This window comes from Electrona antarctica (genome assembly GCF_951216825.1).
Source record: "Electrona antarctica genome assembly, chromosome: 22".
Taxonomy (NCBI): Eukaryota; Metazoa; Chordata; class Actinopteri; order Myctophiformes; family Myctophidae; genus Electrona; species Electrona antarctica.
Window position 1 is genome coordinate 1,248,670 of NC_136805.1, and position 137,500 is coordinate 1,386,169.

Genomic DNA, 137,500 nt, shown 5'->3' on the forward strand with positions numbered 1-137,500 from the left:
AATATATGAAACAATAGGTAAAAGCAGAAAAAAAAAAAAAAAGAACATTACATGATTAAAAGCAGGAAACAAAAAAACAACAGTTAACACTTAGACCGCTATCATTTATTGAAAAATTAGGATCTAATTCACGCCAGCATTTTTTTAATTTGAGCTCTTATTTTGAAAATCCGCCATTTCCGGTCCACAACCGGTAGTCCTACGTTAGGAGTTTTCACACAGCTGGATGGGCCTTGTTTACAATTTGAATCCAGGCCGGAGCTCCGGAGAGCTCTAGATTGTCAGCTCTGTGCCGTCAAAGAAACGCTGTTTTGACCAAAAATGCCATCTGGGACAAGGAATAGGAGTTACAGGCGATTGAAAGAAATGGATAGAATGGATGCTTATGGCGACGACGATCTAAGATGGGCGATCCAATGCTGTGCTAACAACACAGATAGCTAACCGGCTAGCATTTTGGCTCGAGCAATCGAACGCGCTATAAAAGCTCAATTGCCGGAGGCCGTCGGCAATGGCGTTAAGCGCCAGTATCAAAATTAAGCTTCAATTGACTTTAATCGTCGGCAATGGCGCGGAAGCTGTTAATGAACACGAGGTCAGGGAATAAAATCAGTGGGTTTGGGGGAAGGCCTTATTAAAAAGGTAGGTCTTTAGTCCTCTCTTGAAGCAGTCGATTGACTGTGGCACTCTCAAGTGTACGGGGAGAGCATTCCACAGTTCAGGGGCAGCTGTGCAGAAGGCCCTGTCACCCATGGTGCGCAGGTTGGCCGTGACGGGGTTGAGGCAGTATGTGTTTGATGAGCGGAGGGTGCGGGTCGAGGGTTTCAGGGAGACTAATTCTTTGAGGTAGAGGGGGGCGTTTCCGTGGACGCATTGGTGGGTGAGCAGGGATATTTTGTATTGTGTTCGGAACGCGACGGGGAGCCAGTGAAGTGAGCGGAGGATGAGTGTGATGTGTTCTCGTTTGCGCACTCTCATCAGGATCCTAGCAGCGCTGTTTTGGATGTATTGGAGCCTTTGAAGGCTCTTGCTAGGGATCCTGATGAGAAGTGCATTACAGTAGTCCAGCCTGGAGGAGACGAAGGCGTGGACGAGTCTCTCTGAGTCAGCTAGCGTGAGTGTTGGTCGGAGTTTTGAGATGTTTCTGAGGTGGAAAAAATAAGTTTTGCAGATATGTCTGATGTGGGGCTCGAAGTTGAGGTGAGGGTCCATTTTTACTCCCAGGTTGGTGACAACCGGTGAGAGGGGGAGGTCCTGTCCAGAGAAGGTGATGGTGGTTATGGGGGAGTTTTGGATCTGGTGTGGTGTGCCTATTTGGATGACTTCAGTTTTGGAGCTGTTTAACTGCAGAAAGTTGCGACTCATCCACGACTTGATCTCCTCCAGGCAGGTGGTGAGGGTGGATAGGGGTGGTGGTGGTGATGGTGAGGATTGTGATGGGGCGGTGGTGTTGGTTTTGAGATATAGTTGTGTGTCATCAGCATAACAGTGGAATGATATTCCATGTCTGTTGATGATATGGCCGAGGGGTAGTAGGTAGAGTGTGAAAAGGGTGGGGCCGAGGACAGAACCCTGGGGGACACCGCAAGTGACGGGCTGGGTGTGGGATTTGGAACCTCCCAGGGAGACGTATTCAGTTCGGTCGGAAAGGTAGGATATGAACCAATTTAGTGCTGTGTTGTTGAGGCCGATGGTGGAGTGGAGGCGGTTGATTAAAATGTTGTGGTCGACGGTGTCAAATGCGGCCGTGAGGTCCAGAAGGATGAGTAGGGAGGGGGAGCCAGCATCAGCCGCCATCAGGAGGTCGTTTGTGACCCTAACCAGGGCGGTTTCCGTGCTGTGGGCGGAACGGAAGCCAAATTGAAATTTTTCGCTGAGGTGGTTGAGGTTGAGATGGTGTTGGAGCTGTGCGGCTACTACTTTCTCCAATATTTTGGACAGGAAAGGGAGGTTGGAGATGGGTCTGTAGTTTGCAAGTATGTCTGGGTCCAGGGAGGGTTTTTTGAGGAGAGGAGTGAGAATGGCAGTCTTTAAAGAGGGAGGAATGTGGCCAGCCTGGAGGGAGTGATTGATGATGCTAGTGATCAGGGGACTTATGGCATGGATGTTGGATTTGAGTAGGGGGGTGGGGAGGGGGTCCAGGGCACAGGAGGAGGGCTTCATCCCTCTAACAATGTCCTCGACCTCCAGCTGTGTGATGCTGGTGAAGCAGGACAGGGGGTGAAGGATCGCAGACTGTGGGGTGGCGTTTGGGACAGCTGGCGTGGTGGGGCTGGAGAGGAGGGAGCGGATGTTGTCTACTTTGGTTTTGAAAAAGTTGAGGTAGGTGTTGCATTGTTCAACTGTGGTGTCGCTGCGTTTGGAGTTTTGTGGTTTCAGAAAATGGTTGATGGTGGAGAATAGTGTTTTGGAATTTCCTGGGTTGTCATTTATGATGTTTGAGTAGAACTGTGATTGTGCTTCCCTGAGGGACCTTGAGTAGGCTTTCTGGTGCTGTCTGTAGGCTAGGCGGTGGACAGTTAGCCCAGTGGCTGTGAGTCGCCGTTCCAGGACGCGGCCGGCTGCCTTCATTTTTCTCAGCTCTCCAGTGAACCAGGGGGCTGAGCGTGAGAAGATGACTGTTCGTGTTTTGACAGGGGCGTGGAGGTCTAGGAGGTTTTGCAGGTTGGTGTTGTAGAAGTCCACTGCTTCTCCAGCAGAGGGGAGGGTTGTGGCAGAGAGGTGTATGAGGTCGGAGGTCATGGTGTCTTGGTTTATGTTATTGAAGTTTCTGAAACTGATTTGGCGTTTGGGCTTGGCGTGGGAGGGGGGGAAGGGCAGTTCCATGGAGACAACCTTATGGTCAGATACACCCAGGGAATAGACAGTGAGGTTATTTATGGGGGCGGAGTCAGTGATGACCAGGTCGAGCGTATGGCCTTTTTTGTGTGTGGAGGTATTGACTACACCAAAGATAGCCGATCTTCAAGCTCACAATGCGTCGCAACACGACACGTTGTGAACTTGTAGATCGACTATTTTTGGCAAACGTTCCATTCAGAATAGGGATGCTGGGGTTCAAGTTGTAAGCTGACATTTAATCACTTCACACATTTGGGGCTCTATCTTGTAGAGCCGACCTTTAAGTAAAGTGTTACCTGGTAGTTATAATGTACAGTTCCACTGAGTTTATAATGCATTATGACCAGCACTTATAAATTATATGATTATACGTTACAATACTTTATAAACCTTGTTAAAAGTTGTTATGCATAATTACAAGTGTTGTAACGCCTTATAAGTGCATTATAATACACTCAACCTTAATATAATATGTATCTCCAAGTACATAATTAATCACTTAAAGTGAAGACGGGTTCCATCTGGACTGTGGTTGATGTGTGTGTTGTGGTGCAGTGGGTTAGGGTTCCATCTGGACTGTGGTTGATGTGTGTGTTGTGTTGCAGTGGGTTAGGGTTCCATCTGGACTGTGGTTGATGTGTGTGTTGTGTTGCAGTGGGTTAGGGTTCCATCTGGACTGTGGTTGATGTGTGTGTTGTGTTGCAGTGGGCGCAGAGACCACAGATGAAGTCGTCTCTCTACCAGTGATGAAGAGGAGAGGCAGTATGTCTCCACCTCCAGATAGTGAGTATTATGAGAGTACAGCAATGCAGTAAAGGTCTGAGTGAGGCCTTAGTAAAACTGACCTGAGTAGCAACTATACTTGGTACGCTCTTTTTTACACTATAATAATAATAATAATAATAATGGATTTTTTTTTTTTTTTTTGTGACCAAGTTTTTATTAAGCATTTTATTTATAATGCACTTTACATTCCTCAGAATCTCAAAGTGCTACAGTAGGCATAATATATGAAACAATAGGTAAAAGCAGAAAAAAAACAAAAACAAAAAAAGAACATTACATGATTAAGAGCAGGAAACAAAAAAACAACAGTTAATGAACACGAGGTCAGGGAATAAAATCAGTGGGTTTGGGGGAAGGCCTTATTAAAAAGGTAGGTCTTTAGTCCTCTCTTGAAGCAGTCGATTGACTGTGGCACTCTCAAGTGTACGGGGAGAGCATTCCACAGTTCAGGGGCAGCTGTGCAGAAGGCCCTGTCACCCATGGTGCGCAGGTTGGCCGTGACGGGGTTGAGGCAGTATGTGTTTGATGAGCGGAGGGTGCGGGTCGAGGGTTTCAGGGAGACTAATTCTTTGAGGTAGAGGGGGGCGTTTCCGTGGACGCATTGGTGGGTGAGCAGGGATATTTTGTATTGTGTTCGGAACGCGACGGGGAGCCAGTGAAGTGAGCGGAGGATGGGTGTGATGTGTTCTCGTTTGCGCACTCTCATCAGGATCCTAGCAGCGCTGTTTTGGATGTATTGGAGCCTTTGAAGGCTCTTGCTAGGGATCCTGATGAGAAGTGCATTACAGTAGTCCAGCCTGGAGGAGACGAAGGCGTGGACGAGTCTCTCTGAGTCAGCTAGCGTGAGTGTTGGTCGGAGTTTTGAGATGTTTCTGAGGTGGAAAAAATAAGTTTTGCAGATATGTCTGATGCGGGGCTCGAAGTTGAGGTGAGGGTCCATTTTTACTCCCAGGTTGGTGACAACCGGTGAGAGGGGGAGGTCCTGTCCAGAGAAGGTGATGGTGGTTATGGGGGAGTTTTGGATCTGGTGTGGTGTGCCTATTTGGATGACTTCAGTTTTGGAGCTGTTTAACTGCAGAAAGTTGCGACTCATCCACGCCTTGATCTCCTCCAGGCAGGTGGTGAGGGTGGATAGGGGTGGTGGTGGTGATGGTGAGGATTGTGATGGGGCGGTGGTGTTGGTTTTGAGATATAGTTGTGTGTCATCAGCATAACAGTGGAATGATATTCCATGTCTGTTGATGATATGGCCGAGGGGTAGTAGGTAGAGTGTGAAAAGGGTGGGGCCGAGGACAAAACCCTGGGGGACACCGCAAGTGACGGGCTGGGTGTGGGATTTGGAACCTCTCAGGGAGACGTATTCAGTTCGGTCGGAAAGGTAGGATATGAACCAATTTAGTGCTGTGTTGTTGAGGCCGATGGTGGAGTGGAGGCGGATGCGGCCGTGAGGTCCAGAAGGATGAGTAGGGAGGGGGAGCCAGCGTCAGCCGCCATCAGGAGGTCGTTTGTGACCCTAACCAGGGCGGTTTCCGTGCTGTGGGCGGAACGGAAGTCAAATTGAAATTTTTCGCTGAGGTGGTTGAGGTTGAGATGGTGTTGGAGCTGTGCGGCTACTACTTTCTCCAATATTTTGGACAGGAAAGGGAGGTTGGAGATGGGTCTGTAGTTTGCAAGTATGTCTGGGTCCAGGGAGGGGTTTTTGAGGAGAGGAGTGAGAATGGCAGCCTTTAAAGAGGGAGGAATGTGGCCAGCCTGGAGGGAGTGATTGATGATGCTAGTGATCAGGGGACTTATGGCATGGATGTTGGATTTGAGTAGGGGGGTGGGGAGGGGGTCCAGGGCACAGGAGGAGGGCTTCATCCCTCTAACAATGTCCTTGACCTCCAGCTGTGTGATGCTGGTGAAGCAGGACAGGGGGTGAAGGATCGCAGACTGTGGGGTGGCGTTTGGGACAGCTGGCGTGGTGGGGCTGGAGAAGAGGGAGCGGATGTTGTCTACTTTGGTTTTGAAAAAGTTGAGGTAGGTGTTGCATTGTTCAACTGTGGTGTCGCTGCGTTTGGAGTTTTGTGGTTTCAGAAAATGGTTGATGGTGGAGAATAGTGTTTTGGAATTTCCTGGGTTGTCATTTATGATGTTTGAGTAGAACTGTGATTGTGCTTCCCTGAGGGACCTTGAGTAGGCTTTCTGGTGCTGTCTGTAGGCTAGGCGGTGGACAGTTAGCCCAGTGGCTGTGAGTCGCCGTTCCAGGACGCGGCCGGCTGCCTTCATTTTTCTCAGCTCTCCAGTGAACCAGGGGGCTGAGCGTGAGAAGATGACTGTTCGTGTTGCGTGGAGGTCTAGGAGGTTTTGCAGGTTGGTGTTGTAGAAGTCCACTGCTTCTCCAGCAGAGGGGAGGGTTGTGGCAGAGAGGTGTATGAGGTCGGAGGTCATGGTGTCTTGGTTTATGTTATTGAAGTTTCTGAAACTGATTTGGCGTTTGGGCTTGGCGTGGGAGGGGGGGAAGGGCAGTTCCATGGAGACAACCTTATGGTCAGATACACCCAGGGAATAGACAGTGAGGTTATTTATGGGGGCGGAGTCAGTGATGACCAGGTCGAGCGTATGGCCTTTTTTGTGTGTGGAGGTATTGACTACACCAAAGATAGCCGATCTTCAAGCTCACAATGCGTCGCAACACGACACGTTGTGAACTTGTAGATCGACTATTTTTGGCAAACGTTCCATTCAGAATAGGGATGCTGGGGTTCAAGTTGTAAGCTGACATTTAATCACTTCACACATTTGGGGCTCTATCTTGTAGAGCCGACCTTTAAGTAAAGTGTTACCTGGTAGTTATAATGTACAGTTCCACTGAGTTTATAATGCATTATGACCAGCACTTATAAATTATATGATTATACGTTACAATACTTTATAAACCTTGTTAAAAGTTGTTATGCATAATTACAAGTGTTGTAACGCCTTATAAGTGCATTATAATACACTCAACCTTAATATAATATAATCTCCAAGTACATAATTAATCACTTAAATTAGAATGTTGAAAACAGAATGCTGAATCATTATGATATATGAAGCAAGGTCTTATTTTGTATAATAAACAAAATATAGTCGATTCATTTAAACCATTCCATTATTGCATTCGATATTTCAGGTTCCTTAACAATTTGCTAATTATTAGTCATCTTTCTGTTTGTGAATGATCAGTTTTCTAACTATTCCAACCATGTGTTTTCTTTCTTCATGAATGATGAATGTGAACGTGAACTAGTCGGGGGTGAGTATCAAATCAATTCTACTTCATGGCCTCCAATGTGTTTTCAGATTTACATCAGGTTTTCTCCATAGCAGAATACAAACTGAAGGAGTCTAAACCAATGAAACCCTCTAGTCTATACTTAGTGAAACAGACCTGAGTTAACTCTGTACTTGGACCACTTTTTCCCTCTACCCCAAATCTCTTCGTTGAAAAATAGCAGGTCTACAAACTCACAGCGCTTTGTGAGCTTGTAGATCTGTCATTTTTGGTAAATGTTCCCACTGAATGTGGATTTCTGCGTTCAAGTGTTAAATCTTATTCTCGCTATTGCTTGAGATTTTAAAGTCTAACGTTTATTTAAATGGATTGTTTGTGTACTTTGCATAGATAACCCCAAATCCCACAGGTAATTCTTAACCCATTCTGGACGGGAACCCCTTTTGGTGTTTTAAGCATTATGTTATACTTTAGCTATTGAAAAATAGCAGATATACAAGCTCATCCCACAATTTATTACGTTCATGAGCTTCCCAAGTATACATTATTTATACATTATGCATTATTATTTATGTAAAATGTAAATGAGGTCAACAACTATTACAGTATTGGACTCATCATAGTGATACTACAGTGGCTGGCAGTCAGTCTCATATCAATGAGCAGCTCCAGTCATCAGTATTGGACTCATCATAGTGATACTACTCTATAACAGTGACTGGCAGTCAGTCTCATATCAATGAGCAGCTCCAGTCATCAGTGGTGGAAAGTAACCAAGTACATTTACTTAAGTACTGTACTTAAGTACAATTTTGAGATATTTGTACTTTACTTGAGTATTTGCAATTTCCAATACCTTTACTTCTACTGCCCTACTGTACATCTCAGAGGCAAATATTGTACTTTTGCTCCACTAGAATTATTTGAAAGCTTTAGTTACTAGTTACTGTGTAGATTTTGATTATTATTACAAATCATACAGTAACCACTTCATATATACATTTCGGCCATTTAAAAATAGCTGATGTGACTCACAATGCATCGCGATGCAATGCATTGTGAGCTTGTATAGATCTGCTATTTTGTAATATATTTTATACATTTGAAAACTAGCACAATGGCCCCAAATTACGGTGGGTTAAGGAAGAAGGGTCATGGGTGCCAGTTTGGCTGACCATTCCAGAGGTTTCCAGAGCTTGCAGAGAGCTGATCAGATGCACCTGTAAAGGTGACTGTAGTGTAGTACCTGAAAATGCAGTAATACAAATTTGGACTGTTCCCCACTTTGCAAATGCAATTGTGACAGCTAGGCAGAAAGCACAGCTCTATAACATGTTTCACACTATGATGCATATCCTTGTACTATAATGGAAAGGGGGAGCAAACCAATATATTTATCCGTCCGGCTTCTCCTACGAAACTTGGCAATTCTGCTCAGCAAGCCATCCTGGGAAGCAGTATAGGGGAAGGCCTCTCGGAGGACATGAACACCCTTTCTTCATACCTGAAGGACTGCCGCCTCAAGCTCAGTGTTGAGAAGACTGTAGCAACAATGTTCCACCTCTACAAAAGGGAAGCAACTCGTGGGGAGTCACCACAAAGACACTGCGCATCTCCACCGAGGCCCTAGTTTTCCCTGCCGCTGAATACTGTGCCTCAGCCTGGAATCGCCCCAGCAGAGGTCAGGCGAGAAGCAGCCACACTGGCCCTCACTCGGAAGGCACAGTTGAGCAAATCTCACCTCCTCCACAAGGTCGTCACGGAGACACCACAGCATACGCATCTCAAGTCCCAGCGGCCCTTTGCCACACAGGCCCAGGAACTGCTCGGCACAACACCAGCCGACACCTCCAAGGCTTCCTGGGTGAAGGCAAGATGGAGGGACCAGTGGAAGGCAGCAGATCCTTCCAGGCTTCACTACTACATCAAGGATCTCACAGATGTTCCTGGCCAGCGCCTCCCCCGCAGGGAGTGGACAACCCTCAACCGCCTGAGGACGGGTGTGGGACGCTTTGGTGCATCCATGCAGAAGTGGGGTCTCACAGACAGTGCCCACTGAGAATGTGGGGATCCATTACAGACTGTGGAACACGTGCTGACCAGCTGCCCCACATACCGGCCACCAAATAGTGATCAAGGCTTAATTGACCTAGACAATGACACACTGGACTGGTTTGCTGCAATGGAGCTGAAGGTCTAAGGACATATACGACAGAAGAAGCACAAACTAATTCTACATGCCACAGGAATCCATCTGCACTACATTGCCTCCGCTCACCTGTCATATGTATTGTACAAATATTGCTTTTGTGTGCCATACTGTTATTGTGCAATATTTTGCTGTGACGCAAATTATATCACAATTTCCACATTCACCGACCCCTCCCCTTTTCACTTCACACACACACACACACACACGCGCACACACAGCAGCACGGTATGGTACAGTACAGTATGGTACGGTACGGTAACGTACAGTCTGGTACAGTACGGTACAGTAACATACAGTATGGTACATTGCAGTACAGTACAGTACAGTACAGTACAGTATGGTACAGTACAGTACAGTACGCTACAGTATGGTTCAGTACCGCACCCAAAATGTACCCGGACAACTGGCCACTTGGATGGTGTGGCGCGAGACCGTCCGATGGCCGGTCGAGTTATAGTTCATTTGTATGTATTCTTCATTGCAATAAAGGTGTTATTGATGATATTTCATGTTCTGTGACTTTAATAATGTCAAAATAAGTCAACTTTATCACATTTGGAAATAATCTGATCATTTTATGATGTATATAGTCTGAAAAATACTAGGCGGATTTTCACATATTTCACATATTGCATTGATAATAATGTCTTGCAATTTGATATTTAAAATAGATATTTGACAAGGGCTCCTAGGCTAAAATTCAATAACTGACCGAAACGAACCGCAACGAACCATCATGCAAAAAATGACGCTTTTATCCGCAATTGCACTATCCTTTCACTAAGCCTCCGGACTAGGATGGCAGTGTGATTAAAGAGTGGTACCGGCAATGATGCATCTCATAATAGGCCTTAATAAGGATGATTTGGAACATGTTTTTTCACCTTGGAGCAATTCACCTTTTGCTCCATCAAGATATAGCAACGCAGCAACATGTCTCTTACCACACGCTGAACGTCAAACTGGGTACAAAGGCACAGCTGCTGCTCACACAACAGCCACAGAGTGTGACAAATAATATAGCCTTTTATTGAATAGTAATGCTATTTCTTGTGCAATGTAGTTAAATAAAAAATGTGAACACCCGTGTTCCCCCTAGAACCAGCCCTGGTGGAGGTGGGGAGACTGGGAGTCCCCTGCTACTGAAATAAACACACCCCTGTCCCCCCTAACCAGCCCTGCTGGTGGAGGTGGGGAGACTGGGAGACCCCTGCTACTGAAATAAACACACCCCTGTCCCCCCTAGAACCAGCCCTGGTGGAGGTGGGGAGACTGGGAGGCCCCTGCTACTGAAATAAACACACCCCTGTCCCCCCTAGAACCAGCCCTGGTGGAGGTGGGGAGACTGGGAGGCCCCTGCTACTGAAATAAACACACCCCTGTACCCCCTAGAACCAGCCCTGGAGGAGGTGGGGAGACTGGGAGACCCCTGCTACTGAAATAAACACACCCCTGTCCCCCCTAGAACCAGCCCTGGTGGAGGTGGGGAGACTGGGAGACCCCTGCTACTGAAATAAACACACCCCTGTCCCCCCTAGAACCAGCCCTGGTGGAGGTGGGGAGACTGGGAGGCCCCTGCTACTGAAATAAACACACCCCTGTCCCCCCTAGAACCAGCCCTGGTGGAGGTGGGGAGACTGGGAGGCCCCTGCTACTGAAATAAACACACCCCTGTCCCCCCTAGAACCAGCCCTGGAGGAGGTGGGGAGACTGGGAGACCCCTGCTACTGAAATAAACACACCCCTGTCCCCCCTAGAACCAGCCCTGGAGGAGGTGGGGAGACTGGGAGGCCCCTGCTACTGAAATAAACACACCCCTGTCCCCCCTAGAACCAGCCCTGGAGGAGGTGGGGAGACTGGGAGACCCCTGCTACTGAAATAAACACACCCCTGTCCCCCCTAGAACCAGCCCTGGAGGAGGTGGGGAGACTGGGAGACCCCTGCTACTGAAATAAACACGCTATAGATAGATTTATCTAGATGTATTATCCCACGGGGGAAAAGCAGTCGCCCAGAGGCAGCACAGCTGTTAAGGTTACAACATACAAGTAAGAATGAGACAGATAAAAAAAGTACTGTAGTATACAGAAGAAACGGGCAGAAGGAAAAGCAAGGTGCATCAAGAAACAATAATAATAATAATAATAATAATAAAAGTAATATACAGGGCAAACGAGGATAAACAAAAACATTTATACATATATGTTATGACGCACGAGTGTTACTACGTCTCATCATAAAATCAAGAAAAAATAGTCAACAGTGCAAAGCCAAACAAAAAAAAGTGTCCATTGGTCAGTGCAAGAAAGCATGGGATGTGAAAAAAACAGCACAAGATACTCTCAGAAATTATTACCGGAATATTGGAATTCAGAGATATTTAGCATTGATTAAAAGTAAGAAATCATAAATGAATGGAGAAAAAAAGAAGAAAAAGTAAAGAAGATACTGTGTATGAATTGTGAGTCTGTCCAGCGCCTCAGTGAGGTGCATAAAGTTCATGCAAGGCCAAAACTAACTTATTATGAAACACTGTAATCATTATTGACTGTCCACGTCAAACGGTGAATATCAGCGGTCAAAGGACTTTTATTGCAGATGATTAAAGTACAGTTTAATTTGTCCTTTTGATAACTATGCTTTTATATCTGTTTATGCAGTATATATTAATCTGTCCAACAGCAACACCGTGCTCTAACAGATGATCGTCCGTGCCAACTTCATTCCTTGACTGCAATAAAAGTCTTGCTTCACTGCTGTCCGTTGACCGCTGATATTCACAGTTTGATGTAGGACACTTAATAAAAAAAAAATAATACGTTTGTTTTGGACGTTACCGGACGCGTTTTCGGATTTTTAGCTGCGTTTTTCCTTCGGCTCTAGCCGAAAAAAACGCGCCCAGTTTGCAACCACCTTTAGACCTTGGAACCGGCCCTGGTTTAGAGTCTTGCTCACTAACTCTGGGGAGCCACGTATTGAACTGGGAACCTTGTGGTTCCCAGTTCAACCGGCCCTGGTTTAGATCTTGCTCACTAACTCTGGGGGAGCCACGTATTGAACTGGGAACCTTGTGGTTCCCATTCTAACTCTGGGGGAGCCACGTATTGAACTGGGAACCTTGTGGTTCCCATTCTAACTCTGGGGGAGCCACGTATTGAACTGGGAACCTTGTGGTTCCCATTCTAACTCTGGGGGAGCCACGTATTGAACTGGGAACCTTGTGGTTCCCATTCTAACTCTGGGGGAGCCACGTATTGAACTGGGAACCTTGTGGTTCCCATTCTAACTCTGGGGGAGCCACGTATTGAACTGGGAACCTTGTGGTTCCCAGTTCAACCGGCCCTGGTTTAGATCTTCCTCACTAACTCTGGGGGAGCCACGTATTGAACTGGGAACCTTGTGGTTCCCAGTTCAACCGGCCCTGGTTTAGAGTCTTGCTCACTAACTCTGGGGGAGCCACGTATTGAACTAGGAACCTTGTGGTTCCCATTCTAACTCTGGGGGAGCCACGTATTGAACTGGGAACCTTGTGGTTCCCAGTTCAACCGGCCCTGGTTTAGAGTCTTGCTCACTAACTCTGGGGAGCCACGTATTGAACTGGGAACCTTGTGGTTCCCAGTTCAACCGGCCCTGGTTTAGAGTCTTGCTCACTAACTCTGGGGAGCCACGTATTGAACTGGGAACCTTGTGGTTCCCAGTTCAACCGGCCCTGGTTTAGATCTTCCTCACTAACTCTGGGGGAGCCACGTATTGAACTGGGAACCTTGTGGTTCCCAGTTCAACCGGCCCTGGTTTAGAGTCTTGCTCACTAACTCTGGGGAGCCACGTATTGAACTGGGAACCTTGTGGTTCCCAGTTCAACCGGCCCTGGTTTAGATCTTCCTCACTAACTCTGGGGGAGCCACGTATTGAACTGGGAACCTTGTGGTTCCCAGTTCAACCGGCCCTGGTTTAGATCTTCCTCACTAACTCTGGGGGAGCCACGTATTGAACTGGGAACCTTGTGGTTCCCAGTTCAACCGGCCCTGGTTTAGATCTTGCTCACTAACTCTGGGGGAGCCACGTATTGAACTGGGAACCTTGTGGTTCCCATTCTAACTCTGGGGGAGCCACGTATTGAACTGGGAACCTTGTGGTTCCCAGTTCAACCGGCCCTGGTTTAGATCTTGCTCACTAACTCTGGGGGAGCCACGTATTGAACTAGGAACCTTGTGGTTCCCATTCTAACTCTGGGGGAGCCACGTATTGAACTGGGAACCTTGTGGTTCCCATTCGGCCGCTCTACCCCTGAGACACTGTCACCCATGTATACCTACAGAATGTGACTGAAATTATTAATCATTAATTAATTAAATCAGGGTTAGGGTTTCTGCTAGGCATTGTTTATGGTGGACTAACGCTATCTTTAGTCTATTCTATTCTATTCTATTGTCATTGTGTCCAAGTTACTATTTATACATTTTCATATTCACACAGGAAGTTTGGTTTTATATTTTCCACATAATCTTCTTTTTCCTATACAACACGTGTGCACAATAATCTGGCCCTCGTCGCGGTTGGTCACATTGTTACTCATTTCCCTATTTGTATTAATTATTTTATGTTTTATGCTGCTAAAACCTAGAACACTAAACACGGGTGATTTTCACCTGGACAATTATATTTTTGTTATTGTCATAATGTTGTTGATGTCGTTGTTGAGGTGGGCGGGTCTTTCAGTACCTTCATGATGCTCAGTGACATCATAATGTTGTTGATGTCGTTGTTGAGGTGGTTGGGTCTTTCAGTGCCTTCATGATGCTCAGTGACATCATAATGTTGTTGATGTCGTTGTTGAGGTGGTTGGGTCTTTCAGTACCTTCATGATGCTCAGTGACATCATAATGTTGTTGATGTCGTTGTTGAGGTGGGCGGGTCTTTCAGTACCTTCATGATGCTCAGTGACATCATAATGTTGTTGATGTCGTTGTTGAGGTGGGCGGGTCTTTCAGTGCCTTCATGATGCTCAGTGACATCATAATGTTGTTGATGTCGTTGTTGAGGTGGGCGGGTCTTTCAGTACCTTCATGATGCTCAGTGACATCATAATGTTGTTGATGTCTGAGGTGGGCGGGTCTTTCAGTACCTTCATGATGCTCAGTGACATCATAATGTTGTTGATGTCTGAGGTGGGCGGGTCTTTCAGTACCTTCATGATGCTCAGTGACATCATAATGTTGTTGATGTCGTTGTTGAGGTGGGCGGGTCTTTCAGTACCTTCATGATGCTCAGTGACATCATAGAACGTAGGTTAGTTTCTCTGCCCACATCCCATATTTTTTCTACAGGCAGGTGTTTGGGTGAATTTCAGTTCATAGTGTGATAGAGAAAAATCCCACAATGGACTTTTTTTTTCTTTCTTGTTTCTTTACTGGACCATTCTCACATGTCCCAGGAATGGGTGAAGCAAAGGAGAAGTTCCCAGCTCCATTTCGTTTATTAGTAATATTTAAAAAATAATATGCATGTTTTGTTTTTCATCGATTTTGCCCACCCCCATGATATCTATTATTCTTTTCTTGTGAAAAGTCATCATTAAATATTAAAGAAGAGTACAGTTGCCATGTATTGCTGTACTTTTCATGTAATATTTTACATTGGGTAAATCTATGGTCCATGTTTAGTGACGGTGTGACAACAATATGTTTAGTGTTCTAGGGTAAAAGGAGTGGAGTGGAGTTTTATTGTTTTATTATACAATGACAATAAACCATCTAATCTAATCCAGAAGATACATGAGGTCAGCCGGCTGTAGAAAGTATAACGGCCCCCGGTCATAATTCACCTGAATTTCACTTGCGTATCAATTTATGAAAACGGGTGAATTCCACCAAAACAGTGGCTTACTGTAGCAGTGGAGGAGCAGCAATAGTTCCCTAATGCTAAAGTTGTGCTCCTTTTTACCATAAAGTATAAAGTGGAACTCTTTGGACGTTCACATCATGAGCACTCTCTGTGGCTGCTCTCATCTAGACTATTCCTGGGACAGCATATTGTTATGCTGTTGTCCTCAAATAAATTATTAACTGAATGCCATGGATTGAACTGTAGTTACACTTACACAAGATGTAGTCACAAGTTTGCAGGGTTATTGACCTGGTTAGATAAAGTGATGATCTGGGCCAGGCTGGGCGGGAAGACAGAGTGGTTGTTTAACCTTTATGTGCCGACCTCTTCCTTCTCTTTTCATGTAGGATAGAGAACAGTGCCACAACAAACAAATAATACATTCTTGAATATTGCATTTCATTTTAATTGATCTTTATCAATAGACTCCTCAGTTACAGTGAGTTGAAGTTTGCTGTGTGGTGTTTTCTGATGGTGTTGTTTTAGATGTAGCCCCTAGTAGAGTATTTAGTCATGAGTGATGCAGGTATAAAAAGCCTTTCTAAGCAGGCAGTCGGGAGGTTGCCAATCATTGGGTCCTCACAGCACCATGCTGAGGTTGGAGTGTTGTGAGAAGGAGATGTTATCATCTACTATGCGCCACGTCTCTGCGTGCGTGTGTACGTGTGTGCGTACGTACGTGTGTGTACGGTTGTAATGCACGTAACTTGAGAACCGTTTCACCCACCGACTTCACATTCGACACACACGTTCCACACCCCCACAGGGAGTGCAGTGCCAGGTATCGAGTCGGTCGGACCCACAGGTCTCCAGAACCACCACAAAAGGCTCTGGTCAGGCTCTGCCAGTGGGCCTAATGAGGCCAACTCCTTTCACCTGGGCCAGGCTCTGCCAGTGTGCAATTTCCAGCCTCTGCCTCAGCCAATTGAGGCTCAACCAATCAGGCTCTGCCAGTGGGCCGAATTGATTGCCATATGTACACTCTTCAGTTTGCAGTCTTCACACACACACTAGGTGCTGCCACACTAACGAAAGAGCCGCGCACGTCTTAAGCTGTGCGCAGCTTATTTTCCGAGTTTTTAGACAGCTGGTGGATGGAAATTAAGCTCCACCTCCGCGGAGGACTTGCGCGGAGGAGAGCGTTTCCGGGAATCTGGCCGTCGACCGTTTTGCGCTTAGGTGTGGAAACAGTGAGGCACATACACAGATCTCCATGTGGGACACTGGCTGACAGTTAAAATGGGTGCTATCTGCTATGACAACGTATATCATTAGGTTCCCAAGTTGCATCGTTCCCAAGTAGGCCGGTGGCCGACTGCGACAGGCACGTACAGGTCTAGTCTCTAGTAGGCCGGTGGCCGACTGTGACAGGCACGTACAGGTCTAGTCTCTAGTAGGCCGGTGGCCGACTGTGACAGGCACGTACAGGTCTAGTCTCTAGTAGGCCGGTGGCCGACTGTGACAGGCACGCACAGGTCTAGTCTCTAGTAGGCCGGTGGCCGACTGCGACAGGCACGTACAGGTCTAGTCTCTAGTAGGCCGGTGGCCGACTGCGACAGGCACGTACAGGTCTAGTCTCTAGTAGGCCGGTGGCCGACTGTGACAGGCACGTACAGGTCTAGTCCTACTATAAATGCACCACGTCTCTGTGTGTGCGTGTGTGTACAGTCGTAATGCACGTAACTCGAGAACCGTTTGACCCACCAACTTCAAATTCGACACACGCGTTCCACACCCCCACAGGGAGTGCAGTGCCCGGTATCGAGTCGGTTGGACCTCCAGAACCACCCTTTTGCGTGTAACTCCCTTTTGCTATATATGGTCACTCAGGTGTGTACTGTTCCTGGTCGTCTCTCCAGTAAAGTGTAGGAATGCAAATTGGAGAATAAATTATAGCCTACGGGCTGCAGTTGACGAGGCCATTGTGAACTGAGTGCATGCAACCTTAGAGAGACACCTGGTTCATGTGGAGCTGAGGTTTAACCGCTGTTAATTTTTCTTTGTAGTTTATTTGTAATCGATGTACAGGTTACAGTTCAGCTACTGTGAGTGAGCAGCACTGCGCAAAAACAAGGATTACGGGCAGATATACTACATGTAGAGGCCATGTAAATCCAGTAAATTTACGGGTGATTACGGTTGTTTACCAGCCTGTAATCAGCAAATCTACCGGTATGTAGAGGTCCGAATTGTACCAACTTAAATATGCAAGGCCCCCTGCTGTGGCTGCTTCCTAGTCACACCTCTTGGGCAAGAATCCCCCCCACCCCCCACAACCCCCTCCCACCCCCCACAAACCCCTCCCAATTCAATGGAGCTTTAGCGTTTTGAAGAAAACGTACATTTACATGCAGGTTTATGTAGTAGAATGCACAGCTGGTCAGCTGGCTTGAACAGTTTCTTTGTGTTTTTCTGTTTGTCAAACCATCTCCCCAGTAGAGTTCAGTCAGGTAACCAGTTGTGCCTGCCCTCCCCTTTGTGTTGGGCTGCCATAGAGGCTCTGGCTCAGGTGAGGGGCTTGGTTGGTTGGCCTTGTTAGTTTGTAGTGGTTACGTTTCTACCTATGTTGAGTTGCAGTGTTGGCTTGGATGCCATTTGTTATGGAGGGTGCTGTGGTAAATTGTTCACCCATCTAATCCCTTCTCTAAGCCAGCAGACCATGGAAGTGGAGCACAAGACAGCTGGTCTGTAGCAACAATCCGGGGATGTTTCTAATGTTGTATGTCATTGCTGCTCATACACAGTATTTAAATGATTTATTTTTAATAGAACAGAGTTTTATGAAAATTCCTTATTTGTACCAAATAATAAAGTGCTGTCCTGGCATTGAGGCCAGATCAAGACATGTATGTGGGCCAGGACATGACTGATGTCATCCTCTAGTACAGGACATGACTGATGTCATCCTCTAGTACAGGACATGACTGATGTCATCCTCTAGTACAGGACATGACTGATGTCATCCTCTAGTACAGGACATGACTGATGTCATCCTCTAGTACAGACATGACTGATGTCATCCTCTAGTACAGGACATGACTGATGTCATCCTCTAGTACAGACATGACTGATGTCATCCTCTAGTACAGGACATGACTGATGTCATCCTCTAGTACAGGACATGCAGAGAGTGTTAGAGAGGCAGCAGCGGGGTCTCGTAAGAGATCACTTTTGGACAAAAATAGCGAAACTAGCTGATCTACAAGCTCACAGAGCTTGTAGATCAGCTATTTTCGGGGCGCAACCCAGCAGTCTTTATACTGGAGATGCCGTGTACGACATGGATTTAGAAACAAATTTGTTCAACACAAAATGCTGTGTTCAAGATCAGGGGATTTTTTGGGGGAAAAAAGCAATTCTCCTGAATGCTGTCCTTCCGGTATATAGCCTATGGCATGTAAAGGAGGGCATTTTCATTTCTTTCACCATGCAGTAAATGCTGCATTCGTGGTCTGGAGAGGGCAGTTGTTTTACAGACGGGTAAAAGGGCAGGGGCTGAAGCCCCCTTTGATGTATGTGTGCACGTCCCTGCTCTAGGATGTGTTCTTATTGTACAGGGATTTGGATGGAGGGATATGTAGAAATGTCCTTGTGCTGTAATCTCTGTCTCTCCCTTCTCTGTCATCATCATCATCATCATCATCATCATCATTTATTTAACTCACGACCATGATCACATGGTTTGGAGCACAGATTCATAAAAGTATACAATCAACAGTATACATTACATTACATGATATACATCGACATATCGAAAGGCTTTCCCTATTTGTACAGTGGAAGAAAAGCACCCAATTTATAGATTACTTTTTGTTTTTCAGATTTTAGTAATGCAATTAATTTAAACATAGAAGGGCGAGTTAAAAAATAAATTGGCAAGTATTTTTGCCTGAAATTCATAATGCTAGCATTCTTACATTCCAACAAAACATGGTACTCATCTCCAATTCTGGCTTCATTACATAGGTTACAAATACTTCTTTCCAGTCCTTTATATCTACCGATGACCTTTGGAATTCTTGTGTTGTTTAGCCTAAAATTGCAAATAGCCTGTCTATACTTACGGTTTTCACATAGAAGGTATTTTTCTAGTTTGAACTCTTGTTTGTATTCAACATAGATGTCACATGATGTCATACTATTGAGGTCACTTTGCCATTTTTGCAAAAACTGGTCTTTCAACCTTTGTTCGACAGTTCGCTTCAACCAGTCAATGTTATTACATTTCTGGGCCAACCAAATGTAAGACATACCACATTCGTCCAGTATTTTCTTCACCTGTGCAACCCAAGGTGACACATGGGCACCTGTGTTGAACAGGTTAAGCAGACAGTCGTACATTATTCGACTCAGTTTACTCTCTTTTCCTTCGATCAACCGAGCCCAGTACCCGGTAAGTCTCTTTTTAACGGCGATACAAATTGGGTACCTCCCCAGCTCACCGTACACCATATTACTACAGGTAGTTGTTTTAACTTTTAGGATATACTTTAAGATTAAGATTAAGAAATTTAAGATGTAATTTTTCTAGTTTTTCAAGTTTTTCGAACCCCCAGATTTCACATGTGTACAGCATGACTGGTGAGACCAATTTGTCGAAAAGATCTAGTGCAACATTTACTGGTAAATCAAATGATCTACATTTACTAAGGAGGGAGTACATGGCACGTGAGATAGTTCACTTTAGATAGTTTATACCAAAGGGCATCCCTCCAGACTGTATCAAATGCCTTACTGTAATCAATAAAGGAACAGAATAATCTCTTCTTTTTGAAGCAAAATAGTTCAACAATGTGCTTCAGGAGAAAAATATGGTCACTGGTGGAGTAATTCTTTCTAAAGCCTGCCTGGGTTTCCCTCAAGATAGAATTGTCTTCGCAGAAGTTTAGCAGCCTTGCATTTAGTACATTTGTGAACAATTTACCCATGCAACTCAGAAGCGTTATCCCTCTATAATTATCACAGTCGGCAGGGCTGGACTGGGACAAAAATTCGGCCCGGTCATTTTCGCGTGAATTTGGCCCAGACCGGCCCACCACAACCAGCGCGCAGATAGCAGAAACTCTACCACCCACTCCGTCGAGGCACACACAAACAAACAAGCCCTAATACCACCACTTTTACAGAACAACATAAACGATACAAACCAACCAGTGCCGGTTCTAGGCGTTTAGTGGCCCTAAGCAACATAATATTATGTGCCCCCCCCCCCTGCACTGCAACGCCGAGGGTGGTCCAGAAAAATCTGTAAATTTGCCATGGAAATGCTTCAATCTGGTGCACTTTGAGATCAAAATTAAGAGGCTAGATCAGGCCGCCAGTTGATATTAACCTGCGGGCCGCATTAGGTGAAGGTGGGGGCCACATGTGGCCCTCAGGCCGCCAGTTGATATTAACCTGCGGGCCGCATTAGGTGAAGGTGGGGGCCACATGTAGCCCTCAGGCCGCCAGTTCGCCAGGCCGCCAGTTCCATTGTTATGCGGATGACACACAATTATACGTCCCCATAAAGCCTGGTCACTCTGACATCACCTGTATCGAGGCCTGCTTAAGTGACCTAAAAAATTGGATGTCCAGAAACTTCCTGCAACTAAATGAGTCCAAATCGGAATTAATTATATTTACCCCTCACTGCCCAAACACACAAATCTCTAATAATCTTACCTCCATTCTTGGTTCCCTCTCCAGTAATCAAAAAACGAAGGTCCGAAACCTAGGTGTAATGTTTGACCCTGAGCTGTCCTTTGATTTCCAGGTGACTAAGGTAGTCCAGTCTTGTTTTGTCCAGTTGAGACAATTAGCTAAGGTCAGGCCATTTCTTATTTTTTCTGACCTAGAAAAAGTCATTCATGCTTTTATCTCTTCCAGATTAGATTACTGCAATGCACTTTATTCAGGTATCAGTAAACAGAACATTTACACAGTCTACAACTGATACAAAATGCAGCTGCTAGACTACTGACGCGCACAAAGATAAGTGAGCACATTACACCTGTCCTTGCGGCACTCCATTGGTTACCTGTAAGTTTTAGAATAGATTTTAAGATTTTATTACTTGTTTTTAAAGCTCTAAATGGTCTGGCACCTGCTTACATTCGTAATCTTTTAACTCCCTACAAACCTGGCCGCTGCCTGAGATCATCCAGTTTAACCCTATTAAAGGTTCCAAAATCTCGCCTTATCACAAAAGGCGACCGGGCCTTTGCTGTACGGGCCCCTCGGCTGTGGAACTCACTGCCTGAGGATCTCAGGCTGGCAAACTCAGTATCCTCTTTTAAATAACGGTTAAAAACTCACCTTTATTGCACATCCTTTTTATGAAATGTTTTAATTGTGTTTATTTTGTTTTATTCTTATTGTATTTTTTACTGCTATTATTATCTGTAAAGCACTTAAACTTGTTTTTGGAAAGGTGCTATATAAATAAAGTTATTATTATTATTATTATTATATTAACCTGCGGGCCGCATTAGGTGAAGGTGGGGGCCACATGTGGCCCTCATGCCGCCAGTTGATATTAACCTGCGGGCCGCATTAGGTGAAGGTGGGAGCTACATGTGGCCCTCAGGCCGCCAGTTGATACTAACCTGAGGGCCGCATTAGGTGAAGGTGTGGGCCACATGTGGCCCCCAGCCTACAGTTGATATTAACCTGCGGGCCTTTTCTTTTTCTAGTTTGAACCTTTTAACCTTTTAACCTTTCCTGGTGGCCTTCCGCCTATTGGCCTGCCTGCCTGTCAAAAAAAAAAATCATGGCGGCCCCCTACGGTCGCGGCCCACCGGGAAAATGCCCGGTATGACCTGTGGCCAGTCCAGCCCTGACAGTCGGCAGTATTGCCTTTCTTGAAAATTGGTATGATCATTCCAAGTGTCCAATCTTCAGGAAAGATACCAGAGTCAAGGATCTTGTTAAACAGGGCTGTATATATAGTGGCATGAAAATGCTTGATGTACATTTGATGTACTCATTTAGGACTTGATCAATACCTGCTGCCTTGCCCGATTTTAATTTTTAATTTTAACCTCGTTAATTTCCTGATCTGTGAATCTAGCATTTAGAGCACTGTCGTCATGGGTGAGTGTTTCAAAATCAACCTCTGGCATCTGACTCATTCAGTCTGTGTGTCCATTCAATTAAAAATGCTTTATTGGCATGTTTTGTGTTGCCAAAGCATACATGCAGTATAAGTTACTGTTAGGCTATATGTTACAGCAGGTCTCTGTGTGGGTACCTAGTTAGCAATTATATGATTACCCTGAAATACAGGACACAATGATTAGACACGGCAAGGTGTAGTGAAAGTCTCTCAGGAAACTACATCAGTATGCTGAGATTCCCCAGAGTGAACAGACCTACACTGCCCCCTACTGACAGTAGTTAGCTGTTGTTTGGGCTCTCTGTCAAACCCTACATGTCTAGTCAAATTCATTATCATCCACATAAATACAAACACATTGCCAAAATACACAATAATGACACGTTTCTGTGGGTTTCAGATATACAGAGACAACAAGTGAATATAAAATACATCAGATATACAGAGACAACAAGTGAATATAAAATACATCAGATATTCAGAGACAACAAGTGAATATAAAATACATCAGATATTCAGAGACAACAAGTGAATATAAAATACATCAGATATACAGAGACAGTTGAACTGTAGTTACTCAAGGCCAGTCACAAGTTGTCACAATAAAATGCTGACAATGACAATAAAAGGGTTTATAATCTTTATTGACCTGGTTAGATAAAGTGCTGAGCTGGTCAGATGGTTGTCTAACAAAGCTTTTTTTTGTAATTTTTTAACCCTCATACAATGACAATAGAACATAAAATGTACATAAAATAATACTAATAATAAATAAAGTGTGTGTGTGTGTGTGTGTGTGTGTGTGTGTGTGTGTGTGTGTGTGTGTGTGTGTGTGTGTGTGTGTGCGTGTGCGTGTAGCACTATAATGCATGTCACTTTTTGGAACTAGAAAAATGCAATGTTCTTTTTCCTTTCATAGAGAGAGCAGCTGGTGTGAGAAATAAAATGACATTGAAACATTTTCAAATAGTTTTAGTTCATGATGTAATTTTTAATAATTGTATTGTATCATATTATTGTTGCAGGAGACCTGCAGGGGAAACGTCTGAAACGCACCGAAAGCAAAGAGTGGCTACCTCCTGACAGTGAGTACAACTGAACTGAATCACAACTTAGGCCTACTGGTGTTTCATCTTTTATAAAGGTTTGATATGTTTGCGATATTCTATATGAATATTTGAAGTTATCACTCAGCACATATAGTTGTAATACTTTAATCTGACACAGATTAACTCACAAGATATAAAGAACCTTGTAAAGCTAGGCTCTGTGGGACATAATGAACATCTTAAACATTTCTGTTTAGCACCCCAGACATGTTTTTGAGTTGCTTGGTTCAGTTGTTATTTGATATTTGATACACATTTGATCAGACATGCTCCCTTCTAACCCCAGTCAATTTCAAACTCCCTGTTAGATCAAACTAATTAAAAGTCCATGATGCAGGTGATATTGTGCTTCTAATGAACGTGGAGACCATAATATTTGATTACCGTATTTATATTATCTATAACATATCAATGTGTCCTGTAAGTGTGGCAGCGGTGTGGCAGCGGTGGCCGAAAGGTTTGCGGAGCGGTCTTGATACCGGAAGGTCGCCAGTTTGAATCCCCGGACCGGCACATTAAAATTACCACCGCTGAAGTGCCCTTGAGCAAGGCATTGAACCCCAACCATGAAATGTTCTATGAGCAGGGCGTGGCTGTAAACAAGTATCTGATGCTTAGTCCACTTACCCTGGGTAAACAAAGAACTTTGCTTTGCTTAAGTCCATGCAGGTCTCCCTGGTTTTCATACAGTAGCCTTTGTGCACATACAGCAACACAAATACCCCAAAGGAGTGGGAACATAATTCACCCTTTGTCAAGTCCTTCACACCCATTGGTTGATGCTTTGTGGTTGGACAAAAATCCTCTCTCTCCATCCACTACCATTGAAATAACGTGTTTTTCAGTTGCTTCATATTGATATTATGTGCGTTCGATTCTTATTTGAAACTTGGTGTCAGTAAAAAGGAACATCACAGGTGCAGCACGGTGACTCTGCATATCATATTTGTTTTTAGTTTTTTCCAAAAATTATGTTTTAGCAAATTCAACATAAACAAGGCAGAAAGAGCCTGCTGGTTAGACAATCAGGGACCAATCAGAAGGCTGACAAAGGGTGAATTATTATTATATCTAAGGCTATTCATGTAATGTCTTCATGTAATGTTTTCATGTGATGTTTTCATTTCAGTGTCTGAGGTGAGGGTTGTTCTGTTAGGAAATAACCAGCCAGAGAGGAACAGAATTGGGAACCTCCTTCTGGGAGAGACTGTGTTCAGTGGTGTTCTCAGAGACTGTATGAGAGTTAGTGGCGTAGGAGAGAACAGTCAGATGGTGGTCATCAACACTCCAGACCTGCTAGATCCCAAAATCATGGGAGCAGAACTGTCAGAGAAGGTCCGAAGCTGTGTGAGTTGTTCTGATCCTGGACCTCACGTGTTTCTACTGGTGCTTCAGCCTGAAGACTTCACTGAAAAACAAAGCAACAGGTTGCAGAACATTCTTAAAGACCTCCGTCTTCGCTCATTTGATCATTCACTTGTATTAGTCTCAACACCCAGGCAGCAAAGTGCAGGTCTCTTGTTAGACTATGTGGAGTATCCTTCACTACAAGACATGATCAGGAAATGTAGGTTCAGGCATGTAGAGCAGAGGAACCTTGACCACCGAGAGCTGTTGACACGATTGGGTCAAGTTGTTAAGGAGAACCATGAACAGCCTGCCAGTGGTCTCACCAGCACTGATGACAGCCAGAGACCAACGGATGCTGTGAGATCGGGTCCAAAAAGAGCTGGTAAGTGATGGACTTCATGGCATTTATTTGTATATTTAAAAAAAAAACTATGTCTGTGTTATAATTTTATAAAAACTGTGGAGCAGTAGCTGTTTGTGCAGACTTCCTTTCCATTTCTCAATTGTTTTGAATATGACCTGTTTTTTTATGCTAAAGTAGAAATCCTACCTAAATTCTAACTAACTAAAAGAGTAACCATCTGTCTCTTCTGATACTATTCAGTCTTATTTTGAAGAGCCACTACAGGATTTGATTGGCATGTTTGACTGTCAAGGGCTACGTTTACATGGACAGTTAAATCCCCTTTTCATTAAGAATAAAAGTCAAATCCTATTAAAACTCGTCATGTAAACACCTACAAAAACTTAAATCGGAATGAAAATGGCCAATCTGATTTAAACTTAAATCTGATGTAACTGACCGGTTTATTCCATTTTTAAATCCTATTGAAACAATTTTGGACTCATGTAAACACTCATTCGGATTTAAGTTCATTCTGGTCTTTCTGTGCATGCTTGTTTCCATGTAATTGGTATGGCTATATTATGCTCTTGTTTTGCGATTAATTATAAGTAATTAGACATGTTTAATTTCACATCTCTGAGATTTTCTTTTTTACCTAAAATGTAGTGGAGTAGAAGTAAAAGTATTGGTAAATACTCAAGTAAACTAGAAATACCTCAAAATTGTACTTTAGTAGAGTACTTAAGTAAATGTACTTATTTACTTTCCACCACTGGACCTAAACATATCCGCCCCGCCCCCTATCCAATCAGAAGCCTTCCCAGCCTCAAACCTGATGTGGAATGAAATAATAGGATTTAAAAGTATCGTCCATGTAAACACTCATTCGGAATGACCATTTCCCATGTAAACACGCAGCAAAAAACATTACTTCTGAATTAATTGTCTCCACCAGGCCGAAGGCATGGGGAGAGAGTATGTTTTGCACTCCGTCCGTGTGTGTGTGTGTCCTTCCTTCCGTCCGTCCGTCCGTCCTTCCGTCCGTCCGTTACCAGCTAATCTCCGGCACCGTTGGCCCGATCAATGCCAAACTTTGCACACACACTCCCTGGATGCCAACGATGAACCTCTGCCCCACATTTTCCAGAACGGCCTGTTATAGCGCCACCATGAGGCAGCTTTTCACATTGTTTACCTAAAACTGCACCGATCTGCGTGAAACGTTGCATGCACACTCCCTAGAGGCCAAGGACAAACCTTTGACCTGCATTTTCCGCATCTGCCTTTTATAGCGCCACCAGGAGGCCGACTTTTGTAAAACAATTTTTTTGATATTACTCCTCCAGATTCTGTCCAAAAATCTCACAAATCGTTACACAGTATCTCTATGGTCATGTGCTCAAGTCGGATCTGTCCGATATTTCATATTCCATCCTAATTGGCTATAATTGGCTTTCACAGTTTGCAAGATTGCCCCGTTTTGAACAAAAGCCTCAAATCATGAACGCAGCATCCAATTTACGTGAAATCTTTCACACATTTTCTTACTAGGCTGAGGAATATATCCCACCCTTTTCACATTGGCCTGTTATAGCGCCACCAACAGGTTGATTTTTGCAAAACACATTTTTGGAACAAAATGCTTCAAAAACATGTTTATATTCAGGGCCGGTTCTAGGGGGGGGCAGGGGTGGGCACAGCCCACCCAAACGTGCGTCCTGCCCACCCAATCAAAAGTTATGGGGATCCTTTATTTTTTTGCCTATAAAAAATATCATGAAATATCTGTACCGTTTCTGATTGGGTGGGCACTGCGCAGCATTTTTAGACCCAACAATGAACGCATACCGCAAAAGTTGTGTCTCGGTAGCGAGGCGGAGGGACCCGACGTCTAGCAAAATTAGCACAACAGAGAAGTGTTCAGAACACAACACAGGGCACACACTGAGGAGAATGAGCTGCGTCGAAAACCCCCTACACATAACCACGAATCAGGAGTTCTACATGCTCAAACACAGACAATGGTAAAATACGTTTCAGTGATTATTTTCTAAATAAACTTTATTTCACACAATCACTCTCTCTGTGTGCTCCCGTCTGCTCACTCTGTTGGTAGCAAGAAAGAGAGCGACATGCATCCTTTCTTTAAGCCTATAAGCAAAAGCAAGCCTAGTGCTGCTTCTGCCTCTGCAGTGAGTGCAGTCCCTAGCACATCTGTTAGCACTGTTGCTAACACAGAGGCTATCGCTGCTGTTGCCTCTGCAGTGAGTGCAGTCCCTAGCCCATCTGTTAGCACTGTTGCTAACACAGAGGCTATTGCCGCAACTTTTAAGAATGCGCTAAAAATATATATAAGCAAAATGGCAACGCAACCAACATTAAGAGTTGAAGAAGATAATGTCATTAAAGACAAAGTTAGAAAAACAACCAAGACCATACAGTTGCATGACAGAGAGTGACAGATGGGGAGGAGGAGGCAGAAGTGGCAGCAGGACCAGCATCAAGCACAGGTAATAATAATAATAATAATATTATGAAATTCCTGATATTATATCAGGAATGTTTGACAACAACACCAGCCTGGTGTTGTTGTTTTGTGCAATGAACAATGATTTCAAATTTCTGAACTGTGAACTGAACTACTTCATAAAATAAATTGGTAACACTTTATATTAAGGTCGCCTTTATAATGCATTATACGCTCATTTGTAATGCATTATAATGTGCTTATAAGGCATTATAACACTTGTTATAAATGTTTGTAATTATGTATAACAACTTATAACCACATTTATAACAAACTGGTGCTGGTCATAATGCATTATTATGCTCAGTGGAACAGCACATTATAACTATTATAACTTAGGTGGTTATAAAGGCACATAGAGAAGTGCTGTAATGTCTGTGTCATAATGCATTATAACCAATGTGTATTAAATGGAATAATGTCTTATAAACATCAATAATATGCTATAGCATATTATACAAAGTTTTGTCACTTTACTTAAAGGTCACAAAGTCATGCTATAGGGTATTATAAAATGATACAACTGCTAATAACCATTAAAGTATGTTGCCACTTTACTTAAAGGTCTCAAAGTCCTGCTATAGCATATTATTGATGTTTATAAGACATTATTCCATTTAATATTGGTTATAATGCATATAGTTATGATAGTTCCACTGAGCATAATAATGCATTATGACCAGCACTTATGTTATAAATGTGGTTATAAATTGTTATACATGATTATAAACATTTATAACACATTATAAGGCATTATAAATGCGCTATAATGCATTATAAAGACGACCTTAATATAAAGTGTTACCAATAAATTAACTTCCCCAACACTGGCGCTCGATTATGATATGATTAATGTTCCGTCCTGTGATTAATCTCCGTCCTGGGCGACGAGCGGGATTGTTTGATAGGACGGAGACCTCCGTTTTTGCCGTTCGGAGTGTTAAGCAGCAGAGCCGCAGAGAAAAGTATTACGAGGGCGTATTTTGTTTCCCTATCGGCATGGTACTGCCACCTCACCAACCTCACCAAACCATTACTGACACATGAACAACTGAAAAAAATACAAAGGTTGTGGCACCTCATTTTTAAGTGACTGTGATACAGATGTAGGCTATAGGTGGCTGCGTTGCTGCTTACCAGTCAAGCCATGGCTGTTTAGCCGACTGGTGCGGCTTGTTGATATGAGGTCCCGGGTTCGCTTCACGGCCGAGGCTACACAAACATAGGCTAATGCACACAACACTAATACATCTTTTTTGTTGTGCTTTTGAATATGGGTTGACTTAAATCAATGTATCACAGGAGGCCGGCATGGGAAACCTCTGAAACGGACCGACAGCTACGAGATGCTACCTCCTGACAGTGAGTACAACTGAACTGAATCACAACATTTATTAGGGTTTGATATTTTTGCAATATTCTATATGAATATTTGAAGTTATCACTCAGCATATAGTTGTAATAATTTAATCTGATACAGATGATCTCACAATATATAAATTGTAAATGGTTGCATTTGTATGGTGACATTATCCCAGGCGCTTTACAGAGATTGTGCATTACATTCACACATTCACACACACATTCACAACACACACTGATGCTGTAGCTGGGTCTGAATTCGTTAAAATTGTGCACTTGGTGACAACAGACCACTAGGGGGCGCTGCGAACTCGTTTGCGATGGTTTTTGAAAACCTTATAACCATACCTACCATCATACCAAAAATCAAAAACTTGGCTGGGGGCAGAGAAGTTTCGCTTGGCACCAAGTGCACGATCTTGTTGATTTTGGACGAATTCAGACCCAGCTACTGGAGGAAACCATGGAAGGCACCAACCTGCACATCAGGAGCAATTAGGAGTTCAGTGTCCTGCTCTAGGACAGGGGTTCTCAACCTGTGGGTCGCGACCCCTCAGGGGGTCACCAAATTATTTTGGGGGTCCCCAAATTATTATTATTATTTATTTATTTTTGCAACTGAATGGCTGGAAAGTGGAAATGAAGAGTTTACATAGTACACATAGTACATGCATACACCTTCCCTGATGATTATATCTGGTTTCAGTATTTATTTATGGTGTATTGTCTCTATTGTGGTTATTGTAGCAGTCAATTTATATTGGGGGTCGGGAGGGGGCGGGGGTCCCGAGACATTGCCAAAGCATTTCCGGGGGTCCCCGGCCAAAAACGTTGAGACACTTCTAGGACACTTCAACACTAACTCTGGGGGAGCCCACAGGGTTTGAACATCCGGTCACTCCTACCCCCTGAGTACAATCACTCAGAGAGAGAGAGAGAGAGAGAGAATTAATACAAAGCCTAATTATTATAATTATGTATTAATGTAATGTTTTCATTTCAGTGTCTGAGGTGAGGGTTGTTCTGTTAGGGAATAACCAGTCAGAGAGGAACAGAGTTGGGGACCTCCTTCTGGGAGAGTATGTGTTCACTGGTCCTCTCAGAGACTGTCTAAGAGTTGGTGGTGTAGGTGAGAACAGTCAGATGATGGTCATCAACACTCCAGACCTGCTAGATTCCAACATCTCTAATGAAGAACTGACAGAGAAGATCCAAAGCTGTGTTAGATGTTCTGATCCTGGACCTCACGTGTTTCTACTGGTGCTTCAGCCTGAAGACTTCACTGAAGAACAAAGAATCAGGTTACAGAGCATTCTTGAAACCCTCAGTCTTTGCTCATTTGATCATTCACTTGTATTAGTCTCAACACCCAGACAGCAAAGTGCAGGTCTCTTGTTAAACTATGTGAAGTATCCTTCACTACAAGACATGATCAGGAAATGTAGGTTCAGGCATGTAGAGCAGCGGAACCTTGACCACCAAGAGCTGTTGACACGATTGGGTCAAGTTGTTAAGGAGAACCATGAACAACACGTCCACTGTGATTTCTATGTTGATGCCAGTGCTCTCACCAGCACTGATGACAGCCAGAGACCAGATGCTGTGAGATCGGGTCCAGAAAGAGCTGCTGGTAAGTGTTGGACATCATGGCATTCAACACAATACATTATAAGATCAATATAATATATTATAACTATGTTACTTAGAATGCACTATGATCTTACCAAAAGGTCTGTGAGAGTCCATCAACGATGAAGTGTAATATATTTGAGCTTAAAAGTAATTATCGATTGCTTTATAGTGCTATGATTGTTATAAAGCACTATAGAGTTAATATAACTATAATTATACAGTGTTGTGAGTATATTTATAATTCCATTTCAAATTGCAACCTTTGAGTGACTGTGATACTGTGGTAAAAACATAGCCTAATGCATAATGCACTTAGTAGAACCTTTGTAGAAATCAGAATGTCTCTGATCTATGTCTTAATTAATTTAATTAATGCAATGAGTCAAACATGTTTTTTAAAACACTCTTTTTGTAGATTCTGGACTCAGGATTGTGCTTCTTGGGAAAAGTGACAAAAAAAAGACAATACTTAGCAACTCAATCATCAAAAATCAAGGTTGGTCATTGCTTAGTCGCCTTAATGTCAGCCAAAGTCCAACCAAGCAGGTGGCAGATGGAGAGTGGAAGGGAAAGTCTGTCAAAGTAGTGAAAACCACAAACCTCTTCAGTCAATCTGTTGGAAAAGTGAGAAAAGAAATCAAGGAGATCTGTTCTTCTGATTGTTCACCCCATGGACCAAATGTATTCCTGCTGCTGTTGAAGCCCAATGAATTTACTGAGGAAGACAGACACACACTGAAGTTCATCATGACTTCGTTCCATCAAGAGGACTTGAACAACTGCATTGTCATCATAACAGATGAGTTTCAACCAAACACCCAGGAGGCTGTAGCTGTACACCTGATCATTGCAGACTGTGGAAGACTTCACAACATGACCAAAATTTCATCACTGATGGACGAGATGGAGAGCATTGTGAGTGAACACAAAGGAAGATGCCTTACCTCTGTTAAAGGTAACAACAAGATGAGACCAAAATCCAACCCTCATCTGAACCTGGTTCTGTGTGGCACAAGAGGATCTGTGAAGACTTCCGCAGCCAACACCATTCTAGGTCAGATCCAGTACAGCTCAGGGTCTAGTTCCCCTACAGAGTGTGTGAAGAGACAGGCAGAGGTGTGTGGCCGCTCAGTGACCCTGGTGGAACTGCCTTCCTTGGATGAAACATCCGAAGCAATGCTTCACAATGCGTTGAGATGTGTCTCTCTCTGTGATCCTGAGGGCGTGCATGCCTTCCTGTTGGCCGTTCCTCTCGGTCCGCTCACCGATGAAGACAAGGCAGAGTTACAGAGCATCCAGCATGTATTCACCTCTGAGATCAATGACTTCACCATGGTTCTGTTGACTGTAGAATCTGATCCAAATGATCCAGCTTTTGCCAACCTTGTTGAGGAAGACAAAGGCATTAAAGAGATGTGTAAGAGCTATGCAGACAGATGCACTGTATTCAACATTAAAAACAACAAGCAAGTTCCTGAGTTGTTGGATGCTGTGGAAAAGATGAGACCTCAGGAGGGTAAACCACTTTGCTTCACAAGAGAAATGTTTATCAATGCCCAGATGGAGAAGATCATACAACAAGACAAACTCATCACCAAACTACAGGCTGAAGGAAAGAAGTTGGAAAAACCCAGAACTCGTAAGTATACAGTATTACTTTTGAGTGTCTTAAAGGGATATTTAATTGGGGGGAAAACACGCTGAATACTGAATCGAACAACTTTAAAGTGAAATATCCATATGCATATTTGTTGAAAATACCTCAAATGGGTTCTTATTTCCATTTAAAATGCATTCCCTCACTATGACATGGTTTACATGCTTTTAGCATGCACTGTTACTAGCAAAACATTCACCACTGCACTTCATATGAAACTGTAGGTAGCCTATGAGGTAAATGCAGGCTATTTATTCTCGAGGCGTTGTTGGGCAACTCCTACATTTCCAGACTCTATAAGAGCAACCACTGCACTTGATCACTACTGTTTACAATTTAGACATTTATCAGACGCTCCAGCAACTTACAGTAAGCAAGAACACATGATAAAATATCAAATGCGTAGAAAGAGTCATCTATAGGATCATAAGTAAACTAAGAACCTAATATAATTATGTCTAATAGTAGAATATCTGTACATTTAAACTATAAACACTATAATTCTATAGGATGCCAGATCAATAATGACCTGAGATCTATCTCCATAACTTGTTATCTAAATTACATATTTAGTCTTTGCATATGCCTGCAATGTCATCAAGGCTAGCTTCACTAGTAAGACTCTTGGCCGTAGGCCTACAATCTGAGTTCGGTCAAAACTGCTTTATATTGGTTTGCACCTTAGATGACATTTAATGAACTTCAAAATATCATTAGTTCAGATACATTAACAAAGACGCTCTACAAAAGATAAACCTGCCATTGTTCCATATAACCTTGACTTGATATGGACTGTTTTAATATCAATGATTAATAGGACAAATAAAACAATATAATTCAGCCTGTATGTACACATACAATATAACAAACAAAAGAACATGGAACTAATTCTATGCCTCTTGATATTTCAGGTGATCCTGACGATCAGAGCCTCAGGATGGTCCTGATAGGAAAGACTGGCAGTGGAAAAAGCGCCACAGCAAACACTATTTTGGATCGGAGGACATTTACATCCAAAGCCAGTCAATTTTCTGTCACCAAGTTTTGCCAGAAAGCACAGGTTGAAGTAGACGGCCGTCGAGTTGTGGTACTTGATACACCTGGTCTGTTTGACACAAGTCTGTCCCAGGAGGAGGTTCAACAGGAGATGATCAAATGCATCAGTCTGGTGTCCCCAGGACCTCATGTGTTCCTGTTGGTGTTAGGGATTGGTCGACTCACAGAAGAGGAGAATAAGACATTGATGCTAATCCAGGATGCCTTTGGAAAGGATTCCAAGAAGTTCACCATCATTCTTTTCACAGGAGGAGACATATTGAAGCGTAATAATCAGTCCATTGAGGACTACATCAACGAGGAGTGTGGTGATTCATTTAAGAAGCTGATTGCTGACTGCGGAAGAAGGTACCACGTCTTCAACAATATTGATGAAAACAATAGAGAACAAGTCAGTGATCTGCTGATGAAGGTTGAGATGATGGTGAAGGAGAATGGTGGGGGATGCTACACCACAGAGATGTTCCAGGAGGCTGAGGCAGCCATCCAAAAACAGATGGAGAAGATTTTAAAAGAGAAGGAAGATGAAATGAAGAGAGAAGTGGAGGAGCTGAAAATAACACATGAAGAAGAAAAGCAAACAATGAAAGGAAGGATGAAAGAGCAGGAAGATGAAATTGAAAAGGAGAGGAAAAAAAGAGAGACACAACTGAAAGAAAAGGAGGATTCTATTAAGAGAGAGCGTGAGGAAAGAGAGAGAGAACGTGTTGAAAGAGAAGAGGAGGACAAAAAACGGAAGGATTTGGAGGAAAATCAACGCAATGAGTGGAATGAAAAACTCATTGCTTTGGAGAGAGAGAAACGGAAAGTGTCTGATGAAAACGATAGAGAGTTGGAACTCAAGAGAAAAGAAATGGGAGAACAGCAAGATGCTTGGGAGCAGGAAAGAAGAGCATGGCTGGATAAAAGAAACCAGGAAGACGACAAGAGAAGAGAAGATGAACAAAATAAAATAAAAAAGCTTCAGGAAGCATTTGATCTGGAAAGAGAAAAACATGAAAAGAAAAGAAGAGAAGAAGATCAAAAGAGACAAGAAGAAGACAAGAAACAACAGGCAATTCTGCAGGAGAAGAAGAAAGAACAGGAAAAAAGGGAAATGGAGGACAGAAAAAGGAAGGAAGAACAGGAAAATAAACTACTGGAGTGGGATAAAAAACGTAAGGTCTTGGAGAGAGAGAAAAATGTAGGATCAGAAGAAATGAAAATACAAAAAGATGCCTGGGAGAAGGAAAGAGAACGATGGAATAAAAAAGAACGGGAAGACAAAGACAGGAGAGAAGAAGAAGAGAAGAAAATAAAAAGGCTTCAGAAAGAATTTGAACGTGAAAGAAAAGAACATGAAAGGAAAAGAAAAGAAGAGGACAAACACAGACAAGAAGGAGAAGAAGTGGAAAAACTGAGAATTGTGGATGAGTTCAAACAGAAAGATCAGAAAGAACAGCAAAGAAGAGACGAGGAGGACAGGCAAAGGAACACACAGGATGAAAGGAAACAAAGGGAGTGGGAAAATAAAGTTGAGGCCTTGGATAGAGAGAGAAAGGAAGCAGAAGAAAGGGACAGAACATTGTTGGAAAATGAAAGAGAGGTCATGAGAAAACAACAAGAGGATTGGGAGCAGGAAAAAAGTGCATCATGGAATAAAAGACAACAGGAAGATGAGGAGAGAAGAGAAGAAGAACAAAAGAAAATCAAAAAGATTCAGCAAAAATTTGATCAGGAAAAAGAAAAGCATGAGAAGGCAAAAAAAGAAGAGGTTCAAAAGATACAACAACAAGAAGAAGAGGAACGAGAGAAACTTGAGGAAGACCATCGAGAAAAACTGGAGCTGATGGAGAACAAATACAAATATGAGGCCAGAATACAAGCTGAGGAATACAATGAGTTCAAAAACTTCGTGAAAGTGGAATATATGAGACAGAAGGAAGAAGAAGAAGATAGAGAACAGAGTCAACAGATCCAAGCCGCATAACTGAATATTACCCGAATAACAGGTGTTCTTATGATGATGAAAGCAGACAGGAAAGAGGGAGAATTACAAAGCGAGAGGGAGAAAGTAAGAGTATTAGAAGACTTTAAGAAGAAGCATGAAGGGTCTTGCATTATCAGCTGAGAACATCATCATGATACATTTTGTGTAAGTGATTATACTGTATTCATAAGTCAATCACATAATTTGATATGATCATTATATGTTACAATACTGTTTTGCAATCTGCAAATAATTTGAATGTCATTCTCATAGGCCCTCATTTATCAATGCGATTTACACACAAAAATGGTCAATTTAGTTATGTATTCACTCCTAATAACTATATAAGTAATACATAATACAAATTGAAAAGGCATACATACATACGATGTGTAATATGAAATTGGTAGGATATTTCCAACTGTACAAACAGACATTTAAAGTCATGCTATTAAAAACACAATTTGGGCCCTATTATGCATGTCTTAAGTACCAGGTCTTATTACTTAACTTAAGACCTGGAGGCGTGATCAATGCCATTTGGCTATTCTGAGTGGCCAAACAGCATTGACCACGCCTCCAGGTCTTAAGTTAAGTCATAAGACCTGGTACTTAAGACACGCATAATAGGGCCCATTGCAATATGTTTACAATGTTACAAGTTAGATGCTTAATCAATCAGTGCTTTACTGGCTCTGTTAAAGCATGCAAGCTCATATGTGCGAGATTAATTTGACCACTGGACCGCAGCGGGAGATCAGACGCGTATAAAACAATCTCTGTGATAATATAACATTTTGATTTTGACATATGTTGGACATGCACGCCTATTTTATTTCCAAGTGACAATGACAAGCATATATCCTGCCTAGTATTTGCAATGGTGTAGGCTAAATTTGGTGCCCAGGCCATTTAAATAAGTCAGTCAATCAGATTAATAGCAGGTCTGGATCATCAGATCTAGGCTGAGCACTGTTTAAATCTTTTCATGGACATGCTTCCATATTCCAAGGAGGATAGAAACCACACACTCCAAACCTGTCACCAGTGCAAGGTATAGATGTGCCACATTTATTCGTAATTATAATAAGCTACTGTAGGCTTCTCTAATTATCCCATCATGAACTAGTTGGTTGGTAGGATTATTGACAACATCATCAAATTAACCATTCATACTAAATCTGGGAACTAAATCGTTACCAAGAAATGTCTTCACCAATGTGTTTCTAAAGGTGTCTAATAACATGTACTAAAAGTTTGAAATTCAACTCCCGTGGGAAATTGAGTTATTAGCATAATATGTGACCATACCCATAACATCCTATATAAGGCAAAAAAGTCCAAATTTCACAATTCTTTAAGTAGCATGTGACATATGAAACTAGGGGGTTTTCATGATTCTGAATCCATTCCAAGCATTAGTTTTGCACAAAAAACACTTCTTGGGAGGAAAACGGCCTCACAAACGTGATGAGGTCAGCACATTTGGTCAAGTGGATATGGCCTAATTTAGCCCAAGGAGTGTTTTTTGTGCAAAACTAATGATTGGAATGGATTCAGAATCATGAAAACCCCCTAGTTTCATATGTCACATGCTACTTAAAGAATGATGAAATGTGGACTTTTTTGCCTTATATAGGATGTTAAGGGTATGGTCACATATTATGCTAATAACTCAATTTCCCACAGGAGTTGAATTTCAAACTTTTAGTATATGTTATTAGACACCTTTAGAAACACATGGGTGAAGAAATGTATTGGTAAGGATTTAGTTCCCAGATTGGTCAAATACCTGATAAAATGCCTTTACTATATAGCCAACTTACGAGGAAGGATAGGCTATAGGCTACCCGCTGTATGGTTGCAAATTTAAATAGCTACCTATCCAGCTTCAGAACAAATCCATTCCCCCTGCAGGCATTCAGACAGACAAATCAAAAGACAGTCATCCCCTCAAAAAAATAATAATAAATAAATAAATAAATACATTAACTTAACTTAACTCCTTTATTGCAGCTAGCTGTTAGCATAAACCCCAGGTCCAGGTGCCACCATACACGTTCACTTTAAAAGACAGAGTTTGCCCTCTGCACAGTGGGACTCTACCTCTGCACAGTGGGACCTCATCTTGGAGCTATCGTGGAAGAGTGAGGTTCCAAACAGGGTCTAGTGTTGATCTGTCTAACTATGATGACTCTCTACACTGTCTGTCTTGTCTGACTGTCTGTTGTTTGGCTCCGCCTCTCTGCAGGTGGGCGTGGCAGAAGGTCATCAGCAGAATGGAAACACCTGAGCCATGCAGAGGTCATCAAGGCGTGTCCATCTCTCTAGGTCATCCTCAGACCAGAGGTCATCAAGGCGTGTCCATCTCTAGGTCAGAGGTCATCAAGGCGTGTCCATCGCTCTAGGTCAGAGGTCATCAAGGCGTGTCCATCTCTCTAGGTCGTCCTCAGACCAGCCCTCCATCGTCTCTTTGATTTAGGAAAACAAAGTAGTAAGAAACAGAAAACCTATTTTCTTTTACATAAGAACATTATAATGTTCTTATTTTGTTCAATAGTCATATACTGTATATACTGATAAAGACGTTTAGACAATTATTGAAGTTTTAGTGTCCAGGTTTTCTTCAGAATAGGAAGGACACTGATTTAATGAACGCAGAAATACTATGATTTTTTAATAATGTATAGAACATTGGAATACATCAGCAACAAAACCAACAACACAAGGGACACTAAGCCTCTCTGAGTTCAATGATGATGATTTTATTTTTATAATGAATAATCATAGTCAGATTATTCATATTGCATGATGTGTCTTTCAGCAGCACTTTAAGGAGGATGGGCTCCGTCGTGCTTTGGTGCCATTATTTACAGAACGTGTCGTTCATTAGTGTGGATGCTCACATAATTATTGTGTGGTTATAGTTAATGTACTCTGGACATGCTTGATAAGACATACACCCTTTACTGTTGAATTGTTGTTTGTATTGCTGCACCAGACAGCATTACACTCATGCACAAATACTGCTGATCATACCGCCGACATACTGTATGTCACTGTTATTCTAAGTTATCCTCTTGTGTCATTCCCTTTTAATTAATATAAAAGTTGTTAATTGACTTGGTTTGTGTGAGTCTCCCTCTGTCTTGGCCAAACTGGGATCTGATCATCTGACTGGTTCAGCAAATGCTAGTCCAGTTTGTCCTGGAATATATAAAAGTTGTTGGTGGTGGCCACAGCAACGATGTTGTCCAGAGGATGATGATGTGGAGGATCTTTTGTTAAAGTCCAGGCTGTCCACACTGATCCTTGCGCTTCCCTCCTGTGCACACTTTGTGAGGTGTACTGTATATATTTGCACGCACACACACACACATTTATAAAAAACATTATCAAGGGTACAGATATTTTCAGTTGCTATTGATATTCCAGACGGGAAGCATGCACTTCTCAAAAAATGTGTATGGGTGCTGGACAAAAATATACATACAGAAAGAAGATTGGATGTCTGCTCACCGTGGTTAAGCTCCCAGTATTTTATTTAATACATGTTCAGGAATCAACGTTTCGTGTCTTCATCAGGAATTGATATTCCACACACTCGAAACATGTGTCTCAGTGCTTGAGTCCAAACAAGCCCTAAATGTACAGAATATAGGCAACACATGAACTTATTCACAGCCAACATTGGTCACTTCAGTCTGTCATATTACCAACACCGAAAGGAGTCAGGTTAACAAAAAGCACCTTCTCCTCCAAATTGATCGACTCCCTATAATGGAGGAGATTGAACAGTATGTTGCAAGCTGCTTTGCTTTACACTTGGACAACCCCATAATCCTCAAGCCTCTGACCACTAGCCTGTGGACATGGCCCAGGCTGCCAAATATAAAAACAATGAGCTGACACGTATAGCCCAGTTGTATAATGGCCTGTACTAATGGTTGATATTTTACTTGTTTAGTAAGGAAAGCTTCCTCTAAACTTGAATCAAAAGCACAGCCAACTTCCAATAGAAAAACCTCTCTGCTGTTCTCTGTTGGGTCATTGCATTGAAACATTTCTGGTTTCACACAGGAGTTTTTGTGAAACACAACAGAGGAATCAAACATAGGCGACACATCTTTGGCAATAATGTTAACAATTCTATCATGCCTGGCTATATACAGTCCTTTGTAAATATTACAGGTGTTTAATATATGGGACATAGACTCTATGGTCTGATGCTGTCCATGGTGTAGACCAGGGGTTCTCAACCCGTGGGTCGCGACCCCTCGGGGGGTCGCCAAATTATTTTAGGGGGTCCCCAAATTATTTTCAAAAATATATATATATATTTTCACGATTTTTCAAAAATAACAGACCTACAAGCTCGTAGCGCGCCACTCGGTGGCGCGCTATGAGCTTGTAGATCTGCTATTTTTCAATAGCTAAATTATAACAATGCTTAAAACACCAAAAGGGGTTCCCGCCCAAAATGGTTTCAGGTTATTGTAGCAGTCAATTTATATTGGGGGTCGGGAGGGGGCGGGGCGGGGGTCCCGAGACATTGCCAAAGCATTTCCGGGGGTCCCCGGCCAAAAACGTTGAGAACCTCTGGTGTAGACAGTGAGGGTCATGATTATTGGGATACCAGAGGGATAGATTCAGTTTGGTTGTTAGCACGAGGCGTGCCTTTACTGTGAAGATGAGAACGTCCTCATCAATCGCTGCGTTTCCAGTCAGAGTTTACACCAAAACCAGTTGCGTTGGTATCCAATTTACCACTGGGCTTCTTTTTTAACCCAAGGATATATATGTCCATTCAATGTCCCGGTACCCCGAGCCCTCCCTCCCGCTTACTGTGAAATATGAAGTCACGGGTTGTGTGTCAGGCCTGTGCTCAGGCCAAACCATTCTCTCACTCGCTGTATGGTTTTGTTGTTCAAGTCATACAGTACTTTCTTTGGTATATGAACATTGGAAAAGAGATGTTGTATTTTGGACAGGGCTACCTGCCCAATCGCTTCAGCTTCATAACCAGTGGGAGAGGAGAGGAGTTTATCAGGTCTAGCCTGGCGCACGCGCACACACACACACCCACACACACACACACACACACACACACACACACACACACACACACACACACACACACACGATTGTGAAACGATTGATTGATTGATTTTGATTGATTGAAATTGTATTAACAGTTTGCAGAATGGGTACACATGATCCTTGCCAAAACAGCAATTTTGAAGTTTTATAATTATAGGTGACCTTATAAGTTATACTGCAGTGTAACAATCACCCTTTACTATACAAGGCAAATTATTAACTAAGGAATAAAAACAACGGGATCGTAGGGTTATATTATGTAGTATTTATATAGACGCTCAAAATGCAATTATCGAAACAACAATGGTAAGGTACTCCAAACAATACACTTCGCAAACGAAGTCTGTCCCTGTCTCTCTCCCTACTAAATAAAAGATCAACAGGTAAACAAAATTAAACCAACAATCCACAAACAAAAGTCACCCGCGCTCGTAAATCTTTAAACCTTTAATCCCACGAAACTAAAAGTTCTTCCACCCAAAACAGTCCAAACGAAAACGTGAACGGGGTAGCCCTTAAAGCTTCTACTCCAACAAGGAACACGTTTGAAACGATCTCACCGGAGTCGGTCTTTGTCCGACTCCCGTAGCCGGCATCTGCTTCCAAAAGGTAATTTCCCCAACGGTATAGTTCCAAGCACGTTCCTACTCCCGATGGGCACGACTGTCCTTAGTATTGGCTGCAGACACGTGTTTAAACTTTACACTGGTTTAAAAGTTATCTGTGTGCAATCAATTTTGTTGAGATCAGAAAACCTAAAAAAAGAGAAGAAAATTTACATTTACATTCTTTTATGTCGACTCTTTAATGTGTTATGATGGTTATAAAGCACTATGGCTATGTATGTGTTCTTATAATTAGAATTATACAGTGTTATTAGCAGTGTCTAATGTATTTTAAGTATGTTTATAATTCAATTTGAAATCTCAACACTTAGTAGAACCTTTGTAGATATCAGACTGCTGCTAATCTATGTTTTAACTATTTTACTGAATGCAATGAGTTAGTGCAAAATAGTCAAAATTGTTTTTTAAAACACTTTTTTGTAGATTCTGGACTCAGGATTGTGCTTCTTGGGAAAAGTGACAACAAAAAGACAATACTGGGCAAGGCAATCGTCAAAAAGGGTTTTAGTGTTAATGTCAGTCGCTTTCAACACTGCAGTAGAACCAAGGCAGATGGTGAGTGGCAGGGAAAAGCTGTCAGAGTAGTGAAAACCACAGACCTCTTCAGTCAATCTGTTGGAAAAGTGAGAAAAGAAATCAAGGAGATCTGTTCATCGGATTGTTCACCTCGACCAAATGTATTCCTGCTGCTGTTGAAGCCTAATGACTTTACTGAGGAAGACAGAGACACAGTGAAATTCATCATGGCTTCGTTTCATCAAGAGGACTTTCACAACTTCATTGTCATCCAAACTGATGAGGGACATGAAGACAACACCCCTGTAAAACAGACCATTGAAGACTGTGGAGGAAGACTTCACAGCATGACTGAAGATCAAATTCCATCACTGATGGAGAAGATGGAGAACATTGTGAGTGAACACAAAGGAAGATGCCTTACCTCTGTTAAAGGTAGCGGTGCGATGACACCAAAGTCCAACCCTCCTCTGAACCTGGTTCTGTGTGGCACAAGAGGACCTGGGAAGACCTCTGCAGCCAACACCATTCTAGGTCAGATCCAGTACAGCTCAGGGTCTAGTTCCCCTACAGAGTGTGTGAAGAGACAGGCAGAGGTGTGTGGCCGCTCAGTGACCTTGGTGGAACTGCCTTCCTTGGATGAAACATCCGAAGCAATGCTTCACAATGCGTTGAGGTGTGTCTCTCTCTGTGATCCTGAGGGCGTGCATGCCTTCCTGTTGGCCGTTCCTCTGAGGCCCCTCACCGATGAAGACAAGGAAGAGTTACAGAGCATCCAGCATGTATTCACCTCTGAGATCAGAGACTTCACCAGGGTTCTGTTGACTGTAGAATCTGATCCAAATGCTCCAGCTTTTGCCAACCTTGTTGAGGAAGACAAAGGCATTAAGGAGCTGTGTAAGAGCTATGGAGGCCGCTACACTGTATTCAACATTAAGAACAACAAGCAAGTTCCTGAGTTGTTGGATGCTGTGGAAAAGATGAGTCCTCTGGAGGGTAAACCACTTTGCTTCACAAGAGAAATGTTTATCAATGCCCAGATGGAGAAGATCATACAACAAGACAAACTCATCACCAAACTACAGGCTGATGGAAAGAAGTTGAAAAAACCCCGAACTCGTAAGTATACAGTACTACTTTTGAGTGTCTTAAAGGGATATTAAAGGGATATATAATTGTATGTGGGGAGAGGGACACGCTTGAATACTGAATTGAACCAGAAAAGGTACAAAATGTAACGTGTTGGTCCATTTTTAATGGTCTTTGCCATGCCATACAATGAATACTTTTTCACTTGACTGGAACAGAGTGCCTTGGACCCCTTTTTTATCTTTTCATGTTTGAACCCTCGCCAACAAGCACCTGTTTTCAGTTCACAACAAAGGACCACGGCAGCGCTTCTTTCCTCTATTCACTGAATTGAACAACTTTAAAGTGAAATATCCCTTCATTCACCTCTTGTGCATATTTGTTGAAGACCTCAAATGGGTTCTTATTTCCATTTAAAAAGCGTTCCCTCACTATGACATGGTTACATTTAGCAAAACATTCACCACTGCACTTCATATAAATCTGTAGGATAGCCTATGAAGTAAATGCATGCTATTTATTCTCAAGGCATTGTTGGGCAACTCCTACTTATATTTCCAGCCTCTATAAGAGCAACCACTGCACTGTTTACAATTTAGACATGCATCAGACGCTCCAGAGCGACTTACAGTAAGCAAGAACAACACATGGTAATACATCACATGCATAGAAAGAGTCATCTATAGGATCAGTAAACTAAGAACCTAATATAATTATGTCTAATAGTAGAATATCTGTACATTTAAACTATAAACACTATAGAATTCTATGGGATGCCAGATCAATAATGACCTGGCATCTCTCCATAACATGCTATCTAAATTACATATTTAGTCTTTGCATATGCCTGCAACGTCATCGAGGCTAGCTTCACTAGTAAGACTCTTGGCAGTAGGCCTACAATCTGAGTTTGGTCAAAACTGCTTTATATTTGAATGCACCTTAGAATAGATGACATTTAATTAACTTCAAAATATCATTAGTTCAGAAACATTAACATCTATATTTTTAAAGACGCTCTACAACAAATAAACCTGCCATTGTTCCATATAAACTTGACTTGATATGGACTGTTTTAATATAAATGATTAATAGGACAAATAAAACAATATAATTCAGCCTATATGTACAAATAAAATATAACAAACAAAAGAACATGGAACTAATTCTATGACTCTTGATATTTCAGGTGATCCTGACGATCAGAGCCTCAGGATGGTCCTGATAGGGAAGACTGGCAGTGGAAAAAGTGCCTCAGGAAACACTATTTTGAATCAAACGATATTTACATCCAACGCCAGTCAATTTTCTGTCACCAAGTTTTGCCAGAAAGCACAGGCTGTAGTAGACGGCCGTCGAGTTGTGGTACTTGATACACCTGGTCTATTTGACACAACTCTGTCCCAGGACGAGGTTCAACAGGAGATTATCAAATGCATCAGTATGCTGTCCCCAGGACCTCATGTGTTCCTGTTGGTGTTAGGGATTGGTCGACACACAAAAGAGGAGAAAAAGACATTGAAGCTAATCCAAAAGAACTTTGGAAAGGATTCCAAGAAGTTCACCATCATTCTTTTCACAGGAGGAGACTCTTTGAAGCATGAGAACAAGTCCATTGAGGACTACATGAAAGACTGTGGTGATTCATTTAAGAAGCTGATTGCTGACTGTGGAGGAAGGTACCACGTCTTCAACAATAGAGAAGAAAACAATAGAGAACAAGTCAGTGATCTGCTGATGAAGGTTGAGAAGATGTTGAAGGAGAATGGTGGGGGATGCTACACCACAGAGATGTTCGAGGAGGCTGAGGCTGCCATCCAAAAACAGACGGAGAAGATTTTAAAAGAGAAGGAAGATGAAATTAAGAGAAAAGTGGAGGAGCTGAAAAGAACACATGAAGAAGAAAAGCAAACAATGAAAGGAAGGATGAAAGAGCAGGAAGATGAAATTGAAAAGGAGAGGAAAACAAGAGAGACACAACTGAAAGAAATGGAGGATTCTATTAAGAGAGAGCGTGAGGAAAGAGAGAGAACGTGTTAAAAGAGAAGAGGAGGACAAAAAACGGAAGGATTTGGAGGAAAATCAACGCAATGAGTGGAATGAAAAACTCATTGCTTTGGAGAGAGAGAAACGGAAAGTGTCTGATGAAAACGATAGAGAGTTGGAACTCAAGAGAAAAGAAATGGGAGAACAGCAAGATGCTTGGGAGAAGGAAAGAAAAGCATGGCTGGATAAAAGAAACCAGGAAGACGACAAGAGAAGAGAAGAAGAACAAACTAAAATAAAAAGGCTTCAGGAAGATTTTGATCTGGAAAGACAGAAACATGAAAAGAAAAGAAGAGAAGGAGATCAAAAGAGACAAGAAGAAGAAAAGAAACAACAGGAAATTCTGCAGGAGAAGAAGAAAGAACAGGAAAAAAGGGAAATGGAGGACAGAAAAAGGAAGGAAGAACAGGAAAAGAAACAAGTGGAGTGGGAGAAAAAACTTAAGGTCTTGGAGAAAGAGAAAAATGTAGGATCAGAAGAAATGAAAATACAAAAAGATGCCTGGGAGAAGGAAAGAGAACGATGGAATAAAAAAGAACAGGAAGACAAAGAGAAAAGAGAAGAAGAAGAGAAGAAAATAAAAAGGCTTCAGAAAGAATTTGAACATGAAAGAAAAGAACATGAAAGGAAAAGAAAGGAAGAGGACAAACACAGACAAGAAGGAGAAGAAGTGGAAAAACTGAGAATTGTGGATGAGTTCAAACAGAAAGATCAGAAAGAACAGCAACGAAGAGATGAGGAGGACAGGCAAAGGAACACACAGGATGAAAGGAAACAAAGGGAGTGGGAAAAGAAAGTTGAGGCCTTGGAGAGAGAGAGAAAGGAAGCAGAAGAAAAGGACAGAACATTGTTGGAAAATGAAAGAAAGGTCATGAGAAAACAACAAGAGGATTGGGAGCAGGAAAGAAGTGCATCATGGAATAAAAGACAACAGGAAGATGAGGAGAGAAGAGAAGAAGAACAAAAGAAAATTAAAAAGATACAGGAAGAAATTGATCAGGAAAGAGAAAAACACGAGAAGACAAAACAAATGATACGACAACAAGAGGAAGAGGAACGAGAGAAACTTGAGAAAAAACATCAAGAAAAACTGAAGCTGATGGAGAATAAATACAAAGATGAGGCCAGAAAACAAGCTGAGGAATACAATGACTTCAAAGACAAATACCTGAAGGAGTACAACGATCTCATACAAAAACAAGAAGATGAAATACATGACATGCAAGTGAAATATGATTTCACTTTCAATATAATGATGAAAGAAGTAGTCAACAAAAGTAAAGACTTAGAAGGGTTAACAAGAACATTAGAAGACCTGAAGAATGTGCATAAACAACAACATGAAGACCTGGAAAATAAATACTTGCACATACGTAAACCAGAGATATGCATTACCAGCTGAGAACATCATCATGATGTCAACATTTTGTGTAAGTGATTATAATGTAAGTCATATATGATGATTTTATATGATCATCATATTTTACAATACTGCACTATTTGCAAATCATTTCACTGGATTTTGACCAACAGCTATGAAATAAAGTTAAAAAATAAAATGTGTCCTCAGACAAAAGCCAGATAATTTAAATGTTCAGAAAGGTACAGAAGTTTGATCTGCAGCATACAGTATGTAAAAAGATCTGGTTTAACTATTAAAGTTTTGTACTGATGCTGCAAACGTAGCTAATGATCTAATAAAGCTTAGTTTTGATCCTGTAAAACAACTCTCTGGCTAACTATGCGATGACTCTCTCTACACTGTCTGTTGTTGTTGTTTGGCTCCGCCTCTCTGTAGGTGCTGGAGGTGGGCGTGGCAGAAGGTCATCATCAGAATGGAAACACCTGAGAGGTCATGCAGAGGTCATCAAGGCGTGTCCATCTCTCTAGGTCAGAGGTCATCAAGGCGTGTCCATCTCTCTAGGTCAGAGGTCATCAAGGCGTGTCCGTCTCTCTAGAGCCAAATTCCAATACCCAAAATCTCGGCCACTCGCTCACTCCCACTCGATCACTCGGGGTCATTCCAGCTTGACCCGGAAATGGTTAACGTTCCGATTGTTAAAGTGCTCCATCGAGGAGGAGAGTGGAGTCGAGTGGAGGAGCCGAGTGGGCTCTCCGAGACCGCATAGAGCGAGTGTACATCAGGTGCAGGCTCGGTGGGGTATGTTGTCTCCTCGCTGCGGATTTCCGCATCACGTGTACATGTTTTTTTCCTTCTCCAGTGACATAAGTCCGCCTCCTCCACATGTGGCACAGAAAACACTGCTTGAAACCCGATACTATGCACCCCCCCCCCCCCATCCACTAGCTGCCGGCCGCTGCGGCTGATGAGACGCTGGCGCTGACCCAACACACACATGCACGCACACACATTAAACTAAAAAGCTTTGCTGTTTGTTGAAGAGACACATTTTCGCTGAATTAATAGAGCAGAGCTTCAGAATGATACAGTAGCCTATGTATAGCCTATGTGAAAGTGAAAGGACCACAACAAGCCACTGGCTTTATTGCGTTGTGTGATATAAGCATAATAAAAGTAGGCTATATTGTGCGCACCTCAAAAGCTATAGTTAATTTCTCTCTGTGCATGCCTGAATGCACAGACTGCTATGAATGACGGTGACAAATATGTATTTATTTATATGTGGACTGAACTGAATATGTAAGTCAGAGAGACTACCTATAATAATTCCTGTTATAGTGTCCGTTATTTGCAAAGACTGTCGGAGGAGGGACTGTCCGAGGAGGGGAGGGGATTTATACGAGCAAAAAGGAACGCGGGCTGCGGGCAGGTCAGGAATTCCCTTCACATTCACAATCATATAATATAAAAGTGTGCGCATCCTGGCTTATTCACTATTTCAGGAATAAATAGCCTTGTTGCACATGTTACCAATACATACACATTGGCCTCGGTTACATGCACAAAAATGAATTGTCTATTCTGTAGACTGTATGGCTCTGGGTTCAGAGTTCCAGTGATCCAGCTGTGTGACACTGTATTGTTCCACCACTTTTGCTTTGGCAATGTAAACGTATGTTTTCCCATGCCAATAAAGCCCTTTGAATTGAATTGAATTGATTCACGTCATAAGTGATCGCGGAATGTGCCGTCGCTTTGAAATGACAGCGGAGTACATTCCGATTCTAGAGGCAAATCCACTCCACCACTCTGTCCTCGCATTGAATCCTCTCCTCCTCCACTCCTCCTCGCTGGGGGCGGAGCCGAGGAGCGAGTGGAGGACGCGAGGGGAGTGAGCGAGTGTGAAAGTTGCGGTATTGGAATTTGGCTTAGGTCGTCCTCAGACCAGCCCTCCATCGTCGCTTCCAGCTGTGGGAAATGTTTGATTTAGGAAAACAAAGTAGTAAGAAACAGAAAACCTATTTTCTTTTACATAAGAACATTATAATGTTCTTATTTTGTTCAATAGTCATATACTGTATATACTGATAAAGACGTTTAGACAATTATTGAAGTTTTAGTGTCCAGGTTTTCTTCAGAATAGGAATGACACTGATTTAATGAACGCAGAAATACTATGATTTTTTTGAGTGGTGTAAACCACTCCTACAACTGGCTTTTGTGTGCATAAAAAAATGACCATGGTTGCTATGTTCAAAATAATTTCTGACGTAATTAAATCACACCCGGGTGAACTGGATGACCGTAGCAACCGTGGTCATTTTCTCTGCACAAAAAAAGCCAGTTGTGAAATCACATCCAGGTGTGATTTCATTACGTCAGATCAGAGCTGATCATGCTATATAAAACCTTACACCACTCAGTTCACACGGGTGTGATTTTTTAATAATGTATAGAACATTGGAATACATCAGCAACAAAACCAACAACACAAGGGACACTAAGCCTCTCTGAGTTCAATGATGATGATTTTATTTTTATAATGAATAATCATAGTCAGATTATTCATATTGCATGATGTGTCTTTCAGCAGCACTTTAAGGAGGATGGGCTCCGTCGTGCTTTGGTGCCATTATTTACAGAACGTGTCGTTCATTAGTGTGGATGCTCACATAATTATTGTGTGGTTATAGTTAATGTACTCTGGACATGCTTGATAAGACATACACCCTTTACTGTTGAATTGTTGTTTGTATTGCTGCACCAGACAGCATTACACTCATGCACAAATACTGCTGATCATACCGCCGACATACTGTATGTCACTGTTATTCTAAGTTATCCTCTTGTGTCATTCCCTTTTAATTAATATAAAAGTTGTTAATTGACTTGGTTTGTGTGAGTCTCCCTCTGTCTTGGCCAAACTGGGATCTGATCATCTGACTGGTTCAGCAAATGCTAGTCCAGTTTGTCCTGGAATATATAAAAGTTGTTGGTGGTGGCCACAGCAACGATGTTGTCCAGAGGATGATGATGTGGAGGATCTTTTGTTAAAGTCCAGGCTGTCCACACTGATCCTTGCGCTTCCCTCCTGTGCACACTTTGTGAGGTGTACTGTATATATTTGCACGCACACACACACACATTTATAAAAAACATTATCAAGGGTACAGATATTTTCAGTTGCTATTGATATTCCAGACGGGAAGCATGCACTTCTCAAAAAATGTGTATGGGTGCTGGACAAAAATATACATACAGAAAGAAGATTGGATGTCTGCTCACCGTGGTTAAGCTCCCAGTATTTTATTTAATACATGTTCAGGAATCAACGTTTCGTGTCTTCATCAGGAATTGATATTCCACACACTCGAAACATGTGTCTCAGTGCTTGAGTCCAAACAAGCCCTAAATGTACAGAATATAGGCAACACATGAACTTATTCACAGCCAACATTGGTCACTTCAGTCTGTCATATTACCAACACCGAAAGGAGTCAGGTTAACAAAAAGCACCTTCTCCTCCAAATTGATCGACTCCCTATAATGGAGGAGATTGAACAGTATGTTGCAAGCTGCTTTGCTTTACACTTGGACAACCCCATAATCCTCAAGCCTCTGACCACTAGCCTGTGGACATGGCCCAGGCTGCCAAATATAAAAACAATGAGCTGACACGTATAGCCCAGTTGTATAATGGCCTGTACTAATGGTTGATATTTTACTTGTTTAGTAAGGAAAGCTTCCTCTAAACTTGAATCAAAAGCACAGCCAACTTCCAATAGAAAAACCTCTCTGCTGTTCTCTGTTGGGTCATTGCATTGAAACATTTCTGGTTTCACACAGGAGTTTTTGTGAAACACAACAGAGGAATCAAACATAGGCGACACATCTTTGGCAATAATGTTAACAATTCTATCATGCCTGGCTATATACAGTCCTTTGTAAATATTACAGGTGTTTAATATATGGGACATAGACTCTATGGTCTGATGCTGTCCATGGTGTAGACCAGGGGTTCTCAACCCGTGGGTCGCGACCCCTCGGGGGGTCGCCAAATTATTTTAGGGGGTCCCCAAATTATTTTCAAAAAAATATATATATATTTTCACGATTTTTCAAAAATAACAGACCTACAAGCTCGTAGCGCGCCACTCGGTGGCGCGCTATGAGCTTGTAGATCTGCTATTTTTCAATAGCTAAATTATAACAATGCTTAAAACACCAAAAGGGGTTCCCGCCCAAAATGGTTTCAGGTTATTGTAGCAGTCAATTTATATTGGGGGTCGGGAGGGGGCGGGGCGGGGGTCCCGAGACATTGCCAAAGCATTTCCGGGGGTCCCCGGCCAAAAACGTTGAGAACCTCTGGTGTAGACAGTGAGGGTCATGATTATTGGGATACCAGAGGGATAGATTCAGTTTGGTTGTTAGCACGAGGCGTGCCTTTACTGTGAAGATGAGAACGTCCTCATCAATCGCTGCGTTTCCAGTCAGAGTTTACACCAAAACCAGTTGCGTTGGTATCCAATTTACCACTGGGCTTCTTTTTTAACCCAAGGATATATATGTCCATTCAATGTCCCGGTACCCCGAGCCCTCCCTCCCGCTTACTGTGAAATATGAAGTCACGGGTTGTGTGTCAGGCCTGTGCTCAGGCCAAACCATTCTCTCACTCGCTGTATGGTTTTGTTGTTCAAGTCATACAGTACTTTCTTTGGTATATGAACATTGGAAAAGAGATGTTGTATTTTGGACAGGGCTACCTGCCCAATCGCTTCAGCTTCATAACCAGTGGGAGAGGAGAGGAGTTTATCAGGTCTAGCCTGGCGCACGCGCACACACACACACCCACACACACACACACACACACACACACACACACACACACACACACACACACACACACACACACACACACACGATTGTGAAACGATTGATTGATTGATTGATTTTGATTGATTGAAATTGTATTAACAGTTTGCAGAATGGGTACACATGATCCTTGCCAAAACAGCAATTTTGAAGTTTTATAATTATAGGTGACCTTATAAGTTATACTGCAGTGTAACAATCACCCTTTACTATACAAGGCAAATTATTAACTAAGGAATAAAAACAACGGGATCGTAGGGTTATATTATGTAGTATTTATATAGACGCTCAAAATGCAATTATCGAAACAACAATGGTAAGGTACTCCAAACAATACACTTCGCAAACGAAGTCTGTCCCTGTCTCTCTCCCTACTAAATAAAAGATCAACAGGTAAACAAAATTAAACCAACAATCCACAAACAAAAGTCACCCGCGCTCGTAAATCTTTAAACCTTTAATCCCACGAAACGAAAAGTTCTTCCACCCAAAACAGTCCAAACGAAAACGTGAACGGGGTAGCCCTTAAAGCTTCTACTCCAACAAGGAACACGTTTGAAACGATCTCACCGGAGTCGGTCTTTGTCCGACTCCCGTAGCCGGCATCTGCTTCCAAAAGGTAATTTCCCCAACGGTATAGTTCCAAGAATGTTCCTACTCCCGATGGGCACGACTGTCCTTAGTATTGGCTGCAGACACTTGTTTAAACTTTACACTGGTTTAAAAGTTATCTGTGTGCAATCAATTTTGTTGAGATCAGAAAACCTAAAAAAGAGAAGAAAATTTACATTTACATTATTTTATGTCGACTCTTTAAAATGTGTTATGATGGTTATAAAGCACTATGGCTATGTATGTGTTCTTATAATTAGAATTATACAGTGTTATTAGCAGTGTCTAATGTATTTTAAGTATGTTTATAATTCAATTTGAAATCTCAACACTTAGTAGAATCTTTGTAGATATCAGACTGCTGCTAATCTATGTTTTAACTATTTTACTGAATGCAATGAGTTAGTGCAAAATAGTCAAAATTGTTTTTTAAAACACTTTTTTGTAGGTTCTGGACTCAGGATTGTGCTTCTTGGGAAAAGTGACAACAAAAAGACAATACTGGGCAAGGCAATCGTCAAAAAGGGTTTTAGTGTTAATGTCAGTCGCTTTCAACACTGCAGTAGAACCAAGGCAGATGGTGAGTGGCAGGGAAAAGCTGTCAGAGTAGTGAAAACCACAGACCTCTTCAGTCAATCTGTTGGAAAAGTGAGAAAAGAAATCAAGGAGATCTGTTCATCGGATTGTTCACCTCGACCAAATGTATTCCTGCTGCTGTTGAAGCCTAATGACTTTACTGAGGAAGACAGAGAGAGACTGAAATTCATCATGGCTTCGTTTCATCAAGAGGACTTTAACAACTTCATTGTCATCCAAACTGATGAGGGACATGAAGACAACACCCCTGTAAAACAGACCATTGAAGACTGTGGAGGAAGACTTCACAGCATGACTGAAGATCAAATTCCATCACTGATGGAGAAGATGGAGAACATTGTGAGTGAACACAAAGGAAGATGCCTTACCTCTGTTAAAGGTAGCGGTGCGATGACACCAAAGTCCAACCCTCCTCTGAACCTGGTTCTGTGTGGCACAAGAGGACCTGGGAAGACCTCTGCAGCCAACACCATTCTGGGTCAGATCCAGTACAGCTCAGGGTCTACTTCCCCTACAGAGTGTGTGAAGAGACAGACAGAGGTGTGTGGCCGCTCAGTGACCCTGGTGGAACTGCCTTCCTTGGATGAAACATCTGAAGCAATGCTTCACAATGCGTTGAGATGTGTCTCTCTCTGTGATCCTGAGGGCGTGCACGCCTTCCTGTTGGCCGTTCCTCTGAGGCCCCTCACCGATGAAGACAAGGCAGAGTTACAGAGCATCCAGCATGTATTCACCTCTGAGATCAATGACTTCACCAGGGTTCTGTTGACTGTAGAATCTGATCCAAATGCTCCAGCTTTTGCCAACCTTGTTGAGGAAGACGAAGGCATTAAAGAGATGTGTAAGAGCTATGGAGGCCGCTACACTGTATTCAACATTAAAAACAACAAGCAAGTTCCTGAGTTGTTGGATGCCGTGGAAAAGATGAGACCTCTGGAGGGTAAACCACTTTGCTTCACAAGAGAAATGTTTATCAAAGCCCAGATGGAGAAGATCATACAACAAGACAAACTCATCACCAAACTGCAGGCTGATGGAAAGAAGTTGAAAAAACCCAGAACTCGTAAGTGTACAGTATTTATTTTGAGCGTATTAAAGGGATATTAAAGGGATATTTAATTGGGGGAAAACACGCTGAATATTGAATCGAGCAACTTGCAAACTGTCTGGGGTGTTTACAGAAGCCTGATTAGATGATAAAATGACCCAACCTTTTAAAAAAAAAATTAATATCCCTTCATTCACCTCAAATGGGTTCTTATTCCATTTAAAATGCGTTCCCTCACTATGACATGGTTTACATGCTTTTAGCATGCACTGTTACATTTAGCAAAACATTCACCACTGCACTTCATATGAAACTGTAGGTAGACTATGAGGTAAATGCATGCTATTTATTCTCGAGGCGTTGTTGGGCAACTCCTACATTTCCAGACTCTATAAGAGCAACGACTGCACTTGATCACTATTTACAATTTAGACATTTATCAGACGCTCCAGCAACTTACAGTAAGCAAGAACACATGTGATGGATAATTTTGAGTTATTAGATCTGTAGATCTGTTATTTTTGGTGGATGGTAGTTTCCATGTTCTCAATAACTATGTATTTTTCATGCCCTGTATCCCACTGAGTTTACATATCATTTCTGCCCCAGCGTAAAACAGATAGTATTAAATCTCACTCTCCCCCAGTCAGCGAGTAAGATAAAAGATTGTTTTCTCCTGTTGGACGTCTTGCATTATCTGCCCCTCTGGTGAAAAACATGTTATTCGGCCTTGGTACGGTGCTAGAGCAGACAAATTGTCTCCTAGTTACGTTAGCTGGTTGTCAGTAACTTGGGCTGTGAACTACATCTACCCTTAAAAGAACTACGATTCCCTGTGGTCACACTTTCTGGATTCCCGGAAGTGTGACTTGCCACGTCAGTTGTACTGTCCCAAGTGGACCTCCCGGCAATAGGTGTCGCCATAATTCACTTTTTGGTTACCCTCTGAACTCCTAATGCATTACTTCCCCATGTGAAAAGGATGTTATGACTTATGTAGTATAAAATGTTGTCACTGATGATGTGTCAGTGAGAGATCGTTTTAACGCTGTACGGACCTGCCATTTCTCTCCCGATGTGATGGGCAATATATATCAAATGGAAAATCCCCATAGCTCTGGTGTGACTTGTCTTCTTCCGTGTCTGGTGTCAAACTCATTCTAAGGTATTCTGGTATACTTTCATACTTCTACTCTGCCTAAGTCTCCCCTTTTAGTATTATAGTTTTCCTCTAAAGTATTTATCCTTAAAAGGTATTACTATAGAGTTACAGTTGAACATTATAACAGTAAAGATAAAGTTAATATTCACTTGTTTAAAAGGTTTACAGTCCTTCATTCTGACTTCTTGAGTATTTGTACTCTATTACATTCTTACAAATTCTCCTCCACGGTACTCCTCCAGAGTCCAGATGATTGATTGGTCTTCGATCCTTCCCTTATCCTAAATTTATATGCATCAACATGCTAATATATCAAATGAGTAGAAAGAGTCATCTATAGGATCATAAGTAAACTAAGAACCTAATATAATTATGTCTAATATAATTCTATAGGATGCCAGATCAATAATGACCTGGCTTCTATCTCTGTAACTTGTTATGTAAATTACATATTTAGTCTTTGCATACGCCTGCAATGTCATCGAGGCTAGTGTCAATAATATCAATGATTAATAAGACAAATAAAACAATATAATTTTGCCTATATGTAGGCTACACATAAATAAAACAAACAAAAGAACATGGAACTAATTCTATGCCTCTTGATATTTCAGGTAATCCTGACAATCAGAGCCTCAGGATGGTCCTGATAGGGAAGACTGGCAGTGGAAAAAGCGCCACAGCAAACACTATTTTGGATCAAACGATATTTACATCCAAAGCCAGTCAATTTTCTGTCACCAAGTTTTGCCAGAAAGCACAGGTTGAAGTAGACGGCCGTCGAGTTGTGGTACTTGATACACCTGGTCTGTTTGACACAAGTCTGTCCCAGGAGGAGGTTCAAGAGGAGATGATCAAATGCATCAGTCTGCTGTCCCCAGGACCTCATGTGTTCCTGTTGGTGTTAGGGATTGGTCGACTCACAGAAGAGGAGAATAAGACATTGAAGCTAAGGACTACATCAACGAGGAGTGTGGTGATTCATTTAAGAAGCTGATTGCTGACTGTGGAGGAAGGTACCACGTCTTCAACAATATTGATTCAAACAATAGAGAACAAGTCAGTGATCTGCTGATGAAGGTTGAGATGATGGTGAAGGAGAATGGTGGGGGATGCTACACCACAGAGATGTTCCAGGAGGCTGAGGCAGCCATCCAAAAACAGATGGAGAAGATTTTAAAAGAGAAGGAAGATGAAATGAAGAGAGAAGTGGAGGAGCTGAAAAGAACACATGAAGAAGAAAAGCAAACAATGAAAGGAAGGATGAAAGAGCAGGAAGATGAAATTGAAAAGGAGAGGAAAAAAAGAGAGACACAACTGAAAGAAATGGAGGATTCTTTTAAGAGAGAGCGTGAGGAAAGAGAGAGAGAGCGTGTTAAAAGAGAAGAGGAGGACAAAAAACGGAAGGAATTGGAAGAAAATAAACACAATGAGTGGAATGAAAAACTCAAGGCCTTGGAGAGAGAGAAACGAAGAGCGTCAGAGGAAAATTTTAGAGTTTTGGAACTCAAGAAAAAAGAAATGAGAGAGAAACGAGATGCTTGGGAGCAGGAAAAAAGAGCATGGTTGGATAAAAGATTCAAGGACGATCTCAAGAGAAGAGAAGAACAAAATGAAATAAAAAGGCTTCAGGATGAATTCGATCTGGAAAGACAAAAACATGAAAAGAAAAGAACAAAAGAATCAGTGGAGTCAGTTCAGCAAAAGCTAAGATATGGCAAGGGGACATGTGCACGTGGCATGCGTGTTATAGCCTTATTTGCTTTTTGTCTTTGCTTTTTTTTTGTCTATGCCCTATTTTCCTCCATTCTTGCGAGTAGGGGCTGGTGGTGGTGGTGTTATTATCCGTGGGCTCAATGATAATCAAGTCGTCACTGTCACGTTCTTCTTCTTCTGCTGCTGCTGGGGCAGTCGCAGTCTTTTTCCCAAAAAAGGGATAGGCCTACTACTGTAGTGCGGGTTGCTTCCTTTTCATGTTAGCCTCAAGCCGCACACAAGTGTAAACACAAATTGAAAAGGAGAGGAAAAAATTGAGACACAACTGAAAGAAATGGAGGATTCTATTAACTCTATAATTGCCGGCCCCATTCACAAGCCTGCCATTGAATATGCCGCCATTGACTCCAATTCATTTCATTATTATTTTTTGAAAATTCTCTGTTGGACCTATATGAACACGGAATATATCAAAATAAACTTTAGAATGTATGGATTCATGGAAAAAATAAACTGAGTTGATAACATGTTTTGTTATGTAGATATCAAAATAAAGCTTGTTCTCCATGTGTACCCTTGTCTGAAAACTACTATTTGCGTGAGACGCAGTTGAAGTTTCAAACACCTCTAGTCTAGGTTCTACTATAGCGACATATTCATGCCATATATCAAATGAAACCTGAGGTTGTCGAGTGTAATTGTAAAAAAAAAATGGCATTATCCAAATTATCAGCCATTACAATGCAGCATGCATGTCAACATACTGGTGTAGTTTGTGGTCGCACTCCGTCGTTTACTGCTGAGACCTCGGAAATGGCACATATGGTAGAAGATTAATTTTTGTTGTGGCTGTAAGTGGACATTCTACGCTGCATTTGGATATACAGTATGTTCACATAGCAATAGCGGTACAATGTCTAGGGATGCATGTTTCTCAGAAATCCGAGCAGAGCATCCGACTGGAGGGCCATGACCTAGGCAAAAAGAGGCCTCGTTATAGGCTATTATGCTATGATAATGATTATATAGATGATGAAGACAGGGGGAGAGAGCTAAGCCTGGTCTGTGCTGTGAGCTTGTAGAACAGGCCATGAGACAATGTGTAGCATGTAGATCCGCCATTTTGAGGGCTCAAAATAGCTGATCTACAAGCTCACAACACAGACCAAGGTTATCGCTGCCTCTCCTCCTCTTTATGTGAGAACAACAAACCGGCTGATGCTAATAAACTGTTTGCGCTAAACGGTGTGCTCAGCTGCACGCTCTCTCCCCCAGAGTAATCTAGAGAGTGGCGACACTAGCGTTGACTCCCATTGTAACAATGGAATGCGGACGTGCTCAGTCTATCTCAATGGGATAGTTCCAGCCATAGGAGCAATGTTTGGAACTATAGCCCATAGGCATCCGCTTTGATCTCGCAACTATGTCTAAGCACTCTGCATACAAGCCTACGAATCCCCCAGCGAAATGTAACAGATGACATGGCTTCTTTGATTTATGTTAGCGCTAAAATAATGGTCTGAAACAAGATAAAAATAACAATAAAATGATCGCGTGTAAAGGGAATGATCACCCGCCCCCCCCCATCATGAGAAAACATAAGTTTACATCCCCATTGTGATTTAAGTTATTTCACAGTACATTTCAAACGAAAGCGCAAATTATTAGGACAGAATGTCCCGAAATACAAATGGCCCCAGCGATTGTGTAGAGAACTTAGTTACCAAGTGACTAAGTAAAAGGAATACGGTAAAACCAAAGTCGCATGTAAAGCGCATTTCAAACGGAAGCACAGATTAGGACACTGTCCCCACATAAACACGATAAAACCATCATCGCTCAGACAATATAAATCTAGCCGATTACATGGTTTATTTGAAAAGAATGAACACTTTGTCGCCAGGCTAAACATATACATTGCTTACCGGTTTCACCTGACACCCAAGTATTGGACCTCAAGGATTCCACACTGGTCCCTCTGTCTGCCATCACCACCACTGCAGCTGTCAACTCCATGCAAGGAATTGTGATGGATTTCAGTGCCTTACCCAAGAGCAAAGCACAGTGGGCCTGATGAAGTTCCCGCAGCCAGACTACACTCCTGGGCAGCACTAGCTGGTAAAGGCATCACTCCAGCCCATCTGACTTCTGCACAGTCTTTTGGTGCTTAGCACCACAGGTGGAAGGAATCCTGTGGGATGTTTGACCTTCCTGTTGTTCTGTAATCGGACATCCACCAACTGAACAGACTTCGTGGCAGACCCTGAGCTGAGGTCTTCTGTAGCCAATCCAAGCTGTTCATCCTTGGTACATTCAGGGACATCTGCCTTCGTCTGCTGCTCCCACAGCTGGTCAAGTCTGTCTATAGTTAATAATAATCAGAGTCAGATTAATATCCATATAATCTATTGCATGTATCTTCAGCACCACTTTCACAGAGACGAGGGCTCGAACATGCTTGGGGTGCCACTGTTTGCTGAACATATTGTTCATTGCTCACATACATTATCGTTATAGTTAACGCTATCATGCTTGGAGTGAACTGTCCTTAAGACAATCCTTTTGCTGTTGAATTCTAGTGTGTTGTATTGCTGCACCATACATTACACCCACACATTTTCCCACTCATGCGACTACATATTATATTAAGTTATCCTCTCCTTTAATTAATACAAAAGTTGTTAATTGACTTGGTTTGTGTGAGTCTCCCTCCATTTGCCATGTATGTGTCATCCTGTGTAGTGTGTAGGTGTCATCCTTCCAAATACAGTATGCTTTTTGTTTGTTTGAGGTTTTTGGTGATTAATTTGAGGATTCCAGCCCCACATGAATGGTGCTGATAAAACAGTGAGGCCATTGCACCCCTCGATACAAAGCTTTAGTGTTTATGACACTTAAGTGTTGCATTGATTGATTTTAAACTACAGTATATGATTAAGTGTTAATTCTGGTAAACCATTTTATTGACTTAGTTAAGTGCACCTTTGTATTGATTTTAGACAACTATGTGATAACCATTGAATTGATGTAAAACTAGATATTTAAGTGGTAAACCGTTGTATATCTAGATATTTCAGTGGTAAACCGTTGTATTGATGTAAAACTATTTGGTTTAAGTTGTAAACCATTGTATCGATTCTGTAAAACTATCTGGTTAACCAACAACTGCTTTTCTTGCTTCAGAGGCAACACATAAATTAATATACAAACGTATGCCTACTGTATATGACAACATGTAACATAATTCATGTATATGGTGACCTATGAAATTGGAGCCGTTATATTTACAGATAAAACATCCTTTGTTAAGCTATCACACAATGACATAGCATGTTCTGCATGCTGCTTTGACACAATGTGTATTTGTTGTGTAACATTTTGGGAATGTTCTATAAAAATAGAAGACAAAATAGCTGTCATAACCGCTTATAAACCCAAAATCTATAATCTCACATCATGTCTTTGTTCTCCCACAGAATATTGTTGCTGGGATTCAATGGTTAAAAATGCCTAAAATACTTTTGAGAGTTGTTACGAGGATGTTCTTCATTTGCTATCATGTTATTAGATTGGTTTCAGACCCCATTCTCTTCAATGAATGGAGTGGAAATGATTTAAAAGTATATAGCAAGACAAAGGAAATTGGTTAGGTCTACATATGTCTCAAAACCTTCAAGCAATAAAGAAACGGAGGCTTTCCTTCTATTTTAGATTATTTTTTTGCAGCACAGAGCTAAGATATGCAGGTGCAATCCTTCATCATATCAGTCACAATGGAAGAACATTGAAGAGAACATATATCCTTCACTCCCATACAGGCAAGAATCCTAGCTGATGACTGACAACCTACAAAGGTATCTAAATAATAGAGATAGGCCTAATCCATGGATCTAACACAATCATAAGAATATATCAAGGGCTAAACATTTTATGTCTGCAAGATATACTATTGTAACAGTGTCTCACTCCAGTTCTTAGATCTTTACCCCGACTCCCTGTTCGTCAAAGAACACATTTCTAAATAGCCTATAGTGTTGTTGTTGTAAATCACTGAATGTTTTACTATAGGCCTACCAACCGGACAGCTCTGCACAGTGGTTCTGTGGAGAAGCAGGATTTCGTTTTTTATAAATATAAAAAGCTCTACAGAGCTTATTTACATTGTAGTCCTTTCATTGCAAATATGCTCTATGAGAGCCATCAGGGTCAAAACCCGCTCGGAGCCATGGATGAATTCGGACATACTGATTGCAACGAAAGCCAGAGACAAAAGATTCTCTGAATTTCAAAAATGCAAGTCAAAGCTTGCCAAGCGCTTCGACAGTGATCTCCAAGCTCAGCTGGACAACCTAAAAACCCAACGAAACAAGCTAAGAAATATTGTTACTGTCATGACCAAATCCGCCAAAAGTAACTTTATTATTAATAAAGCTGAGGAAAACAAAAACAATCCTCGAGAGCTCTGGAAGCTACTCAACAACCAACTAGGCTGCGGTCAGAAACTGAAAACCAGGTTTTCAAACATAAACATTAAAGCGAACGACACTCTTATCACTGACAAGCTTGATGTGGCCAACTACTTGAACATCTTCTTTACAAACATAGCAACAACGCTGGTTAACAATCTGCCCTTCCACTCTGGGCTCTTTGGTGTAGAGCACATTAAAACCTTCTACAGAAACCTAGGTGTTTGTAAAGACTATTTTAAACTAGTTATGGTAACAACTGATGAGGTACTTAAGAAACTGAGTGCCCTCCAACCCCACAAGGCCACTGGCCATGACAATATTCCCTCCAAATTTCTCAGAGACTCAGCCATCTCTATAGCTCCAATCATCACCCACATAGTACACCTCTCCATCAAACAGGGACAGGTCCCCCTAGATTTCAAACTGGCCAAAGTAACCCCCCTGCACAAGAAAGGGAGTAAATTAGACCCCGGCAACTACCGCCCTATTTCTATTCTAAGCTCCATCTCGAAAGTGATGGAAAAAATAGTCTATGAACAGGTTGAAAAGTATCTTGCCACTAATAAATTAATGTTCGAGTTCCAATCTGGCTTCAGAACATCCCACTCCACTGACACATGCCTTCTCTATTTGAGCGACCACATCAAACAAGAGGTGGATGCTGGCAAATACTGCGGCATGGTCATGCTGGACCTCCAAAAGGCTTTTGACACCGTGAACCACTCCATACTGGTTAACAAGCTTAAAGCAATTGGTTTCGATAGCACATCAGTGAGCTGGCTGCAATCCTACCTGGAGGGGAGAGAACAGATGGTGGAAGTGAACGGAACACTGCCCGCCCCCCTCCCAGTGAGCTGTGGCGTTCCACAAGGAAGCATACTAGGGCCTCTACTGTTCCTAATATATGTAAACGACATGACTTCAGCTTGTGACTGCAACTTGTTCCTGTTCGCAGATGACTCGGCACTGCTGGTCTCGGACAGGGACAAACTGCAGGTTGAAAATGCCCTCAGCTCTGAACTCGGTAGAATCTGCACCTGGCTCGCTGATAACAAACTATCTTTACACCTGGGAAAAACTGAATCCATTCTCTTTGGATCTAATAGTAATCTCAGCAAGGCAAATGGCTTCTTGGTTAGAGTGGGTGACAATGTTATCACACGTAAAGATGAAATTACCTACCTAGGTTCCATCCTGGAGGCTAATCTTTCCGGTGATAAAATGGCCACCAACGTAATCAAAAAAGTCAACCAAAGAACAAGATTCCTTTACAGGATCTCCTCACTGGTCAACAAAAACACCTTGAAGACCTTAACAGGAGCCCTCGTACAAGGCTTCTTTGACTATGCATGCACCTCCTGGTACCACAGCACCTCAAAGGCCCTTAAAACTAGGCTCCAGACTTCCCAAAACAAACTGGTCAGGCTCCTACTTGGCCTCACCCCCCGAACCCACCTCACCCCTGCCCACTTTGACAGACTGAAATGGCTTAGGGTCGACGACAGAGTACAGCATCTTGCAATGGGTCTGGTCCACAAGATTCGATACTCCACCAAGATACCCATGTACCTGTCTAGATACTTCCTTAATGTTAACGAAGTCCACACCCACAACACCAGAGGGAGTGCAACGAACCATGTACAACCCAGATTCGGCACAAACAAGGGACTAAATTATTTTCGCTCTACCAACAGTCATTAAGACATGTGAATCCTTTGACTCCTTCAAAACCTCTCTCAAAGGGCACCTACGGATGGCTGCAATTCGAAACTGGCCTCCGTAAAATCTGAAAATCAGAACTGCAGCATCACTCCCAATCTTCCGCCGTAGTCTGAAGACCCACCTTTTCAGACTCCATCATGGCCCATAGCACTTATCCTACCCCCTTAGATAGCACTTTTAGACTTAGATAGCATTTGAAACAGACTTATAGCATGTCATGTAGACAGCAAAATAATTGCATTGTATGTAGTCATAGCACATCATAGTACATATGTATAGCATAGTATAGTATATGTTATAAGTGCTGTTTGTCAGCTTCCAAACAATTGTTGACAAACTCACTGATGCACCCATTCTGTGGTTGTAGGCGTACGCAGGCATAAAGAAGCCCAATGTGCACAGGCAGAAATCATTTTGCTTTGCTTTAATAGAAAATAAAGTGCATATATGACATTCTTTCTGTTCTCTTGGCTCACATTCTTTCTGTTCTCTGTGCTACTGGTAAAAACCGTGTTTCCACGTAGGTGCATAATTTCCCCCCCACACCTGTCCATAATTAAAGCCTAGGCCTGGGAGGCGTGCCCGTCTGCGCCCAACCAATAATTCAATTAGCCAACAATCAAAATATTAAGGCTAAATAATAACAGAAATAATAATCAGAAAATACAACTGTGAAATGGCTTCTACAGTATATTTGTATAGTTTATATGTATAGTGTCATTATATAGATATGTTCTAGTTACGTTCTTAGCTTACGCATGTTTCTTGATAAATGCATTTTATATATGTGATGTATTCCCATGCTTTTGTTCTTGCCTAATGTAAGTCGCTCTGGATTAAGAGCGTCTGCTAAATGCCTAAATTGTAAATTGTAATGATCATTATAACAATGTGAAATCAAATATTTAAAAAGAAGGGAAATATGATATTTGTGGACAATCAAACATATATGTTGGATGGATATGTTTTCATGTGGTGTCATTAACATTAATTTTGGCAATTGACATGTCACACTAACTATCTAGATTCTATAACATAAAAACATGTCAGTTTATTCCATAGAGGTTGCAGTCAGACCCCTGCATACACTGTCAGTCAGTCCATCAGAATCCAATGTCTGGTGGTGGTGTCATAACGTGTTACAGTACCACCACCTAGTGGTGAAATATCGTCATCACCACTGAAATAATTTATAGAACATACCAGTCAAAGGCCTACCCATTAAATAAGAAATACTAATAGGCAAGGCAAATATTCAGCTTAAGACCAAGTGCCATTTATTGAGCCGCTTGCCAATGGAATGTATAAATCAAACACAATCACCTTCCACTTGTTAAAGTAGTTTTTTCACATGTTTACATTATTTGTAAACATGGCTTAAATGCATTCTTCACACTTAACTGTCTCTGTTGTAAAAACACATGACAGATATATCACACCACCTGGCCCAAGGCGGTGTGTACACATGACAGATACATCATAGGCCTACCACCTGGCCCAAGGCGGTGTGTACACATGACAGATACATCATAGGCCTACCACCTGGCCCAAGGCGGTGTGTACACATGACAGATACATCATAGGCCTTCCACCTGGCCCAAGGCGGTCTACAGCAGTGGTGTAACGTAAGTACATTTACTCAAGTGCTGTAGGCTACTTAAGTAGGCCTGAAAAAGGAACAAACACCCGCACCGCACACTGTCTTCAAATTCAGTGACCAGCTTTTATTTAGGGAAACAGCAACGTTTCGGCCTATGCGGCCTTCATCAGGCTATCTTTATGAACACAAATGAGAAAGCATCCTTTTTGTAGTCTGTTGGTAAGCCTATCGGGACAAACCAAGAAATGACATCACTCACATCACTCACATCACGTCATATAAAAGCTCAATACACCAGTGCAAAGCAAAAAGAAAAAACATAATAATCCATATTAATAATCATGACAGTATACAATTGGTAATATTATTAATTAATAAGGTATACAAAAATCATGATCATGATGATACATCAAACATTTTGCAGGTTGAAGCTTCATGAAAAACTTTCCCTGTGAAAGAAACAGGGAACAGTTTACAAAAGGTAAAAACAGGTACAAAAGAAAATAACCAACATTACAATAAGTTAAAAACTATAGCCTATGGAGCAAGCTGAAGGATAAACAGAGATCACAGCATGACATTTAATAGCAATTCGTCATTAAGGCCTCTTTTTCAATTTTGGTCACCGTACCCTCTCCTACGCACCTGTCGCCTGTAGGTGTGCAAAAGCCTTGCTTTTTACGTAAGTAGGCCTAAAATGTTTTACTTTTACTTACCTAGTATTTCCAATTGTCAGTAGCGTACTCTAAAAAAGAAGAGACCAAGGCACTCTTGTAGAAAACATTTTAAAAAAGCCTTTAATTCAAAGTGGCTAATGCGTTCTTTCTTTTATTTCATTTATTCATGAAATAAAATAAATTACTTACACAAATCATGGATTTCTTAGTTTAATTCATGAAAAGTTTTGCTTTTTTGGGGAATGAATGTAGCCTACGGTATTGAGGAAATGTTTTGAAATAATAATTAAAAACAAAATGCAGGAAACCAAAAATATAGGGACCCATAATGTGTCTGTGACCCACTATGGGTCCCAACCCACTGTTTGGGAACCACTAGCCTACTATTTCCCAGTGTCATTTCATTGGGCAGTAGACATTAATTAGTAGGATAATATAAATTAATATGTATTTAATATTTGATTTGTGTTGTTTTCACAAATAGGCTATTTTTTCACCTTTTTAAAATATTTGATTGATTGATTGAAATGTTTGTAGAATACCGGTATGTAAATTCCAAGGAAAGTTGGCTAAAGGCCAATACAAAATATGCTATGAGGATAAAACACAGAAAAATAAGCTAATTCAATTCAATGCAAATAAGCTTGGCTGTGCTTGGTTTCTGTTCCAAACAAACCAGTCAGATCCGGTCTAGAGCCCGCCCACTACATCCGGTACTTTGAACACTTCCACATTGCAGCGCACACCGTTTCCGTATCCGCTCTTCACAGAGTAGCAGCAGAGCGTAAACATTAACAAACACAGAGTCTAATAAAAGCCATTAGGAGTTTACAACTAATGGAACCAAAGCATTGACTGATTAGGACAAGTTACAACTAATGGAACCAAAGCATTGACTGATTAGGACAAGTTACAACTAATGGAACCAAAGCATTGACTGATTAGGACAAGTTACAACTAACGGAACCAAAGCACTGGAAACAATGGCTGCTCTTCAAACCAGGTGAGGTTCAGTTAACTTTTATCTGTTGTGTGACACAACAGATAATCAATCAATCACAATCAATCCGTTTGTGACTAAACTTCAGACACAACTTGTGTCTGAAGTTTAGTCACAAACGGATTGATTGTGTCAGCCAGGTGTGTGTTCGTGTTTGTGGCAGCGGTGGCCGAACGGATAGCGGCGCGGTCTTGATACCGGAAGGTTCCTAGTTCGAATCAGCCGTCCGACACGTTAAAATTACCACCGCTGAAGTGCCCTTGAACAAGGCATTGAACCACTACGATGAAATGTGTTCTATGAGCAGGGCCTGGCTGGAAACAAGTTCTTGAGCTTAGCCCAGATACCCTGGGTAAATATAGATTTCATTTCATTTCATTTCCCTCGGTGTGTTGTGTTTGTGGCAGAGAGTGAAACACTAACTAAATGGATAGTGACATCCATAGATATGTCTATGGTCAGTATGGTGATATCAACGCAGCGTTGCTAAACTTCAGTGAAAGTTTTGCCTCCACTGAAAAGTATTTTTGTGTTTTTACAAACACAAAAAGAGAGACACCTGCGTCTTTTCTTTAGTGGTGATGATGATAGTTCACCACTAGGTGGTGGCATTGTAACACCGTGTTTAGTGACAGGCATTGACTTGTGATTGTGTGTGTGTGTGTGTGTGTGTGTGTGTGTGTGTGTGTGTGTGTGTGTGTGTGTGTGTGTGTGTGTGTGTGTGTGTGTGTGTGTGTGTGTGTGTGTGTGTGTGTGTGTGTGTGTGTGTGTGTGTGGTTGTTGGTTAATTGTTTGTCCAGCATCCAAGAGAGATTGCTCTGCTGTACCAAGTGTCAAGAGGATGGATTGAATATGCAGAAAAAACAGACTATTTCAAATATTGCTAGTATTTCATATTCAACTTCAAACTTCAAATAACTTTATTTTTCCTTTCGGAAACGTCTTTTGTGCAGTGGTAAAGACGACAGAATCTTTCCATATTCATATTCCATATAACAGTCTCATTCTAACTTAAATCTAGATCTACATGATTATGTTACTGCACTTTTTCTCAGGTTAGAATCACATTTAATTTCTAATCAGACTTCTAATCATGTTGGGCTCTATTGCTCTATTGCTCTTATTTGCAATGTGTGTAGTTGTAAGCCGGTGGAGTTTTTTCAGGAAATTAAGAGAACCTTATATATTTTTTAAACGATGCAATACTGCCTCTGTTGGTGTTGTGACTTTAGATATATAGTGTAAATTACTTGCATGAGAAGGAGAGGTGGCGGAGTGAGCTGGTTTAGACAGTTTGAGGGTGCAATGGAGTTAAGAGGTTTTGTCCAATGCGTTTTTTACTACTTTCCATTTTATTAAGGTGCGATGTAAGTTGAATTTGTTTCCACTTTAGTATAGAAGACAGTGGTCTGGTTTATCTACAAGACTGGTGAAGACCTATAACAACAAATTAGTATATTGTCAAATCCTCAGTCTCATATCCTATTGTGCTCTATTGTTCTCATTTTATTTCTTATCTATATTCACAGTGAAATCCCATTGTGTAATGTGTAGGCCTGTGTGCAGAAACATGTGTCCGTAGTGTAAGGCATTACGTGCTGCGGCGCGACAGCTTGGCTGAAGAACCTGATGTTGGATAGGAAATTGTGGAGGGCAGCGATCCAGGAATTCTGAGTTGGTGTTGGCTATAGACCTCACTCTCGCAGTAACTAACTAACACGTGAGGAAAAAGGCTCAGCAGCGACTGTACTGGCTCCGCCGCCTGAAGAAGCTCGGAGTAGGAAACCGCATCCTCAGGCTGTACTACAACAGTTCTGTTGAAGGCATCCTAACAGGCTGTGTCACGGCCTGGTACGGGAACTGCACTGCCCGAGAAAAGATCAGCCTACAACGAGTAGTGCGATCGGCAGAGCGGATAATGGGAATCGAGCTCCCAGCGTTCCAGGAACTGTACAAAAGGCGGTGCGTGGTCAAAGCCAAGCGCATCATCAAGGACAAGCACCACCCAAGTCACAGACTGTTCAAACCCCTACAACGACCGCGACCGGGCAAGGGGCTCTACCGCAGTATCAAGAGTTCCACCACCAGGCTCTGGTGCAGTTTTAATCCGGCTGCTGTCAGGATGCTGAATGAGGCATAAGCCTTGTTCAGCAGCCTTTTCTGGCTCTTCCTGAACACACCTGTGGATTATACCAGGGACAATGACTTGGACTTGGACTTGGACTTAGCTCCCCCTCGGACACACCTGTGGACTACACCAGGTACAAATTACTTTTTGTTGCACTCCCTCATGGAGCTACCTGCGGATTATACTAGGGTCAGTCCACCCTAGGTGGACACGCACTGACCTTTTGCACCTTAATCCCATGTACAACGCACTGACTTTTTTGTTTTTCTATTGTTGCTCTTGTTGTGTTGTTATTGCTCTTTTTTTTTCTCTAAGCACCTTAACGTCCATATGTATATGCACAGTATAAGTATAACATGCACAGTATACATACATTGCTGCTATGCTCAGGCACCTTAGTTAGTTTTTTTTTATTATCTCAGGTTTTTGTAAATATGTAGATTCTGTTGCTCTCTTGTTTTGATCTCCTTCCCACCTGCCCCCCACCCCTCTTCTCCCCCCCCCCCCCCCCTCTTCTTTCTATGGAAATTAACGTTGCGATGGGAACGATGTACAAAAACGAATTTCACCCACTTCTTTACCTTGTAAACCTGTGATGTGACAATAAAACTGATTCTGATTCTAATTCTAATTCATGATCAGGATAAGTCAGGATAAGTCATTATCCTTATAATACACATATCCTATATTCACAGTTACATTGTCATTAACAACAGAGACACAATAACAGCATCAACTGTATTTGTGTAAACCTGGAAATCTGGACAACTTTAAGTCATTGCTCAGGTGTGTGGAATTAGTTTCAATAGGGTTGTTTTGTACTTTTATTCAATGTTAGTTAACACAGACTTCATTATATTTCTGGCCACAGGGTTCACATTTCAAATTGTGCTACTGCTACTGTTATTGATTACAAATTAGTTATGCACCGAATATTCGGCCGCAGAAATTATTCGGCAGAAAATATTCGGCAGAAAATATTCGGCAGAAAATGGCTTACATTTTTATTTGGTTTCGGCCCAAATAGGCAGAAAATATATCACCGAATAGTGTATGCAATGAATGCATTCAAAAGAGCTGAATAAATATTTTATGGACCCATAATATTGATTGTTGTTTAAGTTAAGTTTTGCCATAACCATTTATTTTGCCATAAATCAGGTAGCTTTAAGGTGCGGCCATGACAGCAATGGTAGGAAAACAGATATATAATATGAATCATATTCGGATATTCGGTATTCAGTTTTCGACCAACGGTTTCCTATATTCGGTATTCGTTTTGGCCAAGAATTTCCCTTTCGGTGCATCCCTACTACAATTACTATTAACATTGAGTGACTGCAGTTTCTTCCAGCTGTGAAATGTCTCTTTAAGGATCACATTATGGATGAACTGAGACCATTTTACACCTCTTTGACTCTGAGGAGTTTAAGGATCACATTATGGATGAACTGAGACCATTTTACACCTCTTTGACTCTGAGGAGTTTCAGCAGAACTACAGTGATAGGCCTATCATTACCAACGTATTATTATTATCCCTTGTGAAATCTTAAAGGTGCTGTAGTGTAAGGGATGTTTTGTTAAAATGGCTGTAGTAATCAGTCCTATATTGTTCAGTAACAGAGGTCTGTAAGGGATGTTTTGTTAAAATGGCTGTAGTAATCAGTCCTATATTGTTCAGTAACAGAGGTCTGTAAGGGATGTTTTGTTAAAATGGCTGTAGTAATCAGTCCTATATTGTTCAGTAACAGAGGTCTGTAAGGGATGTTTTGTTAAAATGGCTGTAGTAATCAGTCCTATATTGTTCAGTAACAGAGGTCTGTAAGGATGTTTTGATAAAATGGCTGTAGTAATCAGTCCTATATTGTTCAGTAACAGAGGTCTGTAAGTGATGTTTTGTTAAAATGTCTGTAGTAATCAGTCCTATATTGTTCAGTAACATAGGTCTGTAAGTGATGTTTTGTTAAAATGGCTGTAGTAATCAGTCCTATATTGTTCTGTAAGGATGTTTTGTTAAAATGGCTGTAGTAATCAGTCCTATATTGTTCAGTAACAGAGGTCTGTAAGTGATGTTTTGTTAAAATGGCTGTAGTAATCAGTCCTATATTGTTCAGTAACAGAGGTCTGTAAGTGATGTTTTGTTAAAATGGCTGTAGTAATCAGTCCTATATTGTTCAGTAACAGAGGTCTGTAAGTGATGTTTTGTTAAAATGGCTGTAGTAATCAGTCCTATATTGTTCAGTAACAGAGGTCTGTAAGTGATGTTTTGTTAAAATGGCTGTAGTAATCAGTCCTATATTGTTCAGTAACAGAGGTCTGTAAGTGATGTTTTGTTAAAATGGCTGTAGTAATCAGTCCTATATTGTTCAGTAACAGAGGTCTGTAAGTGATGTTTTGTTAAAATGTCTGTAGTAATCAGTCCTATATTGTTCAGTAACAGAGGTCTGTAAGTGATGTTTTGTTAAAATGGCTGTAGTAATCAGTCCTATATTGTTCAGTAACAGAGGTCTGTAAGTGATGTTTTGTTAAAATGGCTGTAGTAATCAGTCCTATATTGTTCAGTAACAGAGGTCTGTAAGGGATGTTTTGTTAAAATGGCTGTAGTAATCAGTCCTATATTGTTCAGTAACAGAGGTCTGTAAGGGATGTTTTGTTAAAATGGCTGTAGTAATCAGTCCTATATTGTTCAGTAACAGAGGTCTGTAAGGATGTTTTGATAAAATGGCTGTAGTAATCAGTCCTATATTGTTCAGTAACAGAGGTCTGTAAGGATGTTTTGTTAAAATGGCTGTAGTAATCAGTCCTATATTGTTCAGTAACCAGTGATGTAAATAGGGTGCGTTTTGCGTCCCAAAACGCACTTTATAGTTATGGGACGCAATAAACCAAAAGCCTCTGCATCCTGTGGACGCAACTTTATCCTGGCTGCACTGAAGACTATGGCACTCTCTCGGTCACACACTGTCCTACGTGGAAGTCTAGCACTCTTTCGGTCACACACTGTTCTACGTGGAAGTCTTGCACTCTTTCGGTCACACACAGGCTGCAACATCGGGTCTCATCACAACCCAATGCGCGACCCGTGAAGTCGGGGGGAAAATAATAAAAGAGAGAAAAGAAAAAGACGGAGTGACAAATCGTTAGCAACAAGCTATGCTAACAGACTGGTGGTGGTGGTGTTCATAGATCTATGGTGGTGTTGGCTATTAGCTTGTTGTTGCTGCTGCTGATTCAACGCACTGATTGAACTTCACTTCATGTCCGCCTGTAACGTGAACGAATCCTGACACCAGCGCTGCAAAAACAGACAGATCTACAAGCTCTCAACGCGCTGCAAACGGCGCTGCAGAGATGGGCGCATCTGCGGGTTCTCAACGCGTTTGTTTTTGCAGCGCTGGTGTCAGGGTTCGTTCACGTTGATCTACAAGCTCTCAACACGTTGTAAACGGCGCTGCAGAGACAGGCGCGACGCGTTGAGAGCTTGTGAATCTGTCTTTTTTGCAGCTGCCATTCTTCCCTGTAGACAGGGACTCAAGCGACTTCTAAGTTCCACTTTTCCAAATAAATTATTTTACATCCACAATGGCAAACCTATTTGCATTTTGGCTAAGTACAATAATTGCAACTGCAACTTTTGGTTGGTATATTAAGCTATGTTAAATCCACTGTTGCCCACTATTAGTATTTCTTACTGAGTTGTGCTTGCTAATACTACTAGCCTACATAAAAATATATACTGTATAGGCCTATTTGATATTTTTATATATATATTTTTTTATAAAAAATGTTTTATTATTATTTTTGAGTGGTGCAACCACTCCCTTACGGAGCTATGTGTGTGTCTGGGTATGAGCACAAAAATAGCATGGTTGTTTTTCACCATCTGTGCGCAACCTAACGCACACACAAACACACACGCACGTATTAACTGCATGTATATATGATGCTTTCGGGGGGTGCCAATACATTACAGTGACAGTACAGTACAGTAGAGGGTACAGTAGAGGGACCGCCACACGGTAACTGTCATTTCTCAACCGTTTCGGATGCGGCACGGCACGCCGGAACCGGCCCGGCCCCCTGGGCGCATTCCTGGGGGTCTGGCGAACCCCCTCACGGAATTGCACCACTCACTTCACACAGGTGTGATTTTTTTTGGGACTCATAAGAATTTTTTGGGACTCATTTGAATGACCACCTGTGCATCCCGGGACCCATTACATTGAAAACCTATTTACATCACTGAGTAACAGAGGTCTGTAAGTGATGTTTTGTTAAAATGGCTGTAGTAATCAGTCCTATATTGTTTGTTCAGTAACAGAGGTCTGTAAGGATGTTTTGTTAAAATGGCTGTAGTAATCAGTCCTATATTGTTCGTTCAGTAACAGAGGTCTGTAAGGATGTTTTGTTAAAATGGCTGTAGTAATCAGTCCTATATTGTTCAGTAACAGAGGTCTGTAAGTGATGTTTTGTTAAAATGGCTGTAGTAATCAGTCCTATATTGTTTGTTCAGTAACAGAGGTCTGTAAGGATGTTTTGTTAAAATGGCTGTAGTAATCAGTCCTATATTGTTCGTTCAGTAACAGAGGTCTGTAAGGATGTTTTGTTAAAATGGCTGTAGTAATCAGTCCTATATTGTTCAGTAACAGAGGTCTGTAAGGGATGTTTTGTTAAAATGGCTGTAGTAATCAGTCCTATATTGTTTGTTCAGTAACAGAGGTCTGTAAGGATGTTTTGTTAAAATGGCTGTAGTAATCAGTCCTATATTGTTCAGTAACAGGTCTTCCCATGTCTCCACACCTACTTCACTAACATCATTATTACGCTCATAATGTGAATGCAATCTGATAATAATACAATTTATAATTAACAGTAATATGAAGGGGGGATATATTTAAGAACTTATGCCTAGACAATATTTCTTTCACATGTTTTATTTAAAAAAATAATGCTTACAACATGTAGCCTATCACTAGAAAATACATACAAAAATATTCTCTCTTAGTTAGAATGCAGACAAATCTGAGATGGTAAAAGAGAACTGGCTATTTGAAACATGATCTACATGAAAGAGAGACATGTCATTTGAACAATACTGTATACTGCCTGAGGATGGAAGAAAGACCATCTTTTCTGTGTCACTGACAATATCACAAAACTCACTTCTGCCACAAAACAAACAAATGTGTTAATTTTTAACGATATAGGGCCTACTAAGAAACAAACCGTGTCAACAATTCCCATTTTGGACAAGAACAAACTTCCATAATAACAATTTAAAAAATCCATTGTATGACAAAAAAATGGAGAGTGTTCTCCATAGGGTTTCTCTCCAGTGTGAATTCTCTGGTGTGTTTATTTTGGAATGCAGCTTTTTTCATTTAGTTTGATTATGAGTTATGTTGTAAGGGATATGTTTGGTTAAAATAGCTCTAGTAATTGATATATTTGTTCAGTAACAGAGGTCTTCCCATGTCTCCATACCTACTTCACTAACATCATTATTACGCTTTGAAGGAGGAAAGACAATATTGCTTTAACAGGTTTTATTTGAAAAATTATCATGTGTGCTTACAACATATATCACTAGAAAATTCATTTTATACAAAAACATGTGTTTTATTTTCTTCTTCTTCTCTCTCAGTTGGAATGCAGACAAATCTGAAATGGTAAACAGAGAACTGGCCATTTGAAACATGATCTACATGAAAGTGAGAATAGGCCTACATGTCAATCGAACACTACTGTGTCACTTTCTGTGTCACTAATCATACATCAACAACATTCACTTGTGCCACAATGTCTAATATAGAATTAATCAACAAATTAGTTTAATTACCATCATATTAATCTTGATCATCATGCTACACTTGGTTATTCTGATTTGCTGATGATTCTCATCCGCTCTAATGACATAATGTTCAGACTAAACAGATCCACAAGTTCATGACGTTTTCGGTGGCTTGAATTAGTAAAATTATTCCCACACTGACCACAAGGGAACCGTTTAAATCATCACAATTATTTGGGTTTCTCTCTGGTGTGAATTCTCTGGTGCCTTTTTAGGCTTGACATTTGAGAGAAGTGTTGTCCACAATGATCACATCCATAGGGTTTCTCCCCAGTGTGAATTCTCTGGTGTGTTTTAAGGATGTTCATTTGAGAGAAGTGTTGTCCACACTGATCACATCCATAGAGTTTCTCTCCAGTGTGAATTATCTGGTGTTTTTTTCAGGGTGGACTTGTCAGAGAAGTGTTGTCCACACTGATCACATCCATAGGGTTTCTCTCCAGTGTGAATTCTCTGGTGGCTTTTAAGTCTGTTCATTCGAGATAAATGTTGTCCACACTGATTACACCCATAGGGTTTCTCTCCAGTATGAATTCTCTGGTGTTTTTTCATGCTTGGCATATGAGAGAAGTGTTGTCCACAATGATCACATCCATAGGGTTTCTCTCCAGTGTGAATTCTCTGGTGGCTTTTAAGGTTTCCCATTGTAGAGCAGTGCTGTCCACACTGATCACATCCATAGGGTTTCTCTCCAGTGTGAATTCTTTGGTGTATTTTCAGGGTGGACCTGTCAGAGAAGTGTTGTCCTCACATCCATAGGGTTTCTCTCCAGTGTGAATTCTCTGGTGTTTTTTCAGGGTGGACCTGTCAGAGAAGTGTTGTCCACACTGATCACATCCATAAGGTTTCTCTCCATTATGAATTCTCTGGTGTTTTTTAAGGTTTCCCATTGTAGAGAACTGTTGTCCACACTGATCACATCCACAGGTAAACCAGACTGATGATGCAACACTGAATTGGAAACACAGACAAAGGAAATGTTGTTTAGAGGAATTCCTGGACTTAAAATAGCAAAAACTAGTGTGAAGTTAATGTACCCAATTATCAATTTAGCATCCATTTATAATTCGATTCTACAATCGTTTTATATTTTAGAAAAAACAGGTAGTCAATGCTAAAAAATCAAAACAAATAAATTACTAGATAAAAAAACATCCTTATGGCATGCTGTATATCCATATAAACACAGTAAGTAACTTACAGAGGTATTGGTGATCCTTGGGTGTGTTGAGAGAGTTCATCTTCAGCTGAAGTCTGGAGTCCACAGTCAGATGAGATCAGAAAGTATATATATCCTGGAGGAGTTGTGGAGAACTGACAACTACAAACTCTTCTTATACTAGAGAGCCTGAGGTGGAACCACTAACTGCTTGGTGTTGATTGGCCAAAGAGTGGAACAATAGAATCATCAACCTAACAAACTGCTGCATGTGCTCCACCCCTCTCTGACCCCTCCCCCAGGTCATGCTCTATGCAACATTCTAGAAATAAACTGCTAACTGTGAGATTGCTTTGCAAGCTTCATATTAATATATGAATCTATCTATATCCAATATAGAGTATCTGACTATCTGGATAATATATGTACAGTCTAACAATATTGAATAAGTGTATATTAATGAAGTGTTACTGCAGCAGAGCCATTAAGAGGATTGCTCCACATTCTTTCAGTAACATAGAACCAGCTCTGGTGAAGAAACAAGAAAAACAGTTAATGTGTAGGCCTGTGTGCTGAAACATGTGTCCATAGTGTAAGCCATTATTAAGTCATGATCAGGATAAATCAGAATAATTCATTGAGATTATAATAATCATGTGTGTGGAATTAGTTTCAATAGGGTTGTGATGACTGCACTTTTATTCAATGTTTTTTTCAAATGCTGAATAATGAACAAACCCCACATTCTTTCCCCAGGTTAAAATGTAAATAGGCTACAATGTTGATGGCTAATGCGTCATTCTCTCCACCAATCACAACCTAACAAACTGCTGCATGTGCTCCACTCTAGGTCATGTTCTATGCAACATTCTATAAATAAACTGCTAACTGTGATATTGCTTTGTAAGCTTCATAATGATTCTAAATCTAAACTCTAAATCTAAACTATGAATCATATTTAATATATGAATATATATCCAAGTACTGTATGGACTGAGTATCTGGATAATAATATATGTACAGTCAACAATATTGAATAAGTGGATATGAATGAATTGTTACTGCAGCAGATCGAGCCATTAAGTGGATTTCTCCACATTCCACAAAAAAACAAACTGCCACCCACCCCCTAAAATGATTGCAAACAGTCTTCATAAATAGTACACAAGCCTTCACATCTAACTGGGAGTGCCTTACATTTGTGATGGTTGACCCCACAAAACGCTGCAGGTTGTTTGTCCAGCACCCAAGAGGGATTGCTCTGGCATACCAACGTTCATTCACTATAGACAATGCATTCAAATGCAGATATTAAACGTGTTAATGGTCACTGGTTGTCTGACATTGGACAGATCACCTGTTAATGATCACATTATGGATGAACTGAGACCATTTTACACCTCTTTGACTCTGAGTTTCAGCAGAAGGTCTATCATCACATGGAACTTATTATTATCCTTTGTGAAAGGTTAATGGTGTTGTAAGGGATATGTTTTGTTAAAATAGCTCTAGTAATCATTGATAGGCCTATTGTTTGTTCAGTAACAGCAGTCTTCCCATGTCTCCATACCTACTTCACTAACATCATTATTATGCTTTCATAATGTGAAATGTGATAATAATACAATTGATCAACAGTAATATGAAGGAGGAAAGCCCTGGTTTTATTTGAAAAAATCATGTGTGCTTACAGCATATCACTAGAAAATACATTATATACAAAAACATATGCTAATTTATTCTCTCTCAGTTGGAATGCAGACAAATCTGTAATGGTAACCAGATAACTGGCCATTTGAACACTACTGTATACTGGCTGAGGATGGGAGAAAGACCTTATTTTCTGTGTCACTAATCATACATCACAACATTCACTTTGTTGTGCCACAATGTCTTATATAAAATGTCTAATAAAAAGTGTCATATACAGTACTGGTATATACAATATAAACTATCAAGTGCAATATTCAATATACAATGTAAAATAAATACATATAATAAGGTGCATGGTCAAAATGGAAATTAAAAGAGACAGAAATGCCTCATCTCCAAGTAGAGAAACATTTGCAGCAGAAATGAATAGCAGCACATTACAGAATCTTACCACATATATCACTATAAAATACATTAGGCCTATATACAAAAACGTGTGTTAATTTCTCTCTCAGTTGGAATGGAGACACATCTGAAATGGTAACCAGAGAATTGGCCATTTGAGATGCATGCTCTGAGTAGGAAAGAGAGAGAACACATCTTGTGATGTCAAAGTGCAATGTCAAATATAAAATAAAAATAAATACAAAAAGGAAATAAAACGATACAGAAATGCATCATCAAGTAGAAAAAGTAGAAAATCAAAAAATGAATTAAAAGTAATAATCACTCACCCTCACACATTATGACACCAGAATACGGGTGTTTTCAATTAATCTGATGAAAGGAGATGTAGTTCGCACACCGGCCTTGAGCTCCACATTTTTATTTCATGGAGAAGAGGATACAACGTTTCGACCCCCTTCGGGTCAGGATATGTTCAATTAATCTAACATGGTTAAAATGGTGTTTGAAAATACAATGGGAAGCTTGTATATGGACTTCTGTTAATATCTCCTTTCATATATTTGACCAATGGCTGTAGCCATAACATTTAAGAACGTACACTATGTATTTTGTAACACGTTTTATTTCATCCATACTTACAACACATGTATGTACAAAATGTGATTATGTGCTAATTTCTTCCCTGTCACAGACAATGTGTCAAATTTAAAATGTTTTGAAAAATGCCCAATAAGAAAGTCCATTAACAAGTTAAACAAAATCGATCTATACATACAGCTGTATGGTCACAAAAAAGATATATACCAAAGGCTTTTCCACACACATCACAATCATTTGGGTTTCTCTCCAGTGTGAATTCTGGTGGCTTTTAAGGTGTGCCATTTGAGAGAAGTGTTGTCCACAATCATCACATCCATATGGTTTCTCTCCAGTGTGAATTCTCTGGTGTGTTTTAAGGGTGTCCATTTGAGAGAAGCGTTTACCACAATGATCACATCCATAAGGTTTCTCTCCAGTGTGAATTCTCTGGTGGCTTTTAAGGGTGTTCATTTGAGAGAAACGTTGTCCACACTGATCACATCCATAGGGTTTCTCTCCAGTGTGAATTCTCTGGTGTGTTTTAAGGCTTACCATGTGGGAGAAGTGTTGTCCACACTGATTACACCCATAGGGTTTCTTACCAGTATGAATTCTCTGGTGTGATTTAAGGTGTCCCATTGTAGAGAAGTGTTGTCCACACTGATCACACCCATAGGGTTTCTCTCCAGTGTGAATCCTCTGGTGTGATTTAAGGTGTCCCATTGTAGAAAAGTGTTGTCCACACTGATCACATCCATAGGGTTTCTCTCCAGTGTGAATTCTCTGGTGTTTTTTCAGGGTGGACTTGTCAGAGAAGTGTTGTCCACACTGATCACATCCATAGGGTTTCTCTCCAGTGTGAATTCTCTGGTGTTTTTTCAGGGTGGATACTCATATCCTATATTCATGGGAAACAAGTCAAGTCATTGTTCAGGTTGTGTTGCTCTGAGGGAATGTGGAGCACTCGTGGAATTAGTTAGGCTTTTGGCTGCACTTTATTTAAAAAAAAAAGTAAAATGCTAAATAGTGAACAAACCCCACATTCTTTCCCAGGTTAAAACATGCAAAATGATGATGGCTGATGCTTCATTCACTATAGACAAGCATTCAAATGCAGATATTAAACATGTTAATGGTCACTGGTTGTCTGACATTGGACAGATCACCTGTTAATGATCACAATATGGATGAACTGAGACCATTTTACACCTCTTTGACTCTGAGTTTCAGCAGAACTACAGAAATAGGTCTATCATCACATTAACTTATTATTATCCTTTGTGAAATGTGAATGGTGTTGTAAGGGATATGTTTTGTTAAAATAGCTCTAGTAATCATTGATAGGCCTATTGTTTGTTCAGTAACAGAAGTCTTCCCATGTCTCCATACCTACTTCACTAACATCATTATTATGCTTTCATAATGTGAAATGTGATAATAATACAATTGATCAACAGTAATATGAAGGAGGAAAAGCCTGGTTTTATTTGAAAAATGCTGACGTGTGCTTACAACATATCACTAGAACATACATTATATATAAAAACATATGCTAATTTATTCTCTCTCAGTTGGAATGCAGACAAATCTGTAATGACAACCAGAGAACTGGCCATTTAAATACTACTACTGGCTGAGGATGGAATAAAGGCCTTATTTTCACTTAGTTGTGCCTGACAACAAATGCCTGACAACCAATTAGTAGCTATATTGTCAAATCCTCTACTCTGCTCTATTGTTCTCATTTTATTGCGTATCTATATTTACAGTGAAACCCCATTGTGTAATGTGTAGGCCTGTGTGCAGAAATATGAAGGAGGAAAAGCCTGGTTTTATTTGAAAAATGCTCACGTGTGCTTACAACATATCACTAGAACATACCTACACACCATGGGTCACACATGATCTCAGTTTCAGTCGACTGTAGTGTCTTAGGTAGCATAGTGTCATGTCTGGATCAGTGTTGGTCGACATCACTGATCCAGTGGCGTTGTCATAGTCAAACATGTACTGTACACCAAATCCAATACCAATAACTGGGAGTGCATTACATTTGTGATGGTTGACCCCACAAACACCTTGAGACGGTCATAGGTGAGACATGGTGATGAAGGGATGGTCCAACACCTGGTCAGGTGTTATCCTCTCTGGATCCAGATGAAGCATTCGTTTCAACAGGTCCATGAAGACGTCACAAGATGTTTTTTATCTGCATCGTAACGTAGCGAGGAGAACACTCCTTCCAGTGAGCAGGTCTCGTCCAATAATAGGTCTTCATCTTCTGCCTTGAACTCCTGCACTGTGTAATACTCCTCTGGTTCCTGAAAAATAAAAAAATCTGACTGAATGACGTGCAAAGATAGCCTTATACTTTAACATTTCAGAGATTAAGTTATTACTCCAGTATTAGTTGCAGTCATACCTTAAATCTCCATGTGTCGTCGTCCTGAATGAAATGGCTGCAGGTTGTTTGTCCAGCATCCAAGAGAGATTGCTCTGGCATACCAAGGATGGATTGAACCTGCAGAAACACAAGATAATTCACATATTGAGAATATTTCATAAACAGTGGATATATGGATTAAAGATGAACATGTAATTACTGCATGGTTTTATTCAAAGTACAATCAGAATGCATGTAGTAATGTGCAGTGCATCGGCACAATACTCACCACATCATATTCACTCCTCCCGCCGAAGAGATCACGGAACAGCATCCCATTAACCACCATACAGCCCAGTGACCACATGTCAAGTGCCTCTGTGATCGGGAGGCCCAGGAAGAGTTCTGGTGATCTGTGGGTTGTAAAAGAAAAGGATAACGTTAGCAACTTTCAAGTTTCTTCAAGTTCTCAATTGCACTTGTTACACTTTCCATTTTAATATTTGCTTGCATTGAGCTTTCAGTAAAGTAGATAATAAGGCAATGATGAATACAATAATAACAGCTCAATATAACTCACCTATACTCAAGAGGAGGTCTGATCCTCCGTTGCTTGGTCTCAGAGACAGGAACGGCCAGACCAAAGTCAATGAGTTTGACTTTGAGGGGCTGTTCTCGTTGGTTCACCAGCATGATGTTGTCTAGTTTGATGTCTGTATGGATCAGACCTATTCCCTTCAGGGCCTGGAGTGCAATGGCAAACTGCAAGACAAGAATAAAGAGCATGATCAGAAATTCAGAAATTTAACTCGGTATCTTTGTATCAATATTTTTACCATCACTTTAAAATAGAATTGTCAAAGCCATACCTGCTGTATGATGTATCTCGTCTCCATCATGGACATAGGGACATGTCTCTTGTTCAAGAAATCCAGGAGATTAACATCCAGAGACTCAAACACCATGCACCTCAATCCTTTATGCACAAAGCTGTCGTGAAATCTCACTGTTCCACACGTGTCAGGGTCCAGGACTTTCATAATTTGCAACACGGCAATCTAGGAATACAAGAAAGATTTAGATTAGATAACTTAATGATAAACCAGAGCCAAATATTAAAATCTTCAAGAACAATGCTATTGCTTACCTCACGTGCTGCCAATTCATCGTGATCGCGGCGATTCTTCAATATCTTGATGGCCACCGTGTCACCGGTGAACGTGCTGATGGCTTTGGCCACCGTCCCAAAGCTTCCTTCCCCCATGAAGCTCTGGACGAGGTACTGGCCTCAGTCCAGCAGGTCCATCTCAGACACCATGTAACTCTCTGGACCGTCCGAGTGTTGGGAGGAGCTGGAGCACGCCACCCAGCTTAACTCTGCCCCACTCTGGATCCGAGCTAAACGAGCAGGACATGATGCCGGGCCCGGGCAGGACATGATGCCGGGCCCAGGGGTGGTCTGGGGCGGGACTTCAACGTATTTTAACAAGTTGTGCCCAACCAGGCACCACTCTGTCACAGAGCGTTGGGGGGAGAGGGTGGTCAGGACTAGTGATCGACCGATAATCGGCCGTGGCCGATTATCGGCTTCGATATTCATGTTTTTCATTAATATCGGTATCGGTGCTAAAAACAAATAATCGGAAAAAAAAACGGACGATTATTATATTTCTCATAAATGCGCAAACATGGTGAAACAACCACTTTCATTGAAAATCCGGTAGAGTACGGTTGTAAGGAGATGTATAGCTGCGTGTCTGACTCTCCCAGTGCTCCACTCCCAGTGGAGTAGTAGACACGGCTCCACTCTGCACTGACGTCTCCTCTCTCACACACACACACACACACACACACACACACACACACACACGGAGTCAGAGAGAGGGCCACTGCACTGACTGCAGGCAGGAGAAAGGATTATAGGCTACTAACCTTGTAACCATAAAAAGCTTTGCTGTTTTCATCTTCAATTAACCAAAATAAAATCCACACGTGAGAGGGACAGAGAGCAGTGGTAGAACTACGTTAGCCAAGCTAGCTGCTGCCTGCTAACGCTGCAAACAACAGCTGTAACGCGTTGTCTATTGATTGCCTGTCGTGTGTGTGTGTGTGTGTGCGCCAGCCAACTGAAGCACAACTTTTTTTCCCCCCCATCCTGACTAGCCTAATATGATTATTGCATTTTGTCTATATGCAATAACTAACTGCAAGCCAATGAAGAATGAACCAATCAGTAGCATGGCAGTCTTCATTTCTAATTCATATTCATTTAGTTGCCAATCATTTTACTGTTGGCCAGTGTTTTGACTTTTGAGACATATTGTCTTTTATTGCTATAAAATGAATGGTAAAAACAAATTCTACATGCATTAAAAAAGTGGCCAGTGATCTTGAAAGTAGCAAATTTCAGTGGTGGAGTAAAAACAAGGTAACATGGCTTTGGAGAGTTTGGGCAGCAGATCTACAAGCTCTCAACATGTCATGATGCAATGTGCTGTGGGCTTGTAGATCACCAATTTTGATAAACTAGAACGGTGCCCATAGGGCCTCTACAGCCCATTGGGCACTGATCTACTTGGAACGATGCAAGTTGGAAATGAATGCCCCACCCAGATATCATCCTTTTATGCCCATATATGGAGTTCTTTGTAAGGCATGCCCAAATAGGGAGTATATGCAGCCAGCTTGTGGAGTTCTGTCTTCTGTGTCAGGCATGCCCAAATATGGAGTGCTGTGAGGTCAGGCCAGGCCAGCTGGCCAGGCCAGCTCCATATGGACGCTGGGCATGGGCCTGGTCAAGAGCCCGGGCAGAGGCCTTTTTGGGGCGGTTCTGGACAATTACACACACAAACACTTGGTGCATTCATAGATAGATAGATAGATAGATAGATAGATAGATAGATAGATACAATTATATATATATGCTGCTACAGTACATGTTTGCACTTGAATTTAAAAAAAGCTGCATTTGATGGAGGGGGGGGGGGGGAAGTGTTACTGAAATGATGTTGGTGCTTCTTGCACTTCCTTTTTTATAAGCGATACATATTCTCCAATGCATTTAAAGGAATTCTTGTGTTGGAATTTATGTTACTGTAAAAAATAATTTTTTGAACTTAAATTAATATCGGTTCATAATATCGGCTATCGGCTTTTTGATTGTCCACTAATCGGTGATCGGATATATCGGCCAAAAACCATATCGGTCGATCACTAGTCAGGACATCGATAGGGACGTCCTCAGAGTTTATTGCGTCCTGCTCAAATCTGTCCCACTCTGGATCAGAGCTAGTGGGGAAGGAAATGATGGAGTGTCGGGGGGCGATCGTAGTCAGGACGTCGGCCATTGGGGTGGTGACCTCGACGGATTTGCCCACGGAAGGTTTTTGAAATGGCAACTGCTTCTTCTGAGCACCTACAGAGAGAAGAGAGATAATTTTAGACCCTTGTGAGTGACTCATGGAATATCATACACAAAATAATACTCCCCAAACCTGATCAATTAAAGCTGTGAACTATTAAATCTGTGATTGATACGCTCGGCTCAACACATACATGAGCTGAGTTACACATTAATTGTAACACAGTCCATAACAATGAATGAATCAAGCTATGATGATATTATGTACTAAAGTTTGACTAGCAGGCTAATAGTTTCACAAATCAAAAACTATAGCAGTAATATATAGAAATAAAACTGCAGGTAAATGGAAACATGTGTAATTCACATGTATTTACTCAAGTTGCATAATACATTTTATTTCAAGATAAGATAAGACGAGAAGTGTACTGTGTGGTCATTGATCCTTACCTGTACGTGTCCTTGAAGAGCGCTGGTATGGTTCAAAGCGGTGCTTTTTCAGACCTCCTACTTTGAGTTTTAATCCTTTGCTCTCCTGTTGTCTCCTGGTCATTAATGTAGTCATGGTGTGTTTGAGTCCTCAATCTTTCTCCTGCTGCTTTCTCAAGATTCAGATGATCTGCTCTGAAGAAAACACTGACCGTGCACTATATATGCAGTCTAGTCAGGGTACTTAGTGAAGATGTAACCTGGTTGGTCAGAGTAGCATGGCCCTCTCTGGCCAATCAGGGAACACCTTTCACAAGGTGTGTGTTGTTGAGGGGAAATGGGGGAGCGTTGGTTATTGGGCCCCCATTAGCCTACATGAAAGAGCCAGTTGTCCCCTGTTGTTGATGTTCTATTAGTTTTGGTTTTGTGTATTATTATCTTTTGTTAAAACAATTTTATTAGCACAACTGAAGCACTGCTAAAAGCTGGATTTCAATTAAGAACAGGTTTTCCACTTCATCTGGAGAAAAATAAAATGCAATGGCCGAAAACAGAGTCCACTTGAACATAACAGTCCACTTTGGTTGAACAATATTTAGTATACTAGTCTAGTGATCCATTGAGGAGTTTCTTAAAGTCAAAGCAGGAGTCAGCATAAATATAAAAGAACAATCACTGTCAGAGTCAAAGCATATAATATAGAAAACATGATTATTAAAACACACCAGAGAATTCACACTGGAGAGAAACCCCATGGATGTGATGAGTGTGGACAACACTTCTCCCAAATTGCAAATCTTAAAAGCCACCAGAAAATTCACACTGGAGAGAAACACTATGGTTGTGATCAGTGTGGACAACACTTCTCTCACATGGTAAGCCTTAAAACACACCAGATAATTCATACTGGTGAGAAACCCTATGGATGTGATCAGTGTGGACAACATTTCTCTCAAATGAACACCCTTAAAAGCCACCAGAGAATTCACACTGGAGAGAAACCCTATGGATGTGATCAGTGTGGACAACACTTCTCTCGAATGGACAGCCTTAAAAGCCACCAGAGAATTCACACTGGAGAGAAACCATATGGATGTGATCAGTGTGGAAACACTTCTCTACAATGGGAAACCTTAAAAGCCACCAGAAAATTCACACTGGAGAGAAACCCTATGGTTGTGATCAGTGTGGACAACACTTCTCTCGAATGGACAGCCTTAAAAGCCACCAGAAAATTCACACAAGAGAGAAACCCTATGGATGTGATCAGTGTGGACAACACTTCTCTACAATGGGAAACCTTAAAACACACCAGAGAATTCATACTGGTGAGAAACCCTATGGATGTGATCAGTGTGGACAACATTTCTCTGAAATGTCCAGCCTTAAAAGCCACCAGAGAATTCACACGGGAGAGAAGCCCTATGGATGTGATGAGTGTGGACAACACTTCTCTCAAATTGCAAATCTTAAAAGCCACCAGAAAATTCATACTGGTGAGAAACCCTATGGATGTGATCAGTGTGGACAACGCTTCTCTACAATGGGAAACCTTAAAACACACCAGAGAATTCATACTGGTGAGAAACCCTATGGATGTGATCAGTGTGGACAACACTTCTCTACAATGGGACACCTTAAAACACACCAGATAATTCATACTGGAGAGAAACCCTATGGATGTGATCAGTGTGGACAACATTTCTCTCGAATGGACAGCCTTAAAAGCCACCAGAGAATTCACACTGGAGAGAAACCCTATGGATGTGATCAGTGTGGTAAACGCTTCTCTCGAATGGACAGTCTTAAAACACACCAGATAATTCACACTGGAGAGAAACCATATGGATGTGATGATTGTGGACAACAAGCAAAACCTTAAAAGCCACCAGATAATTCACACTGGAGAGAAACCCAAATGATTGTGATGTGTGTGGAAAAGCCTTTGGTATATATTTTTGAGTGGTGTAAACCACTCCTACGACTGGCTTTGTTAGTTTACGTGTCTGTCTGTTGCACGGTTGCTATGGTCACCCAGTTCACACGGGTGTGATTTCATTAGGTCAGACATTACGTCAAACCACAGCTGATCAGTCTATATAAGACCTTACACCACTCAGTTCACACTGGTGTGATTTTTTTGTGACATACAGCTGTATGTATAGATCTATTTTGTTTAACTTGTTAATGGATTTTCTTATTGGACATTTTTCAAGACATTTTAAATTAGACACTGTGACAGGGAAGAAATTAGCACATAATCACATTTTGTACATACATGTGTTGTAAGTATGGATGAAATAAAATGTGTTACAAAATACATATTGTGTACGTTCTTATACAGTATGTCTACAGCCATTGGTCAAATATATGAAAGGGGTATTTCACAGTTTGGGGCCATTTTAACAGAAGTCCATATACAAGCTTCCCATTGTATTTTCAAACACCATTTTAACCATGTTAGATGAATTGAACATATCCCGACGAAGACCCGAAGGGGTCAAAACGTTGTATCCTTTTCTCCATGAAATAAAAATGTGGAGCTCAAGGCCGGTGTGCGAACTACATCTCCTTTCATCAGATAAATAGTGAACAAACCCCACATTTTGTGTACCCAGATTCATCAGTGGCTTAAAACAGTGTGTACCCATCTCACTATCTCTTTGGTAAACAGAAATACATGTATGCTACATGTGGGCCACAAATTCCATCCTAAAAGGAGAGAGAACCCTGCAAAGATTTATCAGCTTATGTTTTAGTTCAATGTATTTTCATTCAATCCCTTCCAGTTTCACTATGAGTTATATGACTGGATATGGAGACAGTAACCTCTGTTACTGAACAAACAATATAGCAGTGATACTAGAGCGATTTTAACAAAAAAATATCCCTTGCATTTCACAAAGGTTTCTGTAATTCTGTTGAAACTCATCAGAGTCAAAGAGGTGTAAAATGGCCTCAGTTCATCCATAATGTGATCATTAACAGGTGATCTGCCCAATGCCAGACAACCAGTGACCATTAACACGTTTAATCTCTGCATTTGAATGCATTGTGTACAGTGAATGAAGCATCAGCCATCATCATTAAGCCTGTTTACATTTTAACCTGGGGAAAGAATGTGTGCTTTGTTCATTATTTAGCATTTGAAAAAAACATTGAATAAAAGTGCAGTCATCATCACAACCCTATTGAAACTAATTCCACACACCTGAGTATTCCTCCTCATTCCCTCAGAGCAACACAACCTGAACAATTACTTAAAGACTTCAAGTTGTCCAGGTTTCCCAGGTTTACACAATACAGTTGTTGCTGTTATGGTGTCTCTGTTGTTAATAACAATGTAATGATGGATATAGGATATCATTATACGGATAATGACTTATCCTACACATTACACAATGGGATTTCACTGTAAATATAGATAAGCGATTAAATGAGAACAATAGAGCACAATTTGCTATGAGACTTTGAGGATTTGACAATATAGCCTACTAATTTGTTGTCAGGCATTGACCAGTCCTGTACAGAATCCACACCACTGTCTTCTAAACTCGAAACTAATTGAACTTACATTGCAACTTAATAAAATAAAATATAAAAGGTACAGGGTGTGCAATAGTATACTTGTTTGTACTTGTGTACTATTTATGAAGTCTGTTTGCAATACTTTAGGGGGTGGGTGGCAGTTTGTGGTTTGAAAACAATAGTTTTGGAAAACAGTTTTTCTTGTTGTTTCTTCACCAGAGCTGGTTCTATGTTACTGAAAGAATCCTCTTAATGGCTCTGCTGCAGTAACACTTCGTATTCTACTAGACTATGTAGGGCTGTAGGCCTATTTGCTATATTTAATTCTGGACTTTTACTAGTTGAGTATTTCTACATTGCAGTAGGCCAGTTGATACCTTTACTAAAATGTGAGTACTTTTTCCACCACTGATGTGGCCTGGCTCCAGCCCTGAATCGCTACCATTAAAACAAAATATGAAATGAAAATTCAGTGGTAGAGTGTCAGGCTACCACTAAAACCTCGGTACCGAGACTGGTGGGGAGTGGGTGGAGAGGGGGCGGGACCGGTTCAGTGTTGCCATGTATGATAATCATAAGCTACTTTGGGACTTTAAATAATTGCTAGTTGCAGTTGGCAGGTTTTGGGGTCTTGTTTTTAAAAGTGTAGTTGCTTAAGCCTATTTAAAACAATGGTTCTCAAATTTTAATAAAAAATGTTTTGTGCCAGCCAGAGAGCCCTGTAAAAGATTTGTGTCATTGGAATGTTTAACAAAAAAATATATATATGCCTATTTTGATGGTTTGGTGTTTTTATGCGGTTAAAAATAGCCGATCTACACGGCAAGCTCACAAAACGCCTCGTGAGCTCTTAGGTCAGCTATAGTGCTCATGCATGCATGGCCTATATTAGAATGGGCTTGTTTTCATAGACCTGGCTGCTTTTTTATCTCTCACACCAAACCTGGCAACAGTGGAGTGGTTGTTTGGACGCTGTTGTGTGGGGATGAGCTGCAGTTCAGATCGAGCTTTGAACTAATCTGGAAGCCTGAAGAAAAGCATCTCCTGTGAATCTGTTCTGTCATAATGTGTTATTGTTAATGTTCCACACAGTGAAGTCAGAAAGGACAGAGACCACGTCAGCCAGTCAGTTCACTGCATCCCAGCTGCTGAAAGCCTGCCTCAAATGCGGACTGTCAACACGGAGCGAGGAGGAACTATTGAAGCTTTTCAACAGAGAGATGTCGTCCAGAAGCTTTCCAACGGAGCAGAGAGAGATGAAGCAGGGACGCAGACTGGAAGCCATGTTGAATCCCGTCCTCAAATTACACAGAGTAACAGGTACTGTTGGCTTGTTTTCATGGCTTTTGATTGATCGGTTGAATACTTTATTAACAGGTTGCAGGCAGAGGCGTATTTACGTTTTAAGAATACCTTTATTACAAAAGTAGATCATTTCTAGAGAAAAGGGGGAATTAAATAATTCTGATGAATTGAAAATAGTGGACCCGACCCTGTTGTAAACAAGTGTAATGCTTTGCTTGCTAATACATAGCTGTGTGTACATTCACACATAGAGGTCAGTATGATTGTGTGTTGGCCATTATGTCTGATTTGACTGTCCTTATATGGCAATTACTATGGTGTGTGTGTGTGTGTGTGTGTGTGTGTGTGTGTGTGTGTGTGTGTGTGTGTGTGTGTGTGTGTGTGTGTGTGTGTGTGTGTGTGTGTGTGTGTGTGTGTGTGTGTGTGTTCAAAGGGTTAGGGTTAGTTCAAATGCAGCTGTTAGGGATAACCTCTGACCTAGGGGAAATTGACATGGGTGTGTGTGTGTGTGTGTGTGTGCGCTCGTGTGTTGTGTACGTGTGTGCGTGCGTGCGTGTGGTATGCCAGTATATCTTACAAAAGCCTACTGGCTTGTTTATATTTCACATGCTTATTGCTTTTCCGTGTGCCAGGACTTATCAGTCTCTAAAGCAATGTAGAAAATGATCTGTCAGGAAGGCGTGCATTCAGCTCAACAGGACGAGGGAGAGAAGAGAAGAACAGGGAGGAAAAATAAACTACATTTGGAAGAATATTTGTGTGAAAAGTGCAAACGTCTCATTATTGTTTCAGAGGAGGAACCGAGAGAGATGGACCAGGAACGCAGACTGCTGGAGGAAGCCATGTTGAATCCTGTCGTAAAGTTACACAGAATAACAGGTATTGTTGGGTTGTTTTCATGGTTTTTGATTGATTGATTGATTGATTGAATACTTTATTAACAGGTTGCAGGCAGATGCATATTTATGTTTTTTTTTTTTTTTTTAGAAATACATTTATTACAAAAGTGGATAATTTGTAGGGAAAAGTGGAATGGAATTCTGACGAATTGAAAATGGTGGACCCTGTTGTAAAGAAGTGTAATGCTTTATCAGTGTGTCGTCTTTGTATTGAGTTGTGCTTTCATGTGAAATGTAGGCCTACCCATTCTGCAAACTGTTAATACATACTTCAATCATTCAATCAATCAATCAGTCAATGGAAGAGGGTGGTAGTACTGAATTGGGGAGCGGTCTGTCTTTATACGGGACAATCCATAGTTGTGTATGTACATGCACACATAGAGGTCAGTATGATTGTGTGTTGTGTTGGCATAGCTGGTCAGCTAGAACATGCTACTGACCAATAGTAGGTCTGAGTTCAGTGAGTTGACTGTCCTTATATGGTCATCTTTATGGGGGAGAGAGAGAGAGAGAGAGAGAGAGAGAGAGATTTAATTGTATACGTTAATTGTATGTTTTTTGAGGGGCGCTAGCCCCTCCTATCTCCTATGCTCAGCGGACACAAACATTGAATTTAAAAGTGAGGGCAGAAAAGTGAGGACACAAATTGTTATTGGCTGGAATTACATGTGATTATTTGTGATGTATGATAAGAGCTCACTTCACATGGGTGTGATTCTTTTTCTTTTAAGGATTTTTCAAGGATAACACAATAAAGCATACAGTGGGTTTCCATTGGTCCTTTGGTACAGTGGTGTGTCTGAGTATACTTACTGTACATTATTGACCAGTGACACAGACTGCTGGAAGCCATGTTGAATCCCGTCCTAAAGTTACACAGAATAGCTATTCTGTGGTTTTCATGTTTCTTTGATTGATTTATTAACAGTTATTGCAGGAAAAATCACACCCGTGTGAACTGAGTAGTGCAAGGTCTTATATAGCCTGATCAACTGTGGTCTGACGTAATGTCAGTGACCATAGCAACCATGCTGTTATTTTTTGGTACAAACACGGGTACACAGGTACAAAGCCAGTTGTTGGAGTGGTTTGCACCACTCAAAAAGCACATGAAAATACTGTAAGAGGATGGATATAAACACAAGAAAGCCTATTGTCTTGTTTACATTTCACATGTTTATTGCTTTTCCGTGTGATCTCTCACAAAGGCATGCATTCAGCTTGCAAACTCAATTTGGAAGAATATTTGTGTGAAAAGTGCAAAACGTCTCATTATTGTTTCAGAGGAGGAACAGAGAGAGATGGACCAGGAACGCAGACTGCTGGAGGAAGCCATGTTGAATCCTGTCGTAAAGTTACACAGAATAGGTATGTGCTGCTTCATTGATCCATTGATTGATTGATTTCCAGTTTCCCCAAAGAGCCCCTGAGAGCCAAGGGCCCTTCACTGGCCCAATGGCTAATTTGGCCCTGCAAACACATCCCTGCTTCTTGTGACTCATATATTATCTTTCTAAATGCACGAGGGGAACGTCATTTTTTTACGACGTTCCCCTCAACGTTCCCCTCGTGCATTTAGAAAGATAATATATGAGTCACAAGAAGCAGGGATGTGTTTGCAGGAAGAAGAAAAAGCACGTTAGTATGCCTGGTTTCCATCACCATTTCCTCACTTACAGCTCATTCACTCTTATTAAAGGCTGCACAATATCAGCCACCAGTAGCAGACTTACCTGTATGTTTTCAATGAGTCTACAAATGTTTTCTATATCTGAACAAAATGTAGTAGTAGCAGAGAAGAGTAGCCAAAAAAAAAAGAAAAGAGAATCTGAGTACCTCTTCCACTGCTCCCCCACCACCAGTGGCGTGCACAGATAGACACCAGGGGGTGCTACAGCACCCCCTAGTTTTTTTCTTATTTTGTACAGTTACACTGTACAGTATGTGGACCATGGTAACATTGATCAATTCTTGATAAAAAAGCTTCTAATATATTATTTAGGCCCCACAATCTATAAATCTCACACTATTAAGGCAACCGGCCGGTTCCACGCGCTGCACAAAGTGCCCTTTTTTCCACTTGCCCCTCTAAATGTCTGTGCACGCCACTGCCCACCACCTGTTTGTTGTCACTCAAAGCTTCAGCAGCATTCAGCTCAACAGGACGGGAGAGAGAAGAGAAGAACAGGGAGAAGAAAAAAAAAACTACATTTGTAAGAATATGTGTGAAAAGTGCAAACGTCTCATTATTGTTTCAGAGGAGGAACAGAGAGAGATGGACCAGGAACGCAGACTGCTGGAGGAAGCCATGTTGAATCCTGTCGTAAAGTTACACAGAATAGGTTCGTGGTGCTTCATTGATCCATTGATTGATTGATTGATTGATTTAAAGGGCCAATCAGGCATTCTCATCATATAGGGGCCTTTTATAGAAATTGCTCTCAGGAACAGCTCAAATGATTAGGTTATACCAAGGGGGCAGGCAGGCTTTCCAACGTTGAAGCTCTCCTCCCTAGTGGTAGGAGGAGGGACTACAGGCGGACCCGTGGATTCATGACCGGGAAACCCCGTGCAGCTGGGCTTTAACATTGAGCGCTCGGTTGCACTTCTGCATTTGACCACCAAAATTTGGTGGTCAAATGCGGAAGTAGACGTTCTCAGACGGTACTTCCGGCAGTCTTCCGGGTGCTTCAAAACGCCACTGAGCAACTTCCACTGACATGAATAGCTGGGAGGGCGGAGCTTCGCGCCAGTCCAGTCTCTATTATATATATACTCTATGGGTTATACGCATGATGTCATCAGTATCACCCTACATTGTATAATTCCTCCCCCTCTTCATGATGTCATCAGTATCACCCTACATTGTATAATTCCTCCCCCTCTTCATGATGTCATCAGTATCACCCTACATTGTATAATTCCTCCCCCTCTTCATGATGTCATCAGTATCACCCTACATTGTATAATTCCTCCCCCTCTTCAGTCTTCATGATGTCATCAGTATCACCCTACATTGTATAATTCCTCCCCCTCTTCAGTCTTCATGATGTCATCAGTATCGCCCTACATTGTATAATTCCTCCCCCTCTTCATGATGTCATCAGTATCACCCTACATTGTATAATTCCTCCCCCTCTTCAGTCTTCATGATGTCATCAGTATCACCCTACATTGTATAATTCCTCCCCCTCTTCAGTCTTCATGATGTCATCAGTATCACCCTACATTGTATAATTCCTCCCCCTCTTCACTCTTCATGATGTCATCAGTATCACCCTACATTGTATAATTCCTCCCCCTCTTCAGTCTTCATGATGTCATCAGTATCACCCTACATTGTATAATTCCTCCCCCTCTTCATGATGTCATCAGTATCACCCTACATTGTATAATTCCTCCCCCTCTTCAGTCTTCATGATGTCATCAGTATCACCCTACATTGTATAATTCCTCCCCCTCTTCAGTCTTCAGTTCCAAAGTTGCATTTCCTCTGTAAACTCTGTTTACAATGTCCGCCATTGTTGATTTTCCAAGCTGGCATGGAATGGAAACAAGCCTGGGTTTATCTAGCATAGCATCAGTATTATGACGACTCAAGGATCACATAATTTGCATATCAGCGCCCCCACCACCTCAGGACATAGTGGTACTGCAGCTAAAACTGCTTCAGAAGCCAGAAAGAAATGACATGAACTGGCTATATCAGAGTGGTGATTTAGGCTCAAACAAAGCATTTGAGGGAAATAAACAATATGATATTAAATATTACAAACAGTTTTAAAATGCATGTTGTAGTTCCTTTAATTCTTTGTTTCATTCAGTTTGCATGGACAAGCACCAGTGGTGATTTATTTTTCGGTGATGGTACAGCATTTTAATGACGTCACGTGCACGCACATGCCCATGCACACGCTCCAACAACACAGAACAGCTGATAGCCTAGTACAGGGGTGGGCAACTGGCGGCCCGGGGGCCACATGCGGCCCCCACCTTCACTTAATTTTTGCGACGACCGTAATATATGGCCCTAGGGAGTGAGTGTTGAAATATAGTGGCCCTCTCCATTGTCAAAGTTGCCCACCGCTGGCCTAGTATTGTGTGTGTTTCAAACACACACAATTAGAATAATCAGACAACTTCTTTACTGCGCGGAATCGCGGATTCCTGTGGGGACTAATTGAAATTAGCGTGATACATGGGCGGAGTTTATGGGCCCTGGTAGACGGGGGTGGAATAAAAAAAAAAAAAAAAAAGGTCAAGATAAAACTAATTGTGGGAAATAAATCTGAATTCTATTATGTTTTGTTTTACAATAAATTAATTTTAGAGTAGTCATTATTATATTTTCGTAATGACCTGCGAGTCATTCAGTCAGTCAGAGATGCAGGTACCAACCCACCTCTGACCTCTTCCGTCTTCCTACCTGTGTAGTCAACTTGGCAAAAATTAAGGCAGTTTACAACAAACCCGCCCCGCCCCCTCGGGGCCATCAGTGGAGGTGGATCATGATCTTGGGGGAAAATCCGGTTGTCCAAAGCAGCCCATTTCACAGGAATTCCCCACAAAAACGTTTCTTTTCCACCTTTTTTTAAAAGAAGCATGCATGGATGGAATATTCAGTTTCAAAGGATGCAGTCTTTTGTTTTGCATGCCGACACTTCCAGAATGACAGCAAGTCAGTTAAAAAACATGAAACTCCCGTAGTGCTGGAAGTGTGTGTGTGTGTGTGTGTGTGTGTGTGTGTGTGTGTGTGTGTGTGTGTGTGTGTGTGTGTGTGTGTGTGTGTGTGTGTGTGTGTGTGTGTGTGTGTGTGTGCGCGCGCGCGCTGTGGGCCTACTACCTAAATAACTCATTTTTAGGCGTTAGGGCATTGTAAAAAACACGAAAATAATGAAATTAAGGTAAAAAGAAATCACGCATGCACGCATCAAACAATACCCATGGCGTGAGATGAATGTTATTAATAGGTAATAAAACAACCTGCATGTTATTTTAAAATATAATAAAATAATAATTCAATATTTTGTCTCCCCAAATTAGCCATCCCAGATGGGTTTCCTGACCTACCTGTGAAGAAACATACCTACTGTGACCAGGGTGGGGAAAACGTCTTCACAAGCAAGAGACTCAAAAAACACCAGAGAGCTCACACAGGAGAGAAGCCCTATCACTGTGACCAGTGTGGGAAAGGTTTCAGCCGGAGGGGTAGTCTCAAACAACACCTGAGAATTCACACAGGAGAGAAGCCCTATAGCTGTGACCAGTGTGGGAGAGGGTTCAACCAGAGCAGTCATCTCAACGTGCACCAGAGAATTCATTCAGGAGAGAAAGCGTACCACTGTGACGAGTGTGGGAAAGGTTTCAGCCATAGCAGTAGTCTCAAACAACACCTGAGAATTCACACAGGAGAGAAACCCTACCACTGTGACCAGTGTGGGAGAGGGTTCAGCGATGGGGGTAAACTCAAACTGCACCTGATAATTCACACAGGAGAGAAGCCCTACCACTGTGACCAGTGTGGGAGAGGATTCGGCTTGAACAGCAGTCTTGTAAGTCACCAGAGAATTCATACGGGAGAGAAGCCCTATCACTGTCACCAGTGTGGGACAAGGTTCAGTGAGAGAGTGACTCTCAGACAACACCAGAGAATTCATACAGGAGAGAAACCCTACCACTGTGACCAGTGTGGGAGAGGGTTCAGCCAGAGCAGTCATCTCAAACAACACCAGAGAATTCATACAGGAGAGAAGCCCTACCACTGTGTCCAGTGTGGGAAAAGGTTCAGAGTGAGCAACCATCTCAAAGCTCACCAGATAATTCATACAGGAGAGAAGCCCTACCCCTGTGACCAGTGTGGGAAAATGTTCAGTGACAGAAGCTATCTCAAACGCCACCAGATAATTCATACAGGAGAGAAGCCCTACCACTGTGACCAGTGTGGGAAAGGGTTTGGCTTTAACAGCAGTCTCAAAAGTCACAAGAGAATTCATACAGGAGAGAAGCCCTACCACTGTGACCAGTGTGGGACGACGTTCCGCACCAACAGTATTCTCAGAAAACACCAGCGAATTCACACAGGAGAGAAGCCCTACCACTGTGACCAGTGTGGGGTAAAGTTCAGCCAGAGCTGGACTCTTAAACAACACCTGAAAATCCATACAGGAGAGAAACCATACCGTTGTGATCAGTGTGGGAGAGGATTCAGCCAGAAGGGTAACCTCAAACTGCACCAGATAATTCATGCAGGAGAGAAGCCCTACCACTGTGTCCAGTGTGAGAAAATGTTCAGCGACAGAAGCAAGCTCAAACATCACCAGAGAATCCATACAGGAGAGAAACCATATCATTGTGATCAGTGTGGGAAAACCTTCGGCAGAAAAGAATATCTTACAGTTCACCAGAGAATTCATACAGGAGAGAAACCCTACCACTGTGACCAGTGTGGGAGAGGGTTCCGTGAGAGTGGTAATCTCCAAAAACACAAGAGAATTCACACATTAGAGAAGCCCTACCAATGTGACCAGTGTGGGAAAGGGTTCACCCAGAAGGGTAATCTCAAAGTGCACCAGATAATTCATACAGGAGAGAAAGCATACAACTGTGACCAGTGTGGGAAAGGGTTCCGCGATAGCATCGCTCTCAAAATTCACCAGAGAGTTCATACAGGAGAGAAGCCCTACCACTGTGACCACTGTGGTAAAAGGTTCTGCGATCACGGCCATCTCAAACGTCACCAGATAATCCATACAGGACAGAAGCCCTACCACTGTGACCAGTGTGGGAAAGGGTTCACCCAGAAGGGTAATCTCAAAGTGCACCAGATAATTCATACAGGAGAGAAAGCCTACCACTGTGACCAGTGTGGGAAAGGGTTCGGTCTGAAGAGAAGTCTCATAACTCACCAGAGAATTCATACAGGAGAGAAGCCCTACCACTGTGACCAGTGTGGGAAAAGATTCAACTTTAGCAGCAATCTCATAATTCACCAGAGAATGCATACAGGAGAGAGACCCTACCACTGTGACCAGTGTGGGAAAAGGTTCCGTGACAGTGGGGATCTCAAACGTCACCAGAGAATCCATACAGGAGTGAAGCCCTGCCACTGTGACCAGTGTGGGAAAGGTTTTCGCGATAGCAGCACTCTCAAAATTCATGAGAGAATGCACACAGGAGAGAAGCCCTACCACTGTGACCAGTGTGGGAAAAGATTCAGCGTTAGCAGCAATCTCATAATTCACCAGAGAATTCATACAGGAGAGAGACCATACCACTGTGACCAGTGTGGGAAAAGGTTCTCTGATAGTCGTGATCTTAAAAAACACCAGCGAATTCATACAGGAGAGAAGCCGTTCCACTGTGACCAGTGTGAGAAAAGGTTTCGCGATCGCACTAGTCTCAAACGTCACAAGAGATTTCATACATGAGAGAAGCCCTACCCCTGTGACCTGTGTGGGAAAACATTCAGTCAGAGCAGCAATCTCAAAAGTCACCTGAGAAGTCACACAGGAGAGAAGCCCTACCCCTGTGTCCAGTGTGGGAAAAGGTTCAACCGCAGCCATAGTCTAAAAATACACCAGCAAATGCATACAGGAGAGAAACCCTACCACTGTGACCAGTGTGGGAAAAGATTCAGCGTTAGCAGCAATCTCATAATTCACCAGAGAATTCATACAGGAGAGAGACCATACCACTGTGACCAGTGTGGGAAAAGGTTCTCCGATAGTGGCGATCTTAAAAAACACCAGCGAATTCATACAGGAGAGAAGCCGTTCCACTGTGACCAGTGTGGGAAAAGGTTCCGTGATCGCAATAGTTTCAAACTTCACAAGAGATTTCATACAGGAGAGAAGCCCTACCCCTGTGACGTGTGTGGGAAAACGTTCAGTCAGAGCAGCAATCTCAAAAGTCACCTGAGAATTCACACAAGATAAAATCAAACCTCTGTGAACAGTGTGGGAAAAGGTTCAGTCATAGATGTGATCTCAAAAGTCACCAGACCAGAGAAAGCACAAGAGACAAGCCCCATAATGTGACCAATGTGGTAAAGGGTTCAGCATGAGCAAAACTTGCTGCAACCCCATAACCCTGTGCGCTGCCTCAGATCATCGGATAGGGCCCTCCTAGTTCCTCCTGCAACGCGTCTGGTCACCGGGGTGACCGGGCCTTTGCGGCTCGGGCACCTTTGCTCTGGAACTCTTAGGTTAGCAGAATCAGTGTCTTCTTTTAAAAGGCTTTTAAATATTGTTTTGAATTGTTTTATTGACCGTTATTTTCTTCATATTTCATTGTTTCTGATGTTTTGATGTTTTGTTGTTTTGAGTTTTTCAGTGGAGAGATGTCTCATCGGCTTACAACTAGTGAAAGTCCCACCTGTAAGGTAATATGGGCCATGTACGCAACCAATATATCTTCCCCAGAGAATGAAGGCAGACCTTTTGGTCCCACTGACTATACCAACACAAATATTCACTAAATGACTTGTTTCCCAACATTCAGCGACAGCAGCGGCTTAAAGATGTTTTCTGACCTCAATTGCACTCATATACAACTTTTGACCCCACACGTCTCAATATTTGCCATTGACAATGAAAGGAGAACAGAGGTCAAATGTCCGCCAAATATGACGTAAATTTGTGTCAACAGGCATTCTGATTGGCCAGTATGAGATCATGCACGATGATGTACGATGATAAGAGCGCCCCTCATTTGCTCAAGCTGTATATATTTTTTCTACTCAGTCTGCTTCTCATAGGAGGGCTGTGGGCAGTATAGAAACCGTCTTCCAGTGACATCATCATTAGGCAGATTCTTTTTTAAACAAGATTTTTTTTTACAAAAAAATTTAGATTTTCATTATCGTGAGAACGATGGCTTCCATTTTCGCATTGCACCTTTTCAGGACTAGAAAGCCTGCAGTTTCTATTAGCTTGTATTCCCCATCGATGATGTCACCGGCAGACGGTTTCTGAACTGCCCACAGCCCTCATATGAGACACAGACCGAGTAGAAAAAAATTGCACCATCTTTTCATGATTATTAGTGAGGACCTATTATATGAAGATAGGTTGAAAAGTGGTGAAGTGGTCCTTTAAAGTTATAGAAATATAATTATGATCATGATGAAACCTTTATTTTATGTTTTGTTTTGTGGCTTTCGCCTTTATTTTTCTATTTTTATAGAGGGATAGACAGTAGGCTGACAGGAAATGGGGAGAGAGATGTGGGGGGTGACCGTCAGGATCGGGAGTCGAACCTGTGGCACACTGCCAGACTGGATTACCAGCCAAGGTGCCTGGACCGCTGAGCCACGGCCTAGACCATGATGAAACCTTTTGAAACTTAGCAAACCTTACTGTAGAATGTTTTTTTTTCAGTAACAGGGGTCTCCATGTCTCTCCATCTCTTTAGCAAATAGAAAAAACATTTTCAGGTTGGGATACCAATTTCATCCAATAGAGAACTCAGACAATATACTGGATACAAAGTGAAATTGGATGGTGATGAGAAAAAAGAAAGAGAAGGCTGTATTTTGTTATACTTTTTTTATGTCGGGGTAAGAATGGTGGTCCCTTATTGGCTGTTGATGGTGACGTAACTAAGGTACATTTCAAGGTTGGTATAAGGTCAATAACGGGTCTGAAGGATTTAGAACAGCAGTTGTAATAGACATTAGTTAGTAGCAGTACTAGCAGTAGGCTGCTTGCGAGGCGCAAGTTGGCACTTTGACAGTGTATTTCTAGTTCTTTCAGTTTAGTTTAGTTTAAAGTGTTGCTACTTTACTTTAACATATATGCTATTTGTATTAATCTGGGAGAATAGCAGATCTATAAGACCACAACACGTCACACCACACCTTGACACATTGTGAGCCTATACTGTAGATCTGCTATTTTCACTGTATTCAAATATTTTTTGAAAAACAGGAATTGAAATTATCTATATTTTAATGTGTTTAGTTTTGTAAACCTACAGTACAATACAGTTTCAGTGACTAGTTTGTGAACCCTTGTTTTTATTTTTGTTTCAATCAACTAAATTGTTGATTTCAATTATAGTTTTAGTTAAATATAATTGCCTCATTTATCATTTTTTTTGGTTCACACACACACACACACACACACACACACACACATACACACACACACACACACGTTTAGTCTACACTATATCTGCTACTATATACGTATGTTACTGTATAATCAGTATTTAACTGTTTTCTTGCTCTTTAATTTTATTCTTTCCTTTCCTGAAAACTAATGTTCAGAGCTTGTAGCATGTGATGTGACAATAAATGTTAATTTAGAAATGACGTTGACTATTGTGTAATAATTATTGGTGTAGGGTTACCAACCGCCCCATAACATTCGGGACCGTTCCGTATTTGGAATCTAAAAGACGTGTCCCATAATGAACTGATACGGGACCGGGACACACTTTGTTCCGTATTTGGAATCTAAAAGACGTGTCCCATAATGAACTGATACGGGACCGGGACACACTTTGTTCCGTATTATGGCAGCACGTTTTGTCACTCACTCACATTGCGGACTGCGTGCACGGCCATCGTAAGGACTGCGTGCACGGCCATCGTAATCCAGGCGCTCAGTTATTATACGTTTTGTCCACTCCACTGCTCGTGCGATGCGCAACAAACCAGACAGCTCAGTAAATTTGCAGTTGGAGATCTGATAGGCCTATAAACAGGAAACAGCCTTATTTCTCTATGCCTGCTATAGTGTGTGCAAATTATTACCGGATACAGTAGGCACTAGGCAGGCTACGAATTCACAACATGTTTGCCTGACAGACTGTCAGTTATAGTTAGTTCTGATTGGTTCAAATCACGGCAACTTTTGTTGGAGAATGCAATTGAAAAATAAATATGAAGCACAATGCAACAAACAATTACTTAGAAGATGTTTAAGAGAAAAGAGGGAGCTGCGGAGGCTGATAATGTGGTTTAAGACAACATGTTGAGACACATGGGGAGGAGGAGGCAGCATGGAGACCCTGCGATGAGAAGTGACCACAGGACCACCAGAAGCAAGCACAGGTAATTAATAACTGTGCCAAAACATTTTTTTGGCACAGTTTTTTTTTTTTTTTTCAAGTTTTCTTTTTGCATTTGTATGCCTTTATTGATAGGATGAAAGTAATCTGACAGGAAATGGGGAGAGAGATGGGGGGGGGGGGGGGGGGGACTTGAAATAAAACAAGAATCCTATTGGATATAAAGTGAGTTCTGTTTTTCTTTTCTATAGACCATTTCATAAAGAGCAATGGACATTAGTGAGGACCAATTCTACAATTACAATTTAGGCATTTCTTAATCCAGAATGACTTATAGTGCGTTTAGACTTGGATGGTTAGAGCGGTGCGATTACATACAAGGTCAATGCAAAGACGAGAAGTTGCGCGAGCGCCGCGAACGGACGCGGCGCGACCTGGAGGGACGAACCGAGGCGAATATTTAAATTCAAGTCTGAACGTTACAGTAAGCAAGAACAACACAAGGAAATCAAACATACATCAAATACATAGAAATAGTCGTCAATTAAGGATCATAATTAAACCAAGAACCTAGCTCAGATCGGTTAACCAATAGGATGCAACGCCGTGATCCCAGCGGCACCCGCCCCTCTAGTGCAGAAATCATGCTGGCTCGCGCTGGGCAAGATCGACCTACGCTGTAGAGTGTAGAGTGCATTGCTGGATTTCGGCGGAAGTATGAAACAAGTGTTGTGATTGGTCGAAAAAGATCGTATCCGGGGGAAATACATCTGGACGGATGTTTCCGGCTATGCACTCTCTGCCTTAAGCCCAACCACACCAACCACACCCCACTCTCTGCCTTAAGCCCAACCACACCAACCACACCCCACTCTCTGCCTTAAGCCCAACCACACCAAAGGGTCACTCTCTGCCTTAAGCCCAACCACACCAACCACACCCCACTCTCTGCCTTAAGCCCAACCACACCAAAGGGTCACTCTCTGCCTTAAGCCCAACCACACCAAAGGGTCAAGGGTCAAGGGTCACTCTCTGCCTTAAGCCCAACCACACCAAAGGGTCAAGGGTCAAGGGTCACTCTCTGCCTTAAGCCCAACCACACCAAAGGGTCTATGCACTCTCTGCCTTAAGCCCAACCACACCAACCACTCTCTGCCTTAAGCCCAACCACACCAACCACTCTCTGCCTTAAGCCCAACCACACAAAGGGTCACTCTCTGCCTTAAGCCCAACCACACCAACCACTCTCTGCCTTAAGCCCAACCACACCAACCACTCTCTGCCTTAAGCCCAACCACACCAAAGGGTCACTCTCTGCCTTAAGCCCAACCACACCAACCACTCTCTGCCTTAAGCCCAACCACACCAACCACTCTCTGCCTTAAGCCCAACCACACCAAAGGGTCACTCTCTGCCTTAAGCCCAACCACACCAACCACTCTCTGCCTTAAGCCCAACCACACCAACCACTCTCTGCCTTAAGCCCAACCACACCAACCACTCTCTGCCTTAAGCCCAACCACACCAAAGGGTCACTCTCTGCCTTAAGCCCAACCACACCAACCACTCTCTGCCTTAAGCCCAACCACACCAACCACTCTCTGCCTTAAGCCCAACCACACCAACCACTCTCTGCCTTAAGCCCAACCACACCAACCACTCTCTGCCTTAAGCCCAACCACACCAAAGGGTCACTCTCTGCCTTAAGCCCAACCACACCAACCACTCTCTGCCTTAAGCCCAACCACACCAACCACTCTCTGCCTTAAGCCCAACCACACCAAAGGGTCACTCTCTGCCTTAAGCCCAACCACACCAACCACTCTCTGCCTTAAGCCCAACCACACCAACCACTCTCTGCCTTAAGCCCAACCACACCAAAGGGTCACTCTCTGCCTTAAGCCCAACCACACCAACCACTCTCTGCCTTAAGCCCAACCACACCAACCACTCTCTGCCTTAAGCCCAACCACACCAACCACTCTCTGCCTTAAGCCCAACCACACCAAAGGGTCACTCTCTGCCTTAAGCCCAACCACACCAACCACTCTCTGCCTTAAGCCCAACCACACCAACCACTCTCTGCCTTAAGCCCAACCACACCAAAGGGTCACTCTCTGCCTTAAGCCCAACCACACCAACCACTCTCTGCCTTAAGCCCAACCACACCAACCACTCTCTGCCTTAAGCCCAACCACACCAAAGGGTCACTCTCTGCCTTAAGCCCAACCACACCAACCACTCTCTGCCTTAAGCCCAACCACACCAACCACTCTCTGCCTTAAGCCCAACCACACCAAAGGGTCACTCTCTGCCTTAAGCCCAACCACACCAAAGGGTCACTCTCTGCCTTAAGCCCAACCACACCAAAGGGTCACTCTCTGCCTTAAGCCCAACCACACCAAAGGGTCACTCTCTGCCTTAAGCCCAACCACACCAAAGGGTCACTCTCTGCCTTAAGCCCAACCACACCAAAGGGTCACTCTCTGCCTTAAGCCCAACCACACCAAAGGGTCACTCTCTGCCTTAAGCCCAACCACACCAAAGGGTCACTCTCTGCCTTAAGCCCAACCACACCAAAGGGTCACTCTCTGCCTTAAGCCCAACCACACCAAAGGGTCTATGCACTCTCTGCCTTAAGCCCAACCACACCAAAGGGTCTATGCACTCTCTGCCTTAAGCCCAACCACACCAAAGGGTCTATGCACTCTCTGCCTTAAGCCCAACCACACCAAAGGGTCACTCTCTGCCTTAAGCCCAACCACACCAAAGGGTCACTCTCTGCCTTAAGCCCAACCACACCAAAGGGTCTATGCACTCTCTGCCTTAAGCCCAACCACACCAAAGGGTCTATGCACTCTCTGCCTTAAGCCCAACCACACCAAAGGGTCACTCTCTGCCTTAAGCCCAACCACACCAAAGGGTCACTCTCTGCCTTAAGCCCAACCACACCAAAGGGTCACTCTCTGCCTTAAGCCCAACCACACCAAAGGGTCACTCTCTGCCTTAAGCCCAACCACACCAAAGGGTCACTCTCTGCCTTAAGCCCAACCACACCAAAGGGTCACTCTCTGCCTTAAGCCCAACCACACCAAAGGGTCACTCTCTGCCTTAAGCCCAACCACACCAAAGGGTCTATGCACTCTCTGCCTTAAGCCCAACCACACCAAAGGGTCTATGCACTCTCTGCCTTAAGCCCAACCACACCAAAGGGTCTATGCACTCTCTGCCTTAAGCCCAACCACACCAAAGGGTCTATGCACTCTCTGCCTTAAGCCCAACCACACCAAAGGGTCACTCTCTGCCTTAAGCCCAACCACACCACTCTCTGCCTTAAGCCCAACCACACCAAAGGGTCAAGGGTCAAGGGTCACTCTCTGCCTTAAGCCCAACCACACCAAAGGGTCAAGGGTCAAGGGTCACTCTCTGCCTTAAGCCCAACCACACCAAAGGGTCTATGCACTCTCTGCCTTAAGCCCAACCACACCAAAGGGTCTATGCACTCTCTGCCTTAAGCCCAACCACACCAAAGGGTCTATGCACTCTCTGCCTTAAGCCCAACCACACCAAAGGGTCTATGCACTCTCTGCCTTAAGCCCAACCACACCAAAGGGTCACTCTCTGCCTTAAGCCCAACCACACCAAAGGGTCACTCTCTGCCTTAAGCCCAACCACACCAAAGGGTCACTCTCTGCCTTAAGCCCAACCACACCAAAGGGTCACTCTCTGCCTTAAGCCCAACCACACCAAAGGGTCTATGCACTCTCTGCCTTAAGCCCAACCACACCAAAGGGTCTATGCACTCTCTGCCTTAAGCCCAACCACACCAAAGGGTCTATGCACTCTCTGCCTTAAGCCCAACCACACCAAAGGGTCACTCTCTGCCTTAAGCCCAACCACACCAAAGGGTCACTCTCTGCCTTAAGCCCAACCACACCAAAGGGTCACTCTCTGCCTTAAGCCCAACCACACCAAAGGGTCACTCTCTGCCTTAAGCCCAACCACACCAAAGGGTCACTCTCTGCCTTAAGCCCAACCACACCAAAGGGTCACTCTCTGCCTTAAGCCCAACCACACCAAAGGGTCACTCTCTGCCTTAAGCCCAACCACACCAAAGGGTCACTCTCTGCCTTAAGCCCAACCACACCAAAGGGTCACTCTCTGCCTTAAGCCCAACCACACCAAAGGGTCACTCTCTGCCTTAAGCCCAACCACACCAAAGGGTCACTCTCTGCCTTAAGCCCAACCACACCAAAGGGTCACTCTCTGCCTTAAGCCCAACCACACCAAAGGGTCACTCTCTGCCTTAAGCCCAACCACACCAAAGGGTCACTCTCTGCCTTAAGCCCAACCACACCAAAGGGTCACTCTCTGCCTTAAGCCCAACCACACCAAAGGGTCTCTGCCTTAAGCCCAACCACACCAAAGGGTCACTCTCTGCCTTAAGCCCAACCACACCAAACACTCTCTGCCTTAAGCCCAACCACACCAAAGGGTCACTCTCTGCCTTAAGCCCAACCACACCAAAGGGTCACTCTCTGCCTTAAGCCCAACCACACCAAAGGGTCACTCTCTGCCTTAAGCCCAACCACACCAAAGGGTCACTCTCTGCCTTAAGCCCAACCACACCAAAGGGTCTCTGCCTTAAGCCCAACCACACCAAAGGGTCACTCTCTGCCTTAAGCCCAACCACACCAAAGGGTCACTCTCTGCCTTAAGCCCAACCACACCAAAGGGTCACTCTCTGCCTTAAGCCCAACCACACCAAAGGGTCACTCTCTGCCTTAAGCCCAACCACACCAAAGGGTCAAGGGTCACTCTCTGCCTTAAGCCCAACCACACCAAAGGGTCAAGGGTCACTCTCTGCCTTAAGCCCAACCACACCAAAGGGTCAAGGGTCACTCTCTGCCTTAAGCCCAACCACACCAAAGGGTCTATGCACTCTCTGCCTTAAGCCCAACCACACCAAAGGGTCACTCTCTGCCTTAAGCCCAACCACACCAAAGGGTCACTCTCTGCCTTAAGCCCAACCACACCAAAGGGTCAAGTCACTCTCTGCCTTAAGCCCAACCACACCAAAGGGTCTATGCACTCTCTGCCTTAAGCCCAACCACACCAAAGGGTCTATGCACTCTCTGCCTTAAGCCCAACCACACCAAAGGGTCAAGACGTTTTTTAGCGTTTGTCCCAGCGGTGTGATAGGTCCTGTTGCTCGTTGACCCAAGTTGTCCCAAGTGATTCAACTGGTTCAATTCAATGGCCCAAAACCACACCAAAGGGTCGCCATGACGCAACTCCTCGCAACCGTTTGGACCCAAAGAGTTGCATGGTGACCCTTTGGTGTGGTTTGGGCTTCAGGTTGTGAGTCTTGTGACCAGGCTTTTCTCTTGGCAGATGAGTAATAGCCTGGCTAATAAGCCAGACTCAAATCACACTGTTGTGTGGTATTTGAGTCTGGAGATGCTGTGTATGGATCTTGTTTCCCGGGGGGCGGGTTCAAACATTTTCTCTTTGACGCAATTGGTCAGAGCTACTGTCAGTGAAAGCATTGAACGTCACTGTACCAAAGCCCGCCCATATTGCATACCGTGTCCCGATTGTAGGAAATGGGCGTACAATTGAGCCTCTCCAGACCGTAATCCGCCGGCAGGCAATTTCTTTTTTGCCAACGGCTGATTCGGTCTGGCTTATTAGCCAGGCTAGATGAGTAAGGCTGGGACTGAGGCTACACCGCTGGCGGTTCCAGGCTAGGGATCGAACCGCTGACCTAGGTGCTCCACTCTGCGTACATGACGGTGAGGAACACGGACACGGTGGTGCAGTAGAACACCAAGAAGGCCCTGTTGATCTTGGAGGCCACGTCGGTCCAGTATCCTCCAGGCCGCCACGGCGCGTCCTGTCGGCTCTGCAGGAGGACCAACGACACGCTCCTCTGCAGCTCTCTCAGCTGGACAGGTACGCAGACGTGGAAACACAATAAAACTTCATTAGATTATAGTGAGAGAGACAGAGAGACGTCGAAATAAAAAACAAGTCTTCTGAAAGAATATATATTCAAAGATCTGTTGCCGCATTTTCACGATTTTTCAAAAATAGCAGACCTACAAGCTTGTAGATCTGCTATTTTTCAATAGCTAAAGTATAACAAAATGCTTAGTTAAAACACCGAAAGGGGTTCCCGTCCAGAATGGGTTTAAGACATATAGGGCTATATCTTATCCCTTAACCCTTATTCCTAAACTAATTTGCCTTTTTTTAAACTTTAAAAAAAAAAAACTTTTAAAATAGTTCAAATAGCCGATCTACCAGCTCACAATGTCTCGATGTAGATCGGCTGGTTGAACTATTTTAAAATGTTTATCAAAATAGTAAGAAATGGCAAATACGTTCAGGGATAAGGGATAAGAAGTGTGCATGGCGCAAGATGGAGCCCTTAGACTTTGTTAGTTTTGGGGACTGGGAAGGAGGGGGTCCATTTTCATGTAACACGCAGGTTCCTCTATAGGCCGGGTCGTAACAGCATAATTGTCTTATTGTCTCTTCTGGGGGGACCAAATTGACATTTCTGCCTAACTCTGCTGCTTCAACTCAAATTCATTATAACTAAGATATCAGATTAAAAATAAACACACATTTTTTAATGACAGATCCACTACAACCGAAAATGTCCCTAGAAAAGTGCTATCCTAGCCACCCAACCGGCTCTGCTCTGGGAGAGCAGCTGCCAGACTCGGCACAGCTGATTTTTAAGCACGACTCGATGGTTGTCCTGCTCATCAAAATGCTTGGTACGTTCCAAAATAACTTTCTGCCTAAGTCATTTTCCAACCTTTTAGGCTTGGGCGATATTGTAGTCGCTGTGCCGTACAGTTTAAATTTAATTATTTTTTTTCTATTATCCCACAGTTTTTGTAACCCAGGGGTTCTCAACGTTTTTGGCTGGGAACCCCGGAAATGCTATTTTCCGGTCTTTGCGTACAAAAAAAAACGGTCAAAGCCGCCCGCTATTAACGGACTAACGCGAACTCTGCTACAGTGTCACGCAAAAGTATTTAAAAAAAAACCTAGGAGATCTAAGACGTTTTGAACTTGTATATCTGCTAGTTTTGTAACGATATGAACTGTTTGGTTGATTCCGTTCTAACCTCTGCAGCCATCGTCATCAGGTCACATGGTGTGTCTCCACCAATCACATCACAGCGTTGATTCTGTCTTCTTTCATCTAAAATGACACGTTTAATTAAAACATGCATTATTGTAGGACTAGCAGCATGCCCAAGTTTGTGCTATTGCTATTGAGAATGCATTGGGCGTTTAAGTTAAATAACTCAGAAACTACAAATCATTTCAAAGTAAAAAGTTCCAGCATTTGTCTCCACAGTAACGTGCCAATATCTGCCATTGAGCCCCATTGTGAATTTCTCAAATTTGAAAGCACTATATTTCTAAAACTATGAAACATTTCAAAGATTTATTTTCAGGCAAACATGTCCACTGTAAGATGAACCTAAATAGGTTTGAATGGGGTTTCTAGGTGTAAGTATGTAGGACTAGTAGCATGCCAAAGTTTGTGCTATTGCCATTGAGAATGCATTGGGCGTTTAAGTTAAATACGGGGGGGACATATTTTGACAGCAGAAACTGCCTGACTGAAAAAACTTCACATTGTCACAAGCAGTTGTGGACAAAGTATCATTGCTCAAACAAATAGTCAAGTATTCAAACAAGTTCAAATCACGAAGCACACTTTCTTTTTTGATATCAATGCATTGCTGTATTTAAATTTAGGGGGGAAAAAGGCATTTTCAGAAAATGTTCAAAAATAGTAAAAATAAATAGCAGATCTGCAAGCTGCACATCAAATAATGAACGTCTCAGGAATTAATTCAAGGCTTCATGATGCGTGTAATTCATAGAAAATAAGTCATGTTGTGGGTAGTCTCTCGGGACAAAGAGGGCACGCTGTTTTCCTTTATTTGCAGATGGGTTCTCAGATCGTGTTTTGGGTGAACTATTCCTTTAGGTGCAGTACTCTGATGTTAAGTGTCCATCATCAGTGGTCACAACAAGCCATGTCCTCATAACTTTACATGTGCTTTCTCCTTACTTCCACCAGGGGTCAGCAGAGGTTCCACTTTTTATCCAAAGCAGCTGTTTGTCACTATTACAGTGAGTGTGTGTTCTCAGTCTGTTGTTGTTCATATTGCCATTTGATTCTAAGCCACTAATTAAATGTTCAGCTGTTTATTAGTTGTTTGGACCGTGTATTTCCAAACCTATTAAAGGTATATTCAGTGATTTGACTTAATTTAAATATCACTTATTTTTTCTTTTTTTCTGGATAATCCTCCCTACTATAGAGTGTGCTGACCATATAAGGAGTTCCTCCCTGTCCCCAGTGAGCCCCTGGGGTCAAAAAACCCTAGTTTCAGTTTTGGTGGCGGGTGGCAAAGCCTTCAACCAATCAGGATGAGAGGGGCCTTCCTCCAATCATGATCGAGTGGGGTGGGCCTTGGTGCACATGCTGTTGGCCTGTTGCACTTCCCCCCACTGTAGAGCGTGCATGTGCACATTTTGTTACCGGGGCGGACTGGGTGGTTTTCCAAATCACTGAATGCTCCTTTAAGTTAAAGCAAATTAGTTTGCACTTTATGCATCTTGTCTCTTTATGTGAGCTTGTAGATTGGCTATTTTCACAATGTTTGCATCTTTGTATTATTTGACAATTTGGTCAATGTTTGACCAATTCTCTATATTATTAGCTTATTGATTACCTTTGATGCAGTCTTTTTATTGTCTTTCTGAGGTATAGAAAATGTCTTAAAAGTCCTTAAATTGTCACGTCACCGTCCGTCACTATGTTGAGAACCAAGTGATCTATGACACTGCAAGCCCCGGCCGGCAGCTTGTTGTCATTTATTTAAATTAATTTCGTATTGGTCTTAATTTCGTTCCAGATGTCCTCCTCACTCACCTCCGTCTCGGCCGTGGACCTTGACGTCCTCCTGTTTGTCCCGACAGTCCATCGTCAGGTTGCAGTCCGTGTCTGTCCCTGTAGTGCTGCGGACGACGGGGACGTTGTCCAACTCCATCAGGTACGTCACCACGACCGTCTCCAACAGGCTGAGCAGCATCAGACCAAAGATCACGATGCAGTAGGTGGCTGTGAGCAGGGACAATTTACAATTTAGGCATTTAGCAGACGCTCTTAATCCAGAGCGACTTACATTAAGCAAGAACAACAAGCATGGGAATACATCACATATGTAAAATGCATTTATCGCGAAACATGCGTAAGCTAAGAACGTGACTAGAACATATCTATACAAGTAAGACGCGCAAACGCGGGAAGCGAACGCAGCTTGTAAATTGCAATAACAACAATTAGAATAAATTACGTACTTTTTAAGGTTTTTTTTAAGTTAAGTTTTTTTAAATTAAATGTTTTTTCAAGTTTTTTTTAGTGTGTGTATGTGTGCGTGCGTGCGTGTTTCTTTTTTAGGTTTTTTTTTTAAGTTAAGTTTTTTTTTTAAGTTAAGTTTTTTGTGTGTGCGTTTTTCCTTTTTAAGTTTTTTTTTTAAGTTAAGTTTTTTTTAAGTTAAGTTTTTTTTTAAGTTAAGTTTTTTGTGTGTGCGTTTTTCCTTTTTACGTTTTTTTTTTAAGTTAAGTTTTTTTTTAAGTTAAGTTTTTTTTTAAGTTACGTTTTTTGTGTGTGCGTTTTTCCTTTTTAAGTTTTTTTTTTAAGTTAAGTTTTTTGTGTGTGCGTTTTTCCTTTTTAAGTTTTTTTTTTAAGTTAAGTTTTTTTTTAAGTTAAGTTTTTTTTTAAGTTAAGTTTTTTTTAAGTTAAGTTTTTTGTGTGTGTGTGTGTGTGTGTGTGTGCGTGCGTGCGTGCGTGCGTGCGTGCATGTGTGTGTGTGTGTGCGTGCGTGCATGTGTGTGTGTGTGTGTTTTTGTGTGTGATACAGCTGCGCCCTCTGGTGGTGGGCGGGTGGTGTTACAGCGTGACACACACACACACAGACACACACACACACAGACGTGATCTGCTGGGTCTCATAGTAAATGCTCACTGCGTTCGCAATCACTGCGTTCGCAATAATGACACTATACATATAAACTATAACTAGAACATATCTATATAATGACACTATACATATAAACTATACATATATGCTGCAGGGACGTGCAGAGAGTGTTAGAGGGGCAGGGGCTGAAATCCCGTAAGAGGGCACTTTTGGACAAAAATAGTGAAAATACGTGTCGCTCACAACGTGTCGCACTGCGACACGCTGAGAGCTTGTAGATCTGCTATTTCCGGGGCGCAACCCAGCACTCTTTAACTAGTGGAGATGCGGTGTGTACGTAACGACATGGATTTCTAAACAAATTAGTTAAACGTAAAATGCTGTGTTCAAGTTCAGGAGACTTTGGAAAAAAAGCAATTCTCCTGAATGCTGCCTTCCGGTATTTGCATTTCTTTCACCATGTAGTAAATGCTACATTCGTGGTCTGGAAAGGGCAGTTGTTTTATAGACGGGTAAAAGGGCAGGGGCTGGAGCCCCCTTTGATGTCTATGTGTTCACGTCCCTGACTGTGAGGGAAACATCTCAACATCAGACCAACGATCGATGCAGTAGGTAGCTGTGAGGGAAACATCTCAACGTCAGACCAACGATCAGGATGCAGGAGGTAGCTGTGAGGGAAACATCTCAACGTCAGACCAACGATCACGTTGCAGTAGGTAGCTGTGAGGGAAACATCTCAACGTCAGACCAACGATCACGTTGCAGTAGGTAGCTGTGAGGGAAACATCTCAACGTCAGACCAACGGTCACGATGCAGTAGGTAGCTGTGAGGGAAACATCTCAACGTCAGACCAACGGTCAGGATGCAGGAGGTAGCTGTGAGGGAAACATCTCAACGTCAGACCAACGGTCAGGATGCAGGAGGTAGCTGTGAGGGAAACATCTCAACGTCAGACCAACGATCATGTTGCAGTAGGTAGCTGTGAGGGAAACATCTCAACGTCAGAGCAACGATCAGGATGCAGGAGGTAGCTGTGAGGGAAACATCTCAACGTCAGACCAACGGTCACGATGCAGTAGGTAGCTGTGAGGGAAACATCTCAACGTCAGACCAACGATCAGGATGCAGGAGGTAGCTGTGAGGGAAACATCTCAACGTCAGACCAACGATCATGTTGCAGTAGGTAGCTGTGAGGGAAACATCTCAACGTCAGAGCAACGATCAGGATGCAGGAGGTAGCTGTGAGGGAAACATCTCAACGTCAGACCAACGGTCACGATGCATTAGGTAGCTGTGAGGGAAACATCTCAACGTCAGACCAAAGATCGATGCATTAGGTAGCTGTGAGGGAAACATCTCAACGTCAGACCAACGGTCACGATGCAGTAGGTAGCTGTGAGGGAAACATCTCAACGTCAGACCAACGATCAGGATGCAGGAGGTAGCTGTGAGGGAAACATCTCAACGTCAGACCAACGATCAGGATGCAGGAGGTAGCTGTGAGGGAAACATCTCAACGTCAGACCAACGATCAGGATGCAGGAGGTAGCTGTGAGGGAAACATCTCCACGTCAGACCAACGATCAGGATGCAGGAGGTAGCTGTGAGGGAAACATCTCAACGTCAGACCAACGGTCACGTTGCAGTAGGTAGCTGTGAGGGAAACATCTCAACGTCAGACCAACGGTCACGTTGCAGTAGGTAGCTGTGAGGGAAACATCTCAACGTCAGACCAACGGTCACGTTGCAGTAGGTTCTGTTAGACCTGAGGCCGATTCTAAATAAAAAGGCATCTAACTCAGACAGTTTTCTGAAAAAACAATGTTTCTATATCAGTGGTTCTCAGACTATTTCATGTCAAGGACCCCAAAAAATGATATGTAATTGTCCACCGACCGTAGCACAGCACCTAGTGCCCTAGTGCTAGATCTGCTATTTTTCAACAGCTAAAGTAGCCTATAAAATAATGCTTTAAACACCAAAAGGGGTTCCCGTCCTGAATGGGTTAAGGCTTTGTTCTGCAGGAGACTCATTTGTAGCAGTGGTTTTCAATCATTTTCCATCGAAAGGACCCCCAAATCAATAACCAGACATGTCGTTTAAGATGTGTTTGTCAATAGTGTGCTTTACCAATGACATCACATTTACCCAGACATCACATTTACAGTATAATATCATGTCATTTTTAAAATGCTTTACCGATGACTGGAGACCCAGACATGTGATTTATAAGATGTTTTACCGATGACTGGAGACCCAGACATGTGATTTATAAGATGTTTTACCGATGAGTGGAGACTCAGACATGTAATTTATAAGATGTTTACAGATGAGTGGAGACTCAGACATGTAATTTATAAGATGTTGTACCAATGAGTGGAGACTGGAGACCCAGACATGTGATTTATAAGATGTTTTACCAATGACTGGAGACCCGGACATGTGATTTATTTATAAGATGCTTTACCGATGAGTGGAGACCCAGACATGTGATTTAAGATGTTTTACCGATGACTGGAGACCCAGACATGTCATTTATAAGATGTTTTACCGATGAGTGGAGACCCAGACATGTGGTTTATAAGATGTTTTACCGATGACTGGAGACCCAGACATGTGATTTATAAGATGCTTTACCGATGAGTGGAGACCCAGACATGTGATTTAAGATGTTTTACCGATGACTGGAGACTCAGACATGTGATTTATAAGATGTTTTACAGATGAGTGGAGACTCAGACATGTGATTTATAAGATGTTTTACCAATGAGTGGAGACTGGAGACCCAGCCATGTGATTTATAAGATGCTTTACCGATGAGTGGAGACCCGGACATGGAGGGCAGCATGTCGTTTAAGATGAGCAGCAGGACAGAGATGGCCAGCAGCACGGTCACCTTGAAGTACAGGGATGGACATGATCAATTCAACATTCATTAATTCAGTAAATAAAGCTGACTTTAACCGATATTTATCTGTTGTTGATAAGCATCGATTTTGATCGATGTTGGTGTGCTGGTTATCTGTAGTCTACCAAGATGTAGATTATATGTTGGTGTGTTGGTTATCTGTAGTCTACCAAGCTGTAGATTATATGTTGGTGTGTTGGTTATCTGTAGTCTACCAAGCTGTAGATTATATGTTGGTGTGTTGGTTATCTGTAGTCTACCAAGCTGTAGATTATATGTTGGTGTGTTGGTTATCTGCAGTCTACCAAACTGTAGATTATATGTTGGTGTGTTGGTTATCTGTAGTCTACCAAGCTGTAGATTATATGTTGGTGTGCTGGTTATCTGTAGTCTACCAAGCTGTATATTATATGTTGGTGTGCTGGTTATCTGCAGCCTATACCAAGCTGTAGATTCTATGTTGGTGTGTTGGTTATCTGTAGTCTACCAAGCTGTAGATTCTATGTTGGTGTGTTGGTTATCTGTAGTCTACCAAGCTGTAGATTATATGTTGGTGTGTTGGTTATCTGTAGTCTACCAAGCTGTAGATTATATGTTGGTGTGTTGGTTATCTGTAGTCTACCAAGCTGTAGATTCTATGTTGGTGTGTTGGTTATCTGTAGTCTACCAAGCTGTAGATTATATGTTGGTGTGCTGGTTATCTGCAGCCTACCAAGCTGTAGATTCTATGTTGGTGTGTTGGTTATCTGTAGTCTACCAAGCTGTAGATTCTATGTTGGTGTGTTGGTTATCTGTAGTCTACCAAGCTGTAGATTCTATGTTGGTGTGTTGGTTATCTGTAGTCTACCAAGCTGTAGATTATATGTTGGTGTGTTGGTTATCTGTAGTCTACCAAGCTGTAGATTCTATGTTGGTGTGTTGGTTATCTGTAGTCTACCAAGCTGTAGATTATATGTTGGTGTGTTGGTTATCTGTAGTCTACCAAGCTGTATATTATATGTTGGTGTGTTGGTTATCTGTAGTCTACCAAGCTGTAGATTCTATGTTGGTGTGTTGGTTATCTGTAGTCTACCAAGCTGTAGATTATATGTTGGTGTGCTGGTTATCTGCAGCCTACCAAGCTGTAGATTCTATGTTGGTGTGCGGGTTATCTGTAGTCTACCAAGCTGTAGATTATATTTTGGTGTGTTGGTTATCTGTAGTCTACCAAGCTGTAGATTATATGTTGGTGTGGTGGTTATCTGTAGTCTACCAAGCTGTAGATTATATGTTGGTGTGCTGGTTATCTGTAGTCTACCAAACTGTAGATTAGGTGTGCTGGTTATCTGTAGTCTACCAAGCTGTAGATTTCTGAACAGTTATTTCTTATTGAAGAGCATCGTCTTGTATGCTCAGCGGCTCCCTGCGTAGGATTACAAAGTAGTCTTCACTCGGTACACATTTAGCTTCTCATCTGGCATATTTATTTGTTGCTGCTCACATGCAGGAAATACAACACTGAGAGATAGAATGCGCTGGAAGTGCCCGGATGTATACAATGGTACAGCATCCTACCGTAACACCTTGAATATAAGAGAACAATATATTCACAGTACATAGACAGTAAATAAAGGACGTAAATGACCTAATACTTTACACCCCCACTCGTTCTTTGCTTACTGGGTTCACAAAAATAAATGAAGAAAAATAATAACATTCAGAACTTAACAGTGTGATATTATCACTCACGAGTACCAAACATGTCTCTGGCAAAGTTCTTTAACTTTAGCTTGGTTACAGGTTTGGTCAACACATCTGCAATCATTTTATCCGTAGGACAATACTCCAAAATCACATTTCCTCCATTTACGATTTCCCTTATGAAATGATACCTTATGTCAATGTGCTTGCATCTCTGTCTGTTGACAGGGTTCTTAGCTAGAGCTAGAGCACCTTGATTATCCTCGTAGACTTTTGTCTTTGCATAGTCATATTTGTCAATGCCTTTAAGTAGCTGTTCTAAATAGAGACATTCTTGCATAGCTGAAGCTAGGGACATGTATTCTGCCTCACATGTAGAAAGAGCCACTGTTGGCTGTTTTCTTGTTTTCCATGAGATCAGAGCGGTATTTTCACTGAGACTAACACAGTAACCTGTTGTGCTGCGCCTGTCAGTCACATCAGCTGCCCAATCAGCATCAGTATATACCCGTAGGCCTAGACCTTCTTTGTGATTTTTTCTGAAACATAACTCTTTCTCTGTTGTTCCTTTTAGGTACCTGAGTACATGTTTTACTGTGAGCCAATGTTCTTCAGTTGGCTCAGAGAAGTGTTGAGACAGCCTACTCACTACAAAGCTTAAGTCAGGTCGAGTGCAAGTAGATAGGTAGATGAAGCTGCCTACTGCCTCCCTGTACCTTTTGGGATCTTCCATTTTTACAGCATTGTTAGTGTATTCTAGCTTTGGCTCACAGGGGGTTTCCCTCGGTTTACAGTTTAACATGTCAAACCTTTCCAGTATTTTGTTTACGTATCTTCCCTGTGACATTTTGACACAACCTTCTGTCTGATTAAAGTCAATACCCAGGAAGTTTCTCAGTTTGCCTAAGTCCTTCATTTTGAATCTAGCAGTAAGCATCTCCTTTACTCCTTTAAGTATCTTTTCGTTACTTGCTGCTATTATCAGATCATCCACCCATATGATAATAATGACCTTGTCACCATGTGTCTCCCTTGAATATACACAGTGGTCAGCAGGATTTTGTACAAAATCATCATTGGTTAAGCATGCATGTAAGATTGTGTTCCAGTTCCTGCCTGATTGTTTTAAACCATACAGTGATTTCTGCAATCTACATACCAGCTCTTCTCCTGTATGAGACATTTTTTCGTAACCCTCTGGTTGCTCAACGTATATTTCACAGTCTATTGGCGCGTGCAAATATGCTGTCTTTACATCCATTTGGTGTAGAATGAGATTCTCTTACACTGCTTTTTGCATGACCACCCTTACACTGGTCATGTCGGCTGTGGGAGAAAATGTCTCTTCATAGTCAGTACCCTTTTTCTGGCTGTAACCCTTCGCCACAAATCTCGCTTTGAATCTATCTGACCCATCAATGTCATTTTTCATAGCGAAGACCCATCTGCCCCCCACTGGCTTTTTGCCTGGTGGCAAAGTAGTGAAAGCAAATGTTTTGTTTTCCTCTAGGGATTTTATTTCCTCATCCATAGCATTTTTCCACTGCTTTGATTTAACTGAGGTTATAGCCTCCTGATAGGTTTGAGGGACATCAAAAACAGCTCTATAACAGAAATCTACACAAGTTTGTAGTTTATCCTCGCTGTCCTCTGTCATGTAATCATCTAGGTAACCTGGCTTTTTCCTGCTCCTAGATGGGTTCCTTCTAGTCGCTGTTTCAGCACTTTCAACCTCAGCCCCATCTTGACCCTGCACATTTTGCTCATGTACATTTTCATTGCTGCTCTCCCAAAGGTGTACCTCCTCAGTGTGTGACTCTTGCGTTTGTGTTTCTTTTTCCTGAGCTGTCTTAGTCATAAACTTCACCAACCGGTGTTTCTGAACCCTCTCTGTGTTTGGGTAATACACCAGGTAGGCTGGGCTATTTTTGTCGTAGCCTACGAAGACACCTTGGTCACATTTTGAGTCAAGCTTTCGTTTTTCTTGTCTGTATGTGAAACAATCAGACCCAAATTTTTGCATTTTTGCCACATTTGGTTTTCTGCCCGTCAACATCTGGAATGGGGTTTGTTTAGTGCGTCTGTTATAGCACCTATTCCTAACATGGGCAGCTGTCTGGATAGCATAATTCCATAATTTATTTGGTAGATTGCTTTCTAGCAGCATACATCTGCCCATCTCGTACAGTGTTCGCCAGCCTCTTTCGGCAGTACCATTCTGGTGAGGCGAGTAAGGCGCTGACGTTTCATGTCTTATTTGGTTCCTAGTTAATAGTGACTGAAAGCCACTGCTTGTGAACTCAGTCCCGTTATCTGATCGCATACATTTTATTTTCCCATATGGTGCGATGTCTGCTAGGAATCTTTCAGTAGCCTGTATTGTATCGCTTTTGGCTTTTAGGAAGTATACAAATACAGCGCTGGAGTAGTCGTCTGTAAACGACTGTGCATATTTATATCCATTAATGGACTCTGTTTGTATAGGACCAGCTAGGTCAGTATGTACTAGCTGTAGGGGTTCCTCTGCCCTCCTATCTGGGTCTCTATTTCTCGTCTGAGTAAATTTACCCTGTGTACATATTTCACATAGTGGTGGCCTTGTGGCTTTGCCTTTTATCTGCATACCCTCTACCACTTCTTGCAATTTATGCACATCTGCATAGTTACAATGGCCCATAATCTCGTGCCAAGTTTGCATATCATGACAACCATTACATTTATCAACATTTTCATCAACCGTGTGAAGGTAGTACAATTTACCGTACTCATGGATGTCAAACCTTGTACCCTCATTACTTATCATGACATTTTCACCTTTCTTGAAGACAACAGTTGATCCTTTGGCTGTGGCTGTTGCGACGGAGAAGATGTCTTGAGGATAAGAAGGCATATACAACGCTCCACTTAGCGTTGCAGTAACCTGTTGTCCAGTGTCATCAAACAGGCTCACCACGGCATCTCCCCTTTGCTGTGCGATGCCGCTGCATCTGGTCCCGTCGGCCAGCTCCACTGAATGCTTTCCAGCCTGGAACGTGTCGTCGAAGTTCCTGAATTTTCTGATGTCATTGATGATGTGAGACGTTGCTCCAGCGTCCACCATGAGGCCTCTCATCTGGACACCGTCCGGTGGCTGCCATCTCCGTGCTGGTCGGTCCCCGCCGTCCACGCCTCCCGCTTTGAAGAAGAAATCTGAAGCGCTCTTCTCTTCAGACACCTTCCGGACACCATCACGACGATCCTGTTGCTCTTTTCGCCGGCATGTGGAGTCTTGATGTGTGTTACTTTTGCAGTTGCTGCACCACGTCTTTTTGCGACAGTCTTTCACTCTGTGGCCTTTGGTGCCGCATTTGTAACACACCAAGCTGCATTCTTCACCCTTTGTGGGTCCCCGGCCTTGTCTCACGTGTGTTTTCATCACGTTGTCTGTTGACTCTGCTGCGTTCATCTTTTCTGTTTGTTCATAATTTCTCAGTCTTCTCTTGAAGTCTGTGAGTGTGACTTGATCCTCATTCTGAGTCACATGAATGGCTAGGGGCTTATATGACTCCGGTAGACCGTTCAGGATCATGGCTACGGTCAATCCGTCGCTCAGAACTTCACCTCCATTTCTCAGGGCTGTGATGATGGCCTCCGCTCTTATCATATAGTCTGTTACGCCTTCCCCACTTGCCATGTGAAGCCTTGTCAGTGAGGTATACAAACCTATTATACGGGGCTTTCCCTTCCCGGCATAATGTTCTCTCAGGATTTTCAAAGCTTCTCTGCCTTTGTCTGATGCCTCATGCATGATCAGTGACAGGCTCTTGTCATCTATGAGCCGGATCAACTCTGCATAACCGTCGGCGTTTTTCTTCTCGTCGGCTGCCAACCCCGCTTGGGTGACATCGGTTGGTTCAGTCAGAATTGTCTCTTTTAACTTCATAGTGTGCAAACGGCCCAAAAACCTGGTCTCCCAAAGTCCATATTTTTCTTCATTCCCATCGAATATGAGATTATTCGACGTACCGTCCGTCCCTCGACTAGCCATGTTGCTAACGTAGCTCCGACTTTTACTTGCCAAACTATCTCGTTAGTCTCTTAGCTTCCGCGCGCTTTTGCCCCGCGTTATAGTCTTCTGACGGTATATAACTACTCACTTTGTTTCCTTTATCTGGGCCCATAACCTGAAGAGCATCGTCTTGTATGCTCAGCGGCTCCCTGCGTAGGATTACAAAGTAGTCTTCACTCGGTACACATTTAGCTTCTCATCTGGCATATTTATTTGTTGCTGCTCACATGCAGGAAATACAACACTGAGAGATAGAATGCGCTGGAAGTGCCCGGATGTATACAATGGTACAGCATCCTACCGTAACACCTTGAATATAAGAGAACAATATATTCACAGTACATAGACAGTAAATAAAGGACGTAAATGACCTAATACTTTACACTTATAATGAAGATGTATTTGTTTTCCCTGGCATTCTGAGAGTGTACACATGGAATCAAATGGACTAACGGGTCCATTTGGTTCAATTTGTACACTCTCAGAGTTACAGACCCATAAGGGTCCATTTGGTTCAATTTGTACACTCTCAGAGTTACAGACCCATAAGGGTCCATTTGGTTCAATTCGTACACTCTCAGAGTTACAGACCCATAAGGGTCCATTTGGTTCAATTTGTACACTCTCAGAGTTACAGACCCATAAGGGTCCATTTGGTTCAATTTGTACACTCTCAGAGTTACAGACCCATAAGGGTCCATTTGGTTCCAAACTAACATTGAGCTGGGGACCCCCTGGAACTCTCTCAAGGACCCCTGGGCTGGGGGTCCCCGGACCCCACTTTGCACTGTCCTAGTGGATGGCTTAATTGGTACTAGTGATGGTACAGTGTTAGGGTAGTAATGGTTAAGTTAGTGATGGTTAACCCTTTGTGTACCTTGAAGCCCAGCTTCTCTCCTAGTGGATGGATTAATGGGTACTAGTGATGGTACAGTGTTAGGGTAGTAATGGTTAAGTTAGTGATGGTTAACCCTTGGCGTACCTTGAAGCCCAGCTTCTCTCCGCGCTGCTCTGCGATCAGGAAGGAGCTGAGGTCCAGCACCAGGAAGAACAGGACGGGGATCAGGAAGTTGATGACACACAGGATGGGGGTCCTCTTCATGGTGATCTATACGGCAGGACAACGCTTATTATCACTTCCTATTGGTCGATTGATTGATCTACAAGCTCACAACGCATCGCACTGCGATGCGTTGTGAGCTTGTAGATCGGCTATTTTCAGAGTGCAACAAATCATATAATGACTTCTCTTTCAGTCGTCTTCTCCACTAGTCCATCCCTAACATGTTAGTCTAGTTTTTTCGTGAAATTGACAACATTGTCAATATTTTTCATTTAGGCATAGTTTTAGGCATCATGGCTTCCCAAAGTTCCCACTGAGCATTTGTTTGTCCAATAGACGTCTAATATAAATCTAAATGGCCGTTTAAGAATGGGCTACATTTTTTTTGCGGTCTATGCTTCAGGGACAAATTAGCCATTGGGCCAGTGGGGCCGTGGCCCAGGGGCCCTTGGCATTCAGGGGCCCCTCTGGGAAATTGGACCGTGAGGTACTAGGTTTGACGCCCTGAAAATGGCTCCTGGGACCCTCCATTGGCTGTTGATTTTGTTAAATTTAGGTTAAAAATATGATAAAAACACGAAAACACAAATGTTGCGCGCATGCATGCTATGGGGGCCCCCATGCAGGGCCCCCATGCAGGGCCCCCATGCATGCTATGGGGGCCCTGCAAATATTACCGGCCCAGGGGCCCTCGTGGAGGTTAATCCGTCCCTGCTATGCTTAGATTAGACGTTGAAACATATAGACTCACTGTAGACGTTTAAACAACTGCTAATCAATGTCTAGGCTAAGCTTAGACCGCTAAAAAACTCTCATTTTTAGCCAATTTTTAGACAAACGTCTATTAGACGACTATTGCTCAGTGGGTTCGTTTTCATTCAGTTCTCCTCAGTGGAAAGACGGTAGCCGAGGAACATTTTTCGTCATAGTTTTAGTCGACCAAATCAACACCGATCGCTACATACGGTGTACGAGGGCATTCACTTCTAGTCATTTACTAGTTGCCTAGTTTAAAAACTGTGTAAACTGTGGTGACTATAACTATAATCTACCTGATATTTAGGCCTATAAAATCGGGGGAAAAAATCGGAAAAAAATCTTTTTTTCTTATTATCAACTAGTCAACTAGTACCAACAAGGTCAACTAGTGGATTTACTAGTCGACTAGTTGAATACGGTAGTCGACTAGTTGCTTACGGTGTACGTGACGCGGCTCCACACTCCCGGTATGGAGGAGTTCAGGGTGAAGTTGTCGTTGGTGACCAGCATGTGGAGGAACTCCCACTCGCCCTGTGCCTGCATGACGCTGCGCGTTTGCTCCGTGATGCGCAACGAGTCCGACATGGGCGTCAGCAGCAACTCGTGGTCTGAGGAGGGAAAAAAACGAACGTTCGTTTACGAAGTTGGGGTGTGGTCCTCAAAGTGGGACTCCGGGGAGTGGGGACCCCCCCGAGTACAATAGAGGGTATAAGTAAGTAGCCTTGCCGAGCCATGAGGCCCATAGGGGCAGGTGCCTATCTCCTGTTTCTGTAGCGTGAGGCAGCTTGATGTACAAGTACACCCCCTGGACATGACGCTAGTATGTCGCAGGGACTTACCCCCAATCCAACCCTTGATGCTGAGTGTCAAGCAGGGAGGCACTGGGTCCCATTTTTAGAGTCGTTGGTATGACCCGGCCGGGGATCGAACCCCGACCTCCCAGTATCAGGGCAGACACTCTAACCACAAGGCCACTGAGCTGGTAGAGGGTATGCGCATGCATAAAGTGAATGGCAGATCGAGTGGCAAATCGAGTGGCAAAGTGAATTTAACGTTGTTTAAAGTAGTTTAATTCAATCAAATGACTTTTCTGTTTGGATGTATGGGCTGTCAAGGTCAGAAAGTGTTTTTTTGCCACTCAGTAGGTATTCCCGCATAACGTCCGGGTATGATGATGATGTCACGTGCATACCCTCTATAGGCCTATCTCACAGCCCACTTTCCACGCCCACTTCCGGTAAATAGTGGTGTCTTTAACATGAGCATTTACACGTTTTTTTCTCTGGAGAATCTAAGTACATTTTCTAATGTAAAAATGTGACAGACCAATATTATTATGAAGCAAACAAGATGGTAAATCAGGTCGAACAGATAGAACAAACCTCACCTTGAGAAAACAAAAGTTGTAGACTTCTTAAATTACCTCGATTAACATGTAGTGTCTATGGAGTGACGTCACGCTATCACCACTAACCCCGAAAGGGGGCGTATTTAGGGGGGCGGGGAAATTCTGTGAGATAGGCTTATTGCAAGTGCTGTTTTTAAAATAGAAATCACACGCGTGTGAAGTGAGGGGCGCACTTATCATTATACATCCTCATCTCATGAACAACTGAATTTATGTGATTGGTTCGCCGATTTGCATATGACATGTTCCCTTCATTGCCAATGGCGTTTATTAATGTTTGTGTTGCCACACATTTACATCATACTGTATTTGAGGCACATATGACCTCATTTCTCCTTTCATTGTCAATGTGGGGACAAAAGCTGTATATAGGAGGGGCTGGCGCCCCTCAAAAACTATAACATTCAAAAATCGCTAAAATGCTAAATGTATGGTTTGTAAGGTAGAGTTCATAATAATTTCATGATAGCCTATGTTGTCATGAACAGTGTACTTTTATTGTGTAGTTTTATTGTTTCCTGTCTCCTCTAATTGTTCCTGCCTGTCTTGTCTCACCAGTCTGTAATTGCATGTGTACTTCACCTGTGTCCTGTTCAGTCTCAGCCAATCATGTGTTGATTGTAGTTCTTCTGTTTCACCTGTGTCTAGTTAGTGTTTGTGTATTTAAGCGTCCCAGTGTTCAGTGTTTCCTTGTCAGTTTGTAGTTGTTGTCATGGTGTGTTCCTGCTTTATTGGCAGCTTGTATCATGAGTTTGATAAATACATAATCATCATTGAACTTGATCTGCCTGCCTGTGTGCTTCTGCACTTGGGTCCAACACACGTATCATATCTTGACATACATAAATAATTGATTTCAATTGAAGGTTAAAAAAAAGTAAATCCATTACTTTCTGGGGTGCAATGAAAGTACGTTCACTGTCAGTAGCACTACCACCAGAACATGATTGATTGATGCGTGATTGCATGGCATTGCCCAAACATGTCTGACTAAGCTCTGTGGACCACCAATGACATGGCATGCAGTTTAGAGCTCTGTGGACCACCAATGACATGTTACCCATGCAGTTTAGAGCTCTGTGGACCACCAATGACCAGTTCTAAAAGGACATCTAAGCCAAGGACAGACGTCTGAGAGACATGACAACTTTATGCAACTCCAGAACGAAGAACCTCTTCCACAACAGAGGAACAAGCGGCCAACAAGGTATTACATTTTAGATGTGACTTTGATGTTGCCGTCAAAGTCAAATTGTTGCCCAGAATTTGGTGCTACAACACCAATGTGCCTGTGCATAGAGCCGCATTCTAGTTTACAAAATGTTTCTTTTATGACAGTGGTAGACAGCGGAGGTGACGGTGAATAATGTTATTATTATTGTCTCACAGTGGTACACAGCGGAGGTGACGGTGAATAATGTTTTATTATTGTCTCACAGTGGTAGACAGCAGAGGTGAAGGTGAATAATGTTATTATTATTGTCTCACAGTGGTACACAGCGGAGGTGACGGTGAATAATGTTTTATTATTGTCTCACAGTGGTAGACAGCAGAGGTGAAGGTGAATAATGTTATTATTATTGTCTCACAGTGGTAGACAGCAGAGGTGAAGGTGAATAATGTTATTATTATTGTCTCACAGTGGTAGACAGCAGAGGTGACGGAGAATAATGTTATTATTATTGTCTCACAGTGGTAGACAGCAGAGGTGAAGGTGAATAATGTTTTATTATTGTCTCACAGTGGAAGACAGCAGAGGTGAAGGTGAATAATGTTATTATTATTGTCTCACAGTGGTACACAGCGGAGGTGACGGTGAATAATGTTATTATTATTGTCTCACAGTGGTACACAGCGGAGGTGACGGTGAATAATGTTATTATTATTGTCTCACAGTGGTAGACGGTGAAGGTGAATAATGTTATTATTATTGTCTCACAGTGGAAGACAGCCGAGGTGAAGGTGAATAATGTTATTATTATTGTCTCACAGTGGTACACAGCGGAGGTGACGGTGAATAATGTTATTATTATTGTCTCACAGTGGTACACAGCGGAGGTGACGGTGAATAATGTTATTATTATTGTCTCACAGTGGTAGACAGCCGAGGTGAAGGTGAATAATGTTATTATTATTGTCTCACAGTGGTAGACAGCAGAGGTGAAGGTGAATAATGTTATTATTATTGTCTCACAGTGGTACACAGCGGAGGTGAAGGTGAATAATGTTATTATTATTGTCTCACAGTGGTAGACAGCAGAGGTGACGGTGAATAATGTTATTATTATTGTCTCACAGTGGTACACAGCGGAGGTGACGGTGAATAATGTTATTATTATTGTCTCACAGTGGAAGACAGCAGAGGTGAAGGTGAATAATGTTATTATTATTGTCTCACAGTGGTAGACAGCAGAGGTGAAGGTGAATAATGTTATTATTATTGTCTCACAGTGGTACACAGCGGAGGTGACGGTGAATAATGTTATTATTATTGTCTCACAGTGGTACACAGCGGAGGTGACGGTGAATAATGTTATTATTATTGTCTCACAGTGGTAGACAGCCGAGGTGACGGTGAATAATGTTATTATTATTGTCTCACAGTGGTAGACAGCAGAGGTGAAGGTGAATAATGTTATTATTATTGTCTCACAGTGGTAGACAGCCGAGGTGAAGGTGAATAATGTTATTATTATTGTCTCACAGTGGTAGACAGCCGAGGTGAAGGTGAATAATGTTATTATTATTGTCTCACAGTGGTAGACAGCGGAGGTGACGGTGAATAATGTTATTATTATTGTCTCACAGTGGAAGACAGCCGAGGTGAAGGTGAGGTTGCAGCTCTGCGTGTCGAAGGGGAACTTGTAGACGTCCAGTTTGCAGGTGCAGGTCACCCTGACCGCCTCCTCCATGGACACCCTCCCATCATGCGTCACGTACAGGTACGGCGTCTGACACGACGACTCCTTCTCCGTCCTACCAGTTACAATCAATGTAGGTATTTAGCAGACGCTGCGACTTACAGTAAGAACAACACAAGGTAATACATCAATAAGGGCCTTTCTCTGCCCCACCCCTCTCCAATTGTTTATATTGTGTTTAGTTTCCAAGATGGCCGCATCACCAGGAGGGGGTGGGGCGGAGGTGAGTGGGTGAAGTTGACATATACATATATATATATATATATATATATATATATATATATATATATATATATATATATATATATGCCCTTACTGGAATGCGGTTACACATTCAAGACACCTGTCTTGTGTCTGTCTTGTGTCTGTGTTTAATGGCCGCTCCAATGCATTTCCAATGGAAGACCATATGGTTTGACCAAACATTTTGTTTGATGGGGGGGATGAGGGGGGGCAGAACACATCAATCAAAGCTGTGTTCAGACACAAGTCAGGTGTCAGACACAAGGCAAGTGTCTTGAATGCAGCCCATTAAGGGCATATGTCGCCCCCGCCCGCTCACCTCTGCCCCACCCCCTCCTGGTGCTGCGGCCATCTTGGAAACTGAACACAATATAAACAGTGGGAGAGAGGGGTGGGGCCGAGGAAGGCCCTTATTGCATAGACCTATAGTCATTGAGAATCATAAGTAAGCTATCAGTAAGACGCCTGAGGGCGAGAAGCGACCTCGCCCTAAAGGGTGAGGTCACGTGCACGCATCGCCTGGGTGACAGCAGAGTGCTGGGAGAGCGCTAGCGCTTTGGAATGGGGGGGGTCAGATCAACATATCCGCCTGGGTGACAGCAGACTGCTGGGCGAGTGCTGGTGCTTTTGCATGGGTGGTAAGATCTTAATTTTCGGGCCTGTTAAGAACTCTAGTTTTCGCCGGCTGCCGGGCGCGGCTGCACTGATAACTTTGGGGCAGGCCCGTCTAGAGTTTAAATGGACATTGTATCAGTCAAAAGGGAGCCGATCTACAAGCTCACAACGTTATTGTGTTGTGTGCGGCACAGTGGACATCGTTTCAAATGGCAAAATGTGCATGGGTCCGTGCGTGCGTGCGTGCGTGCGTGCGTGCGTGCGTGCGTGCGTGCGTGCGTGCGTGCGTGCGTGCGTGCTCCTACATGCTTCAGCACTCATGTTCCATAGATGAAGAGGAGCAGGTCTTTGGGGAGGAGGGAAATGAAATGAAATTAAATGATTACTATATTTACCCAGGGTATCTGGGCTAAGTTTTGTTTCCAGCCAGGCCCTGCTCATAGAACACATTTCATCGTAGTGGTTCAATGCCTTGTTCAAGGGCACTTCAGCGGTGGTAATTTTAACGTGTCGGACCGCTGATTCGAACTGGCGACCTTCCGGTATCAAGACCGCTCCGCAATCCGTTCGGCCACCGCTGCCACAAATGCCACCGCTGCCACCGCTGGGAGATACTCACGTTTCATAGATGAAGAGATCTGGCCTCCAGAGCAGCTCTTTAGGGAGGGTAAGCCGGTTGATTCCACAGAAGTCGGACGGGTCCCATTTGATGTAGTCGTTGTTCCACGACTTACACAACAATGACAGTGGAGAGAGTTACATTGATTGATGAGAGATAGTTAGTTAAATATGAAAGTAAAATATGAAAATGTCATGTTACCATTAGTTGGATATGAAAGTAAAATATGAAAATGTCATGTTACCATTATTGTAGCTCAGATACTTCCGATTAACTACCGTATATTATGATCATGTGATTTAAACTTAAAATGTCACTTTTGTTAACCACTTGGGAAACCCATTTCCTGTAGGGCTCATCATCAGGAGAACTCACAATAGCAATCCAGATCAGAGGGATGAACGTCTGGGATTTCTCACTCTGTGGACAAAACACATATAGTACGTAATTAAATCAGAATATTTTAAAGGAGCATTCAGTGATGTGGGTGATTTAGAAAAAACCCAGTCCGCCCGGTAACAAGATATGTATGCACACGCTCTACAGTGAACTAGGGTAAACTAGGGTTTGTTTGACCCCTGCGGTTCACTGGGGACAGGGAGGAACTAATGATATGGTCAGCACACTCTATAGTAGGGATGATTATCACAAAAAAAGAAAAGTGATATTTGAATTAAGTGAAATCACTGAATATACCTTTAAGTGTTGGCACCAAACATAGAGTGGCTAAAATAGCATTTACTGTAGGGTGCAATCAGTTGTTTTTCACGCAGACACAACGGTGTTATTATTTACCACGCTGAGGATAGCGTAGAGGAACACGTCCAGGTGCACGTCGGTGCGGTGCGTGTGGTCCAGGACGGGCCGCGTCAGCGCGAAGCGCTCGCTACTGGACGTCAGATTCAGGTGGTCCAAGATGTCCTGGTAGTTACACACCTTCTGAGAGGAGGAGGACGTCCCACCTAAACACAGCACACAAACACCCCTTCTGAGAGGAGGACGATGTCCCACCTAAACACAGCACACAAACACCCCTTCTGAGAGGAGGAGGAGGACGACGTCCCACCTAAATACAGCACACAAACACAGCTTCTGAGAGGAGGACGATGTCCCACCTAAACACAGCACACAAACACCCCTTCTGAGAGGAGTTGGACGATGTCCCACCTAAACACAGCACACAAACACCCCTTCTGAGAGGAGGAGGAGGACGACGTCCCACCTAAACACAGCACACAAACACAGCTTCTGAGAGGAGGACGATGTCCCACCTAAACACAGCACACAAACACAGCTTCTGAGAGGAGGAGGAGGACGTCCCACCTAAACACAGCACACAAACACAGCTTCTGAGAGGAGGAGGACGACGTCCCACCTAAACACAGCACACAAACACCCCTTCTGAGAGGAGGAGGACGACGTCCCACCTAAACACAGCACACAAACAGCTTCTGAGAGGAGGACGACGTCCCACCTAAACACGGGACACAAACATGGGTGATTTGTAACCCGCAGCATGGGTCATTTGTAACCCACATCATGGGTGATTTCTGAGCTGCAGCACGGGTGATTTGTAACCCACAGCACGGGTGATTTGTGATCCACAGCATGGGTGATTTGTAACCCACAGCACGGGTGATTTGTGATCCACAGCACGGGTGATTTGTGACCCACAGCACGGGTGATTTGTGACCCACAGCACGGGTGATTTGTGATCCACAGCACGGGTGATTTGTGATCCACAGCACGGGTGATTTGTGACCCGCAGCACGGGTGATTTGTGATCCACAGCACGGGTGATTTGTGATCCACAGCACGGGTGATTTGTGACCCGCAGCACGGGTGATTTGTAACCCACAGCACGGGTGATTTGTGATCCACAGCACGGGTGATTTGTGATCCACAGCACGGGTGATTTGTGACCCGCAGCACGGGTGATTTGTGATCCACAGCACGGGTGATTTGTGATCCACAGCACGGGTGATTTGTGATCCACAGCACGGGTGATTTGTGACCCGCAGCACGGGTGATTTGTGATCCACAGCACGGGTGATTTGTGATCCACAGCACGGGTGATTTGTGACCCACAGCACGGGTGATTTGTGATCCACAGCACGGGTGATTTGTGATCCACAGCACGGGTGATTTGTGACCCGCAGCACGGGTGATTTGTGATCCACAGCACGGGTGATTTGTGATCCACAGCACGGGTGATTTGTAACCCACAGCACGGGGGATTTGTGACCCGCAGCACGGGTGATTTGTGACCCACAGCACGGGTGATTTGTAACCCACAGCACGGGTGATTTGTAACCCACAGCACGGGTGATTTGTAACCCACAGCACGGGTGATTTGTGATCCACAGCACGGGTGATTTGTAACCCGCAGCACGGGTGATTTGTGACCCACAGCACAGGTGATTTGTGACCCACAGCACAGGTGATTTGTGACCCGCAGCACGGGTGATTTGTGACCCACAGCACGGGTGATTTGTGACCCACAGCACGGGTGATTTGTGACCCACAGCACGGGTGATTTGTGACCCGCAGCACGGGTGATTTGTGACCCACAGCACGGGTGATTTGTGACCCACACACAGCACAGGTGATTTGTCATCCACAGCACGGGTGATTTGTGACCCGCAGCACGGGTGATTTGTGACCCACAGCACAGGTGATTTGTGACCCGCAGCACGGGTGATTTGTGACCCACAGCACGGGTGATTTGTGACCCGCAGCACGGGTGATTTGTGACCCACAGCACAGGTGATTTGTCATCCACAGCACGGGTGATTTGTGACCCGCAGCACAGGTCGGACTAACGGGAGGCCAGTCCCTCTATAGGACACAAACATACCTTTCAGAGTGGGACGTCAATATCGCTAGAGGGCGCTAAATCTACGGGTTTGTGTACTTTTTTATTTGTATTATAATCCCCATAGGGGGATCTTAGATCGGCTCATATAATAACTGTTTGAAAAATAAACATGTCATCCCGGCCGTTTCACTCATATGAAGAATCAACTGACGGAGAGAAAACGCTATTGTTACTGCTGCTGAATTAGTTACATTTTCGCTATAAACAGACTGTATCAAATATGACTGTTGTAAACGATACAGAGACACCTCCCTGACAATAACGACGTGACGTCAGGACTTTAGGGGATGAGCGAGTGACCACGCGAGTTCGATCGATCAATGAGCTCATCCTTGTCTGGTAAACAAAACCCTGTTGTTAGACGTCATATGATATCTGTGTGTGTGTGTGTGTTGTGTGTGTGCTGTGTGCGTGCGTGCGTGCGTGCGTGCGTGCGTGCGTGCGTGCGCGTACGCAAACATTTGACCAGTAACCAAAAGGAGGAGACCGCTGGCATTATGCTCATACAAAACGCATTAATTATGATTTGTATGTGTTGAAGACATGTGACATTGTGTTATATTTAAAGAGAGAGAGAGATAGTCCCTTTTGCTCCAGCGCTAGGTGATTCGGCAGGTAAGTTGTGACACACTCCTTAGCGGATTCCAACCTCCATGGCCACCGTCCTGCTGTCTATATCAACCAACACCTCTTTGTGGGGTCTGTGGGGTCTGATGATCTGTCTGCCTGTATCCCTTTTATGTCCATATATGGAGATCCCTGATGTTATCGGTATATATGCCATATACTATATGGGCCTGGCCATATATGGGATCAAAAAGGCGTACGTTTCGTCACACACGTTACCGCAGTGAAATTTGTTCTCCGCATTTGACCCACCTCTTGGAGCGGTGAGACGCAGCCAAGGAGCGGTGAGCTGCAGCCGTGCCACGCTCGTGAATCATTCGATTAGTTGATTTGACCCCCCCCCCAATCCAACCCATTTATGCTAGGTGCCAAGCAGGGAGGCATTGGGTCCCATTTTTACAGACTTTGGTATGACCCGGCCGCGGATCGAACCCCGCCCTCCCAGTTTCAGCGCGGACACTCTGACCACAAGGCCCACTGTATGGTCAGCGGTTGTGGAAATGGCCATATATGGGCATATGGGGGATCAGCGGTTGTGGAAAGTGTGCAGTGGTAAACGTCTGTGGAGAATGTGTGGAGAATGTCCGAAGAGTACAGACTGACTGTTAAAAGTGGACTGACTAAGTAATCAAATGGCAGGTGTGGGAAATTCGGCAGGTGTTATGGTGGCTCAGGTGGACAGGTGTGGTGACTTTGGCTCCATTAGGGCCACTGGCCAACCGTGTATCTGACCAACTCAAGGTCACTGCACTACCCGTGGTGGTGTGCTGGAACGCGTGTGTCAAATTTGAAGTTGGTGGAGGCGAACAGTTCACGAGTTACGTGGATTACATACAGATGTATTCACACACACATTCACACACCGATGGCAGAGGAAACCGTGCAAGGCACCAACCTGCACATCGGGAGCAGTTACAGGGTTCAGAGTCTTGCTCAAGGACACTTCGACACTAACTCTGGGGGAGCCCGGGTTCGAACTTCCGGTCACTCTACCCCTGAGTCACTGCCACCACGCCCAATACTGCTTTGGGGCCCGAATGCTATAGTTTACCGGCTGGAGCGCGGCTGCAGAACGGACCGACAGAGCAGCGGGGGAGCAGCGTCATAATGTCCTCCCCGCGGCAGGGCTGCGTCTCATGCCGTTGCCGGGTTATGCACTCGCTGCTTCTGTCTCTGAAACTGTCTTGTCTGTCCGAACAGAAAGCACTGGCTGGCTGGCCGTCTCTGTCTCTCACTGTCACACGCACGGCCATCTACTGACCTAAGGATGAACAGCAGTAGCCATGAGTCTCCCTAGCCTCGCGCATAGCCAGACTTATCTGCCTTTGCAATGCATATTGATATTTGTCTGGCTACGAGGGGCTAGAGACTCTGGGAGAGTTGAGGGGAGTTGAGTTCTGCTCATCTAAGGGTCCGGGTGAGCAGTACATGTATGTAGTACTCTGTACGCGTGTACGTCTGTAATCCACGCAGCTCGAGAACCGTTCGCCCCACCGACTTCAAAACTTGACACCCGCGTTCCACACCACCGCAGGGAGTGTAGTTCCCGGCGTCGAGTCCGTCAGATGCACGGTTGTCCAGAACCGCCACAAAAGGCTCTGCCAGTGAACCTAATGATAAGTCCCGTCACGTATAGATTACATGAGCTCACATTGAAAGGGTCCGGATGCTGTTCAGTAGGTCTGCTTTGAGAAGGGCAGGGCTCTTCACCCCGGCGGCAGCCGCGGTGTCGGGCCGCACGGCCGCCGGGTCCCAGGAGAACACCAGCAGAGCTGTGGGGACCAGGTTACACTGAGCCAACGCTACTTCTTCAGACTCTTGCAGCTTCTGGGCTCCGGGAGCAATGAGCTCAAAGGGCTTCCCGCCGTCCACCAGGGACTCCCGTACGAAGCTGAACAGCGCCGGCACACGGTCCCAGGCGTAAAAGGTTCCCTGCAGCAGATTCCCGTCGGGTAGTCTGACTCTCAGCACGGTGTAATTGTATTTCTGTAACTCCCTCTGAGCCTGCTTCTCTCTCATGGCCTTGGTACGCAGCATGGCGATCTGCTCCACCATCTCGCTCCTCTCCTGCTGCTCCCGCAGCAGTTCCTTCGCGGTCGGCTGGTAGAACTCGGGAGGCAGCTCGAAGCGTGCGGCGTTCAGGGAAGGTCTGAAGGCCTGAGGCCGTCTGTCCAGCCGAGCCCTGACGGGCTCCCCTCTGCGGAGGCGATCCATCCTCTCCGTCATGAGCTCCAGGGCGTCGGCCGTCTGCTCCGGCAGCACCAGGAACTCCTCCTCCTCCTCCTCCTCTTGTCCCTCCACGGGGACCATAGTGCTCTGAAAGCCCAAGGCCTGCAGGAACTCTCTACACCCCTCGACACGGTGCACCTTCTCCTGGAACACCTTGTTCACGACTTTGATCCTCCTGTACTTCTCTTCCGTGGGGTGCTTGGACACGTTGTCGACGTACTTGTTTATGATGTCCACGGCAGCCTTCACTTTGTCACCGTGGTGGCTGTTGTAGGTGTGTATCATCATAATGGAAGCCTCCACCGCGTCCTGCTCGAATCTCTTGGAAATGGCCTCTTTGAGGCGCATTTCTCTGTCGCTTTTAGTTAAAGTCGCTCCGGTAAGTGGACAGGTGAAGGTCAGTGGACAGGTGGAATACAGAGAGAGACGAGCAAAGTCTTCCACTGGCACTTGGGATCCCTCCGCGGCTGCGGCCTTTTCGCCAGCCGCCGCCGCCACCGCCGCCCCAGCAGCCTCCAGTTCTCTCCGCACGTGTTGTCTGAAGGCGTCCTGAGAAGTGTGGACCCTGGGACGTTGCCGTTGTTCGATCCTGGCCAGGGCTGCTGCTCCTGCCACCATCGGTGCCCGCATGTCATCAGTATCGCTGCTCTGCCCTACCTGCGGGGGTTCTGCATCGGAGAGCTTCTTCCCGGGTCCCGTGAACGTGGGTATGACGACGTCTCTTTTAGGCTCTCTCCTCTCCTTCTCCCGTCCCTGCTTTTTCTTTCCTTTTCTTCCTATCACTATCTCCCCTTGTATATCATCATCATCGTCTTCGTTCTCCTTTCTTCCGTACCTGAAGGTGGGTAAGGTGGGTATCCACCTGCTCTTTCCCTTATTCCTCACCATTTCACTTGTTGACTGTCGATGCGATGAAAAAACACATGCATGGGCTCTCGGATGTGAAAAGATCATCAACATTCCCTTAATATATATACATTTGTCACACATTGATGTGTCACACAACCCCAAACCATTGCCTCTGACGACGCCGATTTGCACAGGCGCAGATACGATGCGATACAACTTTATTGTCGGCTTGCACTGACATTTGTTTTCCGTCCATGACGTCGCCGTTCAAGAAACAGACAAGACATAGACGTACATTACAAAATGGTAGACATTACAGGACAGAAATCACAGAAACAATCAGGAACGAGAACATGTCCACTGGTTTAGCGATTTTGGTTTAGAAGCAAGACAGACTGATGTACAAATGAGTTCTTTAGTCTGTTTTTGCAGTCGAAACTGCAAACGGAAACAACAGTTCGGCTTGATGGCAAGCGCAGCGGGAAAGTTGTTGGTTTTTTGAGGGGCGCTGGCCCCTCCTACAGCTTTGAGGGGCGCTGGCCCCTCCTACAGCTTTGAGGGGCGCTGGCCCCTCCTACAGCTTTGAGGGGCGCTGGCCCCTCCTACAGCTTTGAGGGGCGCTGGCCCCTCCTACAGCTTTGAGGGGCGCTGGCCCCTCCTACAGCTTTGAGGGGCGCTGGCCCCTCCTACAGCTTTGAGGGGCGCTGGCCCCTCCTACAGCTTTGAGGGGCGCTGGCCCCTCCTACAGCTTTCTGTCCTTAACCCATTCTGAACGGGAACCCCTTTTGGTGTTTCAAGCATCATGTTATACTTTAGCTATTGAAAAGATAAGCCGAATATACTTCAAGAGCGCCCCTCACTTCACACGGGTGTGATTTTCTTTCAGTCTTGTAATGATAGAACTTGGAGATTCAGTGCATCTCCTTTTGTCTTGTTTTACTGCCCAGTGCCCCGTGCCTCAGTGCCCCATGCCCCAGTGCCCCGTGCCCCAGTGCCCCGTGCCTCAGTGCCCCGTGCCTCAGTGCCCCGTGCCTCAGTGCCCCAGTGCCTCAGTGCCCCGTGCCTCAGTGCCCCGTGCCTCAGTGCCCCGTGCCTCAGTGCCCCATGCCTCAGTGCCCCGTGCCTCAGTGCCCCGTGCCTCAGTGCCCCAGTGCCTCAGTGCCCCGTGCCTCAGTGCCCCGTGCCTCAGTGCCCCGTGCCTCAGTGCCCCATGCCTCAGTGCCCCGTGCCTCAGTGCCCCGTGCCTCAGTGCCCCGTGCCTCAGTGCCCCGTGCCTCAGTGCCCCGTGCCTCAGTGCCCCATGCCTCAGTGCCCCATGCCCCAGTGCCTCTGCCCCAGTGCCTCTGCCCCAGTGCCTCTGCCCCAGTGCCTCTGCCCCAGTGCCTCTGCCCCAGTGCCTCTGCCCCAGTGCCTCTGCCCCAGTGCCTCTGCCCCAGTGCCTCTGCCCCATGCCCCAGTGCCTCTGCCCCAGTGCCTCTGCCCCAGTGCCTCTGCCCCAGTGCCTCTGCCCCAGTGCCTCTGCCCCATGCCCCAGTGCCTCTGCCCCAGTGCCTCTGCCCCAGTGCCTCTGCCCCAGTGCCTCTGCCCCAGTGCCTCTGCCCCATGCCCCAGTGCCTCTGCCCCAGTGCCTCTGCCCCAGTGCCTCTGCCCCATGCCCCAGTGCCTCTGCCCCAGTGCCTCTGCCCCAGTGCCTCTGCCCCATGCCCCAGTGCCTCTGCCCCAGTGCCTCTGCCCCAGTGCCTCTGCCCCAGTGCCTCTGCCCCATGCCCCAGTGCCTCTGCCCCAGTGCCTCTGCCCCAGTGCCTCTGCCCCATGCCCCAGTGCCTCTGCCCCAGTGCCTCTGCCCCAGTGCCTCTGCCCCAGTGCCTCTGCCCCATGCCCCAGTGCCTCTGCCCCAGTGCCTCTGCCCCAGTGCCTCTGCCCCATGCCCCAGTGCCTCTGCCCCAGTGCCTCTGCCCCAGTGCCTCTGCCCCAGTGCCTCTGCCCCAGTGCCTCTGCCCCATGCCCCAGTGCCTCTGCCCCAGTGCCTCTGCCCCATGCCCCAGTGCCTCTGCCCCAGTGCCTCTGCCCCATGCCCCAGTGCCTCTGCCCCAGTGCCTCTGCCCCAGTGCCTCTGCCCCAGTGCCTCTGCCCCAGTGCCTCTGCCCCAGTGCCTCTGCCCCAGTGCCTCTGCCCCAGTGCCTCTGCCCCAGTGCCTCTGCCCCATGCCCCAGTGCCTCTGCCCCAGTGCCTCTGCCCCATGCCCCAGTGCCTCTGCCCCAGTGCCTCTGCCCCATGCCCCAGTGCCTCTGCCCCAGTGCCTCTGCCCCATGCCCCAGTGCCTCTGCCCCAGTGCCTCTGCCCCATGCCCCAGTGCCTCTGCCCCAGTGCCTCTGCCCCATGCCCCAGTGCCTCTGCCCCAGTGCCTCTGCCCCATGCCCCAGTGCCTCTGCCCCAGTGCCTCTGCCCCATGCCCCAGTGCCTCTGCCCCAGTGCCTCTGCCCCATGCCCCAGTGCCTCTGCCCCAGTGCCTCTGCCCCATGCCCCAGTGCCTCTGCCCCAGTGCCTCTGCCCCATGCCCCAGTGCCTCTGCCCCAGTGCCTCTGCCCCATGCCCCAGTGCCTCTGCCCCAGTGCCTCTGCCCCATGCCCCAGTGCCTCTGCCCCAGTGCCTCTGCCCCATGCCCCAGTGCCTCTGCCCCAGTGCCTCTGCCCCATGCCCCAGTGCCTCTGCCCCAGTGCCTCTGCCCCATGCCCCAGTGCCTCTGCCCCAGTGCCTCTGCCCCATGCCCCAGTGCCTCTGCCCCAGTGCCTCTGCCCCATGCCCCAGTGCCTCTGCCCCAGTGCCTCTGCCCCATGCCCCAGTGCCTCTGCCCCAGTGCCTCTGCCCCATGCCCCAGTGCCTCTGCCCCAGTGCCTCTGCCCCATGCCCCAGTGCCTCTGCCCCAGTGCCTCTGCCCCATGCCCCAGTGCCTCTGCCCCAGTGCCTCTGCCCCATGCCCCAGTGCCTCTGCCCCAGTGCCTCTGCCCCATGCCCCAGTGCCTCTGCCCCAGTGCCTCTGCCCCATGCCCCAGTGCCTCTGCCCCAGTGCCTCTGCCCCATGCCCCAGTGCCTCTGCCCCAGTGCCTCTGCCCCATGCCCCAGTGCCTCTGCCCCAGTGCCTCTGCCCCATGCCCCAGTGCCTCTGCCCCAGTGCCTCTGCCCCATGCCCCAGTGCCTCTGCCCCAGTGCCTCTGCCCCATGCCCCAGTGCCTCTGCCCCAGTGCCTCTGCCCCATGCCCCAGTGCCTCTGCCCCAGTGCCTCTGCCCCATGCCCCAGTGCCTCTGCCCCAGTGCCTCTGCCCCATGCCCCAGTGCCTCTGCCCCAGTGCCTCTGCCCCATGCCCCAGTGCCTCTGCCCCAGTGCCTCTGCCCCATGCCCCAGTGCCTCTGCCCCAGTGCCTCTGCCCCATGCCCCAGTGCCTCTGCCCCAGTGCCTCTGCCCCATGCCCCAGTGCCTCTGCCCCAGTGCCTCTGCCCCATGCCCCAGTGCCCCATGCCCCAGTGCCTCTGCCCCATGCCCCAGTGCCTCTGCCCCAGTGCCTCTGCCCCATGCCCCAGTGCCTCTGCCCCAGTGCCTCTGCCCCATGCCCCAGTGCCCCATGCCCCAGTGCCTCTGCCCCATGCCCCAGTGCCCCATGCCCCAGTGCCTCTGCCCCATGCCCCAGTGCCCCAGTGCCCCATGCCCCAGTGCCCCGTGCCCCAGTGCCTCATGCCCCAGTGCCCCATGCCCCAGTGCCCCATGCCCCAGTGCCTCTGCCCCCATGCCCCAGTGCCCCAGTGCCCCAGTGCCCAGTGCCCCATGCCCCAGTGCCTCTGCCCCAGTGCCCCATGCCCCAGTGCCCCATGCCCCAGTGCCCCATGCCCCAATCAGAGTAATCTAGTAAGAGAGCAGTGGGTGCTTATGGGCTATGGTTCCAAACATCAGAACTATCCTAGAGTAATCTAGTAAGAGAGCAGTGGGTGCTTATGGGCTATGGTTCCAAACATCAGAACTATCCCACCTTATGGGCTATGGTTCCAAACATCAGAACTATCCCACCTTATGGGCTATGGTTCCAAACATCAGAACTATCCCACCCTATGGTTCCAAACATCAGAACTATCCCATCAGAACTATCCCACCCTATGGTTCCAAACATCAGAACTATCCCATCAGAACTATCCCACCACAAAAGGCTCTGAGCCCAAGTCCCCTCACGTATAGATTACAATAACTACATGACGTCGTCACATTGAAATTATTTACACTTCATATTTGGGCATGGCTGACACAGAACTCCATATATGGGCATAAAGGGGACACAGACAGATGGGTGGAACGGGTACTCTGACACGGGTACAACGGGCATCGCATAGCCGGGTGGGGCATGGATCTCCAACTTCCACCAGAGGAGAAAAACGTATTATTATTTTTGAATCCAAAATGAGTTAATAGCTCACAGGCAGACTCTTCACATACTAGAGCATGTCTGGAATAAATGTCAGAGCTGAAAATGACATGTAAATATGAAATAAATGCTTAAACATGTAGCTAGGTGTAATGTTAGAGACCACAGAAGTGAACCTTTCAAGCCTGTTTTCTCAACTCGCTGTTTCTCTGCAAGA

General features: G+C 43.5%; 5 protein-coding genes and 1 long non-coding RNA gene across 6 annotated transcripts; 5 read left to right on the forward strand and 1 right to left on the reverse strand.

Annotated features, from left to right (window-relative positions):
* Positions 1-30,967: 30,967 nt before the first annotated feature.
* On the forward strand, positions 30,968-35,085 carry LOC306915991 (uncharacterized protein; the record flags this gene model as incomplete). The annotated part of the gene is made up of 2 exons (XM_079493697.1): positions 30,968-32,042; positions 32,972-35,085. The coding sequence occupies exons 1-2, from the start codon at positions 31,151-31,153 to the stop codon at positions 35,083-35,085; spliced, it is 3,006 nt and encodes a 1,001-aa protein (XP_079349823.1). The 5' UTR covers positions 30,968-31,150.
* A 6,544-nt stretch (positions 35,086-41,629) lies between these two features.
* On the forward strand, positions 41,630-44,731 carry LOC306915159 (GTPase IMAP family member 8-like). Its single transcript, XM_079492410.1, has 2 exons — positions 41,630-42,446; positions 43,606-44,731. Exons 1-2 carry the CDS (start codon positions 41,675-41,677, stop codon positions 44,454-44,456), a joined length of 1,623 nt encoding a protein of 540 aa, XP_079348536.1. The 5' UTR covers positions 41,630-41,674; the 3' UTR covers positions 44,457-44,731.
* A 1,122-nt stretch (positions 44,732-45,853) lies between these two features.
* On the forward strand, positions 45,854-47,917 carry LOC306915434. Its single transcript, XR_013788823.1, has 3 exons — positions 45,854-45,892; positions 46,261-46,352; positions 47,758-47,917. It is a non-coding gene; the product is annotated as an uncharacterized lncRNA (long non-coding RNA).
* Positions 47,918-52,047: 4,130 nt separating this feature from the next.
* Positions 52,048-55,688, forward strand: LOC306915160 (GTPase IMAP family member 8-like). The gene is made up of 2 exons (XM_079492411.1): positions 52,048-52,969; positions 54,731-55,688. Exons 1-2 carry the CDS (start codon positions 52,078-52,080, stop codon positions 55,111-55,113), a joined length of 1,275 nt encoding a protein of 424 aa, XP_079348537.1. The 5' UTR covers positions 52,048-52,077; the 3' UTR covers positions 55,114-55,688.
* On the forward strand, positions 55,206-97,115 carry LOC306915996 (uncharacterized protein; the record flags this gene model as incomplete). The annotated part of the gene is made up of 10 exons (XM_079493704.1): positions 55,206-55,325; positions 67,033-67,366; positions 87,874-88,101; positions 88,879-88,965; positions 90,273-90,356; positions 91,247-91,330; positions 94,032-94,196; positions 96,162-96,282; positions 96,547-96,776; positions 97,093-97,115. 10 exons carry the CDS (start codon positions 55,206-55,208, stop codon positions 97,113-97,115), a joined length of 1,476 nt encoding a protein of 491 aa, XP_079349830.1.
* A 34,328-nt stretch (positions 97,116-131,443) lies between these two features.
* LOC306915997 (UBX domain-containing protein 6-like) lies at positions 131,444-132,913 on the reverse strand (the record flags this gene model as incomplete). The annotated part of the gene is made up of 1 exon (XM_079493705.1): positions 131,444-132,913. The coding sequence occupies one exon, from the start codon at positions 132,911-132,913 to the stop codon at positions 131,444-131,446; it is 1,470 nt and encodes a 489-aa protein (XP_079349831.1).
* Between the last annotated feature and the right edge of the window lie 4,587 nt (positions 132,914-137,500).

Coding starts and splice junctions, on each gene's coding strand:
- LOC306915159 (XM_079492410.1), top strand. CDS start 41,675: ATGACTGAAGATCAAATTCCATCACTGATGGAGAAGATGGAGAACATT. Junction 42,447..43,605: donor GTTGAAAAAACCCCGAACTC/GTAAGTATACAG, acceptor TTGATATTTCAG/GTGATCCTGACGATCAGAGC.
- LOC306915160 (XM_079492411.1), top strand. CDS start 52,078: ATGGCTTCGTTTCATCAAGAGGACTTTAACAACTTCATTGTCATCCAA. Junction 52,970..54,730: donor GTTGAAAAAACCCAGAACTC/GTAAGTGTACAG, acceptor TTGATATTTCAG/GTAATCCTGACAATCAGAGC.